Source organism: Leguminivora glycinivorella, chromosome 12 (genome assembly GCF_023078275.1).
Source record: "Leguminivora glycinivorella isolate SPB_JAAS2020 chromosome 12, LegGlyc_1.1, whole genome shotgun sequence".
NCBI lineage: Eukaryota > Metazoa > Arthropoda > Insecta > Lepidoptera > Tortricidae > Leguminivora > Leguminivora glycinivorella.
Window position 1 is genome coordinate 5,821,936 of NC_062982.1, and position 144,179 is coordinate 5,966,114.

At 35.5% G+C, this 144,179-nt stretch overlaps 1 non-coding gene across 1 annotated transcript; it reads left to right on the top strand.

Annotated features, from left to right (window-relative positions):
- The first annotated feature begins 84,227 nt into the window (after positions 1-84,227).
- LOC125232265 lies at positions 84,228-84,358 on the top strand. The gene has a single exon (XR_007177731.1). It is a non-coding gene; the product is annotated as a small nucleolar RNA SNORA16B/SNORA16A family (small nucleolar RNA).
- Positions 84,359-144,179: the final 59,821 nt, after the last annotated feature.

Here is a 144,179-nt window from a genome sequence, read left to right on the forward strand (position 1 = left end):
CGGCTGAAATCCCAAGATTTGGCGGAGGAACTAGTTTTTACGAAAGCGACTGCCATCTGACCTTCCAACCCGAAGGGTAACTAGGCCTTATTGGGGTTAGTCTGTTTTCCTCACGATGTTATACTTCACCGAAAAACGACTGGCAAATATCAAATGACATTTCCCACACACCTAAGTTTAAGGATATTATTCAACTGAGTTTTCTTTGTAACTAAAATAAAGTGAAAATACCAGTAACACGCTAAAATGCCCAGTAGATGATCCTTCCAACATAAAAAAAAACCTAGTGACACGCTAAAATGCATTTTATCCAGTAGTTGACCCTTAACTGCTTTAAAATTGATATGAGTAGGTGAATCTAGTAATAAAGATGATTTACCACCTGTGGAACTACTGGAGCAGTGATAAAAACCTTTATTCGGAACGTAATGCTTAACACTTTAAATACATGTCTTCTGCCAAATCACATTGTGGTTTGTTGGCGTAATGACATGGTGGTTTGTGGCTCCCATACACTTATCAAACTACGTAGTTTTTAGATATATATATATATTTATTAACCGTCGCCTCATATCTCAAGAAGGACGGTTATATCTGAAAGGCATACATATGGTGATTTTTGTGTTTTTAAAGGAACAGCATGCATTTAGGTACGGAACAGTGACATTTGGTGCAGTGGAACTGCTGATGATGGCCAGAACGGAACTCTTCAAATCTGAACGGCACGCTTATAGTGACTTTGGTATTTTTATACGAACAGCATGCACTTTCGTCCAGAACAGTGACATTTGGTGCAGTGGAATTTCTGATGATGGTCAGAACCGAACTCCTCAAATCTGAACGGCACGCTTATAGTGACTTTGGTATTTTTATAAGAACAGCATGCACTTTCGTCCAGAACAGTGACATTTGGTGCAGTGGAACTGCTGATGATGGCCAGAACCAAACTCCTCAAATCTGAACGGCACGCTTATAGTGACTTTGCCATTTTTATAAGAACAGCATGCACTTTCGTCCAGAACAGTGACATTTGGTGCAGTGGAATTTCTGATGATGGTCAGAACCGAACTCCTCAAATCTGAACGGCACGCTATAGTGACTTTGGTATTTTTATAAGAACAGCATGCACTTTCATCCAGAACAGTGACATTTGGTGCAGTGGAACTGCTGATGATGGCCAGAACCAAACTCCTCAAACCTGAACGTCACACTCATAGTGACTTTGGTATTTTTGTAAGAAAAGCATGCATTTAAGTTCAGAACAGTGACATTTATTTAGTTATGTTTGTTAAGCATAAGTTTTGAAGTCAAAGTTTGTCAAGCTTCGATTTCTTATAATATAATCGGATTCATGAGGAATTGAGGAAACTCCTCAAACCTTAACGTTATACGTATATTCATTTGTGTTGCCATCTAATAATTAAAGCATTAAAAGCAGTTTTTATATTTATATAAGTTTTAGTGAGTATATGTGTATACACAACCAAGACCTATCCTCAAACCTTTCGTACGCTTTATGAGCGATTACGTGATATTATAGCAATTATGAGTTTCAGCGTTTGCTTTTAAGTAACTAAACTTTCAAACTAGCATAACCATACTGGGACTCTATCGAGCATCGGTATTTATACAGGTGGGCCAACTCGGAACCCTTTGTTTGATATACCTAATGATTGAAAATGAATTGCCAGATTAAATTAGGTAGTCATAATTATGAAACGGTTCATTTTTCAGGGTTTATGTTAAGGTGACCTATATAAAGGTTAGGTTAAGTTTGTTTTATAGCAATACTGAAAAGTTATACGTTCAGAAAAAAAAACAAATTATGACTAACAAAAATGTGGACAAGCGATACATTATGACTTAAGACTTTATGGGAATCAATAGAGCCCCGGCCAACTACATCTCTGCACCTGAAGGATGTCGTAAATATCTAATTAATTAATTACACTCAATATAGTACATAAATTCGTAAATTACATGTAAAACTAACTTAAAAATACTAATTAATATAATACTACTCAATTAAAACTAACATTACTATAAAACTAAATTCTATTCACAAAACTCGTTCCAAGCCCTCCCAGACGCAAAGGTGCCCATCACACTCGATGCGTTCCCACGCTGAATTGCGATAGGCAACCAAAAATTAATTAATTATATGTATATATTTATGTATTTATTATGAGCCTAGTGACCCACAGTTGGTCAAAAGCCTCTCCCCCGCTCCCCCTTCTTCTTCCATTTTTTACTACGTTGGTGGCAAACAAGCATACGGTCCGCCTGATGGAAAGCGGTCACCGTCACCTATGGACTTGGCCGCCTACAATTTTCTCGATTTCGAGCTACAACTGGCCAGTCTGTCAAAAAGGAGCCCATGTTATCCCGCCATCGACAGGTCTGCCGATGAGGATCCAGCAGACCTGCCTGCCTGACTCATGGGGTTCACTCCCACTTATCTAATTAGGTAATAATTACGTAGCCTATAGAGTACTATAATATAGAGGTAATATTATAAGCACCACCACTAACGACCATCAATTCTATTAGCAAAAGCCCAGCATTTCCTCTTAACCGGCAAAGCCCTAAACTATTAGGTTAAGGTAAATTCATAGCTAAACGCATTTACCTCAAGCGGGGTAGCGGTGCCAATTAGGGACCGAGTGGGTGAGACTGGGAGCTAGGATGAAATATATTACTTTATTTTAAACAAATTTTCATTTGGTAGTCATGTGCCTTCATTCTATGTATATAAGTATTTATATATTATATATATCGTTGTCTGAGTACCCACAGCACAAGCCTTCTTGAGCTTACCGTGGGCCTCAGTCAATCTGTGTAAGAATGTCCTATAATATTTAATATTTTCAGTTCATTAAATATTGAACAGGAAATTTCTGTTCAAACGCATTAAGGTATTAATCAGTGTGAATCAATTAATCAGTACGCATCGGAAGGGGATAATTTAATTGTCTGATCAATACCAACTACATATTGTTTGGTATCTCCATAAAGTGGGATGAAATTTAATTATTCCAATAACCCAACAATTAACCAACAACAACAACAATACCAACAATAGATACCAACAATTATTATTATTTAGCGGTAGTCTACCGTAAGTTCTGACTTAAAGTTTACTACTATGGGGATATATTGATTTGAACTAACATGATTTGCACTCATAATTTTAGAACTAAACGGGACTTAATTGCGTAAACACTTACATCACATTATGTTCGTGGTCACGGGAAGACTGGCGAGAAATTACATCAACATCTTCTAGCCGAACGAGTTTTTAGAACTACCACTTCAAACTAGCACTTGTTCTTGGTTACTTCATAATGTGATGTTCGAAACGTCGGGCCAAATATAAATGTAAGTGTTTACGCGACTAAGTCCCGTTTAGTTCTAAAATTACTATTGGGATTTATTTAACAAGTGCATAAAACAAACATAAAAAATATGTATCTCATTCTGTTACAGTAGGTAAATTAAAAGTGAATGAATATTTTGCCTCCCAACTCCCAGCCTAACCAGAGCCTTGTGGCCGTTTTTGTTCTCCGTATAATTTATAATTGCATACTTCATTGTTGGACACTGTCGGATTCCTGCCCCGTGCGGTAATGAACTAAAGGCATCCTGGCTATTCATTAAGGTAGTCATTTGGCCGGTGGCGATGACCTTACTGAATGATGAAATATGTGGGTAGTTTTAGTATAAAGGAGTAAAATGGACCAAAAGAGTTGGGAGTTATCTTTTTTTTTTTGTATGAGTAGGTAGACGTTTGACCACGATCACACCCGATGGTAAGTGATGATGCGGTCTACGGTGGAGCACGCTTACCTATGAGATACCCATTTACGAGGTAGTTTTATTTAAGATATTTCGTTATCAGGAGTTTTTGTAGAATTCCAATTCAGAATTTTATTGAGATAATAAAGTTTTAATCGAGCATAATTCGAACTTAAAATGTAAGTTTAATATTAACTCTAAATACGACGCGGATCGGATATCCCATTGTTGTTAAACGTTTAGATGAAATAAGAAATAACAAATAAAACTTACTTTTTGAAACTAAATGAATCCTCAGGTTATTTTTTATTTTATAAATTGTTTAAATTACCTATATTATAAAGTGTAGGTAATATCAATAATGACTTAGGGCCCATTTAGACGGTACGAGAACTCGCATACGAGTTTTATTACATTGCGGTATTTGATGGCTGTGCAAAATTGTATGTACCCTCAACAGCCAGCAATGTAACTAAAATCGCATGCGAGTTCGCATGTCGTCTAAATCAGGCCTTACGGGTTTATTTTAAATAAATATAAATAAGCTTTCAAGTTTTATACTTAGTATTAGTTTCTTATGCAATTATGTAAATACTGGCTTATGCCCGCGGCTTCGCTCGTATTAAATTCGAAAATAGCGGAATGCGCCATACAAACTTCCACCCCCCAGGTTAGGGAAGTGATGGGTTAGAAAGAGACAATGTCACTCTCCAACCTTTCAACTATCTCCACTTAAAAAATCACGTCAGTTCGTTGCTCTGTTTTGCCGTGAAAGAAGGACAAACAAACAGACACACACACTTTCCCATTTATAATATTAGTATGGATTTGGTTCATATAAATAAATGGATTATATTTATTACGTAATCGTTTTTGATAAACAAGGCTTTTAAGTATATTTTTACTTTTATTGTTTTATATGATAATAAACGATTTTTTAATATTAGATGGAACTTGGCCAATTTGACCATTTATGGTAAGTACTATGATACTAAGGTAGCAGGTGATCTTATACCCTATGACTACAAAACTGCACACTTAGACAAGTTTTTTCACGACACAAAAAAGGTAAAATAATGTTAATTAATACGTTCGACCTTATCAAGATGTTAATGATTTCTTATCAGTGCTAAAATATAAAGTTTCATGGTTTTATCTTTTAAAATTAAGAAATCCCATACAAACTTTCAACCTCTTTTTCAACCCCTTCATCCCTTTTTTTGAAATAAAAAGTAGCCTATGTTCTGTCTCAGGGAAAAAAAAAAAATTGGGGTTCAAACGTGTCTTTCAGGTTTTTGCAATTGCATATAAGGACATATTATATGCATTTTTATAGTTAATCTATTTAATGCACAACGCTGTTTCTCCATTTAATTAGTTTTTTACCACCAGTAAGTAGGATATTAATATATGTAAATTAATAAGGTAACTTGTAGTGAAGGCCTAATTCAATAGTAAAATAATGAAATAATATAAGAACAAAATAATGATTTAAATATTTAATTCTATTAACAGGAAATCTACATAACGCATAACGCGGAATCATACCTACCAAATTTTGACATTTTTATACATACGAGTATTTATTGTAAGATTTTACACGTTTATTTTATTACTTAAAGAAGTTGTTAGTCATAAAAAATACCTTGGTTTCCTCCAACAGCTGTATTTGCCTAAAAAGTTAAGCACACGTTGTAAAAGAACAAATTAAACTGATACTTCCAGTCAGCGTTTGGGTTAACCTCAAATGCCGTTGCAAAAAGTGCTTCACTTTCTCTAGCCGAGAAAAAAGGAACCCCACTCACCTATGATTTTTGGGGTTCTTTAGGCATAAAAAACCTTACACCTTTTTGATATATCGTCACCGCTGCCATAAGTATAAGTGACAAAAAACAAAAATAATTAATATTGCATAACTTTCAATTAGTCAAAAACCGACGAAGAGAAAAGTGATGAATATTTCAGGGAAAAAAAAATCATGGCCGGTTTTAAGTTAATAAAATAGACATAGGTACAAACTAACAGCATATTTACTATCTTAAGGATCAACAAAAGTTAAAAACTATGTGTTAAATGAATTATCCTTGAACCTACATTTCTCAACCCGACTCACACTTATCCAACTTTTTTTAAAGATTGTCAGTTAACCCACCTGTGATTTCTAAAGAAGCTTTTTGTCTGTTCAACCCTTTCGCTGCTGCAGGAAGCAACCACACCTGCGTAGAAAGTGAATCGGGGTAGTTTTTTACAATGGGGATGATTTAATAAGGGTGTCTTAAGATAGGGGTTCGATATTGAAAATGAAAGGAGAGATGTGCAGTTTTGCTCTTTGAAAATAATTGGGTGAAGTACTTGTTTTCATTTTTGTAATGTGTACTTCTTTTTTACACTCGTTGTAGATTTTTTTAAGCTAAACATAGTAGTTAACAAAATAATGACTTAAATAAATTCTGTAATTATAGTTTATTAAAAAGGTCTTTTAATATTTTTGTTGTAAGTACATTTATTTATGAAATTATGACAAAGATTGGTAGAATGATATCGAGAAATAATAAAAATCTCATTGGAATTAAGTCGGTTTAGTCACCATAATTAAATGACTGATAAAGTGATAATCCAACAAATATTTTAAATTTTTTGTTACCTACTTATTAATGGTATAACCCGCTTCAATTCAAAACCAAACCATACCAAAAAATTTCAGCAGAATATTTTTTTTTTACTTCATCTTTTTATCGACACGTAACGAATAAAACATTTAGCATATTGTCTAATAAAATTTCTCAGCTACAAATACACAGGCGACAAAGTCGTTACACTTCGTTAAAAAACAACTACAAGTTCACACGAATATTAAATAGAGCATTCTTCCTCGACAATGCTGTGAAGAATTTTTTGGTCCCTGACACACCTGAGTCACGCTATTGTGATAAGATGATTTATATTTGCATATGGCTTTGCGCATTGAAACGGTTATTTCTTATAACGTTTTTCATACCCGTTGAAATACCAACGTTATACGCAACACTTAAGGTGGATTTTATAAGAAGGGTGTTGGATAAAAAATGAGTTTTTGATAGTTACTTCTGGTTTGTATTGCATTCGTTAGTCGTAAGGGGCAATTGAATCGAGACGATTGATGAATGGTGTAAAGAGTTGACGGGTATTTTTTAATTAAATTACGTTCTATATTTGAATTTATCGATTCGGTATTGAATTTCCAAATGTTTCCAATATTTCAAGGCATTTCAGTTGGTAATATGTCAAAACCTCAAAATTGGAACGTTATATTTTCAGAAATCAAAAATTGTGTTTTTTTTTTAATTTGCTGGTCTTTTTTTCAGAAATAAAATGTTGACCCGTGAATTCCTCGTCTTCATTACTCACATTCAAATCAAAGCTTTGAAATGACAACTTTTATTACCTAGTACTTATCCATAATAAAGTCTGAAGTTCCAATTTATTGTGAAAGCGTTGGCCCTGATTTGCTTTCTAATTTATTTAACGTTTTCTTTTTTTTATACATATAATAATAACCCAAAAAGACATATTCTCAACTCAATTAGTGACGTTTATATGTATAACAGATTTTTATCTTTCCTTTATTTTTTCTTTATGTATAACAGATATTTCTCATATCCTACTTGAGATAAGTTTTGAGGCTTGTTATACATTTCTGGGATTTTGGACAAATTGCAGTAAGGTCCTTAAAGTATAATAACTTCGGTCAAGATTTGTTATGTAAGTTGCGGAAATTCAAGTAGGAAGGGACACCATATAATTCATATATTTAAAGGCATTCTTAACCTAAAAGTTCCTTATCCAATCAGTAAATTTTACCAAGATTTCTTTTGAAATTTGACATGTACTTTACCGCACTCAAGGAACATTCTGTGATAGGTGACACGTGAGAGTTATTAGAGCATGTACTTTCAGATTTAATGTAGGTACCTTTTCGCACTTAAGGACTCTTCTGTTATAGGTAGCCCCGTATGAGAATTATGAGCATGTGACAAAGTGTGAAGTATCTACTTAGAAAGATTTGCTTGTGTGTACAGCAAGGTGCCAGGCTTAATACATATTACGTTTTACTCTTTCAAGCAAAGCACACTGAGAGAAAAAACAACCAGTTTTCATGTTCGTTCAACAAACTTTTTGGTTAAAATAGCGCCCACGTGATCTTTGGTTCAAACAACAAGTTAGATTTTGTTAAGTGTAACTAGTACATTCTACAAGTTACTACTTAGTAATTTTAATCAACAATATATTTGAATCAACAAGTCGATTTTATAAAAGCAACATGACGCATAAATATTGTTTTAAACATTATGTTTGGCTGATTCAATAAAATATCTTTTAACAAGTTTGACCTTGTTGATCGAACAAATTCGACTTGTATCATCAATATTGTGATTTATTCCGTTTACTAAAATACTTTTGTTTCAAACGGATAAACCCGCAACAAGTCGAACTTGTTAAATTCACAATGCAAATTTCTCTCAGTGCACTGACAAACCTGCTTATAAAATTATTTTTAATAGATATCTTTACTCAAACTTTTTTGTTATGTTTTATATCAAATATTATCTACAAGAAACACGACTGGAGCTGCAAAAATATATTACGTAGATAAAGTTATTCACCGCACATTGTCACAACGTCGACATCGATCATAATTTATCGGGAGTCGGGAGTCTACAGCACTCAGTATTGATTCGGTTGGTAGATAGATAGATAGATAGATAGAAACTTTATTTGAATGCTGCAATAACACACAATTACAAATGCAACACAGAACAACAAGAGGAAAAAAGAAATCAAACATACATACATACATACTATCACGCCTGTATCCCATGAAGGGGTAAGCAGAGCACATGAAACTTCTCAAGTTTCAGTGCCACTCTTGGCAAATAAGGGGCTGAAAGAAAACGAAACTGTGACATTGCAGTGACAGGTTGCCAGTCTCTCGCCTACGCCACAATTTGCCCATATCCCACAGTCGCCTTCTACGACACCCACGGGAAGAAAGGGGGTGGTGAAATTCTTAACCCGTCACCACACGGGATCAAACATACAATTGACTTAAAATTACGTATACAAAAAAAAATGCTTACCTACACTGCTGGTTTAGTTAGACTCCTTATAACAGATTATAAAATAAATATTCTTATACATATAATATAACAAACGAAAAAGCGTGAAAGCGCCGGTAGCCTAGCCGTGCGACTTTCGTTCCGGAGGTCGGGGGTTCGAACCCTGGCTCGCACCAATGAGTTCTTCGGAACTTGTGTGCGAAATGTCATTTGATATTTGCCAGTCGCTTTTCGGTGAAAGAAGACATCGTGAGGAAACCGGACTAGTTCCAATAAGGTCTAGTTACCCTTCGGGTTGGAAGGTCAGATGGCAGTTGCTTTCATAAAACTAGAGCCTACGCTAAATCTTGGGATTCGTTGTCAAAGTGGACCCCAGGCTCCCATGAGCGGTGGCAAATGCCGGGATAACGAGGATGGAGGATGGATGTATATAAATATAATGAACGAAAATAATTATTATAGGTACCTAGCTGTGTCTAGCTTTCGATCGCAGCTGAAGTGGCTCCCCATTCGTCGCAGACGTAACCTTCATATAGTTTCTCTCCTTTATAATATACTGTTTAACCCTTCAACTCCTCGCTATCTCAAAGACCGCTTTAGTTTTGTTCAATCTATCAGATCTTCCCGAAATTATCTTCTTAAAGTCGCGTCATCTTCTTCTAAATTCTTCAACGATTCCTTTACTTTCCAGGCAGTTCGGTTGTGGAACTCATTACCTATTGACATAAGGCATGCTAAGTCTCTTCACATTTTTAAAAGTCAAGTAAAAGAGCATTATTTATCTATTCCATAATACAATATTTATTGATGGTCCTGTTTCATTTTCCTTTATCGCTATTGGCCGCATTGTTTTTGATCTATGTACATTCGTAGCTGTGTTGTTATAGTATTTATATATGTACGGTATATTTAGGTTTATTTTAATTCCTATTTATGTATGTTTATTAGTATTAAGATTATTTGACGTTTTCTATCACTCACTGCATCACCTACTCAAATCAGTTGTTTTTTGTGTCTTGTCTCCACTACCCAAAGGTTGTCTGGAAGAGATCGCTCTTTAGCGATAAGACCGCCTGTTGTCTACCATAGTTAATTAAAGTTATGTGATGTAATCTTGTTATATTGGTGAACAATAAAGAATATTTGTATTGTATTGTATTGTACCTAAACCTTCCTTCCTTTGGGAACAGATTATGTTTTTTATCTTTGAAAAAGGTGAGGAAAATATCTGCAATAATATAAAATAATGATGATAGTACCCATTCGTACAATCGTCATTATTCGTCATTATTTGCCGTTTGTATTATTGCCGAAGCAAATTAGCCCGAAAAAAGGATGGGTCGCCGAAAACTCAAAGTCTAATTGACATCCAAAAGAGTAAAACAATCGAAATGAGTTACATATCTAATATTCCAGCGGTTTTATTGTTTGTGTAATCTACCACTAGGTTTGTAATTGATACCGAAATAGGTTAGTAAGCAGATCCCAATTCAGATTATGTAAATTGTAGTTTATGTACAAAAGTGGTGATTTGTAAAATACTTGTAGTACACAATGCATTTATGTAATCAATTCGTTTTGGATTAAATGCATTTTTATACGAAATTTATTAAGATTATGGCTTTTAAGATTCTGAATACAGTTTTATTGAACAGCTATTTCATTTTCATCATTCCCGATTCACACTTTGATTAGTACCAAAGAGGATCGAGTATTATAGAGTTACTGTCGAAGTAAAATGTGTAATCACAGTGCATCTCTTGATACAGGCTTAAAACTTTTGAACCCCAGTTTTGACAATTTGGGCCATATTCTTAGCTTGATATGTTTTAAAATGTCAAATATTAATATACTGAGGTATGTTTTTTTCCTAGCATTTATCTGTCTAAGTATACGGAGTTATATATGTCTTTGATTAGTACTAAACACGACTTACGACTCATAAATATAAAGCCTAACACCCAGTAAATAAATATTTGCAACCGAATCACAAACATAGTCAACGAGTCCTAAAACAACAAGCTCCAGACATCCGCAAACATATCCCAACTATCCCAAGCCCTCATAAGCCAATAAATCACTCGAGAAATCAAAAGGCGTATTGATCGAATCGATTGAATCGATTGTGATGTATCGATTGTACCCTGCATTTGCATCGCAATGCACCCATTTGCATATTGGGTTACGATTTTGTATTTTGCATGACAAAATGTGCCATTCAATTTGGTTGCAGATTTTTACCTGGATGTGACCTACAGGATGTGATTAAAAGTTAAGAATTTTATTTTTAATTATTTGAACGTTCTATTTATTCTATAAAGGTTAGGAATACTCATGCCAAAAACAAACTAAAATCGAAATGTTCAAATAAAAAAAAACTATTTTTTTATTCAAGAAATATGTAATGTTTATAAAAATCGTGAACCCGAAGGAACTTTTTTATTACTTAGGTAATTAATGGTTTATGCCAATAATTTTATGCTGTAAAAACAAATTATATACATTAATTTAGGTTAGGATAGGGTTATCATGCAATGTTTTCACTTTTCAGCAATTTTTACCCATTCAAGCCTGAATTATTTTTGACAACGGAATCGGAAAATTTTTTTTAGTACTTAATTAAATTTTTTTGGAGGTTTTTTTTTTACTTTTCAAAGCCAAATTGGCAATGGCACCATTATTTAAAGCGTTATATCATACACGTAAAAAATCTAAGATATAAAAAAGAGACTGTACAGACCACAAAGAACATTTTTTTCCGAATACGATATATCTCTTATCACAAAGTGAAATATGAACTTCTAAATCACGCTGTATCACAATCCATACAATTTTAGGGTTGCATAAAAAGTTAACGATATGCAAATCATTATTGTACAGCCCTGAACAATGCCTAACATGACGGGTATTACTTGAAACACATTGAAAAGGAATTTGCACCTTAATATCTGATAATACGAATGGTTATGTAATGTCAAACGTAGATTAGTCACAGGGTTAGGAGTACAGCTTTTTACGGTATGCTTGTACAGCGCATCTGCAGGCCTAGCACATGATGGTCGCGGGAGTATGTCGCCGCGAGATAGACTACCTGTCCTTATGTCATTAATACAATTAGACAAAGACGTGTCATCTATCTCGCGGCGACATACTCCCGCGGCCATCATGTGCTAGGCCTACTGTCATTCGTCCTATCTTTTTAATGCGAGATATGTCTGATTTGTGGCGGTTTTAAATCGATATTTTATATATGGTGCCACAAAAATGCCTATTGATTGGTAAATCGTTTCGAAGGAAGGAAGTATTTTTCTCTAGGAATAACAAGTTTTCAATGAATACAAGAAATCATTATAAAAACCGAGTAACAACAAAAAGGTTCATCCCTATTATATTGGTCTTTAAATATTTCCAGTTTTACGATTATAAGAGTAACATTGGATTACAAATTGTTTTTTAATGGTTACGCCATTCTTTACAAAGAAAAAAACAGAGACATATCTCGTGAAATGTATAGCGAATGTAATTTTAATAAATATTTAATTATTTGTAAATAATGAGCAAAAAAATATTATATGTAATTCTATTTTTTTAATCAATTACAATTAATAAAATAACAAATTAAATAAATTAGACTAGGAAGAAATCAGCCATTTTTGTAATGTATAATTTGGTAATGTTTTTTTTTTTTCACACTTACAAATATTATTACAGGATGAACCCAATGCGATATTGGAGCACACAAATTAAAATATATAAAAACAAAGAACTTATACATACCATGTAATTTTTACATTTACTACTTCTTTATTAAGTATAACAAAGAGTAAATAACGCTACCTTTGTGAATTCATAACATATATATTTCTTCATAACATCAAGCTTCTAATGACAATCCTAGCCGTTACTTAACCCTAATTTGACAACCGTAAACAATTATCAATTACAATACAATTACCAAAAACATCGCCATAACGGAATGACAATACAATTCATCTGCGCATGCGTGGGCGAGACAGGGAACGGGCGGGGCGCCGCCATCTTGGAATGAACGCAGGCGCTTGTTATGGTCTAAATGTCGGTTTAAATGAACATATTAATATAGATGGGGTAAACAAAACATTGGGACACTAAAATATATTAAAAAAATGTTGGCAAATTCTCAAACTGGTATCTTGTTTGGGAGGAAATTCGTTTCTAGCTGCTTCTAAAGCTGGGTGAACACTGAACAGAGTCAACTAGAGGTCTGTTAAAGCTTGAGTTGACAGAAAAAGCATTAACAGAACTTACTAATTTTAACAACCCATTGAAAAAAAAATCATTGCCAATAAGTATTTGTGTATGCACTTTGAGATATGAGACACGGATGCTTCTACGCATTCTACCAAGGCAGCCAAGAAGAGGTGCCAAAAAAAAAACGAAATAAAATATTATTTTTAGGCGCCATTAAAAGTATCATTTATAAGTTACATATATAGAGTACATATAAGTTAAGTGTAACACTTTTTATAAATCAATCAATCTCGCAAATGTTGTACGACCCCTTATTTGAGTATTATAATTGCTCCATAAATAGAATTAAAACAATAAATTAATAATTGCAATTGTACTTTACTATAACTACCAAAACACACCTTTTAAGACACATACTATAGTGAAACCACGCCAATATAAATCATTTTATATTGAATATTACATACAATCACGCCTGTATCCCATAAAGAGGTAGGAAGAACACATGAAACTACTAAAGCTTCAGTGCCACTCTTGGCAAATAAGGGGTTAAAAGAAAACGAAACTGTGACATGAATGAACTGTGAATATTATTGCCCAAAATTATGCCGACGTGCCATTATCATATATTTTTTTCTTACACGACACTTAAAACTACAATAATTTAACTAAAATGAAATCCATTATCTTTACAACTTTCTTGATGAAGTGCTATTGAAACATACATGTTGAAAGTTTTTTAAATGATTACGAATACAAAGCTAGATTTATTTTAAGTGTCAAACCACTAACAACATATTTTATAACCATTCTGTAAATACCGAAACACCTTTTAGTTATTAAACGACCACATTTACCTAAGTCACTTATTTACACGAATAAAATTGGAAAATAATTTACTGCACTCCAACCACAAATTACTTACTAGGCACCATTAAAAATTAAACAATTAAAATGACACCTTATTTGACAAAAAACCTAAAAAAAAAAAAAACGTTATCCACAAAACAGCACTCACAAAAAACGCCACCAAATTAAAAAAAGTCCGAGCCACTTAAATATACTACCCCATAATTTGGCATAAGGGTAGTAATTGGAGCTGACCCCACGCGCCCCACTACTGGGCCCGCCCCCCAGGGGCGTCACCCCAAGGACAGCTGCATCTTATAAGTCCAACGGAAGTATTGGAATTATGTCCAGTTGGCTTTTCCGGTTTTTTTCTAATTATGGGGTAGTGAATAACTTAATTAGAAAAAAAATGGTATCGTTAGTTTAGTAAATGCGGTGTTTAATGATGTTTAACAATACTGTAATAAGTACCAGGAAGTGCTTTTTTACATACAAAAAACAAAAAAAAGTCTATGTGGTCTAAAAAAATATATATTTTTTATTAAACTATTGTTTTCCCATATTTGACGAACCTGAATTCTGCTAAAACTGAAACTGAATTTAAGTAGGTACATAAATAAATCGAGTGACTATAATACAATATCGTGTATACGTATAGTGTAAAAGTGATTAAAAATATCAGCATAATTTTATGCCACAGTTTATGTAACTTAATACAAATATTCTGTGACATATTTTTTACTAAAGTTATATTTTACAATGCATTTCCCTGTGTTAAAAAATACCTACTTCAACTTATAAGAAATATTTAGATCGATGCTTTCTTATTAGAATAACGGTTATTCAGTTTTTTTAACGTTATCGTTTTTCTCCGACTTATCGATTTATTTGGCTATTAGGCTTATCTTATGAGTCAAATTGACATAATTTGACACAGCGGGAGATCAGATGCCACCCGATCCTCGTCAATGTCAAATGTTAACGAACTTTATTAACTTATTTAAATAAAACTAATAGTTTGCCAATAATATTAGCTAAGGAAAGAGTCATAAAAGTAAACTAGTGATTATGCATGGATATATGCATGATATTTCCATAAAAACTCGGAGCAAATGGACAGCTGTAGCCAACATAAAATATAATCTTGTAAATTATAATATAATAATATGATTCCATTTTTAGATTGATTTTTGTGTCAGCGTTTTAAAAAAGTTTCATAAATAATAAATTAATCATTTTTCTACATCGCTTTACTAGTATCGTAATAATAAATATAACAGCCATTTTATTTTTGTTACAGGGAGTCTTCGATGAACACAGTCGCCATCTAGTGGAGCGGCTCGGTAAGTAATGTAGTTCACGCTTTCACCGCACTAGACTGTGGCGCTACTATCTATGTCAAACTTGGCTCCCGTGAGTCCCGTGACGTTAGTTCCTCGTTTTCCCGTTTGCGTTTGTGCGCTTGTGAAACAGCGCCATCTTTAGCACGCATAGTGTAATAGCGTGTTTCAGCTTTGTTTACAGTTAGTAAAGTTGTATTTTACAGAAGTCTTTTGTCTGCTGAAGGTATACCACATTTACGTAATAACGCTTTTTTAATAGGATATGGTAAATCCTTCAGATATGCAATTATTTGTCCTATTTACTTAGTAGGTTTTATTTAATTGGATAGTACTCCATACTTCATCCTCATGTTAATGTGCAAAAATCTGATGCTTGATGACTTCAATAAATAAAGAGATTTGTGAGTGTGCACGGGAAAACGTCCCACTATGTCGATTGCTTATACCAATTGGCTTATTTCATATAAAGATACAAGTAAATCTCGCCTTAATGGTAACCGACAAAGTGGGACGTTTTACTAAACACACTCACATTTAGTTGTGTGTTAACTACACTTGTCAGACACGGTGTAACATGAGGAAACAATTTTTATGTGAAAATACGTCAAAAAAAAGGAAATATTTGTATTTTTTTTTATTGTTAGTCTAGTCTTAGGGCCAGTTGCATCAACCACATTTGACAGACACATCATCGTCACGCAACAGACGTCTATGGAACTTCCCATACAATAAAATTTAACGAACGCTTTAACGGTCACAGACGATTTGGTGCAACCGGCCCTTAGTCTTTTGGCCTCAAAAGTGCGTGGTTAAAATTATTCGGTTTTACACCTTTTTTTTTTCTTTACTTTTGTTGGAGCTGCAGTCTCCAATTTGATACAAGACCGTTCGCCAACGGCGGTAGATCCTTTGTTAGATCGATAGCTGCGCGGGGGCATTCCGGCAGTGATCTTGATTGTAACATACGGTCAGCAAATAGGATCCAGATTTAAGCATGTTTTGAATAAAACTACCGTGAGACACTGGCATATAAATATTAAACATGTAAAATCGGGTAACTGACGTAAAAATGTCGAAGATCGCTCGACATGTTTAGCTCCGTAACGAGGAGCAATTTTCATTGAGCACGCGCGATGCCGATGGTATCCCGACGCAGACTCACCCGGTGAGTTACCCGATTTTACATGTTTAGTATGAAATCTCTGGTTGTTGTAAATCACCGTTTGGGGCGCTGTTTACTTTCTTTTTACAATGCATGTCATTTTCCATGACTTTTTCGTTGTACTAGCGTCTACGGAAAATCATGTTAATTAGTTGTCAAAGCAGACTCCAGCTCCAGCTCCCATGAGGCAAAATGCCCGAGATAACGCAAGGAGGATGATCTCTGCCTACCCCTTTATGGGATACAAGCGTGATTCTATGTCTATTATGTAGAAAAGATATACAGCGTGTGTAATCCATACGGTCGAATATCTTAATAACGATTAGTATCGGACCCAAGGAGCCTAATTACATGTTTTTTTTTTAATAGACGAGATTTTTTTTCATACATAATAATTCAGCACGTAATGTAAGCGAGCGTATCTAATACCTAATTGTCATTACGACATGACGTTTATGTCATGTCAAATTAAGTTGGACGACGTACATTGCCGCTTGGACAGATTAAAAAAAAAATACTTACTCTTAATTATTTCACTTTTTAACAAAATGATTATCCTATACGATTCGTATGATCAGATACTTTAGGTAACTGGATACATTATGCGCCCGTATGGAATCCACACGCTGTATGTATATAGATTATGTTTGTTTAGATTAACTGGCCCCGTAGCCGAATGGCATTTCTCCGACGCCAAACGAAAGCGATACGCCGCTGGCTCTGTCGCGCCAATACGCAAGCGCGATAGAGATAGATATCTACTAGCGCTTCGTTTCGTGAGCGTTTCGTGAGCGATTGTGCCATTCGGCTAGCCACCCTGGACAGTAGGTGACAAATGCAAAAACATGGATTGAAATGAAGTGTTCGACAAATTTTTATACCTAAGTATTCTGAAGTGTCTATTATGCAAATTGGTAAAACATTTTGTTATAAAAAATACTAAACCATTTTCATCTTTGGTAAATTAGGTCCATTTCAAGTAGGTAACTAAACTTTTCTCGAAACAAAATATACTTAAGTAGTTTTCGTATAGATTTATTTTTATTTTCTATTTGCAAACTGTTTCCAAATACCAAAATAAACATAATCTATCTCTACCATTAAAATTTACGTTCGTTTGTCTGTCTGTACATAGTGCAAGCGGCATTCCTTTCCGGATTCTATCGCAGAGCAAATCTCAGAAACTTTGTTACCAAGAACAAAGTGTAACTCACTCTAAGGACACGCCATTTCACCAGCGTGCAGCGGAGCGATATTTACGCGTATAAACTAAAAAGCAAGAAAAATGCAACAAATAACGGACAAAGCGGAACTCGGCGCTAAGGATACATCATTGTTCGAGCGCAACGAAATTTACCAGTTCGAAGTTCGAACTTCTTCTTTCTGTGAGGTATATATCTTCCTAATAATTTGACATGTTTGAGGTTTTATTATAAGGCAAATAGCTCATCCATTCTGAGCTATGCTTATTAACGAGGACTGTTTGATTTCATTGAGCTGCAAGCCTTCATTTGTGATTACTATCAAATGTATGGAATCCAGTGATTTGTTTGTGTAAAAAACCCGTGAAGTCAGAATTGAACAAACGTAGTGACACTGTGAGTGTAGTGTGTTTGGACAGACCATCGAGTGTGATTGCGACCAGTGGTAACGCTGAAAGTGAACGCAGCCAGCAGAGAGTAGATCGCGCGCTGTCTACGTAACTTTGACATTGCTTTCGTCAGTTTTCCGTGATCATGACGCATGCAACTGCGTCTAAATGTCGGGAGCTCGACAAAAATCAAAAAGGTACTTAATCACGGTCTATATCGCGGTCAATATAATAAGTCTATAAGAAGTATTGCAAAAGCCAAAATGACAATCGTACATATTTACACTGTAATAACTACAAAATTAAAATTTTGAAAAAACCCCCGACCGCGACCTAGTGGACCGATTTTCATGAAACATGGCTAAGAACACTCCTGACTAACTCAGCTTTCAGACAAAAAAAACTAAATCAAAATCGGTTCATCCGTTCGAGAGCTACGATGCCACAGACAGACACATACACAGACAGACAAACAGACAGACAGACGGACAGACGGACAGACAGACAGACAGACAGACAGACAGACAGACACGTCAAACTTATAACACCCCTTCGTTTTTGCGTCGGGGGTTAAAAATAGTTAAATCGTGTTGACAGACGCTGAAGTAAACATAGTAGCGCATATCATACTCGCTAACATTGTGGCCACAGCTCTCAGCTGACCACATCAATTTCAGGCTGGGCCATAAAACGCCCGGTTTGGGGCCTTGTTACCGCCGTTAGTTGGTGTCCCGTTTTTTATGGCTTCATGTGGACTGTGTAAGGTGGTGAATGTATTCATTATGGGTGGAGATATAGTTGTGTTGTATGGTGAATACGGTGGTGGCCTAACGGTGAAAAGCGCTCCTTTTTATGTGATTCTAGTCAGCAAACGAACATACAAGCCGCCTGTTAATAAGGCGTAAGATACATTTGTACATTTTAAGTAAGGTACAGCGGGACAAATCTCGACTTGGGGGCAATTGTAACTAATCAATTTTTTCCATTATTACACTATGTTGTTGAGTTCTAAATGTATCCACTGAACACGCTTACCATGTACATGTGGACTTTGTGTAAAACATGGAAAAAATGGACCAGTTACATTTGCCGACGGTTGAGATTTGCCCCGCTGTACCTCAGGTACTTATGCAAATAGGGACACATTTATACTGCAACTTTGTCCCTACTTATGTACATAAAAAAATACAATTGTATTTGTAGCCTGATAAGGAAAAAAAAAAAAACTATAGTTTTCTGTGCTATATTTTGACTTTTCAGTTTTCACAGACGGACAGAAAAAAAATTACCTATAGGTAGTACAAAAGGCGGACTTAATACCAAAAGCATTCTCTACCAGTCAACCTTTAGGCAAAACACCCTTTCCCTTTGCCTTTCTGTAGGTATGTACGGGCTCGAAGAAAAATTATATTGAAGGACCCCATATTATCTTTAAACAAGTAAGTACTTACATGAATAAACCTTTCAACATCTAACATTCCTACCAAAAATAATGTAAAAAAAAAAAAAAAAAATTTCTAACCTAAAAACTAAGTGATTACACCCAGGACTCGAACTCACTGCTCTTAATTTACAAATAGCTTTACCAAGCAGCTCAAAATGTTCGAACAACTATCACTCACTCGCTATACTAATAACAATAACTCGCCCATAAAATATCATAGTTATGCAAATCCAGATTGTTACATTAAAGCCTAGGTAATCTAGGTATCCCGATTTGGTAAAGCCGGTAGCAGCAATTAGCAAGACAATTAATAGACGGTGCTGAGACAAGGCCGTTTAGATTATACAGTGTGTGTCTGTTTTTACTTACAATAGTTTCATATAACTTTCAAGTTAAGTTCTAGAACACACACAATATATACATAAGGCAGATACATTTAGTAGAAAGAACGTTTCATTTTCGAAGCATAATAAATATATTAACTGTAGATCTCTGACCCTAACTTTACATTATTTCACTTATTTATACGATACACACACAGAAATGGAGATGGACTGGGCACATTGCCAGGATGGACCATAGTCGCTGGGCGAGACGAACAATAGTGTGGAAGTCCGCTAACACCCGTGGTCGCGGCAAGCCCCCCCTTAGATGGAGAGATGACATCTGCCAACTAGCTGGCGATAACTGGATGCGGATGGCAATGGACCGAAAAGCGTGGAGGAATGGAGAGGAGGCCTATGTCCGAAGACGGGCGCTTTAGAGGCTGCTATAGATAGATACGATACAATACATCATCTTGTTTGGGGAGTCGTGAAAGAATTTATTTTTTATTTTTTAGGAGCAATAACAGATTTTCCTAATGTGTGATAAAATATGTGAACACAAAGTGTGTTAAAATTTTGATTATTCCGTATTTTATTATAAAAGTAGGTTTTTTTTTAATAAAGAGGCATAGTCACTGACAGTATAAGTACCTACTACTTACCCGCAAAAAACTTGTAAGTATCCCAAGTTACAGGGTGTATATATTATCTTATCTTCTAGTCTGATATATATACGAAGTCTAATTTCAACACTATTAATTAACTCAAAAGCAGAGTACTTCATTACTTTCACAAATAAAACAGTTTAGGCTATCTAGCAAAGAGGTTTATCTTACTTTATTGAAATTCCACAATCGCCCTTTTAAGGGAAACTGAGAGAGAAATAACTTGCTTAAGCAATGACAGAATAATGTTCCTATATTTGATAAAGATTATCTTAGCACTAAATAACCTAACCACAAATTAAAATTTTGAAAAACAACCGGACCTAGTTACCGATTTTCATGAAACATGGCTAACTCAGCTTTCAAACAAAAAAAAATCTAAATCGGTTCATCCGTTCGGGAGCTACGATGCCACAGACAGACGACACGTCAAACTTATGACACCCCGTCGTTTTTGCATCGGGGGTTAAAAAGGTGGCAAAGAAAAACGTAGGGCTCAGCGGCCAATTGTCTTCATGAAATGCGTGCCTTCCTAAACCTTGACTTAGGCGATTTTTTGCACTCCGTTATTTTGGACAACTTACAAAATTATCATAATTTATCGATCGATGGTTAATCTAATCTAAGCTAAGTGGTGCTGGTGTACCACTTCTAAGGCAATTACATAATTATAGTTGTGACCCGCAACCCGCAATCTTCCGAATAAACCAGCGGAAATGGGTCCTTGCTCACGAGACCAGGTGCCGTAGCCAAAACGAAAACGAAACGCCGCCGCGAAATGTAGTCTGGCTTTGTCGTGCCAATACGCAAGAGCGATAGAGATAGATAATATCTATAATAGATATTATCAAGTTTCGTGACGAACATCTACCCTGGCCCCGTAGCCGTTTCGTGAGCGTTTCGTGATACGCCGCTGGCTCTGTCGCGCCAATACGCAAGCGCGATAGAGATAGTGCGTGAGCGTTTCGTGAGCGATAGTGCCATTCGGCTAGCCACCCTGGTGCCATAGCCGAATGGCATTTCTGCGACATGAAACGAAAACGTAACGCCACAAAAGGTAGTCTGGCTTTGTCGTGCCAATACGCAAGAGCGATAGAGATAGATATCTAGATCTACGACCGTTTCGTTTCGTGAGCGTTTGTGCCATTTTACTACGTACCCTGTGCACGCCGCCAACACGAAAAAAAACACGTCCTGCCTAGCTCCATTTTACCATAAATTAAATATAACAAGAGCATAGCTCCTAGACCATAATTAAAATTCGACCGCAGGCTAACGCGCTTACACTCCATCAGTGTTGCCACAAACAGGTTTGTTGCCATTCTGATTATTTGTGCGGCATTGTTTCAATTTGTAAATTTGTCAAAAGTGATTGATTTAGAGCTGATTGAAACTGCAAGCATTTTTTTTGTGGCAAGAATAACTAGAGGTACGAAGACTTTGACTCATAATGACTACCACGAATTTATTAATAAGTGTAGTTACAACGTGTTTTTATTGATTTCCATTAACTTTAAGGGAAGGTTCTTTAGGTGAATTACAATTAATTCTATATGAAACTTAGGCCCACTTTGCACCAACCACTTAACTCAGGGTTACTGGGCTGTCATCTGTCAAATTCCATATAAAATGGTGGGTTAACCCTCCATTTTCGTTGGTGCAAGTAAAGTGGCTTTAAGTAACTAGTGTCTTAACTCTTACTGTCATCGAGTTATTCAAAAATACGTATCTGACGTATGACATGTGACGTTAAATTACTTGACACTAACTTGAATGTTATTCTTATGGGTCTCTCACATTCATTAATTAATTTATTATGTATGAAAACGATCAAACTTTTTTTTCAATGTGATATTTCGGGTGGTTCCTGGGTACACAGCTGAATAACGCACAAAAACGAAACGCTCGTAGATATCTATCTCTATCGCTCGTGCGTATTGGCGCGACAGAGCCAGACTACCTTTCGCGGCGTTTCGTTTTCGTTTCGCGTCGCAGAAATGCCATTCGGCTACGGCTCCTAATTATGAACCTAACGATGTGTCGAAATTAACGGAAAACAAAAAAAACACGGTGTAGTTTAGACTATAGCCTTTTATTTATATTAAGACTTATTAATGACTCATCCTTAAACAAGTCTTTGTCTTTGTACCATTTAGTACCTAGGCTAGGTATTATTATTAATCATACTTAGCATTCAGTCAGTGCTAATCTTTGTCATTCAGACACGTGTGGTTTCATTTGTATTCATAAATAGTACTTACAGTAGAGGTAGGTAGGCGATGATAGGTAAATTATAATAATTGTATTTGTTATATGTTAGACTATAGGTACATAATAATATTACAATAATTTAGGTAGAAAATAATAAAACGTGTAATCGGCCGGCGGCCCTGCTGGCGTAGTCAAGGGTAATCACTTGCAATACAATTGCAAATAGAAAACACCAAATTTTTTTTTTTTGAATTATGAAAACATGAAAAAAAACCGAGGCCCCATGGTTTTTTTTTCTAAATATGTTTTTTTTTTCAGATGAACAAATAATTCGACAATAACGGTTTTTCGTGAGTTGTAGCATGTTTCAATAACAATAACGTACATTTTAATTCGATTGACATTCAGTATACAAAAGTTTATTGGGGAATCCCCGATGCGGCGTGCAGCATGGAGAGGCGGTGGTGTTGCCAACAGTAAATAGCGATAACTACCAACTAAACATTTCGTAAATGTTACTTTTATAAGACCAAAAATTAAAGTCATTTGATTAAATTCGTTTAATATAGTTAACATTAAGTCTAAAAAATCGTATAAAAGTATTAAATGCTTTTCAAATTGTGAGATTTCGTACTTTAGAAAAAAAACATACTCCAGAAAAAAACTGTTTTTTTTTTCAAGCCAGAAAGAAAAACGTTTTTTTTGCAACTAGATACGACAAACGAAATGCTTTGTATTTCGCTGTTTGTTTGTACATATTATAGTGCGACTGTTGCGTTTAGTTCGCTGCGGAGCGTAGGCGAAGACGCGTTGGCTATGCGGCCTTATAACACTGTAAACATGCCTACACGTATAATAAACACATTACATGCTTTATTTTAATTTAAATCAGGACAGTATGTAAAAATATACCTATTATCTGCATACCGTTGCGGGAAAATCCCTGGTATGACATCATGATAGGAGGCAAGGAAAAAATTGCGTAGCAATGTTTACATTATAAATAACATTTCTGGAATTCTACAAATAGAAGGGAAATAAAAGAGCGTACCGGTACCTATTCGTCCAACAACGGATTCTTTTAACTTCTGGCATATAGCAGATATTCAAGGGAGTCTGAAATATAATCAACTGATTCGTCTGCACGTTTTTTTTATACCACGTCGATAGCAAACAGGTATACGGCCCGCCTGATGGAAAGCGGTCAGCGTGACCTATGGACGTCTACAACTCAGGGGGCGTAAAAAAATTAAAAATCAGACAAAGTCGAAGGGGAACCTAAACGACTAACTAAAAAGAATCAGTGATATTTAGAATGTGAAGATCATCAGGCGGTAAAAGGTGCAAGTCACATTTGCAACGTACTCGTATATTGGAGTAAAAACTGCAAGAAATGATCTTACCCTACATCTTATCTTATCCGGGTATCTTACCTTCTGATTTATGTGACTGTTCTTGTGGGGTAGGTTATTGCTTGCGGACTTTCAGGGTCAGCAAAACATAATTATATCAAGAGTTGCAGGTTTCCAAACTTCATCTCCTCAAGCGGGCCTTATGCTTGTTTGCCTGATGTCATAAGAGCAGGCAAAGCTGCGGGAATTTACTAACTTAAATGAGTCAATGATATTCAGAATGTGAGGATCATCGCGCGGCCGCAAAGATGCAATTCACGCGTGGAGCGTGCAATGGACTATAAACTGCAAGTAATAAGTACACTCTAACGCTTATACGCATCGTAAAGTGTGAGTGAAGATCTAGGGCCTCCCCAACAAATTTACGTTTTGGACACTCATGTATGATGTGGTGTTTAGTCTGCACCGGTGCCCCGCAGTCGCATGCTGGTGAGTCTCGCCATCCAACACTTAAGAGGATACGGTAGCGAAAATGCTAAAATGGAAAGGAGCCCCCCTTTCAACTTGGGAATTTTACGAGTTATCGAAAAAAAATTGTCCTTTAAGAACAACTCAGTCAAAAGATATTTCAAAAAAATCTTTAAAATCGAGGTTCCGCTCTCGATTCTTTCCTCCTTCAAAACTTAATCAATCGCAACGAAATTTGAGAATCTGAATAACAATGAAATAATCTATGTCAGACCGTTTAGCTTTTTTGGTTAATTGTTACCAATCTTGAGAATCACACCTTTTTTTGCGCCACAATGAAAAAGGCCGTTTTTGGAAATTTTTGATTGGCTCTAGCAGCAGAGCAGCAGCAAAAAGCAGAATATCAAAAAAATCAAAACGTTCCGACACAGATAAAAATAATAACAATCTGTGTTGAAAAAATCATTGCTCTATCTTCAAAAACCAGGGAGGAAATAGTCGAGAGCGTTTGTATGGAGAAACGACCCCTACCGTATCGTCTTAAAAAGATAGTCCGCACAACGTCCATGCTCAGTACGCAGTCTGTTAAGTTGGCACCATTCTCTCCTAGTTGTAGTAGAAAATCCGTAGGGCGTCTACTGATTTTAATGAAACATGGCTAAGAACACTCTCGACTACTTCAGGTAGACAAGCATGTTTGCACAATAAATGGACGTAGTTACGCAGAAACGTTCCATTCCACATGAAATTGTCATTAAGTTTTAGACCTTGTATGAAAAACAAAAGTCTTTCATTTCAATGACAATTTCAGATAAATTGGAACGTTTCTGCGTAACTACGTCCATTATGATTATTTATTAGTAAAAACATGTTTACATGACATTACAGTAACACCAATGCGTCACGAAACTTAGATAACATAAAAGAAAAGAAAGAAAAGAAAATAGATGAGATATACATCAGGCCGTCACTTACGAATAGTGCGATAGGGACGGCCTGATGTCTTATCGTTTATCGCGTGACCATGCTATCGGTGCAGCTTTAAAAAAAACGAAATCTAAATCGGTTCATCCGTTAGAGAGCTATGATGCCACAGACAGACACACACACAAACAGATAGACACGTCAAACATTAATACAACACCCCTTTCGGAGCTTAAAAATGTGTCGCTAACTGTACTTTGTGAACCAAATAAGAGCAAGTGGCAAAAATGCATAAACGCAAAATGAGTAAGGATTACTTGCACTTCAGTGCATCAAGAATGCATAAAAGGCATTTAACTGATGCACTTTATGATGACGGGATCAATTTATTGTTACATACATTGTATGGAACTTATGGAATTAAATAATAAGATATTCTTAGAATGTGGGCGAATTGTTAGACACTTAATACCGTAACTAAGTATACATTTGTGATAAGGTAGATGGCGCCACAAGTTCTTTAAGAAAGTGCATTTGAGGCAAAAAATTGATCTATGTAACTGTCACCCGGGTGGCTGAGTGGTTAATCAGGTCAATAATTTTGGAAATTATACACTTGAAAATTGAAATTACAATGTTGTGCCCCTCCTCTCTCTCAGCTTTGTACTAGGCAAGTAACATAAAAAAAATACTTGAATTTTTATCCGTCCGTAGACTATAGTAATGGAGAATGGTGTGCAGTTCTCAAAAAGTTTGTACATAGCCACGTCTACTGAATTAAATATACTGAATTGTCCTTATGAATAGATGTCCTGAATAATAATATAATACTAATAATAATATAATACATAGCCACGTCTACTGAATTAAATATACTGAATTGTCCTTATGAATAGATGAATAATAATATAATAATAACATAATGTATATAAACTTAATAATGGTCTTTCAAAATAATGTAAAATCCGTGGAGTCACGGGACAGGCTCTGCCTAGTGTGATCCACTAAATCTGTGACTAACAAAATGACCTATTTTGGAAATAAATTTTACTTTACTTTACGTCAGCAAATTTTAATTGAATCCTATTTTGTTACCAACATTTAGTACCTACTATAAGTCGACTTTCGTAAGATATATACAGGATAATTGTTATAATTAAGAAAATATAGATACTAGAGAACCTTAATGACGAAATAAAACTTAATAAAATATAAATTCAACAATTAAATCTTGGTAACAAAATAGGAATAAAAAAAAAACAAATTTAACTTTTTCCTTAATTTTTGTACAAACTTTTTGAGAACTGCTGTGGTATGGTATGGTAGCCTACCACCGCGGTACTGTATACTTATTTACTACCAAAGCTGTTTTCTTGTTGACAACAAATAATCTGCTAATCTATATATAGTCAAAAAAAACCATACTTATTTCAAATAATGCTGGCAACACCGCATCTCACTATACTGAAATATAAAAATACCCTTTATTACAAGATATTAGAGTTCAAACTTCGCCCCCGCATAGTCGCTTTTCGGTGAAGGAAAACATCGTTAGGAAACCGGACTAATTCCAATAAGGTCTAGTTTACCCTTCGGGTTGGAAGATCAGATGGCAGTCGCTTTCGTAAAAACTAGTGCCAAGGCAAATCTTGGGATCAGTTGTCAAAGCGGACCCTAGGCTCCCATGAGCCGTGGCAAATGCCGGGATAACGCAAGGAGGATGATGAGTAGTTCAAACTTCAATGGGTACCGGTGTAAAGATAGGAGTTTTTTGAGAGTTATTTTGAAATGTCACAGTATAAATAACTTGTATTAAAAGGGCTAGTCAATGTCACAGTTTACAAAGTCTTTAAGTGGTTAGTTATTGTGGAACGTGGACAGATAACCGATTAGCGGAGGGCTAGCATGATGGTAATGCATTAAACGTGTGCAAATTAAATTTCTTCTAAGTACCATTTACCTGTCTGTGATTTACCTATATATGTAGGTACCTAAGTACTGTTATTCTGTAAATTATAGCTCACTTTTACCTAATGACCTCCACCCCCTCTCCCTCGTGTTATAAATATTTTTGCATGTTTTTATTTAGAGAACTTCTTATTTGGTGGCCCTGAAAACCAGCGTCATGGCTAACTTAGTCATCGGCATATGCTGAGTGGCAACCATTTCGGTGTACAAAATGTTATTAGACTAAAATGTAATAGGTTAAGTTTTAATTTATATTTTTTATACACCAAATAAACGTTTCTTTCTTTCTTTCTTTCTTATTGATCGTTTATTCGCTCCTGCCAATAATAATAAGTAGGCCGATAGTCCACTATCATATGTTTATCATAGAAATATGATCATAAGTCGGTATGCCTCCCTTTTTCTCCAACGTGAAGAAAAAGGACGGCACGTTGCCTATGATCACATTTCTATCGGCCGTACTCGAGTGAGCGAAAGGTTTCAAAAAGTGAATTCTTGGACGTTGATAGAGTTACAACAAATTTTGTCACTGAAAGAACGGCAATAGTACATTACGATACAAGTGCGTAAAAAAGGAAGTTTGAAACGAGTGGCGATAAATTAAAACACGACCGAAGGGAGTGTTTTAAATCGATACGAGTTACGAATTTCCTTTTTGCACGTGTATCGTACGACGTTTTTCTGTATAGATGGCCCTCCGAAGTTACGACCTGACAAGAAATGAACCACTTCTCGCACTAATGCGTAAAAAAACAACATCTGTACTGAAATAGTACATTTCGTTATAAGTGCGAGAAGAATGACATTCTCGTACTTGTGACGAACGACGTTTTTTAATACAGTTGCGAAAAAACACTACTACTTACTTACAACGAAATAAAACAATCCGAACTATCAATTTTCCCGTGGACATTGACGGATTATTTGACAATTCAAAGGCGTATTTTTGAAGCTTTTAAACTTGCGTGCATATTTTCGAGTTTGCTATTCATCTAACAATTTATTTCATTGGGTGCCATAAAAACATAAACATTTACGATTTGGGACGATTGTTTAATGTACAACTACATTTTAATTTAATCGATCCATATTGAGGTTTTTTGAACGTGCATTAAATTAAAACATGGTAGACGCCTCTACTTTGACAGTAGAAGACGCGTTTCGTTCCAATCATGTTCTGTTTACACGACTCATTATGACCGATTTTTCAAAGTATAAACCATTTTATAAATTATGTTTAGTATGACTAAAAGTAAACAATTACATATGAAATATTAACGTTTTAAATATTAATCACTTAATAGTATGTTTATAGTTTTATTCTGTCTTAGTAAACTAGACTAATATGAAAACAGCTCGGTAAGTAGTCGTAAAATGGAACGTATATACTTTTTACGCACTAGTTCGTAAAATACAACTTCTCGCACGCTAAACAGCCAAAAAACGGGCACTTTTTGAGCAACTGTATTAAAATAGTACATAACGATACAAGTGCGTAAAAAAGGAAGTTCGAAACGAGTGGAAATAAATTAAAACACGACCGATAGGAGTGTTTGAAATCGACACGAGTTACGATTTTCCTTTTCGCACGTGTATCGTACGACGTTTTTTAGTACAGATGGCCCTCCGAAGTTTCGACCTGACAGTGACAAAAAATAAACCACTTCTCGCACTAGTGCGTAAAAAATCACCATGAGAGGGCCGATTTTTGAATCTCGGCCATTCGATTTCGTGAAACTCGTTCAGTAATATCTCCACTACTACCATCATTCATCATCATTATTACTAGAGAGCGGATTTCATGTAGCGATTTAAATATTAATATGGATATGACTCGCATAATTTATTATTTTTTCTATTACACACAAAAAATGTATAAAAGTAAAACCCTTTTTGGATGCTTTTGTGAATTATTATTATTATTATTTGGAGCCTGTCGTGTCCCACTGCTGGGCAAAGGCCTCCCCCCAATTTTTCCACTTCTCTCTATTCAAAGCCGTGTCTGGCCATTCCTTCAAAAAGGAGTCCAGTTCGTTCCGCCATCGCTGTCGGGGTCTGCCAGATCCCCGATTCGAGTTTTCGGGCTCCCACTCCGTGGTGATTCTGCCCCACAACTCGTTCGGCATCCGGCAGACGTGACCAGCCCAGTCCCATTTTAGCTTGGCCGCCTTCCGAGCTACATCGATAATTTTCGTCTTGGAGCGCAGCGTGGTGTTCCGGACTCGATCCACCAATTTGACACCTTAATATGCTGCGCTCCATGGCACGTTGGCAAACCCCGAGCTTGGACTTCTGAGCTTTCTTGCTTTTGTGAATATTGGGCAAAAATATTAATCATAATTTATAATTAATAAATAAAAAAATGTTTGTAAATTTTTAATAATTTATTTATATAAATTCTTGTAAAAACTTCTATATTACGACTCAAAAAATAGAAAAATTAAAATAATTCGCTTCCTGTATACAAACTCCTTTATTTAGAATGAAATACTTTTCTTTAAATGTAGATATTTACAAAAATAATTACATTTAAAGAAAAGAAAAATTACATTTACAGAAAATAACATTAATTTAATCCAATTAGTCAGCGAAGTTTGCGGTGTGCGATGTAGATGCGATAGATTGTAAAACCTTAATATAATCCACATGACATGTATTTAAAAAAATGCACTAATCATATCCATATTAATATTTAAATCGCTACATGAAATCCGCTCTCTAATCATTACCACTAGTTTTAATACTAGCCGTCCTTTTTAGGGTTCCGTAGTCAACTAGGAACCCTTATAGTTTCGCCATGTCTGTCTGTCCGTCCGTCCGTCCGTCCGTCCGTCCGTCCGTCCGTCCGTCCGTCCGTCCGTCCATCCGTCCGTCCGTCCGCGGATAATCTCAGTAACCGTAAGCACTACAAAGCTGAAATTTGGTACCAATATGTATATCAATCACGCCAACAAAGTGCAAAAATAAAAAATGGAAAAAAATGTTTTATTAGGGTACCCCCCCTACATGTAAAGTGGGGGCTGATTTTTTTTTCATTCCAACCCCAACGTGTGATATATTGTTGGATAGGTATTTAAAAATGAATAAGGGTTTACTAAGACCGTTTTCTGATAATATTAATATTTTCGGAAATAATCGCTCCTAAAGGAAAAACAAGTGCGCCCCCCCCCTCTAACTTTTGAACCATATGTTTAATAAATATGAAAAAAATCACAAAAGTAGAACTTTATAAAGACTTTCTAGGAAAATTGTTTTGAACTTGATAGGTTCAGTAGTTTTTGAGAAAAATACGGAAAACTACGGAACCCTACACTGAGCGTGGCCCGACACGCTCTTGGCCGGTTTTTCAAAAATAGCATTACGTCGTTTTCCACAGACATTCGAACGGCGAATTCGTGCGTTCGAAATTCAAAAATCGATCCCCTGTACTGAAAATTATGTTGTTAGTTGTAGGTTGGGTACCATGCTAGTGCGATGCATTAATTATCTGTGTTTACCCGCTTACACGTGTCTTAGTGCTGGGATTAACGTCTATACATATTACATACATATACATACATACTCATATAATAGTACCTACTACATGTCTAAGCACAATGACTAGGACTCTGACTAATACTACTTCTAACAAAATTAAATTATTTATATCCTAGCTCAATAGGAATTGCAGAAATAATGTCAACATTATATAAAGGTACAGTGGGGCAAACCTCGACTGGGGGCAATGTAACTAATCCATTTTTTCCGTTATTACACTATGGTGTTGAGTTCTACATGTATCCACTGAACACGTTTACCATATTTATATAACCGGTGGACACTCTGTTTAATAATGCAAACATTGTAAAACATGGAAAAAATGGACCAGTTACATTTGCCCCGCTGTACCTTACTTAATATTATTCATATTTTAGTCAAAAAAAAACCTTCAAGACATTGCACGAGAAAGACAAATGTTTATATTAGCTACCCATACACGTTCGGATCTGCCAGGCAGATGTGCCGTGTGGCGAGAAACAGACACGAATCTGCCCGCCGGGTACCCGTCCGCTGCCCGTGCTCAAGACCAACGGTTCGGGTCGGGCACGGGCCGGGCAAATCTGTCGCCGTCACTCGCCGCGGCTGCCCGCACGTGTGTGTGTAGCGCGGATTCGCAACTATTTGATTGTAATGGACGAATTTCGGAAAATTTTCATCGAATAATTTTGCGATTTTTCTTTTTTCTCCGTTTTTTTCTATCAACGGGTAATAAGTATGTTCCAGAAATGAATAGCTCAACCTCGAGTTATATGAAAACGATACCAAACTCGATCTGGTAACTTTCTGGGGGAAGATATGGAGCCCAGAATGTAGTGCGGGAGATGTACCTTTACCCCCTCCCCCTCCTACCTGTCGGGGTGTACCGCGTGTCAACCGGGCTTAAATAGCTCAGAATGTCCCAAGGAACAACTGTGCCAAGTGGCTTCCTTCGCGAACATTTTGCAAGGTCGCCCATACAAATCTGCCAGTAATTACCCCACTAGCCGGATCGCACCTTGTTAATAGCAAGGATATGTCCGCCTCGGATTTGTCCGCCGGCAAGCCGCGGATCAGATCCAAGCCTTGCCCGGCGGACCAATACGTACGTGTATGGCTGATCGCGGATCAGATGGGCCATTTTTTTCAAAGTTGTCCACCCCGCTTTTTTTGTAACATGGGTATTTTTTTCGCGATTCATATTCAGAATCGAGAGCTCTTGCGATCCTGATAGGAGAAAAAAAAGATTTCCATACATTTTTTAGAACCTTCCATTCCGTTACCGCCATACAAAATGTAAGAAAAAATGGGAATGGGAAAAAATCCTTCGGACACTTTTTTTCTCCTATTAGGATTGAAAGAGCTCGCGATTCTGGGTGGAAAACACATAAAAATTTCCAAACCAAAAAAATGTGGGGTGGACAACTTTGAAAAAAAAATGGCCCAGATCCGAAGCTTGCCCGGCGGACAAATCCGTACGTGTATGGCTAGCTATTCACTGTGACAATTTGAAGTGTCCCATCACTCGTTATGACTTATGACATTGTACTGCGCGTGCGGCGGCAAGATTTATGAGATTATAGCGTGCAACAACATCGTGCTTTTAGGGTTCCGCTGGGCTGCTAAAAAGTAAAGAAATTATACACATGACGATACCAGTGCGGAAAAAAGGAAGTTCGAAACGAGTGGAGATAAATTAAAACACGACCGAAGGGAGTGTTTTAGATCGACTCGAGTTACAAAATTCCTTGTCGCACGTGTATCCTACGACATTTTTTCAGTACAGATGGCTCTTTGAAGTGTTTCGACCTGACAAAAAATTAATCACTTTTCACACTACTAGCATACGGGCAAAAATAACAATCTGCACTGAAAACGAAATTTTTGATTCCATAAATGAGAGTGATCACTGATCAAGATGCCGTTTCAAACAATACTTAATTTGTTTTGATTTTGATATGACTTTATTCCTGTTGTTTACCTTTTTCGTGTTGCTTCCTTGTTTTGTATTGTTGTATTTTATCAAGGAGTGCAATAATGAGTATTTGTATTGTATTGTATTGTATATGATCTTTATGTACGTCAAATCAAATCCATGCAATTGTACCTACTTCAGCTACTTACTAATGTATTTTTTAATCTTATGTGTGAAATATAATTACATAAGAAAATATACATTTTACATGAAAATATGTAATAAGGAATATGAAGTAAAAAAAAACATAAATATAAGAATTGAGTTAAAATAATAAATATATTGCTTACTAATTATTTTCCTGTAGCGTTTCGGTAAAGGGAAACATTGTGCTGTGAGGAATCGTTCTCGAAGACATTCAAAGATATAAGAGGTAGGACCAGTTGACTATTTCACCACAATTCTGTGCCTATTTCACAATAATGCTATCAGATACTATCATAACTATGAATTAACACTGACAATTCTGTGCCTATCTCTGGGTTGATAAGTAACGTTGTTACTCAGCGCCAATATTTCCTTGCTGGGCAGTCCAGGCAGGCAATCATGGTCGCGCGGATAAATGATATAACATCAGGCCGTCCCTTTCGCACTATTTGTAAGAGCGATAGGGACGGCTTGCACGGGTAGCACAGTCGCACGATATTTTTTTTTCATTTTCTTTTTTTTTTCATTTTGATTTTTTCACGATAAAATATCAGGCCGTCCCTATCACACTATAGTAAGTGCGATAGGGACGGCCAGATATTTTATCATTTATCGCGCGACCATACTTGCCTGCCTGATGTCTTTATCCGCTTTATCGTTTAACGCGCGACCATGCAATCAGTGCAGTAGGCCTAGCACAAGATTCCCGCGAGATAGATGACACGGCTTCTTCTAACTGTATGTATGACATAAGGACGGGTAGTCTATCTCGCGGCGACATACTCTTGCGGCAATCATGTGCTAACCCTGATGGAGGCAGGTGAACGGCGAAGTGTCACTGTCGGGCGACAATTGTCGCTATTTTTAAATAGGCCACAGCGCGATAAGGACTATAGTCCAGGCTTTCTCGCGTTGATGGGTATTGTCCAGCAGTAGGATGACATAGCAGTGGCGGAGCGTCGATACAACTCGATTCCCAACGGGTTCCCTAAAATTATTTCTCTAGTATCTGATTGTCCAAAAAGCAGTGATTTTCACGGACGACATAGGTACATATAGTGGGATTATTATAATGTGATTTAATATGTTGATCCATTAACACAGGATACAGGTTCGAGCTTGGCCTAACACTTGGCGTGACTGACAAGATTCTGCGTATTACCTGACGGTTTCTAAAAACTTGATCGGACAGACAATCGAATAGTGTTCTAGACTTAATCTAATTATATGTAATTAGTACTATAGCTAATGAGATAATCTATTCACAAAAGACAATAGTCATCCATATCCATACTAATATTATAAATGGGAAAGTGTGTGTGTCTGTTTGTTTGTCCGTCTTTCACGGCAAAACGGAGTGACGAATTGGCGTGATTTTTTAAGTGGATATAGTTGAAGGCATGGAAAGTGACATAGGCTATTTTTTGTCTCTTTCTAACGTGCGCGAAGCCGCGGGCAAAAGCTTAGTGCAGCCACTTAGTGGATAAAGTAACATTTTATCACATGGATGAAGTCATCTGAAATATCATCTTAATTGGTAACATAATTTAAACCCTTATGTGTCAGGAACGTGTTTCGGATACGTGTCATGTTTGGTTCTAGTACATAAACGTACGGCAAATATGGCGCCGAAACTTTGACATTGACGGAAGCACAAGTCCCGATTCAAGATTTCCCAGCGAGCAATGGAACGCACAGCATAGGTACTTCTTGGAGTTTGCAGAACCGATCGGGTTAGGAACACCGAACTGCGCTCGAAAACTGATATCGTACCTAGATGTGGACGCTATGTCTACAAGGCTCAAGTGGGATTGGGCAGGACATATATGCCGAATGCATCCAAACGGTGGGCCAAATTGGCTATGAATGGATCCGCCGATAAGCCGCGGCAGAGGCAGACCAAAACGAGATGGTGGGACGACTTTGACGCATTTTGCAGCGACTGACCGGAGCAGGCGGCAATTGTGATGAGTGGCAGAAGAAAGAGGACGCCTTTGCCTATAATGTCCTGTTAATCGCTAGCTTTGCATTATTGATTCTCGGTAAGATGGCGCTGATATTATACTTCTATGTAAGGATGTTTTAAACTTTTACAGATTTCGTGGTCCACGTAAGACCGTATTTAAATTCATTAAATATACTTTGTAATAATGATAAGTACAATCTGTTTACATATCTCTAACCATCGCTTTAACCAAAGACAATATCATATTAAAATAATAACATTCATATCTTTATTAAGGCTCCGTTGCTACTTGTTACACCCACAGTGCGATATGTTATCAACACGTACCGACCCTTTATCTCAGTAACGACATCTGTTATTTGAGTTTGTTACTACCTTTGTACAGTGGATATGATACCAGTAGGAATCATACGAACAAAAAAACTTATCATTGTATATAAATTACAATTTAGACAAACGGAATACATGTATTTGTCTAGATAGAGCATTTCCTCATTTGATTATAGAAATATTTGGATAGATTTTCAAATTTTGAGCGCACGATTCATTCGCACGATTTCGTAACTCGATGTGCAGAAAACAGCGAGATGCTATTTTGATAGAAGTCGAGAATGTATTCTACTTGTCTTTAATTTTTAGGGTTCCGTACCAAACAGGTACAAAAGGAATCCTTATGGTGTGACTCTGTACATCTGTCTCATGTACTATATATCTCGAGAACTACTTATGCTGTCGATGTTTTTTAATAGAATTCAAATGGTTAGTTGTGGATATATTTTTAAATGAAATCCACGAAAATACGAATCCACGAACGTTAAGAGAATTAATATTAATAGCCTCACTCGCCTACTGTTTCAACTCTCTTATTAACTACCAAGAGATTGAGCACAGTAAGTTCGTGAGCCGCTGCAGCCAATTAAGCGGGTCATGATCAATTAGGTACTAAGTATTTGAGTTAGTTTTTAATTAATGGGTGTGCGATTATGCCACACCTTTGTGCTTTCCTGACATTAAAGAGGATCGAGTATTATAGAGAGTTACTATCGAAGTGAAATGTGTAATCACAGTGCATAGACTGCCATCTCTTGACACAGGCTTAAAACTTTTGAACCTCAGTTTTGACAATTTGGCCCATATTCTTAGCTTGATATGTTTTAAAATGTCAAATATTTATATTAGCGCCATCTAGCTGAGCGTACTCAAAAGGTGTAATGCCACCGTACATTTTCTGTATGGTACTAAGGTACGTTTTTTTATTACACTTTGTCTATACGGAGTTATACATACCGTCACTACTTTTAAAAAAATCTCGTATCTCACGCTGTTCCTCAAAGTTAGAACGCAGTAAGTCTATAATATGCATTCCATACATACTTACTACAATTTTCTTTTCATTGACAGACGAAGATACATGTTTTTTTTAAAGTAGTGACGATATATGTCTTTGCTGACACAGACCTTTCTGGGGACCGCTTTTTGAATTTCGAATGCACGTGCCGCGGGCCGTTCAAAAATCTCTGTCAAACGTCGAAGTAAATGTCGTTTAATTTTAATAGACCACTCGTTCTCGATTCTGTTACTAAAATTGAAATCGCTAGTAATGGAGATTAATGTTGACCGAAATCGACTCGGTGACATTAAAAAATAGGCTCCCTGGTAACAAAACCGAAACATTTATTTCGGCCGTAACGAAAGCTTCTATCAAAATGTATTATTTTCTCAGCAATGTATTCGTGTACCGTACTATCCGTACTAATATTATAAATGGGAAAGTGTGTGTCTGTTTGTTTGTCCGTCTTTCACGGCAAAACGGAGCGACGAACTGACGTGATTTTTTAGGTGGAGATAGTTGAAGGGATGAAGAGTAACATAGGCTACTATTTGTCTTTTTCTAATGCGAGCGAAGCTGCGGGCAAAAGCTAGTAAAGTTATAAACGCGGCTGCAGGAATGTCAGGCCTTCCAACCTAGGGTTGTAAATAGAAAAAAAACCAAATGTTTTTTTTCAGAATTGTGAAAAAAAACATGAAAAAAAACCGAGCACCTTGGTTTTTTTTCTAAAAATGGTTTTTTTTCAGATGAACAAATAATACGACAATAACGGTTTTTCGTGAGTTGTAACGTGTTTCAATAACAATAACGTAAATTTTAATTCAATTAACATTCAGTATACAAACGTTTGTTGGGGAATCCCCGATGCTGCGTGTAGCGTGGAGAGGCGGTGGTGTTGCCAACAGTAAAAAGTGATAACTACCAACTACAGATTTCGTAAATGTTACTTTTATAAGACCATAAATTAAAGTTATTCGATTAAATTCGTTTAATAGTTAACATTAAGTCTAAAAAACCGTATAAAAGTATTAACTACTTTCAAATTTTGAGATTTCGTACTTTAGAAAAAAAACATACTCCAGAAAAAAAACTGTTTTTTTTCACGGTTTTTTTTCATGTTTTTTTTCAAGCCAGAAAAAAAACCGTTTTTTTACAACCCTATTCCAACCTCTAGGGTACATCAGGCGCCGCCCTATTAGAAAGAAAGTCCGGTTTCCTCACAACATTTTCCTTCACCGAAAACGGCCTGGTAAATGTCAAATGACATTTTGTAACGGTAATTGCGTAATTGGTTATCATCAACATCTAAAGGGCTTCACAGACGTCATCGATAATTGCTGAGATAATTGCATGAGATAACTTAGCACCGCATTTTATTGATCAATTGAATTTGTGGCAATTACTTAAGCCACAATTATCTATTTTGTTGCAAATTGCTTAAAGACACTACAGACCTCCATAAATTCACGCCTGTCTTCCCAATAGGGGTGGTCAGAACAGAACACATGTAATTCAAATTTCAGTGCCGCTCTTAAGGTTTGGGCACTAAATTAGAAGAGGAATATGGAAGATATTAGAATATGAAATTGTGAAATGGCAGCGACAGGTAACAACATTTGTATAAATTGTTGTGGTAAAATTGTATCACAATTAGTAATGTAGAAATTGCAGAACATTCCCAAAAAGCGGAAACATTCTTGAGAATGTTCGCAGAACATTACTGCAACATGAAATTTATTGTTTATACGAGAGAATATACTTGAAATAAAGTTCAAATGGGCATAATATAAAACTATATGTTATTATAAACTGAAATAAATGTCATATACAAAGAAAAAATGACCAAGGCCTCCAAGTGTCCAAAGCTGGATTCGAACCAGCGTCCTCCGTTATCGCGACGGATGCCTCAACCACTCGGCCATTCGGTCACAGTGGCAAGGGTCGAAATTTTCAAGTATATGACACAATTACCGAAGGCTAAGGCGCCCCCGGCCATCTCTGAGATAGAACCGAAACTAGTTCGATCTCCTAACTGAATCAACCCATGTGATTACGAGTTAGCGAAGAGAGATGGCGCTGCCATGCTAATTCTTAGAACAAATTAAATTATCCTCATAGAAAATAATTTAATTTGTATTTTTAAAATAGCGAAGAGAGATGGCGCTGCCATGCTAATTCTTAGAACAAATTAAATTATCCTCATAGAAAATAATTTAATTTGTATTTTTAAAATTTAAATAATTTAATTTGTATTTTTAAATTTAAAATTTAAAAATACAAATTAAATTATTTTCTATGAGGAAGGAATCTTTCTATTTCTGCCAAGAGGGACTGTAGCTCAAGGTAAGGAACCGGACTATAGGCACTGGTCCCACCGCGAGCTAGTAAGCTATGAGCTATCGGTTATAATAACGAACAAAAGATAAGCACTCCCGTGCAAATAAAAGAGACACGGCGATTTTGATAGCTCACCGCTGGGCGAGTAACTATAAACATCGCCGTGTCTCTTTTATTTGCACGGGAGTAGCTCATAGCTTACTAGCTCGCGGTGGGACCAGTGCCATAGGCATAAAAAAATAATAAAAAGAACAATGTAAAACTAATAATAAATACGGAGACTACAGGGATTTTTTGTAAGGATAACAGTGGATATATGAATGATTCAAAGCCACATCCTGTGTTGACTGACACAAATATTATAGTCATGTCATGATAACTTATAACGGCAAAAGGGTTAGTCATTATGTCATAACACTCATAATTAAGAAGACACACTGACCGCCTAAGTGGTGTTCTCTTCTCACACATATTGTATGGAAAAAGATTTTCTGATTTTTGGATTTCTTACGGATTTTTGTTTGTTGATCCATATAAGCTTTTGATCCTGATAGGAATGAAATCGATTGGGCATTTTTTACAAACGTTACCTTTTTCTCACTGCACCTATGTTTATTCTAAAATCTGATCAAAAACGCTAATTTAATTTTCAACAATTTAAAATAGAGGGAAGATCTTCTAACACCCGGTCAGTTTTAGCTAAGCACCACGCTATTTGGTAATTACCGTCACTGACCTGCTATCAAAATACACCTTGTGCAGTACTCCATTATTTTTGATAGGGTGCATTGAGATTATTTCGAAAGTCGTCTAATTTCGAAAGTCACATAAAAATCACCATTATTTCCATCATATCAAGATTCCCCTTTCGAATTTGTGCAGCATTTTTGTGCTTCAAAATTACCCCAATACAGGGTGCATAGCAGCTATAACTATTGTTTAACTGATTCCCTTACTTTTGCCCTTTATCCCGTAATTTCCCGTGATTAAAACTAAGGACCATCAGTTCCACATACAGGGTAACTATAAACTAGGTCAGATAGTTGTCTATTTGTAGTAAACATTAGGAACAATCAGCCCTTAGTTCACTAAGTGCCTGTCATGTTAGTTAACACTGTACATGAGTGCGCTGATGAGATGAGTTACATTCGCAGATGAGACCCACTAGATAGAGTGTAAAGCGGTTGATTCATACACACAGATTCGACTGTAAAGTGGGAGGAAAACGACGGGGTTTTGAGTTCTACCGATTTATATCAGCAGTGCTTTAAGTTGCAGAATTGCAGACGTATCATAATTTATTATGGCAAAACGTATGTTTCATATGTTCGAAATATGAATATATGTACCTACTACCTACTGAAAGTCGGTAGGTTGTTAAATTGATTGCCAAGTAGGACACTAGACCTGGAACAGATTTCTGTTCTCTGTCTACCCGTTTGGCAATACGTGAGTTTGTGTATGGTATGTATGAATAGACAAATAACAATACATTTGAATTTTATAATGTATGGTAATTAATATGTAGGAGCTTGGAGCCGAATAATTATTAATGACCTTTATCCAATCATTATTCAAGATACATAAATAAATACTCAGGTTTGTATTCCCAAGAGGGGTAGACTGAGCACATAAAGCTGCTAAGTTTTAGTGCCATTGTTACGGGCGTTATTTTGGGTTCAGATGGCAGCGTAAAAAAACATTTACGCCAAATCTTGGGATCCACTGGGGTCAGGCTCCCATGAGCCGTGGCAAATACTGGGATATCGCAAGGAGGATGATGATGTTACGGGCGTCATTTATATCCACTAGCACATTAAAAATAAATTACACAGAGATCAACCTAGCCCCAAACTAAGCAAAGCTTGTACTATGGGTGCTAAGTGCACCCATACATGCGATACACATACTTAAATAGATAAATATATACTTATATACTCAGAAAACATCCATGAGTTCCATGACTCACGAAGAAATATCTGTGCTCATCACAAATAAATGCCCTTACCGGGATTCGAACCCAAGACCGCGGCTTAGCAGGCAGAGTCACTACCGACTGAGCCAGACCGGTCGTCAAATAAATACATCTTTTTTATTAGAAAGTAATCAAAAGTAATTGTGAATGTCGGTGTTTATAATATGAAGAATCAACGTCTATAGTATCAAATTCACACTTTATTCCATTAAAATCTGTTCTTGTCTTTGCCGGATTCTCATTTGAATGATGTCACTATACCGCGCCTATTGTTGTGGTAAGAGTGAAAATCCTGTAAAGCGGTATCTATACGAGGTGATCTACGTAAACAGTGCATCGTTGAAGACACTCAACACTGCAAATACGAATATAAACAATCTATGAGGCGTTACTCAATATCGTTTTATCGTTTGGTTTATCCTTGTTGAACTAAATAGCTATATAGCTACATCTAATGTTGCATTTTAAATAATTTTAATTATTTATCAATATCATGTTTGATTGTTATTGATAGATGGCTCTGGGAGCTGTTGACCTTCGCGACATCTTAGAAAAGGCAAAAGTAAAAATATTCAGTTCTAAACTCATTATTACAACAGGCAAGTCACAGCTGGATAGGGTTCCACGTTAAGCTCAATAAGTCTTATGTTGTGGGTACAGACACACTTTTTGTGTCTTATTTGTGTATATAAAACAGCTTGCGTCCTGTGTGGTGACGTGACGGGTTAAGAATTTCACCAACCCCTTTCTTCCCGTGGGTGTCGTGTGATATGGGTTAAATAGGCGAGAGGCTGGCAAACTGCAATGTCACAGTTTCGTTTTCTTTCAACCCCTTTATTTAGTGGCACTGAAGCGTATCTGGGATACAGGCGTGATGACCAGTATGACTATCAGTGTCGTATCTCAAGGTGACTAGTGACTATCAGTTCGCCGGACTATGTCGGTATGCCCGTGAAAAACAAATGTGATAGTTTCGACTAACTAACAGGTCGTTATCGTCCGGAAAGATAACAGTCTGTAGGCTCCATCATTTTGTCTAAGTTTGAATATATCTAATCAAAATAGTGCTACATTTACATAGAAACAATTGACAACACTCAGATATTTGAACGCCTCGCCTTTACATTATGTTACGACAAATTTTCTAAATCTACTTACCAATAATGTCTGTTGGGACAATTTATAAATTTCACAATGAACAAATTAACCGTGACGCAGAATGCATTAGATTTCATTATATATAATTAAGGCCAATTACGCACTTTATAATAATAACGTGCAGATATAAAGGTCCGCCCACACGTAGCTGCACGTAGAGTTGAGAAACTACGTGTAGAGATTAACTGATTGTCAGTTATATTTCGTTTTATTTTTGTTCTTTTAACGGGAGTAACGTCACGCTTATATTCGTAAAAAGGCCGAACACATGAAACTGCTTAAGTTTCAATGCAACTCTTATTATCAATTAGGGGTGCATTTCCACAGATGTGTAGGCTTGTGTCGTTCACGAACTATGAACTGTTAGGAATAAAATCCCATCAATGACCGAAATGAACTGAATCTTTCCGTGCTCTGTGAATCGGTCTTTGATCATTTAGTTCAGTATAGGATCGGCGAGCGCGAGCGGTTTGGATCGAGAACGAGTGGGTGATTGCGCCGAGCGAGAGCGAGCTATTTAGCAGAGCAACACAAAAACGTCAAGTTTTCATATTAAGTTTCGGTTACTTACAACCTTTCGGCTCGGAATTGTTATTATCTGTGGACTACCTATTCGTATCATTTGACACTATTTGGTCCCATTCGTTCTGATCTTTCCGACCGTAGTGGTCGCTGGTCTCGCTGAACTAAAAGAGCAAAAGACCTAAAAGAGCGAACTAGTTCGTGGGAGCGATCGAACGAGATCGGAGCGCTCCGATCAACGAACGAAACGGCACAAGCCTACAGATGTGCTTACGCTGCGTTACTATGGATGTTAGTGGGAACGGGTTCGGCCAAGCTGATTAGTAGAAATTAAATATATCCACATAGCGCGTCTCTGGTGGAAAGGCACACTTAAGGGGTTGAAAGGAAACGAAATCGTGGTAGTGGAGTGACAGGTTTAATCACAGACAGGTAGTATTATAGGAGCGAGGGTTCCATAGAAAATTGAATTTTGTGCCATTTTTAATGCCAAGATTTGATGGTGTATATACACCACAGGTTACTGTCTGTATCCGCCTTGAAATAATAATAATAATAAATATTTATTGGGGACACCTTACGGCCCAGCCACGACATTGGTCTAAGCGCGACAGCGGTGAGCGGCAGCCATATGTGCGAATGAAAAGTCCCATCGCTGTGTCTCGCCCAAATGGCCGCCGCTCAAGCTTAGACCAAACGCAGTTCAACTTAGCCCCAAACTAAGCAACGCTTGTACTATGGGTGCTAAGCGACGATATACATACTTAAATAGATAAATACATATTTATATACATAGAAATCATCCATGACTCAGGAACAAATATCTGTGCTCATCACACAAATAAATGCCGTTACCGGGATTCGAACCCAGGACCGCGGCTTAGCAGGCAGGGTCACTACCGACTGAGCCAAACCGGTCGCCTACCACTAATTATATAATTTCAATTCTAATAGCTCTATTGCACCTTCATAAGTCCCACGTCCAATCGTGGTTCAAAGACTTCAAAGAGGCCGCTGTCATTTGTTCATGTAAATACTTAAAAAACAAAAGAGTATAAGTCCATGTTGTAGTCATAGTATTGTAGACTTTTTGGAAGGTAGTAGGTATATAACTGTGGGTTGTAAACTTGTAAATGAGTGTATATGACTGTGGAAGAATTGCTTGCATAATTACGAAGTACTTGGGCGACCGAGCTTCGCTTGGAGTTCGAAAACTCGATAATTCGCATTTTTTGGGACCTAAGAATAAACTAGATCGATTTTTCACCCCTGAAAACTCTCACATAACCAATTTCAGCGAAATCGTTAGAGCGGTTTCCTAGATCGCTGGTATATATAAATAAATAATGTATTGTTATTAAATAATGTAAAAAATTGCTCGTTTAAAGGAATAAAATAAAGAAAGATGTATATAAGCAACATTAGAATTGAACCGAATAGTATTTTAATAGCAAAGAGCAACATTTAAAATGTATGAGCACTGAGTTATCTGTATATCCTATATTATCTACGAAATCCCTTCGTGTCTCATAATATAAGTAGTTATGGAACACCCTGTATAAGTACCTACCACAAAATAATAACCACAAAATTAAAATTTTGCAAAACCACCTACCGCGACATAGTAGACCGATTTTCATGAAACATGGCTAAGAACACTCTCGACTAACTCAGCTTTCAGACAAAAAAAAACTAAATCCAAATCGGTTCATCCGTTCTGGAGCTACGATGCCACAGACAGACACACACAGAGACAGACAGACAGACAGACACACAGACAGACAGACAGACACGTCAAACTTATAACACCCCGTCGTTTTTGCGTCGGGGGTTAATAAGAACGCCATCCACTTTCTTCGAACCTGACTTTTTGACCACGTTGAAACATGGCAACCATTTTGCAGATCCACTTTATTTTATGTCGCTCTGTAAACTTTTATATAGGTATCTCGCACAAACCCTCAATTAATAATGAAAGTGAATAACCGGAGCTAATGCAGCTATTTTCGTCAATGAAACCGACCTCAATTAACAGTGTTAATTACTGTTATTGTCACTATGGAGCTGTTAAGCACCCCGGAGACTGTCAATCATTATTGAGCGGTCAACAATATTGTACCTAATAAATGGTATCAATTTACGTCTTACTTTTTTTAAATTGTTGCTATGTTGGAGTACTAGTTACTTAAGCATTTTTTTTCGTATCGTAATCGTATTAATGCTACTTGTGGACAAAGATTTGTGCAATGTACCTACTGAAGACGCAAAACAAACCATAATTGGCAGTTACAAAGCATCGAAGCTATATTAAATATGCAACAAAAGTCATAACTCATAAATATTACATTTTCATTCTGCAAACTGGGTATATAGTATATCTTTATCTATACCTTTATCTATCATTAATAGGTTACTTTCCTCGTAGTTCAATCTGCTGCTTTTTAAGAACTGTCAAAACGATTTTGAACGACGGTCACGGTCAACTGATTTACTTTATATATTTCTATCTGATTTATAAAGTATAAATTGGAGTTAAAAATAACTCCTGTACCTGTGTTTTTCTTATATATCTGATATTTTGTTTCGTGCTTGGTATAAAATATTTTATTTTAAGTACTGTCAAGTTGCTTATTATGCACTGAAGTGAAGGTTTCTGTGTCATCCTCGGCTAAAATGCTTTCAGGCGTCTGTGTTGTCACTCCGCCTATCAGTTCTCCTGTATTGATGCATGTATTGACGCATGTATTGACAGTCTCAAGCGCCGTTATTTCCATAACTTGGTTCATGAACAACGCGTGATGATGACCATGCACACTGGCTATTGACGAGTTAAGCAATCTGAACCGTCAATCTACTCGTCAAGGAAATGCTGCCAGCGTCTATTTATATTAACAACAATTTAAAATGAACGGTCATTCTGCAGTAGGGTGCATTGGGGTAATTTCGAAGCACATATAAATGCTCGAGTAATTTCGAAAGAGGAATTTTGATAATGATGGAAATAATGGTGATTTTTATGTGACTTTCGAAATTAGACGACTTTCGAAATTACCCCAATGCACCCTAAAAAATATGTACATTAGCTGCGAAATTGTATGGAGAAATTATGAATGAGTTCATTGATAAATTCGCCATGCCCTTTTGCAACTCACTGTACAGCTTTGAATACATTTAAAAGTGGAAAATTATTGCCTTGAGTGAGACTTGAACTCACGGCCTGTGGATCAAGTTCAAGTGCCCTCCAAGATAATATTCCATTTTTAAATATATTCTAAGCTTAAAGGGATCGATTGCAGATGTTTCTGGTTGATTAAAATTAAAATATGTTCATGTAGGTAATTTTGAATGGACGCTTAACTTCAAAACTGTGTAAATACATTTTGCTATAAGGTTGATAATATTTCAGATCATATTATATAAATATTCAACCTTAAAACAGAATGGATTTTCCCAAGTTTGAAGTTCAGCGACTCAATTTTGAACGGACGTTCAACGGAGCACATAACGCCGCAAGCGCCATCGACAGTACCTAAGGTCCCTTTACCAAGATAATGTCACAAATCAATATTTCGTTTTTGTATTTGTATTAATTAGTCAAACTTAATTTGAATTTAGTTACAAGTAGGTATTGACTTCCAAACTCAGTAATTAATACCTATGTTCAGTTAGATATATTACGAGTACCTATATAACCTAACCTCAAAATTAAAATTTTGAAAAAAACCCCGACCGCGACATGGTGGACTGATTTTCATGAAACATGGCTAAGAACACTCCTGACTAACTCAGCTTTTAGAAAAAAAAACTAAATCTAAATCGGTTCATCCGTTCGGGAGGTACGATGCCACAGACAGACACACACACAGACAGACAGAAAAACAGACAAACAGACAGACAGACAGACCGGGAGACAGACAAACACGTCAAACTTATAACACCCTGTCGTTTTTGCTTCGGGGGTTAAAAACGAATAACACAAAAATAATTGCAAAAGGTGTGCAGTACATATTTTACTGTTTTATTACAATTCATGACTGTGCCAGTATCGTAAAGTTCAATCAATTACTTTGCAAAAATAATGTCTAAGTATTGCTACCCGCAGTGTAAACATTATGACCTGTCTATGTTGCTACGAGTACAAAGTAAAACTGTATATATTATACATAAATATTTTCTCAAGCTATTTTCATAGCCATAATTCCACATTATCAATTATTGGCTACTTGGCTAGCACTTAAGTAGAAGTTAAACCATAGAATATACATAGTACAAGTTAGGGTGTGCAAACCGGTTAACCGGTTAACCGAAAAACCGGTTAACCGAGACTTTTTGGCCTCTGTTAAAAACCGGTTTTTATAGTCACTAACCGGTTAATAACCGAAACTGTATTTATTTCTCAAAATTTGGAAAATTAGGCATTAAAAGGTTCAAAAATACGTAATTATTTAATGTTTTGTAACAATAAAGATTATTCATTACTTTTCATTGACAACATTATTATCTGTAATGATTTTATTTTAAAAATTAGTCCCGAGTCTACTCAATTATAGATTTTATACAATACAGTAGAGTCCGGTTAGTATATTACGACTCCGCATAGACCTAATGTCCAACCTCTTACAACGACATAAAGCACAGGTATTTATTTGGTTTTCGTATGTGATAGATTGATAGTATGAAAGTACATCCGTTTATTACGACTCCGATTTTAACGACCAGCCACTTTTTATGACACATTTTACACAGAATCCGTCCGTCAAGTCCGGTTGCAACGACGAGCGACAACGTTTTTAGTTTTACTAGTAAATTGAGGAAACAAAGCTACTTCCACCCAAGCACGGCCCCCTGTTTTGCCTACAACAAGTAGCAAGATTACATTGTGGCCACGTAACTTTTTGGAGTATTGCTTTTAAAATTTTAACAATTTGTTCGCCTCGGGTCTAATCTTATAAGATACTATTTAGAACCCAATTTGTATTTTTCGATTGCGTATAAACTAGCTTTACTTACAAATGATTATGAGCAAGCACGCATACTAAAAAGGACTTTTCTAACTAAACAAGTCACAGCTAGGGAACAAATCAAATTATTTTATTGAATATTTTTCGATTTGTTCTTTTTTTCAAGTAGTCACACTACTATATATAAATTATAAATTTAAATAGATATCATACACGAAAGAAAAAACGACAGGGCCCACTGGTGGCCGAGCCGGGAATCGAACCCGGGTCTTCTCTTCAGCTTACGCGGCTAAGCCGTAGTAGTGTGACTACTTGAAAAAAAGAACAAATCGAAAAATATTCAATAAAATAATTTGATTTGTTCCCTAGCTGTATAGATGGCAGCACCATCTCTCTCGCTATATCGTAATCCTGCAAAGGATTCCTAACCCTTTCCGACCGGTTTGATATAATCCTGCAAATTATTTAAAAAAAATCTGGACAGAAAGTAAATTGTATTTTCGGGCTCAAACCTATACCGATCGAATCTGCAGACACTAGCAACACGTAATAATAGTAAATACCTTAGGTTGGCCGGGTCAGTCGGTCGCAAGACATGTTTGAAGATGGCGCGGTATTTTGGTGAGAGTAGTGACCCACGTAAGTTCATAATTTCGTATATTTTTGGTGACAAACCTTTTATTTAATGCATGATTTTTACTGTTAAAGAGCTAGTGGTTTTATTAATTATGAATTAAGACTAAAATTAAGTGATTTCGTGTTATTAATAAGATCGTAAAAAAGAAGTGCACGAATTTGTAGGTTCGGTCGTAGCCCGTAATCCGTTTGCCATAAATATCTGCACGTTTATGTGTATTCGGCCTTTGGGCGTAAAATGAATTTCGAACAAATAATCAAATATTTTCGCGGTTTATTACAAATTTCGGTTTGTAATTCAATATTTATATTCTATAGGGCGTCCATTAAGTGATGAACAAATCCTTGAAATTTTGTGCAATGGTGAAATATCAGATACTGAAAATTTTGACGAGGGCCTTGAAGAATCAACTTATTACCTTTTTGAATGGCGTGACAACGAAAGTTTGGAGGTTGACCAGCTGTTTTTTGAACCTTCGTCTTCAAATACTTTAACTGATTTAAAAATACACGATCTGTCAATTGTTTCTGAGACGCAATGATAATGATTTAGCTTTGGTGAATGCATGGAGGGCATACGTACAAAATTGTTTGCGACGCCATGGGCCTCCCTAGACGCAAAGTACTTATACTAGATTTCCGCTTGGAAATCTTTGCAATGCTCATTAAAGCACCAAGAAAACGGCGTAATGAATAGAGAAGCATGTTCGAATGACGTTTCACATGGTAAAACACCTGTGAGGCCCAGAAAGAGTCAGAGCTCGCCAGCCCCTTGCATCTATCATATTTGATAGTTATTAATCATTTGCCTAAATTTGACGATATGAAATCCCCCAAAACCTGCATTCCCCATTCGAATCCTGATCCAGTCGAACTAATACACGTTGCATCAACGTTGCAACAACGTGTACCTTTGCATTACACGCAAAAATAAATGCTTGAAAGATTTACATACGAAGTAAGTGATAGTTGGAATGAGATTTTTTTCGTCAATTGTTTTTTTTATAGTTTTTTAATCCTTGTATTATGTTAAAACGAATAATAGATGATTATAAAAAAAAGTTTTATTATCTAAAATAAGATATTTAGTCACTTTTTACGTGTCCTTCCGAATTTGCACTTTTGTGCATTTACATATAGGTCCTGAACGTCACTTTCCTGCATGCGATTTTTTTATTGATTAAAGGCAATAAAATTTTTTATATTATTTTTTACGAGTATTTGACGACCATTGAAAACTGTTCACATACATTTTTTATGAGATTTTAGAAAATAATTTTCTCGGTCGTAAAGGGGTATAGGAGGTGCAAGCGCCTAGCCTTATCAGAGATAACATACACTAGAGAAATTTCGTCGGGTACCACGGCCGGCGGGTTGTCTAGTGGTGAGGACGTTAGCCGCGTAAGCTGAAGACCCGGGTTCGATTCCCGGCTCGGCCACCAGTGGGCCCTGTCGTTTTTTCTTTCGTGTATGATTTGATATCTATTTAAATTTATAAACAAGTCACAATAAAATAAGGTATTAATACTATGATGATAATAATACCCTGTAAATAAACCTATTCATTGAAATGTTTTAGTAATAGAGATGTAGATATTACTTTTAATATCGTTGTAACCGGAGTCTACCGTATATTTCAAACTATATTTTTTAAAAGAAATGTAAAATGGAGATCTTGGTTTTCTTACATCAATTGCTTGCAAGTATTACTAGGGGCTCTGGGACCTGTAGACCTTTCGCGACATGCCTAGAAAACGCAACTGACGAATCACATTCAAACCACACAAGCCTTTTTTAGCAATTTCCGCATTTACCAAATTTCCAAACACTGGATAAAAATGATCTTCATCGTGCAAGTAATACCTCCTACGATATCATCAACATCAGAATTCTTAAAGGTAATGGTAATTATTGCGTAGTACGGCCATTTACTAAAAATCCTCAAAACCGGTTAATAACCAGTTAACCGGTTTTGATGGAAAAGTCTCGGTTATTAACCGGTTTTTTAAGTTAACCGGTTTTTGCATACCCTAGTACAAGTACAGAAGGCTCACTCCTTTGATGTCCACAAAATGTCACCATTCTAAATTCTTACCTACAAAGGGACCGCACGCGAGCAGTCGACATCGAATTCTATTGCGCCGCGCAAAGGTCGTCACCACGGAATGGGCTGCGAACTCGCGGCCGCCGGCATGTGCTTGTAGCGCGGCGATAGAATCGCGGAGTGAGCCGCCCCTGGTTAAACTTTCATAAGACATGACCCGAAACAGGCTATTGCTCAATATATAATGACGTCAGTACAACCGTATATTGATTAAATAACTCCTGATTAACGTACGAACTAATTCAATTTCACAATAATAGTACTTATATAATAAATAAATATACTTATACACCGTGTTTCACTCACCACTAAAAACCTGAAAACAGTTTGTTCAGAATCGAGAGTAGAATCGATTGAGCTATATCTTGATGGGGGTAATATTTTTATTTAAATTAGTATTATTAGTTATTTTTTACGTGCCCATTCTATTGTACTCGTAATACAACGTTGTGTATATCGCATTGCTAGAGGTTGTTTACCTTTTTCAGTATTTAGGGGTATTAATACTGGCTGGTTACTTGGACGATTATTTTTTCCGCTACTAGTTTGACGTTGTTTGTCAGTTTAATCTTAATGTTTATCATAAGTCATAACAAATTGAAGTCGTACCTAATTACAACCTTGTCATTTTGAATATTGGGTTTAAATTTGCTTACTGCGATTACCTGTCCAATTTGAAGTTTACTGTGATAAAGCTTTAAAGTGTTTTACAGTGACATCTTAGCTGTCTATTGGTAAACCTTATGTCGTTGCAGTAACGTACACAAATAAATAGTCTTATGGTTTATGATGGTAGTTAGCAATTATTTTATTGAGTGTAGAGCTAAAAGTCAAGTAGAGCTGTACAGAAAATTAAAAATTCAATTTAAAAAAAAGTAACGATCAGATTAAAAGATGAATACTCTAGATGAGTTTAAAAATATAAAAATCAGTTGGGGTGTCTGAGGTTTTGAGTGATACCGGAAACACGTTGTATAAAAAATTACGGTAAATATAGCAACTACCTAAGTAATCTATACGAGCTAAATCTCACATAATTTAGTAAGAAAAATCTAATCTCACACAGAATAAAGCTCTGCGTTTACGCTTGCTGAATAAATCGCCACTCCACCTTATATTGTAACGCATAAAGCATGTCACCTGTGTTAAACCCATAGACACTATAAATTTAATTATTTTTCAATAAATCAGTGTTTGACATGTTACGTCACACACAAGTTTTTTTTATTCGAATTCTGAATTTTCTGGTTAGGTACCTATTATACATATTTATGGTCGCTAAATCAATCCAAATATCTCATCTTTAATATATGTACAGTCAACGTCAAAAGTAAGTGATCAAAATCAACGTTGCAAAACATCTTCTAGTATGACGTGTCAGATGTAACAAGTTATACCAACGTGTCAGTTTAAAATGATGTTTTAATTAGTCAAAAGAAAATGATCATAACATCACCGAGACACAGAAACGAAGTGACAAGTCAATGTTTCAAATCGATATAATAATACACAATGTCATATCAGTCGAATGAGGAGGCACACTGATAATTTATCCCGCCATTCGGCGCCTGTGCAAGTGTCTAGGCATGTCACTGTCATTCATATGTGTGAGAGAGAAAAAACATATCATCTTCTCGCTCTTACGTATGAAATGCATTATCTGAGCAATGGACTAATAGTGGCGCCATCTGTCATAACTTTTGAGTGTGCCTCCTCATTGTCAAACATTCTGAATGAAAGTTCGATAAAAACCGGCCAAGAGCGTGTCGGGCCACGCTCAGTGTAGGGTTCCGTAGTTTTCCGTATTTTTCTCAAAAACTACTGAACCTATCAAGTTCAAAACAATTTTCCTAGAAAGTCTTTATAAAGTTCTACTTTTGTGATTTTTTCATATTTTTTAAACATATGGTTCAAAAGTTAGAGGGGGGGGGACGCACTTTTTTTTCCTTTAGAAGCGATTATTTCCGAAAATATCAATATTATCAAAAAACGATTATAGTAAACCCTTATTCATTTTTAAATACCTATCCAACAATATATCACACGTTGGGGTTGGAATGAAAAAAAATATCAGCCCCCACTTTACATGTAGGGGGGGTACCCTAATAAAACATTTTTTTCCATTTTTTATTTTTGCACTTTGTTGGCGTGATTAATGTACATATTGGTACCAAATTTCAGCTTTCTAGTGCTAACGGTTACTGAGATTATCCGCGGACGGACGGACGGACGGACGGACGGACGGACGGACGGACGGACGGACAGACAGACATGGCGAAACTATAAGGGTTCCTAGTTGACTACGGAACCCTAAAAAAGGATGTATTTTCAATTTAGCCAAAAATCATAGTAACCTTATTTCAAACCTTAGCGGACATGAGAGGTGTCATAGTCGTGTCTCACGTTTGTCTCACGAATGTAACCGATATAGACCGAACATCTGACTTGTACTCCGAGGTGTCGCGTAAATCTGTATTTTATAGATATTATGTAATCATAATCACTGATCACTATAATTTGAAACACTCACAATTACTTACTTTAACAGTTTGAATAGCATGTCACTTAATTTTCTAGAATCAAAATAATTGTGATCACTTACTTATGACAGTTATGACACTTTCTTTATGTATGTATACATTTACTTCTAATAAACAATAATAGTCAGTAACATTTGACTTAAATTATTTTATATATTGTTTTGGGACCCTATTTCATCAGTTCCTTTTGCTGTTGACTGTACCTACCTACAACATAATTACTAAATTATTTTTATACAAATATATTATAGACTTTCATGCCTTATGTTTCTGAAAAAATCGGCCATGAAAAATGAAGAAATAAATTTCGATTCCAAAAATCGCACAAAATTGCAAAAAATTACAGATTATGAATTTTATTTTTAAAAGCGAAAGAAATATTTGTGCACGGTATAATATTAAGTACCTACCTAATTTTAATGATAAACCTATAATTATGTATATTCCAATGTAAAACACAAAAATATTTACAACTATTATTAGGTACATTGATGGAATTTATGATCGCATAAAAAGTTTGTTTTATTTTAATTTTCTCTGCGCCTACCTAAATAATATTATGCTAAATAACATCATAAACAGCGGACCAGCATCTATATTAAACAAAGTGCAAAAGTAGAAGAACATTAAACAAATTACACATATTCATTTTATAAATAATTGTATACAGCTCAATTTACAAGTACAGTAATTACAAAACAACTCGTAGCGAAGCCCTTTTATGAAAGGCACTGGTAGCTGCTTCTAGCCACTATAACTCTCCAGTGGACACCGGTCTTAACTAAAACTACTAAAACAAACGTTTTTATTGACTTGCCTCATTAAATTTTCTCTGTCACCATTTTTCTTCGGTGGCACTCGCTTAATCCGCGCCCCCTGCCGAGCAAAGCGGCAAAATGCGCAAATAAAATGCTAATTCACGGCAAAATCTATTTTAATTAAATTGTAAATTGACATGAAATATTTATTCAACAACAGCGTGAGCCGGTCTATAATTGAATCTCTACCGTATTAATATGTCATTAAATTTATTATTGCAAAACAATTTTATACGCGCAGAAACCAGCAAAGCTTCCAACCTTACATTGTTGCAACCCTGCCATCTAGCGGAGGTTAGCCGAACTTTTTATCAAATGAAAAACCTTTCTCCCGTGCCGCCACCCTGCGAGAAAGTTGTCAAAACGAACCCCTTTCACTACACCCCGTAGAAGTTCAGCTACTCGCCACTAGATGGCGCGTCGCGGACTAGCGTCCCGAAGCATTCGGTCGCTTGGTTTATGTGTGTGCGTGACGGAGCGAGACCGCAAATAGAAAATAAAAAAGGAGTAAAATAGACAGCAATATGTGTATACAAAGGCGTGGTTACGTGCATGCGAACGCTTTTTTTATCGCAAAAATGGCCGGAACTTTACAAGTTTCGCGTTAGACTAGAATGTCGCAACTGCATTAGATGTTTTACTGTTTCGACTTTATGTTGTAGATATAAGGTTGTAAATAGAAAAGTAGTGTTTTTAGATGTCTTTTATCGGTGGAGTATAGCAAAATAATTGGCGTCACCGGCGTCGCGGCGTCACTAGAAAGAGTGAGTAACACGCCGCACCGCTACGTTAGAGCAGCGTAAAAGAATGACCGTTAGATGGAGGGGGATGGCGAGTTGGCGATCGTGACCGTTAGAGAGGGATGTAGCGAAAAAATGCCCGAAAAAGTTATTTTTCACTAAAAGGTGCGCGTGCTAGAACATGGGCGCGGTTTAAAAAATGTCGGGGCATGCGCCCTTAGTCGAATGCCGGTGCGGAAGTAAAGGGGGAAAGAGATGTTCGCTATGTGAGTTGCAGTATCGCAGGGTGCCGCGACCGGTCGCTACCGTGTGCTACCTAATTACAGCGTAACAACAGTGCGAAACAAGTGCCGTTTGAAAACAGAATGTTTTTCAGTGTGTGTGTGTTTAATAAAAAATATCAGCGCGGCAGCGGCAATTTTTTTTTTCTCGAGTGTTGCCCCGGCGTTTTGGCGATAAAATTGGTTATCGTGATACCTATCTATAGCCGGTTTTATAGTTCTGCGATTACTGAAAATTCTGATCACGCTTCGTAAATAAAGTTGTTAAATGGAATAAGTTATGGGAGTTGAAGCCGAAATAGACGAGGAATTTATTGCATTCTATAATGAGGAATTTGTAGTCTCAAACACTCAAACAGTCAAGTTAGAATTTATTGTCAGTAAAAGTAAAAATGCAATTTACATTAAATTAGACTTTATTTCACCAAGAATATTGACATTTGAAATCGAAGCGTAGAAAAAATCGAGTTATCTACCTAATATAACTATATGTCAACACAGTAGGTAATGTGCAAAAATCGAGTCAAAACTTTTTAATTAACGGAAAATTCTTTACCAGTAAAAAAAATAGTGATCATAAAAACAAACAAAAAAACCAAAAAAGTGGAAACTGAGCACGTGTTTCTACAATATAATGCGAAAGGAAATGTTATATAAAATTAAATTATCTCAAACGAATGTCAGTGTCGGTATCAGAAGATAAGCGAAGACTGTCAGGTGACAGATAGGCTATCTGTCTTGTGACATTTGGATTAATACATACGTAAGTACGAAATTCATTATTTTGAGGATAACATGTTTTTGCTTTTTTTGCGTTTTGTCACATATTTAACCGACTTCAAAAAAGGAGGAGGTTCTCAATTCGACTGATTTTTTTTATAAATAATTAATGTGTAAAATCGCGTTCGACCTGTTAGTTCTAAATATATTTTTGCTCATTTTAACTTTCGTTCTACATATTGTGGTAATAATTGTGAGTTGCGTTGCGTCGTATAGAACACGAAAATCGAAAAAAAATGCATCAAAACTGGTGAGCTAGCCTAAAAAGAGGTGGTGGTGAAACTAGATGAACATTGTATATTATCACTGATACTAAGGAATTACCTACCTATGTAAGAAAATGTGTAAAATATAAGTAAGTACCTACAACAGTTCATAATTTTGCACAAATTGGAATCGTATTAGAAAATATCTCCTTATAAGAATTACATAGTTATTTAATGCCTACGGGCCGATTTTTGAGTCTCACGCGTTCGAATTCAGAAAATTGTCACTGAAAATAATAAGTCACCGTTATCAACCGGTATTTTAGTGACAAAATCCCGTATGCGAGATTCAAAAATCGCCCTCCAAGGTCTAAAATCCGTTGGAACAAAATTAAAAGGCTTGGACAAATATTTAAAATAAATAATCTTTATGCAGTCTTAGATATTGAAAAGGAAGGTTTTAATATTCTAGATATCGTCCCATTAATGCAAATACCGACTAAGTGACTTTTTGACGAAATCGAGTTTTTAGCACCTATAGAATAAGGTTTTCAAGGGCTACAATATGTTAAAACCCATGTATTGATACGACGCTACATTCAAAAGATAGCTTTCGCATAAAGTTACTTAATAGTCAATTTGTTGCATTATAAACTGCCAGAATGTGATATGAATATTTAATATAAACTTTTATGCTTTATCCGCCAAGTAGAACCTTTTAATGGTGTATAGTGTTTTTTTGCATTTAAACATTTTGTTAAAGTAGCCATCTTATGTTCTACAAAAAAGTTTAATGTGTACATATTTGATTTTTGCAAATAAAACTATCAACAAAATTCTTTATTTTAAGTCAGGCTAAATACACCAAATGTCTTTAAGATGTTTTTCCAGAAGATGTTTGTTTACAAACATCAGCAATGTCATTCTACCAAAAAGTTGTATAGGGACTATAATTGGTTTTGCTTGTGATGTGACGAAGGAAAGAATAACGGTCTATTACTGCAAATACCGACTATGTTTAAATAGGCGATTTTGAGATAATGCGGTTTTAAAGTTTGAAGGCACGTTTTATATAAAAACATGAAGAAATGTACGTTATGTGTATGGCATTTTAAAACCTATATTTTTTTGTTTACTACTTTGTCGTATATATATTCAGAATGTATTTAGTTGGCGATCAAATACGATTTAATGAAACAGTCGAATACCTACTTAGTTGGTTTTTCCTGTAGAAATAAATGTTTGCATTTTCTCTTCTTTATACATATAAACCATTGTTTGTCTTAAATTAAGCTTCGTTTTTCATATGATGTTCTCGTGATTAGCAAAAAGTGCGTTGAGAACCTCCTCCTTTTTTGAAATCGGTTAAAAATACAATAACACAAACATTAAAGCTGAAGGAATCCAATTTAGTGTAATTTTATGTTTCATAACTTTGATGACCGTTACTAATTACAGTGTTATATTTAAATCAAATCTTTGCCACTTCACCGACTGGTAAAGGCTCTCTTAGTTCTTCGAAAACGGACGAGAGAGTTGCATTTTGTCCACAGAATCTTGTGGATTGCATTAGTGCAAAGTTATTTCATACTAATTTTAATTTGGTAACCTAAGCTGGTTGGCAAATAACCTTAAATTAACCTTTGAATTACTAAAAATAATACAAATCGGTTCAGACGTCTGTGAGTAATCTCATAACATGTATCGTTGTTTTAACAACTCGAAGTGGAATTACTACGACACTAAATTCACTGCGCCAAAGTCACTGTATTGTAGTAAGCTAATATAGTCAGTAGTTTTTAAGAATATTGTACGCTCGAAATGGGCAACTGTTGATACTGTATTTCCTGTATATCATACCATCTTATGTACACATAACACAGTTAATTATGAATAAACTTTACTTTACTTACTGGCATACCTACGGTACGAGTAGACTTCAGATGTCACAACTGTGTACCACTTCACCAACTGCAGTAGGTATTAACGCCGTGGCTTGCGTGGGCGACGGTCGCGCGATGGTCGCGCGACGGCGATGCGATGCATACGAAATCAAACCTTATCGATATGGAAGTAGACGATACGATGAGACGCTACGGCGACGGTCGCACGACCGTCGCCCACGCAAGACACGGCGTAAGTGATTAAAACCACCCATGGTACTCTTTAGGTATGAAATCTCTGTCACAAAGGCTGCATAAAGCCTTGAGGACACTTAGGTGGAGTCGAGCAGCGTCGAATCGAGCCCTGCATACATTTACAATGAACGATGAATCCGATTTGACGCGTCGCTAATGGACGTAGTTTCATAAGAAATGCAGAAGGCGAATTAATGAGATTCGACTCAGCGAGCTTAGTAGGCACCAGGCTTAAGTCATGTCGAGATCTGGATGTAGCACAAGGCAAGGAAATCAACGTCACAAATTGAACTCCAGTTCAATTAATAGAACCACCTCAAACCTCTTAACGTATCATACCATATTTCTATCTTGGTCTAAATCTCGATAAACAACTAGCTATCTCTGCGTTCAAGAAAATGGACTTACGCAGACTTTTTGACAAGGGTATCATAACTAAATAGTACCACGAGTGCTTCCAATCACTTAATACCTAGTTAGTCTAGCATTATCAGCCGTGTTACGGATGTGTTTGTATCGAATTCCACCAGCGATGAAGATGTTGTTTAATAACTTTTTATCACTCTTGCGCAGTAAGTGTGCAATCGCACGCAGGCGTATCAGAAGTAAAAGAAAAAACTTTTGTTTAAAGTGTTTAAATTTGTATTTTGGACTACCATAAATACTTTTTTATCTTTTTATTGCAAGTGTGATGAAAAACACTGCATGTAACTGGGGGCGTAAGAATATTGCAAACATGATTTCTTTAAATCGCCCGAGAAACCTATGTAATTACCGTTACACATGACTTTTTCTTACTTATTACCTCATCTACGCCTACATTTTAATGACTTTGGCGTAAATGATTACTACAAAACTTTAAATAAACTATTACTTCAGGTTATTGAGCGTACAAAAACTATTTAGCTATATTATATGTAACAGTGTAGATAGTGAAATTTTGGACATAAATTATGGCGGACTTCGGATTGCCGAGACAGTGAACTAGTATGTAGTAAGTACCTATGCATATTATGCTATTACTCAAAAACGCATTAACCGATTTGTAAAATTCTTTTTGTTATTTCAAGAGAATGCTATTGCGTTACTTCTTGTTAAATTTTACTGAAATCGGTTAAAGTATTTTGTGAAAAATCTCCTAAAACCGATTGAAGAGGATTTTTTTCAAAAATTTTTTTTTGAGAATAACCCTTCAAAACCTCAAATAAAGTATAATTAATGGTTAGTAATGTTAAAAAACGTTTTGTTACAAATGTACCACTTTAATTAACAATGATAAGTGAAGTTTTGTAACATAAAATTAGAGCAGCTATATTTCCTGCAGCTAAAACCGCCTATGTCATTGAGAATATTTAATATATTTTGAAATAAGTTCAAAACTTTTGTATATTTTTTCTGTTTTTGCAAATCATAAGTAAAGTGTATGAAAAGCAAAGCTTAATCAAAGGGAAACACTGCTTTATATGTATTAATAAGAGAAATATACAAATTTTTATTTCTACAGGAAAAACCAACTAAGTTTGCTACTATTTTTTTTTAATCGTAGTTTTATCGGCAATCAAATACACCCTGGATATTTTTTACGATTAAGTATTAAACAAGGCAATATGGGCTGTAGAATGCTGTATACAAATAGTAAGTTTTTTCATGTTTTCATATGAAATCGTACCTTCAAACATTAAAATCGCATTATCTCAAAATCACTTTTTTGCACATAGTCGGTATTTGCAGTAATGGGACGATATAGCTAGGTACCTAAGTACCTAAATAAACACTTTATTGTACCACTTTATTGTGCCCGTGTGGTGACGGGTTAAGAATTTCACCACCACCTTCCCGTGGGTGTCGTAGAAGGCGACTATGGGATATGGGTTAAATTGTGGCGTAGGCGAGAGACTGGCAACCTGTACACAACACTGCAATGTCACAGTTTCGTTTTCTTTCAACCCCTTATTTCCCAAGAGTGGCACTGAAACCTGAGTAATTTCATGTGCTCTGCCTACCCCTTCATGGGACACAGGCGTGATTGTATGTTATTGTACCACCAATACAAAACAGTAATACCTTACATATGTAAAGAAAACGGTATTTTTTTTTTAGTCTTGTCAGTGTAGTATAGGAATGGCTCTACTCTTTCTGCAAAGACTATCACGTAATCCTACCTACTACCTACCAAGGATTTGGGAAAATCAAAAAGGTATAGTTCATTACCTATCTATTATTATAGTTCATTAGATATCTCTCGCATTTTAATTGTTTAATAAGTTCAAAGAGAAAAGTAAAAAACCGGCCATGAGCGTGTCGGGCCACGCTCAGTGTAGGGTTCCGAAGTTTTCCATATTTTTCTCAAAAACTACTGAACCTATCAAGTTCAAAACAATTTTCCTAGAAAGACTTTACAAAGTTCTACTTTTGTGATTTTTTTTATATTTTTTAAACATATGGTTCAAAAGTTAGAGGGGGGGGACGCACTTTTTTTTCCTTTAGGTGCGATTATTTCCGAAAATATTAATATTATCAAAAAACAATCTTTGTAAACCCTTATTCATTTTTAAATACCTATCCAACAATATATCACACGTTGGGGTTGGAATGAAAAAAATTTATCAGCCCCCACTTTACATGTAGGGGGGGGGGTACCCTAATAAAACATTTTTTTCCATTTCTTATTTTTGCACTTTGTTGGCGTGATTGATATACATATTGGGACCAAATTTCAGCTTTCTAGTGCTAACGGTTACTGAGATTATCCGCGGACGGACGGACGGACAGACAGACATGGCGAAACTATAAGGGTTCCTAGTTGACTACGGAACCCTAAAAACAAAAACATTTATGTTTTAGTAGATAGATGGGTTCTTACAAAATGTATTCAATGGCGAACGAAGTAATTCATTACAGTTTTAGCAAGTAAATCTATCTTTTCAGTACAGATGGTGTTTTTTTTACGCACTAGTGCGAGAACTGGTTCATTATATGCCAGGTTGAAACTTTGAAAGCTCATCTGTACTGAAAAACGTCGTACGATACACGTGCGAAAAAGAAATTCGTAAACTCGTGTCGATTTAAAACACTCCCTTCGGTCGTGTTTTAATTTATCGCCACTCGTTTCGAACTTCCTTTTTTACGCACTTGTATCGTAATGTACTATTTTGTGTTGTGTAAATAATTTCCGTTGTCGCTTGTCACGAATAAATCATTTCTATTTCTAAATAAGCAACTAATTAAAAACCGTCAGAATATTAATAAATATGTTGAAATCTATACATAAACTTACATATTATTTTACAAGAGAACATGTTACCATAAATTATACATTTCACAACCTGTTTCCTCGATTAAATGTCTTGAAAGACATCTCCAGTAGTTTTGGTAACTATTAAAATATTTAATGCTTAGAAACGTTTACATTAATTACGACTTCTCACAAAAATAGTAGAGTATTAAATTGAGATAATTTAAGGAATTTCCTTTTTTTTTCAATCATTTTGATATGAATGACCATCATTATTATATTTCTGTATTTCTGTAAATTATTACCATATGTATTTCTGTAGAAAAAATGTACAATTTTGATTTAAAGTTTTTTTATGAAGTTACGATCTTGCGATATTGTGTCATTTGATCATTTCACTGATCCCACTATCTACATAATACATATAAAAATTAAAAACTTATTTATGACAACTGTCAAGCTAGCTTTGCGAAACCTTATTTATAGTGAAATTTAAGCTCAATAGATTACTCTTTCTATTGAGCTTAAATTTCAATAGAAAGAGTAAATACGTACTTAAAGAATTTATAACTTGAATCCCATTCCTACTACAACCTCTCATACAACTTGTTATTAATTTATTTATTTATGAGAATTTGTTATTTATGTTTTTTTTTCTCTGTGACTTAGTACTCTACTGTACCTACCTATAATAGCATTAATGAACCACACAGTTCATTTGAAATCTTCTCAGGGTGGCTAGCCGAATGGCACAATCGCTCACGAAACGCTCACGAAACGAAGCGCTAGTAGATATCTATCTCTATCGCGCTTGCGTATTGGCGCGACAGAGCCAGCGGCGTATCGCTTTCGTTTGGCGTCGGAGAAATGCCATTCGGCTACGGGGCCTGATCTTGTTGCAGGTGTCAACTGTCAAAATAGTTCTACATTCTGATTTTCACGGTTAGATAGTCGTGCCTACGTACTCAAAATTGCAAAAACATTAAACCTTTTAACAAGTTCGACTTGTTGCGGTTTATCCGTTTGAATCAGCCAAACGTATGTTTAAAACAATATGTGTCAGGTTGTTTTTATAAAATCGACTTGTTGATTCAAATATATTGCCGATTCAAATGACAAGTAGCTTGTTGTTTGAACCAAAGAGCACGTAGGCGCTATTTTAACCAAAAAACTTGTTGAACGAACATGAAAACTGGTTGTATTTTCTCTCAGTGTAGGCTGGTCTTTAATGAAGTATTATAAATTAATCAATGAATAACCTATGTAATGCCTAGTATTTAATATTATTACCACCCATTTGCTTTCTGCATTAAATATATAGGTATAAATAAATATCGCTGACCATGCGTTTTACCGTTTTACCACACGACACATTAATTTAGTAAAATTAATTTGAAAGCCAGAACTCCAATAAATTGTAGCTCTTGCTACCACAAAAACGATTAAAAAAAAAACGACCCAACAGCCCGAGGCCATAATACGTGTCAATAATTCTCGTTGGTTTCCTTTCTTCGCCCAATGTAAACAAACTCATCGCCAACGGACAACGGTACAACTTTCCAAAAAAACACGTTTACTACTAATTAACTTCACGATGCAGGGAAGGGAGTCGAAATAAATCAAAAGTGTACAAATTAACCTCGAACCGAGTCGAAGACGCATTAAAAATAAATTATTCCCGACTCTCGACACACTTCAAATCAAAATTGGTAACAGATAAAAACTGGTCGAATAAACATAAAGCTGGTCATAGAAATGTCTGGTAACGAACTGTCCGAATTCGAATTTCGAAATTCAAATTGCGAAGCGCGTGGGTACAAGTGGGTGTGCATCGGTGCCAACTGTGTAAACTTTATCGATTCGGTTATAGTTTCAAGATCGTTTCAGTTTATATCGATTTTCGCATGTCATATTATTGTTAATCGCTGTTGCTATGCTGTTTTAACAATTAATAATCGATTCGAGTTACTGTGTGTTTAAGATGTTCTCGTTCGACCGCCAAGTCATTAGAATGATGGGTGTGAAACTTTTATGGTATCATAAATCTACGTTCGCGATGTGTTGCTGCCCATTTTAGCTTAGCGCTAAACGAACGTTTCTTATGCCCGTTCACACGTGAAAATAAACGTCGTCAAAACGGATATTTTAGACATATTTATTGACTGAGATGGGACGTGAGCTTCCACGTCGAGTAAATTAAACCCAGTAATGTCCACTGGTCCGTGAACGCGTACCTATCAATTAATAATTCCGAAAAAAACATCGGCAGCTACGCCACATGTCGTATCGGTAGGCCGAAACGAAAAAGTACAAAACGCTCTTTATTAAAATTTTAAGACGCGGCACTTCTCTTCGAGGCGTACTTATAGCCAGCACTACGGCACTATCTCGCAAGCGATTCAAGAGGACACACATGCGTTACGCGGCTCAACTACCGATGATCGCACCTCTCGCTCGCGCGCGTAACACCCGCCCGCTCTAGTGTACGAGGCGATGTCGGTCGCGGTCCGCTCGTCACGTAAACCTACCGCATAGGAGCTAGATTGGCGCGTCGCGTATTCAAAATAGGAACGTTAGTAATGGATGCGAGGTATATTGCGGGGTGTGTGTGTGCGTGCCCCTCCCCCGCGCCCCGCCGACGCCGCGGCGTTTACACAATCCGTTGGCTCCGAACGCGCGCGGTCGCACCCGGCCCGCGGCGCGCGCCGAGCGAACACGTATCGTCTATTGTTTTTTTTAACACGCAACTTCGCCTTCGGACTTAGCGCGTTCGGCCCAACTTATAAGAAGCGCTCGGACTTATTGGAAACTTAGGCTTAGTGTCTAACTTTAGTGATAGCATTTTTTTAGGGCTTTAAAAAATGTGATGAAGTTTTTCGGCTGAAAGTGAGGAGCAGTGCTACAGTGTCGGAATGTCAAAGAAGAAAAGGCGCTATTAGTGCCGAGGAATAAAATTTTATGAAAATTATTTTAATAAATTATGAAGTTCATCACTACACATAACATCATCATTCAATGGTGAGTGTTCAACTTATAAAAAAAAACTTTAACTTTTGGTAGAGTCATTTCTTCCGACGGCTACATAATCATCACTATACTTTGTAATATGTAATTATAAGCACACATCTAGTTTCTAAACATAATAACCGACGAGTACACTATAATCTTCTTTTCATACATTTATATTACCAAAAAAACGAATTAAAAATAGAACACCACAACCACCAATAAGCTCACGTCACAGATTTGAAAAAGAACAGAGTAAAAAAGGCTATCTCTTTAATCGGTGCCGCACGCATCGGTTTTTTGTAACTTTTAAGCGCTTCACAAAAACCGTTTTTTTTTGTATAAAATGTTTTCGTACAAAAAGGTTTATTTAGCGGCTCATTCATAGAGCACGATTTGTACGCGATTCGATTCGGTTCATTAAGGTATGACATTCTTAACAGTTAGCCGTTTACCAGACTTATTATTATACAAGTCTTAACTTTTAGTGAGGATGGGTATACATTAGAAAGTATTCGATTTTTTTACAATTTATTAAAACATTTAAACAGTTTTTTTACTACTATGCCTACATTCCATATAGGTAAATGTTAGCTGAATGCAAAAACAAAATTTTTACTTCTACTTTTTTTGTATTTTTTTAGGACTATTTTTTCACATTTTTTATATTATAACTTATGTCAACTTTTATTTAACGCTAACATAAAAATACTTTAAATAGATACGCTGACATAGCAACAGCGTAACAAAATCCGACTCATTTTATCTCTGCCATGATATCTTGCCCTTATCGCGGACACTAAAATAAAAAATATAGCACTCTGCGTCGTACAATAATACTATATGGCTGGCGTGAAACTTACACAAGTGCCTGTAGAAAAACTTAAAATAATTTATATTCAAATAAATATCAGATTTATAGTAAAATACAGACAACCAATCGGAATCCTAGGCCACTGTAGAACTATGTAGTGACGTTATAAATCTGACTGTAAGTAATATCTTACTGTTTGTCATTTTGACATGGTTGTAGAGAGTGTTCTAGTGTGTAAAAAATATATAAAAAATCAAAAATGTTAAGCTCCCAAAGAAAATTTAATCAGACCAGCCGATTAAAGTTTTAAAAATAATATTTTATACCCAATATCTATACATAAATATTGTATTATTGGTAGGTAGATAAATTGCTAACTAAAACATCTAGACACTATTTACTTTATAACAGTGCTATAAAAAAATGATAATAAAACTAGAATTTTATGAAATCACCTATTTAAATTCAATTTGATAAGGTTTATTATACAAAATTATAATGCAGGTTTACATATTAAAGTTTTAACTATCGTAAACTAGAAAATGCTTTCAATATCTCATATAAAATGTTTTTACTCGTAGTAATTATGCCTTACCTGGGTTGTCCTTTCTTGATATTAAGATCATGTTCATTAAGAAATACCTACGTTGAATGACTACTGTGACATGACAGGTATTGTTTTTTCTGTCCTGAAGCTGATTATAACGGAAGTTTGCTACTAAGCATTCTTCTTATGATATTTTATATCCTGTCAAATAAAGAAGTTACCCAATAAGTTTAATTTAATATTACCTAATATATACCTACCATAGGCAGATAAGTTTTGAAAATATGTGTGACGTACCTTGGTTTCCACAAAGGACAAAAAAGAGAACATTTGTAAAAATTCATTGAAACTACAATCGGATCATTACAATTCAAATGGATGCCATTTGGTCTATGAAGCGCTTCATCATATGATTCCTGACAAAAGTTTTTTTTTTTTTTAATTTTTTGGTGTGACTACTAGTTATTCATAATTCATAAATTAAATATTAAATCAAAACTTAAATCGGGGGCGGGACATAAGAATAAAGTCTAGTTTGTAAAACATTTTATAGGTGTCCGATTCCGAAGCCGTTATCCACTGCGAAATGTGATAAAGAATCAAAAATAGAACTTCGATATATCATATCTGTCAATTCAACTGTGATCGGCCCGCCCTCTGTTATCGTCACCTTTAACTTATCTTGGGCCTTGGCTTATAGATTTTAATTTTTTATGCTAATAAGTATTAAAACGTTAAAATGGCCAGTCAAACACATTATCATAAAAACACCTGAAAAGTGAATTTTATCATGATTTTATCGAATTCAACTGAATTTTTTGAGCTGAAAAAAGATATCTCTGTGTTGTCTTTAAGGCAAAATGTGAAAACGACACATTTCTATAAAAATATGAATTTTGATATAATGTTTAATTAAGTCGAACCAAAGTTTGCTTAGATTTACAAGCCTGACGTTTCTCATAAGTTATATCTTAAAGCATATTGTTTATATAATAATCTTTGTATATATAAATTAAATTAGGTAGGTATAGCCACGAAACGACTGAAACACAATATGCTAATCACAACGTTCGTTAGACACAACACAGTGTTTTTGTAGTTACTTATTATCGCTGTTGCTATGTGGTGTTATTATGTGCTTGTACACTCCGTAATATTTTCAGTAATTTTTTATGATGTTAACACATGCAGTTTTCAGAACTATTTATTCGTAACTTTGTGACAATGTATTACATATCAAAAATCTCAAAGATTAATTAAAATAAAAAACTATGAACGAATTAATTAAACTAGAACTCAACTTAGGGACCTTATTATTTTACCACTACTATGATTATATGTATTTTAACATTAAAATTCTATTGTCGGATCTTTAGTTTACTGTAGTTTTGGAGTCAATTTTTTTTATGAAAGTGAAAAAAAAACAATAAAGCAACAAATTAAACACCTACAATGGTACCCATGCTTTACCAAGCTTTTGCAACTTCAGTATAAAACGTCAAAAATAACATAAACTTTGGCATGTTACTGCATAAAATATTTATTACTCAATAAAACTTTTTTCACAGTTTCATTGTTCATTGAAAATGCCCTTAGGACTAAACCGGTAATAACTTTTTATGTGCTATAAAACGAATATAGTATGCTTAGAATTTATTAGATGGTATTAGCCTAGGAAACCATATAGGTATGTATATTGGAACCTTCAACTCAACAAAGTCAAGGAAAATGCCAAAGTGTTAGTAAGTAGGTATGTAGAGTTTTTGTTCTAAATTGGCCTACTCTTAACTTTAAGTTTGAAAATAAACAAGCGTATAATAGGTTTAAGGGAATGTACACTAACACTATGGATTTTTTCCGAAATAAAATTATTGAATGAATTGGATGAATGAATGAATAATGTAATAAGTAATCTAGTTTTCTTCGAGGTACCGTCATACGTTGCAACTTTGCCTTCTGAGTTCTGTGGTAACTTTACCATACAAAGTAAAGTTGTTACAGTTGAAGATAAATAAATTTATAACATAGGTTAGTATGGCCTTATTAAATAATTTTAATTATAAAATTTCTTACTTATGATAAAGTTGTCAAATTTGACGGTAATATTGTATTCAATAAATATCAGGTGATGAGACTATTGAAAAGCATGCTCATGTTTCACAATGTTATATATTTCATCTTATTGAGATCAAACATATCGAGTTATACCTATTTTGATATTAACATACCACTTTATATCATCTTAACAAGGATTTGTCCATATCGGTTCGATAGGTTCGATTTATAGAGGTTCCACTGCAGAAATACATCGGCAGTCAGTGGAACCTGTGATTAACCGTCATCAACAATACTTAATCGTTGCTATAACAAATTGCTATTCATAGGTTCCAATTATTAAATGTACGATTCTACTCTAATATTATTTTGAAATGTAGGTTAGGTTATTATTACGATGAATGAATAATTTTTTATTTGAATAATCATCTAAGAAAAAAAAATTAGGTCATCTTACTACATAGTAAGCAAGATTGGTAATTTTTTAGAATTAGTATCTCATCTTTTTAAGCAAGATTGGTAATTTTTTGAATTAGTATCTCATCATTTTGAGCTTGCTCAGGTATAAATATTAGCACAAGCAGTTGTACTACAATTTTGCCCCCTTATAAAATCATACTGTTATTTTAGATGTATACATGTGTAGGTATACATATGTATATCAACTAAATATAAAATACCTTAAATGGCGTAAATATATTATAAGATATGTATCAATTGAATAAGGCAACCATTGAATATGACAGAAAAATATAAAAATGAAATACATTGTACAATGAAAATAAGCTATAAATACAGCAGAGTGTACCGATATGCAATCTCACGCCCACGCGTTATCTCGCGGTTGCACGAAAACAGCTATTAACAGTAATCGGTAATTCTGGCCCCGGGGTTATCGTTGCTTTACAACTGACCCCCGAAATGTTCTCAGGTAATTTGAATTTTTTCGACACACAGGTGCATGCAGCATAGTAGAGTCTCTGTACATTTCTTAAAATTTAGTGTTCAGAAAGTTAAACGTAGTTATAACATTATTACATAGATGTAATCTAAAGACTCTATAAAGACTCGTACATCTCTGTTAGAAGTATTACCAAGAATGTTATAAAAGTCAGTAGTCAAGTCAAGTATTTCTAAAAATGTATCTGTTTTATCTTAATTGTGTAGCGAGACAAAATAACATCACGCGCGAGCGCGCGGATCCGAATACTTTCTCGCTCGCACATCACTACCTGTCACGATCAGCGGATCGACCGGCCCGAGCGCGCGCGAAGTACTCCGAGCGGCGCAGGCAGCGCAGGCGGCGGGGAAACCGTAATAAAAGGCGCCGCGCGGCCGCCGATCAGTCATTCTCTAGCTAGCGGTCTAGCTTGGGAGACGGCCTCTGCTATCCCCAAGGTTAACCACCAAATGAGCACGGGTCGAGACCGTCTACACGGACCGCCCATAAGTTCATACTCGGTTAGCCGTGAGTGGACAGAGCAAGGGGATGAGAATGCCGATGCGTACCGCCCCCGATCTTAAGTTGCGCCCAAGTGGGGCCCATGAATGACAACTACCCTCAATGTCAAAGAAGAAGTTGCACCTACCCTACAATATTTTCTGGAATAGAAATAAGGATGCAAGCAACGTATCATGTGCAAAGGAAGTTGTTTAGTTATCAATGCTGTTGAACACTACTGGACCAGCTTCACTCCAGGGGGAGGGTTCTCACAAGCAGAGCAGTACAGTGTTTTGTCAACTCCATGGAACTGGAGTATAAACCGATCTACACACGTTTTGATACTCTCTCGTCTGCATACGTACCAGAGGGAGAGACAACACAGATCCTGTTATTCCTGGTACTCTCACGGGACGTCAAAGAGTACCAGAGGGGGAGAATGTAGCGAGACAAAATAACATCACGCGCGAGCGCGCGGATCCGAATACTTTCTCGCTCGCACATCACTACCTGTCACGATCAGCGGGACATCCCCTGAGGGGCCGAGTAAGGGGTGAGAACGCCGATGCGTACCGCCCTATGCTCACTAGTACCTATGTTTTGTAGCTAGGTAATTACCCCACTTTGTATGATATAATATTTGTTTTTGTATGAAAACCAATAAACCACTGGTACCTACTTGGCGTCTCATTCCGCCCCCCCTACAATTGTTAATTTATTTACCCATTCAATTAAAATACGTGGAACTGAAGAACGAGACTAAACATTGCAACTTTGAAAATATGTACTTTTGTTTGTGCTTTTGAACAACGAATGACAAAATTGCATTTTATTTACAAATTGCAAAGTAATTTCATACAAATTTTAACTTGATGACCAAAGCTCGCTGGTTGAGTTGACGTTCAATTCAATAAACTTCAAATTCAATTCAACACATAAATGTAAAAAAAATGTTGTACGGGTAACCGGGTTGAAACGATTTATATTGACACAAATCAGCTCCACATGTTTTCACATTTTACTTCATTAAGGACTATTTCCACGTACCACATTTAGACTAACTTCTCTAATCCGAGATCTAATTCTAAAATACCATCGACAGCTCAGCTATGTAATTAGACAATCCATCTCAAAGTAATTGCGTTGGTTGCCTCAAATCAATCTCACAAGATATCGTTATGAAGATATAAATCAGCTGGTCGTACTTATTCATTACGTCGCCAGCGGCGGCCAGGGTTCACTCCCTAATTATTATTTATAACTGATTTGCCTGAGGAGCTAGAAAAAATCGAACACTTTAAGAGTTGATGTTTAGTGAAGTGAAATTTAAATTTAAGGGAATTTTATTCAAAATTTAATCGACAAAAAGTTATAAATAATACACTTGACTAAAATGACACAATAATCGTCAGGACACTAATTAAAATATTTCAAATATTTGATAACAATTAGTTTTGTATTAAGCATAGTATAGTTTCAAATTTACATATATAAATTGAATTCCTTTTAGGAGTTGTTAGCAACAATAATTGGAAATATCTGCGTGGTTGCGATTTTTCTTATAATTGAATATTTCAAATGATGAATTAATAACGTATTCTTACTACACTTATTATTAATGAGAATGTGTAAGTGTATGAATTACATAGGTACATTCCTTAGAAGGCGCCTTTATAGGCAATTAGAGCATAATTGGATTTTAATTTCATTTATTAATATGTCAACAGTCCATTTATGTTTTTATTGCAATTTACTTACAGTAATCTTAAAAATATCTGGTATAAAATAGACATGATAATAAGACATTTGAATCAATATCAGTGGTTTGAAAATTGCGACAAGGTTACTAAAATGGTACGTGGGCAAAGTTACAAATCCACGTAACAGCTTTGCCTGCGTACCATAAAATGTTATAGTTTATTTCATTATTTTATAAACAATAAATAATGCTGAATGATTGCGTTAGTATCCAACATTGCCAACTGACTGTTTAATTAGAATTATAAATAGTACCAATTAGCAGAATCATTGTCTGTGGCGGAAGGAAATGGTAATGGGCAATGTTGATGTATAACGGTGATGTCATTGGCCACAAATACAGACGCCATTTTGATTAAATGTCACACTATCAATATTATTTCAAATTTGAAGTTGAATAATTTAACGTGTCTAAAACTGTTCATGGTTGCATACTAATAGTTACCTACATGTTTGAAATAAAAAAATATAAGTAAAAATAAGTTTAAATGAAAAATAAGGAGATTTTTGAATATCGCAAATTATAATTTCAAATATGAGTAAAAAAATTAACGTTTTTTTAAATTATTATTAAATAAATATACAGGTAGATGTATTTTTGTTTAAGTTTATAATCATTATTTACTTAGATACCTATCACACTAAAAAGAATGTAAAAACTTATTGAAACTTGGCACAGCCAATTTACCCAAAATGCAAAGTCGCGAGTTCGAAAACCGTTGATATTCCAAATTTGAATCCACGTTCCATTTACAAGCGCTAACTCGCGCCAATCACTGGCCTTGAGACCTATTTCAGAACTGGCTTACAATATTAACACACTCAAAACGCATACAGACAAAATATAGTGGCAACTAGTGATGTAACATTTATGAATTAAAATGTAAATCGAGGATAAAAATACGTCGGTAGTTAATATACATTTTAATTCTTAAATCATCTTAAATATAAGTAAAAAAAAAAACTAAACTTGACGAAATATTTACTACAAAAACAAAATACTTGTAACTGTGAGCTATGTGTGACTGACCATTGACCAATATGTCGATGTCGGTTTATATGTAATAAAATAACTGAGTATAAGTTAGGATATTTCAGAAGTTTAGTTAATTTATGAATTACTCGATTAAGCTAATGAATATGGTCTTACATTATTTTTCTAGATTTTTAAATTGTTTATATTTAATTATTTATATTAACGTCATACTACAAAGTATTAAATGTTTCTCTGAAGTCACTAAACTAAACTTGTGCTTGATGCACTTCCACTTCACTGATGACTTGTGCATGTACGAATACATGTTTCAATTCACACCATATCATTTAAAGCTTAGATTTTATTTAAAAATTAGGTACAACAGAAAAATGAATTCAAAGTTTCAATGAAAATCCGAGAAATCCACTGGCACATCACTGCTTGCAACGAGCATCTACAATCATAATCCTAACCCTCTCTTTTCCTCCCATTGCGTGTAAGCGAGACAGAAGCTTAATGTCTACTTTTTAGCGGCTAGATTCAGCCTGGCACGCCTACATGCAATTATTTTCGCGGCAACACTTCATTTGTGAGAGACAAATCTTGGCCTCGCAATGAATGATGTCATAAAATGCAACTGAGTTATTTAAATAATAATTCTTATACTTTTTGCTAATACCTATTTAATTGTGTTGTTGAATTGAATTCTTATTTAACGATCTTTTCATCTACTTCTTATAAAGTGAGCAGTTCATTGATGCTGTTTTTAAGTTTCCGTGCCAAAATTGCAAAAAATCGGGCAAGTGCGAGTTGAACTCGTCCACCGAGGGTTCCATAATAAATTTAACTATTTTTTTCATTATTTTTAATTCAATAAAATTTAGACGTCTTTCAAATTTCGTACGTGTAGTATTTGACGATTTTATTTCCGAAATTGCATAGTTATATATTTCTAACGTAGGTGTATTTAGTGAGGCGCTACTTACTTTAAAGTTCTGATGAAACACACCATTCACAACATACATTATAACTGAAAACGTATTTTTTAATAAAATCAACATATATCAAAAAAGGCCTGTCTTATGGCCTTTAAAAAAACATTGAGTTTCTTAGTAATAACCAACTACCTATTCGTAATACTTAATATAAGAATCTGATTAGGTGATTTAAGATGAATTCTTTGATTTAACTCTAAATATCATACAAGATAAGTATTGTACTAACAAGCAACAGTTATCACAATTCTCAACGGTCGATCGCGTCACGACCTGAAATGACCACAAAATATCGGTTTGCGACTAAGTATTACGGTATATTACCGACGCAGCGTATAATACTCTATAATACTGTATAATACTCTAGTCATTAGGGCTACCGAGCAGCAATTTCTACTGTACTTTAGTCGTAATCGATTCTGATCATGTTTTATTACTTAAATATAGCATTCGGTGTCTTTTGTATTATATTTTATAATTATATGTATCGCCTTACTTGTAGTTACAGTCGCTAGTTAGACGTTTTATTTCGTGCCTCTAAAAAGCTATTAAAACTGAAATACCTTTTAAAAGACGGAATCCTTTTAATCTTTATAATAGCATATCCTATTTACGTACCTTTTAACATTTACTAAATACACAATTAAAACGCAGTAAAAAAAATAGTGGGCAAAGTTGACGCCCTTTAAAGAAAATTATTTATTGTTAATACGTAATATTACTTTTTATAAAATATACGCGACTTTTTTTAAATATTTTTTTCTACTCCCGAACATTCATTTTTTTTCTATTCCCGATTCGTCATTTATAGGGTCGTGCATAGATAGTTAAAACCCTACATAAAAACGCATACGATATAGCTCTTAAAGCATTGTTAGGTAGCCTTTAAGGGATATAGCGTGGGGGCGCGGGGCGCCGGGGGTTGCGGCGGCGCGGGGGAATGCGAGCGACAGGGTGAGTGCAGGATCATTACAGAGGACAAGTCAAAATACAGGGAACATTGCGAATTTCACGAAAGTTATTCTAGAAAACTATTAAAAAGTAAGTGCATGGTCGTAGAAAAAGTATTGTATGCAGCGGTGTTTAACTGAGTCAAAAAATATTCGTGGCGTCTTAATAACAATTTTCGGCTTCGCCTCAAATTGTTACCCATGCCACTCGTCTTTTTTGACTTCCTTTAAACGCCTGTTGCATAAAATACTATAATGGACGCTACTGTGCACGTCTATTATGCATTACAGAGAAGTGCAAATTGCATGGTACATATTAAATGCATTTTCAATAACGAGGTACACTTGCCCTCATGGACTCGAATCAGCTTGCTGTACATTATGCCCGAATGGAGTAATCTTTTATAAGGTAACTTTGCACCAAGCAGTGAGTCCGTCTGTATTTAATAAAGACTATCATACTTATAAAAGTATGATAGCCATAAAATAAGATATAATTTTGCCATATTAAGACGGTTACCGACCGAAAACTGTAAGCACTTATTTTATTAAGTTAATAAGCATAATTCGTTTTATTCAAGTACAGTAACTGTGTTCTTTGGATTTTTACGATTTTTATACTACATATTTTGTTTATATTTTCATCATAATATCGAATTACCTCTAAGATAAGAAAATAAAAAAGTTCAAAACCATTTATCGACCACAAACACTGGCGAACTTCAACATTCTTAAGCTTGCCTTGTTTCCCAACAAAATTATCCTGTTTACCAAATATATTGCTGGCCAAACATTGGTCAAACTCTCAATAGAAAAGTTTCCGTTGTCCTAAACAAATATTTTTTTTAAAGATTTTTTTAGATAGTCAAATTTCTATAAATCTAATTTAATCTCCGATAAAGTGAGAGTCAAAGTGTAGTCTGTCAATGCATCGAAAACGCTTCGACTGTTATTGGCTTGGCCAGCGGTCAGCCAATGTTGGCCAAACAAGGAAGTAAGAAAACATGTTTGTTACATTGTGGCCGTGAGTCACGAATGGTCACGGCTCAGAATAAACGCTGGTCGGACTGGTCCTAATATCATAGTTTACAGGTAAATTGGCGACACTGATGTCAGCCGGGCTGGCCAGTTACTTTATTTATTTTATTGGTTTACGTACTCGGTGCAGTAATACAGTCGCCATCAGATTATATCAAAGCGACCACGCTCAAAATATGTATTTGAATGTGCACTTTAACTTCTTGATTTTTTAATCAATTTTTTGTCAATTTAAATAAATACACTCTAAAAATCGACTTTAGGTACATGAAGCTCTTTCCTGGCACACCTCAGTACGAGAAGATATCTACTAATCATATGTATACAGTATTGTTTCAGAATGTGACGTTGCCAATAAAAAAATACAGTAGAACCCGCTTAAAACGATTCTGAGGGGACCCAGCCTAAAAAGCGTATTATACGGGAAATCGTATTAAACGTGAAAAAATTGTGATTTTTAATCGTAAACTTTTAATATCGTCCCATTAATGCAAATACCGACTAAGTGACTTTTTGACGAAATCGAGTTTTTAGCACCTATAGAATAAGGTTTTCAAGGGCTACAATATGTTAAAACCCATGTATTGATACGACGCTGCGTTCAAAAGATAGCTGTCGCATAAAGTTACTTAATGGTCAATTTTTTGCATTATAAACTGCCAGAATGTGATATGAATATTTAATATAAACTTTTATGCTTTATCCGCCAAGTAGAACATTTTAATGGTGTATAGTGTTTTTTTGCATTTAAACATTTTGTTAAAGTAGCCATCTTATGTTCTGCAAAAAAGTTTAATGTGTACATATTTGATTTTTGCAAATAAAACTATCAACAAAATTATTTATTTTAAGCCAGGCTAAATACACCAAATGTCTTTAAGATGTTTTTCCAGAAGATGTTTGTTTACAAACATCAGCAATGTCATACTACCAAAAAGTTGTATAGGGACTATAATTGGTTTTGCATGTGATGTGACGAAGGAAAGGATAACGGTCTATTACTGCAAATACCGACTATGTGTAAATAGGCGATTTTGAGATAATGCGGTTTTAAAGTTTGAAGGCACGTTTTATATGAAAACATGAAGAAATGTACGTTATGTGTATGGCATTTTAAAACCTATATTTTTTTGTTTATTACTTTGTCGTATATATATTCAGAATGTATTTAGTTGACGATCAAATACGATTTAATGAAACAGTCGAATACCTACTTAGTTGGTTTTTCCTGTAGAAATAAATGTTTGCATATTTCTCTTCTTTATACATATAACCCATTGTTTGTCTTAAATTAAGCTTCGTTTTTCATATGATGTTTTCGTGATTAGCAAAAAGTGCGTTGAGAACCTCCTCCGTTTTTTTTAAATTGGTTAAAAATACACTAACACAAACGGTTTAAGCTGAAGTAATCGAATTCAGTGTAATTTTATGTTTCATAACTTCGATGACCGTTACTAATTACAGTGTTACATTTAAATCAAATCTTTTTTGCCACTTCACCGCCTGGTAAATTCTCTCTTAGTTCTTCGAAAACGGACGAGAGAGTTGCATTTTATCGACCAAATCTTGTGGTTTGCATTAGTGCAAGGTTATTTCATACTAATTTTAATTTGGTAACCCAAGCTGGTTGGCAAATAACCTTAAATTAACCTTTGAATTACGATAAATAATACAAATCGGTTCAGACGTCTGTGAGTAATCGCATAACATGTATCGTTGTTTTAACAACTCGAAGTGGAATTGGCCTACGAAACTAAATTCACTGCGCCAAAGTCACTGTGTTGTAGACGTAGGTAGATGATATTCTTATTATTAATAAAATAGTGATAAAGTTATTAAACGTCATCTTCATCGCTGTTGATTCCCATACAACGACATCTAGCATCTATTTTTAACACCTTACCAGGTGAGCGTCGAATCGAGCCCTACATACATTTACAATGAACGGTGAATCCGATTCGACGCGTCGCTAATAGACGTAGTTTTATAAGAAATTCAGAAGGCGGTTAAGTTCATGGCGAGATCTGGATGTAGCACAAGGCAAGGAAATCAATGCCACAAATTGAACTCCAGTTCAGTAGAATCACCTCAAACCTCGTAACGTATCATACCATATTTCTATCTCGGTCTAAAGCTCGATAAACAACTAGCTATCTCTGCGTTCAAGAAAATGGACTTATGCAGACGTTTTGACAAAGGTATCATAACTAAATAGTACCATGAGTGCTTCCAATCACTTAATACCTAGTTAGTCTAGCATTGTCAGCCGTGTTACGGATGTGTTTGTATCGAATTCCACCAGCGATGAAGATGTTGTTTAATAACTTTTTATCACTCTTGCGCAGTAAGTGTGCAATTGCACGCAGGCGTATCAGGAATTCAGGAGTAAAAGAAAAAACTTTTTCCCAAGGGAGTGTTTAAATTTGTATTTTGGACTACCATAAATACTTTTTTATCTTTTTATTGCAAGTGTGATGAAAAACACTGCGTGTAACTGGGGGCGTAAGAATATTGCAAACATGATTGCTTTAAATCGCCCCAGAAACCTATGTAATTACCGTTACACATTACTTTTTCTTACTTATTACTTCATCTACGCCTACATTTTAGTGACTTTGGCGTAAATGATTACTAGAAAACTTTAAATAAACTATTACTTCAGGTTATTGTGCGTACAAAAACTATTTACCTATATTAAATGTAACAGTGTAGATAGTGAAATTTTGAACATAAATTATGGCGGACTTCGGATTGCTGAGACAGTGAACTAGTATGTAGTAAGTACCTATGCATATTATGCTGTTACCCAAAAACGCATTAACCGATTTGTAAAATTCTTTTTGTGATTTCAAGAGAATGCTATTGCGTTACTTCTTGTTAAATTTTACTGAAATCGGTTAAAGTATTTTGTGAAAAATCTCCTAAAACCGGTTGAAGAGGATTTTTTTCAAAATTTTTTTTTTTAGAATAATCCTTCAAAACCTCAAATAAAGTATTATTAATGGTTAGTAATGTTAAAAAACTTTTTATTACAAATGTACTACTTTAATTACCAATGATAAGTGAAGTTTTGTAACATAAAATTAGAGCAGCTATACTTCCTGCAGCTAAAACCGCCTATCTCATTGAGAATATTTAATATATTTTGAAATAAGTTCAAAACTTTTGTATATTTTTTTTTTTTTTGCAAATCATTAGTAAAGTGTATGAAAAGCAAAGCTTAATCAAAGGGAAACACTGCTTTATATGAATTAATAAAAGAAATATACACATTTTTATTTCTACAGGAAAAACCAACTAAGTTTGCTACTATTTTTTTTAAATCGTAGTTTTATCGGCAATCAAACACAGCCTGGATAATTTTTACGATTAAGTATTAAACAATACAATACGGGCTGTAGAATGCTGTATACAAATAGTAATTTTTTTCATGTTTTCATATGAAATCGTACCTTCAAACATTAAAATCGCATTATCTCAAAATCACTTTTTTGCACATAGTCGGTATTTGCAGTAAGGGGACGATATGGTTATTTTTTCTTGGAGAAATAATGCTTTTCTTTTATTTTTGACATCACTGAACCAAAGATGGGACAAAGAATTCAGAAACTTAACACCGCAGCAGTGATAATGAGCGAAGTGTATGTAGGTAGGTACGAACTATAGCACTAACCGCTGAGTTAGGACAATAAATTACAAATTTATCTTTACGGGTGGCGGTGTCGCCAGAATCGCGTAATTAGTACAGTACAATTAGTTCCGATTTTTTGTCACCCGCATAAATAAAGTTGTAAAGTAATGCGAGGTGGGTGGTTTTAGATGGTGTATTAAGCGGGGACGCGAGTCGTATTAACCGTGAAAAAATGTCCGAAAACAAGTCTCAAATTGTAGGGACCGGCGTAAAATGGCGTAATATGCGGGAAATCGTATTAAACGTGATCGTTTTAACCGGGTTCTACTGTAGTACATTACGATACAAGTGAGTAAGAAAGGAAGTTCTAAACTAGTGGAGATAAATTAAAACACGACCTAAGGGAGTGTTTTAAATCGACAAGAGTTCCGAATTTCCTTTTCGCACGTGTATCGTACGACGTTTTTCAGTACAGATGGCCCTCCAAAGGTTCGAGCTGACATATAATGAACCACTTCTCGCACTAGTGCATAAAAAATACACCATTTGTACTGTAAAAATCCTTGAAATGACCTGTGTCCCAAAAATATGTACGTACTCGAAATCACTTATGCATCAAATTGAAGTGTCACCTATCATCTTTAATGGCGAGTACTTGTCAAATCCACAATTGCACCTTATTAACACAGCAGTGTCACTGACCGGTATCGATGAGCCAACAAAATGGTGGTACTCGAAACTGTCAACTGTCAAGTGGACCTTGACAGAGGTGTGATAAAGTGATAGTTGCGATGACTATCGCACTCAATTGATATTACCTAATGAATGGCATGAGTTTTGACAACGCATGGGCGGACAAATAGACATTGCTAAAATACAGTGTGTATTATTCATATCACGGCATATTTAAAGGGTTATTAGTATAAGCGTTACGGAACATATTTTCAAATGATTAAAAAAAATAAAAAAAATATTTTACCATACAAAATAATTCAGTAGGTACGCAATGTATTGCTACTTTGTTTTTGTTCAATACGTCGATCTCAGTTGACTTGAAGTAAGAACTGTCAATTAGTTTCGCGTCTTCCACATGTCAAATTGGTGCACGCAATACATTGCTGCTCATTTTTAGGGTTCCGTAGTCAACTAGGAACCCTTATAGTTTCGCCATGTCTGTCCGTCCGTCCGTCCGTCCGTCCGCGGATAATCTCAGTAACCGCAAGCACTAGAAAGCTGAAATTTGGTACAAGTATGTATATTAATCACGCCAACAAAGTGCAAAAATAAAAAATGGAAAAAAATGTTTTATTAGGGTACCCCCCCTACATGTAAAGTGGGGGCAAATTTTTTTTTTTCATTCCAACCCCAACGTGTGATATATTGTTGGATAGGTATTGAAAAATGAATAAGGGTTTACTAAGATCGTTTTTTGATAATATTAATATTTTCGGAAATAATCGCTCCTAAAGGAAAAAAAAGTGCGTCCCCCCCTCTAACTTTTGAAACATATGTTTAAAAAATATGAAAAAAATCACAAAAGTAGAACTTTATAAACATTTTCTAGGAAAATTGTTTTGAACTTGATAGGTTCAGTAGTTTTTGAGAAAAATACGGAAAACTACGGAACCCTACACTGAGCGTGGCCCGACACGCTATTGGCCGGTTTTTTTTATTATTAATTGCGCTCCGGTTATTCGGATCAAAGTTATAATTACTTGTTGTATGGGTTCTTAGCACTAATCCCTGGTCTGGTTAAATTTTGCGGTAATATCAAAAATACACACTGTATACTGCATTTTAAATAAAGACTGTGTTTAATGTCATGTTTATCTCGGATGTGTCACATCTGCTTATGGTCAATGTGTATTTTAAATGATTTCACATTAAATGAGAAAACAAACATTGTAAACTACACATTTTATGTGACTACCATAAAATGCTTGATGTAGGTAGGTACATTTTTTTGTAGTTCTGTTTGGGTTTTACTTATAAAATTCATATATGTAATTATCTTAATATGGCAATTTTTGTCAACCTTATTATTTGTAACACTAGGTACACTAGTATAATTGTATATTTCATAATTATATTGTTAAGGATTATTTTACTAATAGACCATACTACTCAATTAATGAATATTTTGCTAATGCTCTTAATTAATCTTTATTGACTTTTTTTTGTAATTATTTAGTTGTAACTTGTAACATGACATTATATGTAATAATTTCCTTATTTTAATGGACAACTTCATGATCTTGTACATCAGCATATAATAAATAATCCTAGCATGTAAGTACTTAGAGTATGATTTGTAACTATATTTGCATGTATTTATAATGGCAAATAAATCATCTGAATCTGAATCTGAATTGCGAAACATACAAGTGTAGAAAATTTACACTCATTTGTTTATGTCTGCCACAAATCTGACGTTTCACAATATGCATATTACGTTTATATTTACCTTATCATATTTACTTCCTATGACAGTTTCTTCAGGGCTCTATGTTTGGGCTTAAATCAATTTGTACATCAATTTCAAAGAAACAAAAAAATACAAATAAATATGTTACGTAACAGATAACTGCATATAAGATTAACTGTCAGTCATAGCATAGGGAATCATCATTAGAAAAACCGGCCAAGAGCGTGTCGGGCCACGCTCAGTGTAGGGTTCCGTAGTTTTCCGTATTTTTCTCAAAAACTACTGAACCTCTCAAGTTCAAAACAATTTTCCTAGAAAGTCCTTATAAAGTTCTACTTTTGTGATTTTTTTCATATTTTTTGAACATATGGTTCAAAAGTTAGAGGGGGGGGGACGCACTTTTTTTTCCTTTAGGAGCGATTATTTCCGAAAATATTAATAATATCAAAAAACGATCTCAGTAAGCCCTTATTCATTTTTAAATACCTATCCAACAATATATCACAGGTTGGGATTGGAATGAAAAAAAATATCAGCCCCCACTTTACATGTAGGGGGGGTACCCTAATAAAACATTTTTTCCATTTTTTATTTTTGCACTTTATTGGCGTGATTGATATACATATTGGTACCAAATTTCAGCTTTCTAGTGCTAACGGTTACTGAGATTATCCGCGGACGGACGGACGGACGGACAGACAGACATGGCGAAACTATAAGGGTTCCTAGTTGACTACGGAACCCTAAAAAGTATAACAAATAAACTTTCTCTAAGATCTTATACAACATAACTTACTCTAAAAAAACCAAGATTTATTGTTTATTTAATCAAGTCTGTATACATAATATATTATTTCTTAAGAATAACATTCAAGTGACTCTAAAAAATATTTTATAATTTACTTCCAGCCAAGTATAATTATAAACTATTGTATAATCCACCTTGTTTCACCTCAATGGTCAAAGTCAAACCTCGCTGATTGACCCCAATACTATTCCATTATCCGAATCAAACAATTTATTTCGAAAAAGGTTAGACGTCATTTTTGACAGTTAATTAAACAAAGATGCTATGTTGAAATAAATTTATTGTCTGTGGTCGTAAAGGGCAAGCATGACACTTATAAATTAATTCAGAATGTTATTTATTTTTAACCTTTTCATATTTTTGACAAGGTTGCACTTGAAGTGAAGTAAACTGTTTCTATAAAAGTTTCTGATTTTTGCAACAATGAATGTAGCGGGATAGTTCTAAAAACATCTCTATAAAATCAAAACGCACAAAAAACGTCTTCGGTGCGTCAATGCTGTCAAAACATACTATCGTAAAGCACAGCAATTCATTTACGTCCACCGCACAATGGACGAATAGGCCGACAATACAATGTAAGTGCTACTTACGATGTAATTCAATTTAAAGACGTTTTTGCAAGGGCATGCGCTTATTCAATTTTGACATTAGAACTTTTTTCTTTGGGTTTATATCGATAAGCAATCGACAATGGGCTGTTTGGTTTTATAGGTGTTTTTTTTTAAAGGGTTGTTACATTTTTTGAAGAATTGTTACAATTGCACTTGGAAGCCAATAAGTGACATTTATTAATTGGTTATAATTTATAGCCCTTTTTACAGAAAGTGATTTATAATAGGTACATTAGGTACTTAAGACATGAACAAAAACAAATGTAATTTAGAAACTAACGAAATGAAATAAAAGCTAGATTTGATTGAAACTATTTTCGTAGAAAACTTAAATTAAAAATTCCGAAATATTTTTCAATTTAATTTCGAATTCAGGCTAGCTAACTCTAAGGATTCTACGCAAAATGAACGCTGTATCATTTTACAGTATTTCTACGGCCATATTGCGTTCCGTTCCACGAAGTCCTGACCCGTTACCCGTACCATACTCAAACTAATCCAGTGAAAAGTGTGATCTAAGATGGCTAAAGTTGTAAAGGTTATCCGGATCCTTCTATACTGGTTTTGTAATGTAACTTTGCCTATTAGCTTGGCAAGTGACGGTTACCAAGGGCCAGTTTAGCAACCTGATATTTTCAATTTTGAAACAATGTTGCGCTGTTCGAAACGTCGGGTCGCATTAACATTGAACAGCTTAAGTCTTTGATAACGCCGTAAGATAATTTGACATGTCTGCATTTAGCTTAGTGTCTGCTGTCAAAAAATAACAAGGAGATATTTCAATAGTGATCTAATGATGTCGGATTATTTGTGAAGTATATTTTTGAGCTAATTAACTATATGCAATACATATTACACTTCTCTTAGTTGACGAATTTTAATATACGTTTTATAATTTATAAATTAAAAAAAGTATCAGATGCCTCACACTGTAAAGTCATACCTACCGCACTAGTTATAGAAAAACAAAAAAGGAAACATTTATGTTTACACTAAAATGTAAAAAAATATCAATAATTAAATCTAAATATCTGGAGATATTTTTTGTTTAAAGCCAGTTAAATAATAACTCGTGTCGATTTAAAACACTCCCTTCGGTCGTGTTTTAATTTATCGCCACTCGTTTCGAGCTTCCTTTTTTACGCACTTGTATCGTAATGTTACTATTTCGTCGTTTCATAAATTAATAATATTTGTATTTCATTGTTACAGATCGCAGTCAGCTCGTGAGAGAACTGTAAGTATAAGTACCCCTTAGATTTATGCCCTGCCATGCACATGTTTGGCATTTAGTAATTAAGCAGACATTTATGTTGATGTATTACCTATTCAACGAGCACTGTAGACACTGTTAGAAATTAACTACTGAACAACCGTGCTAAGGTGTTGCAACTTTGCACTGAAATGTATGTATTTAAAAATTTTGTTAAACATTGTCATAAATACAAGAAGTTTACTACATACTTAGTACTTTTGACGAATTGAAAAAATGTCCACAATTTATAATATAAGGTTGTTCTTGTTTTTAGGCATTGTTCATAAGTACCTAATTAATTTGTTAAATATATAATTTTGCAATTTGTAATATGTATTTAAATAAGTATGTTTTTTTAATCTTATCTATTAATATCCACATATCTATAGGTAATATGATTAAGTCCGTTCTTCGTCTAAGAAAGTAGTTGGACTATAGGTACATACTACATACCCAGAAAAATTGGAAAAGTTGTACAGCGTTGGCAAAGTTGCATTTCTTCTTTGCCGAAAATTTATACTGAAGTTAAGAAAGAATTAGGACCTTCTTTATAAATTTCAAACATTATTATTCTTCTAATTAAAACTTATGGCTACTAATAGCGATACTAATGGCGTATATTACCATTTTCCTGTCATATTACATCGTCGAAAGCACAATGTATCCATTTTGCTAGTAATATAATGGATAATAAATCTATTTATGGACAGTAGCTTGTTTATCTCTTGTTTGATACATTGTATGCTTCCTCCATTAATAACTCGGTAAAAAACTAATTTGATTAAGGAATATTTATATGGCGGCACTTTTATTGTTTTATCATTTGACACAATTATTTTTATAAGTAACTTTATGATGCTAGGATACCGGTTAAAAATTTGATTTCTCTCATAATTTATATTATTAAAAGGTATGATATGTACAGTGTTTTTATTTATATGTGTTATTATTTTATTTTGGTCACAAGACATTAGTCATATGCCACCAACTCGCTCGTACTAACCATTGGTAATTTTCGTCCAGCCAAGACCATACAGCGTAGCTCAGCGGTCTATCGCGTTGCTTAAATTGTTGCGCGCTGGCGACCTGCGTTCAAATCCTGACGCGCCGCGGTTTTTGTATGTTTGCGGGCCTTTTCGAAGCTACGTGTTCTCTGTAGATTATGATAGTCAAAAAAGGCCTAAAGAATTTTTAACCCTGTACGGTCGCGGTTCGGACTTGTGTCTTTACCGTATTACCAAACGGGGCTAACATTTTTATCTTATAAAATCAAATTTTACCATACTCACATTATTAGGACTTATTTTACTTTTAACTGAGTCTGTGGCGGTATTTTTTTAACTATTTTAAAAAAATACAGATTTTTTTTATTTTATCAACACTCAACACTAAATAACTAAGTCAGGGAAATATTAATATAACTAACTGGCAAAAATATTTAACGTTTAAAAATAAAACAACAACACTTTTATAATGTCTACAAAATCTAATTATTAATAAACACGATGACGCAAGCACATTTTTCTCGGTAAACTTAAACGTCCCGGAAAGCGAAATTACAGAAATTGCCCTAACGAAGCAGTAAGTGCAAAATCGTCGAAACCGCAGTAATTGCATAACGACACGAGAATTGAATGCGAAGAACACAACTTGTTGGTCGACACCACAGATATATTATAAAAAAAATTATACACGGTGTAACATGAGGAAACCGAAAAATTAACCACGCATTTTTGAGGCCAAAACATTGTAAGTTAAATTTCCTTGTATTGTATAGGTGACACATAATTTTAAGATATATTATAAGGTACAGATTGTAACGACCATGTTGTGACAATAAATCATTTATCTATCTATCTTATATGACGTCAAGCAAAATTTGCAAGCACTTGTAACTTTTTGACGTCTATCAACGAAGATAATTAGATTATGCCCGATAATGGCATCATCGGCATTATCGCCATCAAAAAAGTGTTTTGTGCTGAGAAATAATAAGTAATTGTTAGTTTTTAGGGTTCCGTAGTCAACTAGGAACCCTTATAGTTTCGCCATGTCTGTCTGTCCGTCCGTCCGTCCGTCCGTCCGTCCGTCCGTCCATCCGTCCGTCCGTCCGTCCGCGGATAATCTCAGTAACCGTTAGCACTAGAAAGCTGAAATTTGGTACCAATATGTATATCAATCACGCCGATAAAGTGCAAAAATAAAAAATGGAAAAAAATGTTTTATTAGGGTACCCCCCCTACATGTAAAGTGGGGGCTGATATTTTTTTTCATTCCAACCCCAACGTGTGATATATTGTTGGATAGGCATTTAAAAATGAATAAGGGTTTACTAAGATCGTTTTTTGATAATATTGATATTTTCGGAAATAATCGCTCCTAAAGGTAAAAAAAGTGCGTCCCCCCCCCTCTAACTTTTGAACCATATGTTTAAAAAATATGAAAAAAATCACAAAAGTAAAACTTTACAAAGACTTTCTAGGAAAATTGTTTTGAACTTGATAGGTTCAGTAGTTTTTGAGAAAAATACGGAAAACTACGGAACCCTACACTGAGCGTGGCCCGACACGCTCTTGGCCGGTTTTTTTGAATGCTAATAACTCATAAAGTAGGCGAAATCCAGAAAAGTTTGACATTTTTATCTTCTAATGTGTTCAGGAATACGCCGTTAAAATTATTTTCTCAGGTTTCCTCAGGTTTCACCGTGTATATGCTCTGAGCGAAGAACACAACTTCTAGGTCGACAGGTTGGTCGACGTGTTCGTTATGTCGTATCTTGCGTGCTTGGTGAAGTATTAGGCTAACAAGTTCTTTGTGTTTACAGTAATACTGCACGTTGACAGTGTTAATTAAAATACCTACTAAATTAAAGTCCATAAGTTCTACGTTTAAAGATATATTTCATATAAGTAAATTATATGTTATACATTAATTAAATTGGCAAAAATGGTTTGATACGGCGTCGGAAAGTATCCAATAAAATACAAAAGGAATGTAAATTTAGGTATGTTTTTAAAGACACACTGTCTTTCTTTTTTTCGGCATAGACAGTGTACTCAAATCATCAATCTTAATTTAAAACTCTTTACAAGAAAATAGTACAGATATTATGTAATTGTGTTACATATGTCCATGCAAAGATTAATTCTAGAGCAGGTTCTTGTGACTCGTAATATGTTAGACCTTCATTGTGCCTAGGTCTTTCGCAAAGACCTTAATTAGTCTAACTAAGGGTCTATACTAATGACACTCAACGGCTGAAATAACAGTATTCTAGACTAAGGAAAAAACAAATAAGTATAGACAAGAACAAAACCGCTGAAGATAATAGTGCCAACATGTTTTGAAGTCTATAATTAAATCAGCCTTGAAGTAAACTGGGTGTAAAGGCAGGAAAACTAAGTTCGTTGACTCAAAGAAATAACAATAGCAAAAAAGCGCAAACTGTCTTAAAAGAATTAGAAATCGATTCTTTTTTTTTTGGAAACAGATGACGTATCAATTGAACGTAACGAAAAAGAAAGCCCGCTGCGTTTTATAATTAAACTCATTCCCGGTCCAATAAGAAAAAAAAACATTCAAATAAATTGCGTTTGTGGTTGCAACGACATTTAAATTATACAGATTTACGATAAGTCGTCTAAATTATATAATTTGATATTTTTTTCTGGTTTAACTTTCGATACTAGCCGACAACGGAAATGTCTGTAATTTAAAACATTACCGACTAAGTGCATTTAATTTTCTGTCCAGCCAGTTTGAAAATTCAAACGTCGAATCTATGGTGGCCAGTTCGAATTGTTTTTAAATGGCACTTCTTTTAGGGCATTAGTTCCAAACGGCCAGCATAACAACTGCCCTTTTAGTTCGTTCCTAATCCAAATTTACGGTTCAAATTTCGAATGCCGAACCGTGAATTAGAATATTTTAAGGATCACTCTCTCACATAAATTTATTCGTGTGCATGGGAACACTAAACAAAAGGATAAATCTTAATAAATGATCACGTACCGTAGGGGAAGACATTTGAATCTCATAACCCTTTGAATGCAACACCTGGCCGTTTCGGAGTCAAAAATTTCTTTTTATCGCATTAGCATAATATTTATAATATTGACAATGGGATGGTGTATTCAAAGTAAGTTAGAATGTGTTGGTGTTTAATGTACGGTAGCCGTATTGTTGTGGAGATAGGGTTTTAACAATGGATTCACGACAGTGGTTTGTAAGACGCTTGTTAAGGGGATCAAGTACACCGGCCGTTTCTTTCAATATAAATCATAGGTTTAAGTATGATTGTTAAAAAACGTCTCACAGCAGTCTAAAATAATTTAAATATTTAGAGTAACCACAGGTAATAAAACGCCTGATTGCAATTTGTATAAGTAAAAATTTGTTTATCTCAGCTCAGACGTAGGGGAGTCAAAACAGGTCCCAAAGTTTATCACCTAATGCATAAATGCAATATGTTAATGTGCACAAAAAAAAAACGATATTAACATGCAAAAAAATCGTTTTTGTATCCATCCAAATATAATATCTAAAATCTTGCATGAAATCAAATGCCGACTATAAAATTAGATCACACGTGCAAAACACCCCAAAACCCGAATCCGGCGCATCCAAAAACCTATTAACCACCCAAAGTATCCGTTGCACTTTCGGAAAAAAAAAACACAATAGACCTTTGTCTAGAAACCGTCAAATGATACGCATTAGTTTTTTACTGTATGAATACGTTTAAAACAGGAAGGATGTGAAAGTGGGGTCTTGAAGACACCATACGGCAGTGAAGGGGTTAAGGATGAATTATATAGGCTTTTTATTGTGGCTTATAATTTCGTAGTTTGTCTTGGAACTATTTGATGCAATTTATTATGTTAAATAATAATGGATATTAGAGGCCACATGGCCGTGGGTAGATTTGCGGTTGTTTTGTCAAATATACGTTATTACGGTTATGACACTTGTGACCTTGACTCATTGTTGTTTTGTTTACTATGGATTCTTTTCGAAGGTTCGGTAGGTATTAATTAAAATAATTGTAAATATTTGTTTAAGTTTTTATAGCTTTTATTGTTATGATTGCTTAATTGTCAATTAAGAAATAATAAAGGTACCTATAATTCCAGTTTAATATAACTTGTTCACTGTTTGTCTAAAAAATTTCGAGGCGTGTTGAGAAATGTCGAGTGTCGAATGTTTGCTACGTCATCGTCACGTCACTTCACCGGACGTCGCTAACATAAGGAACATTTTATCGCACGAGAAATGTTCTTAACAAATTGCTATTTCATTTTAACCTTGTTATTCTAGAAATTCGCCTTTCGTTTGTTTATCGATATTTATCGCATTGGAAAGGTCACATTGACGTGCCTCATCAGTCATCGATAAGATTAACTTTCTCCACTTATCGATATATCGATAACAGCCACTTATACTTGACGTAACGGGGATTACGAAAGGGTTAACAATAACAGGTTCATTTAACAATACCATTGATATTGCAAGTATTTGTATAAAGTACTCAATATAATTTAAAATTACTTACAATGTAATTTAAAATTACGGTCTTAAAATTTTGTAACTTTAGATTTTTTATAATCGTGTCTTTGACGTAATGACATCAAAATACTTTATAATAATGTTTTTATACAGAAATGCAAACATTAACTGGTAAAAAATCTTGTTCAGCGTACTTTTGGGTACGGTAGGAATAATACCGTTTTGACAGTTCTTAAAAAAGCTGATTTGGCATTAAAAAAATAGCTCATTCATTATATGCTTAGTTAATAAGACCAAGGGCTCATTTCTCGAAGCTAAAAGTTACAATTTACAAGTGGTAGTCAATGTCTAATTTGACAAGTTGGAAAGAGACTTCCGCTTGTAACTTGTAACTTTTAGGCTTAGAATAAATTTAAAAGTGGAAAATGTCTGCCTTGGGTGAGACTTGAACTCACGGCCTCACCAAGACTTCAACCAAGCCAGCGAAATTAACTAATTGTAACTTTTAGTTTTGAGAAATGGGCCACAAGTAGTATTTCTACAAAGTAGTTAAATATCCTGTCTTCGTAGAATTATGTAGACATACTCCAAAGTTTTGTTTATTTATGTTTCTTAGGAAACCTTAAGTCGGAACTGCAAAAACTAGCCTATGTCCATTTGTCTTACTCTGCCATGTTGCAAGTTGCCGGATGCAATCATTATGTCCATACATATGTCTAATTTGCCTATAGCCTACTGCACAAAGGAAGTCGTAAATATAGCAGTTTAAAGTATTGTAAAAACTGTATTGATTGCAAAATTATTAGTTGCTAGCTTTTGCCCGTGAGCCCGTGACTTCTCGATGATGTTTGAATTTCGAACGCACGAATTCGCCGTTTGAAAGTTTGTGGAAAACGACGAAATGCTGTTTTTGAAAAAGGACGGCTAGTAATTTACAATCTTTTTGTAATGACCACTCGTTTACGATTCTGTTAGTAGAATTTTTGAAATCGTTAGTAGTGGAGATATTATTGAACGAATTTCACGAAGTGCAATGGTCGACGTTTAAAAATCTAAATTTTTGTGATAAGAAAATAGTATATAATGATATAAGTCATTATTATATTAGTCTACTTCACTAAACTACGTAGTAAGGTCAATAATATTTATATTAAGAGGAACTGAAATACATAAGAATACAGGTATATAATACGCATACCGCGATCATCTGAAATCAAGATCTACCGACTAGGCCAGATAGGTTTATCTTGATCTTGATAGTTTTGAGTGTTTTGGCAAAAATAACATACACTTGGATAAAAACGATGATCTCCATCATAGCCACACATCCGATCATAATAACTTAGCAACACATACAATATTTTTTTTCAAAAGATACACGAAAATGTGCAGTGCACATTTTTTTGTGTATTTTTTGGACACGTTGCCAGTCAAAGGGTTAAAGCCGTGTCTCAAATTAAAAAGCAAGTTTAATCAAAGATTTCAAATTTGGAACGCCGTAATACACCGAGTACACGTAGGTACAAAGACATTTGCATGAAAATAGAACAGCTGCTGGCCGGCCATCTGTGTGTGCCAGCTTTATAGAACACAAAGAGTTACACCGTTGTGTAGTTAGCTTTATTTTACACTTCCCTTTTTTGAGCTGGGTATACTGTATGTATAGTATAGACTGTATACAGGTATTACAAGTCATGTCCTTGAGACTTTAAAGTAAGGATACATTTAATAGGTTATCCCTTATTACTGAATCGGTGAGCTCCATCTAAGACTGTCTTCACTCTCCATTAAGTGCCACTGATCAGTCTATTAAAAAAATGAGTAGAATATAAAAATGAATTATACGTATTTTTACTGATTAGAAAGAGTATTTTTATAATTTTATGTGGTTCAAAAGTGATCTTTCTCTCAGCAATGGCAGAACAAATCAACAACAAATAAAAATATTGACTATAACTAAGAATACTTCTCTAGATTACCTATTTATATCGTAATGAAATTCAATTTCAACCACAACCACTCACTGCAACCAGTGACAAAAACTATTTTGAAATAAAAATTTGGTCAGTGAATTGTGTTAGGTTTTTTTTCTCTTTTTGTCATAATTGATTTTTCAAACAGTATTAAAATCCTGGTAGACCAAATTAATTTAATTTATATTATAATATTTAGATAATGCACACGAAGTCAAATGTCTAAACGCAGCTATAAATCTCATCATAATAGTAGCAAAATAATTTCTAATTTATCAAACAAGTGTAATAAAATATGGGTAACTTAGCTTTTCAATATGTTTCCCGTTAGTTACCGTAAGACATGGCATAAAGCCATTCAAAGTGGTAGTTGGATGGTTTTATGCCTTAGATTAGTACTAAAAAGGCAATGCCAGACTTAGGTAATAAAATATATAAGGTCTGTGTACTCTGTATGTAAAAAGGAATTATTTATAATACCTATAATAATTATGGTAACTTACATGGAATTTTTTCGATACCTAATAAATAAAACGTTAGGGAAAACTTCGATTTCGGTAAAAATGTTTTTGTATGACCGGATGTTCTCTGAAGATCGCATTTTTCAACTGATTTGTGTTTTTGTAAGTAGGTTCGGTTTCGGTGGTTAGATGGTTTTTATGTCGTTGAGTTTTTAAAATTATAAAAATGGCGGATACTGGCAAAAAAACGTATTGCTCTAAACACCATTATTGAATTTGCGTAATTTTCATACTCTACAGCTCACAGAGCCACTAACCACTAGCTAGTGTTACGTCAAACCTGCCAAGTCAGGCCATCACTTACCATCAGGTGTGATCGTGGTCAAACGTCTACCTGTTCATACTAAAAAAAAGTCAAATTCCATTTTTATTTTTATGAAATATGTTTAGATTAAAATGGACTGGAAGACCCTTTATCATCTCTGATGACGTCAAGACACGATATTTAAGTAGGTAGGAGTAATGTGGTAAAACTTCGCCGGTGCATTCAGGCCCACGGTGTATGTGGCAAGTATTTAAAGTATAATGCTTTGTGACAATCCCGACGCCTTTATAGTGTATCCGTTTCCTTAATAAAATTTTATACGTGATAATTATATCAAAAAGTGTAAAAACGGACCACACCGAACGTCAAAATGTTGAGTTTATGTTTTTTAAGATATTTTAAGATGTCAGAATCGTAACTTAAGATTACGATACAGAATCGTAAAAATAAAAAAAAAGTGCTTTCTTTGACGTAAACAGTAAATTGATATATTGACGTAAACAGTAAATTGATACCTATATTGGTTTTCGTTAAGTTTAAAAATTTTGATATCCAAGTACTAATAATAATAATAGCACTAGACCCTACTCATAGTGTTGTGTTCCTGTCGGTGAGTAAGGCTGCCAGAGCTCAACGAGGGTGCGGTGTGCTGATGACGGGAGGTCTTACGGAACTAACTTGTTCCGTTTATTGTCCCTTGAGTCGTCGGCAACCCGAACCCTCCTTAGAACTTGTACACTCCTTTTTGCTGTGTACTTAACACAGCAAAAGGGAATGTACACGTTTCTAATGGGGTGGCAACGCGCATGTGACACTGTTTGAGTTGCAGGCCTCCATAGGTTACGGTGACCGCTTTACATCAGGCGGGCCGTATACTTGTTTGCCACCGACGTAGTATAAAAAAAAAAAGTAGGTGCCTATTTTCTATATATATTTTTTTAATAGTCTACGCTTGTTACTTACACACAAAGACAGTAATTTTTTCAAATGAATGAATAAAATAACGAAGCATAGATCGTATCGGCCCCAATCGTACTTCAAAACATAGATCAATTAAAACTAAACTTTTTAATTAACAATCCACTCGGTAATCAATTTAATTGGTGATCGATTGAACATTTAAAAGTTCGTTAATACAAAACTGGAACACCGCTTCGAGCGATTTCGAAATTCAAATTCATTTTTTTGATCCAATTTTATCACCTGTCATCGTCGCAGACGTAAGCACTTCATTTAGCAAGGGACTGAAATTAATAATTGATTAGTTAGTTTTGCAAGATCGCATCTAACATTCCCACGCTTTTAAACATAACCCTTTGCTTATGCAAGTAATAAAGTTCAAATTCAAATGTAGAAGTAATTATGAAAGAGTTTATGAGAAGTGTTGGTTATATGGCGTCACGCCACAACCAGCCAGTGTTTTCATTCCAAATTTAAACTAAGCGCGCGAACCTTTTTTCTATCCTGCCAGCACTCTCTTTGATAATAACAAGTCGTCATAGATTCCTCGTTAAACTGGTTGGAAGACCAGTCGACTTGCCAGCCAATGGCAATGGCCAAGCAACCCTTCGATCCATCATAGCGCGGGCGTGGCGAGCGACATGGACTAATCGCTCCCCCGCTGATAGATACGACGCCATTTTGGATTTCCTTTTTCAAATTTTTATTCGTTTTGCGCAATTGCAACTAGCCAGTACTCATTAGGATGTCTTGTTAGGCGTCAATAGTAACGAAGAGAAATGGCATGTTTGAAGGGTAAATTGCGAACGTTATATGAGAAATAAAGAAATGTAGTAATGCCATTTCAAAAGTAAACTGATAAAATAAAAAGGGTATTTCAGTCTGATCAAGATGACAGTCGTTCTCAGAAAACGGAAACGAAACGCCATCTGTCCGAATCAGTATAAATATAAAAATTCAATGCCTCAGGACTGTTCTGACTAGATACATACCCCTGTGAGAAATGATCTAATTTCTTGTGACATTTTACGCGCAATCAAAAAAGTTTTAGTCTCAAAAACCAGAATCCAGTTATCCAGTACCGTTTAAAAAACAACAAGACCGCACTAGAGTGATGCCGCGGTGCGATATGCCACGCATTTACTCAAGCACAAGGGTTATTCCGATTTCACACCCAAAAAAGCGAATGATTCTTGAAGAAAACCAGTGTAAGCGGTGAGATACTTACGCAAAGATGTTACGGGTCTGCCGTTATACTGGTGGATTAAAAGTCGGCTTCGCTCGCGCTCGCTTAGCCATGGCAACGGAGTTACAGGTTTGTGTTTTTAAGAAAAAAAGGCTTTGGCCGTGCCGACGCCACGAAATTTGGACGGTCGCTTGAGGAATTCTCGACCCGTTCTTCCGACATGGTTCATGAGTGTTTTTCCGGTCGTGCTTTCTACAAATCCGCTGTGAACTGTGAAAATAATTTTAATATTCATTTTTTATGCTTATTTTTTAAAAGTGTCTGTCCCATTTGTTCTTCTAATCCAAAGATTTAGCTCGACCAGTTGCGTTTAACATTAATTTGCAACAGTCAAAATTTTCTAAATAGGTATATAGGTATACTTATTGACTTTGTCTAAAGTTATAGAGTCGCGACTTTGAACGTCGTTTTACGTTACCACAGTATAATAAAGAGTACTACCGTACAGTATGGCCACTCCCGCTCCCCGCTGAAAGTGCGGCCCACCCCCTCTCGGTTACCTCACAGTTACCGCCTGTCAAGAACGCGAACAGTCGACCTGTCATATTTCACTCATACAAGCATAGTACGCGTTCACCTACACGAGCTTGGACTGTGTGCTAGGAACGCGCCTCTTTCATATATTTTGATCGCCAGTCTCCGAGGTCCGAGGTGTGACGTTAAACACAATGGGAGTGTACCTTATAGTACTTAAAACACTTTTTTAAAGAGACTTACTTAAGAGTTTTCATCCCGGACCAACCAGCTAAGATCTAACTGACTCAACGCAAAGAAACAACGCAATAAAATGTATTATTGGTACATATTGCTACAATCTGAATAGAATAATAATGAAACACGTGTGCTTTAGTAAATTGTCCATAAATTACTTGTTTTAATTACAATAATTTAATACATGTGTACGCAGTTTGCCACATCTGTAAATAATATAATGTTCTACGAAAGTAATGTTTGATAACTAAGAGTTTTTTTTTAAATATATTTTATAGTTTATCTCAATAAACATGCTCAAATAACTTGGCTTATGCTAAAAATATGGCCTTTTTATGTTCTATTTTTTTAAGACGACTATATTTTTACAATTTTTTCGTTTGTTTGCTTAAACTTGTTATTGCGTTCTCCTGTGTCCATCTAAGAGTTTTAAGAACTAAAAAAACGTGCAGTACCTAATAACGCATGATTTTTTAAAAGTGGAAAGTAACCAACCAATTAGAACGGAGTTACCGTACGTCAAATTAAGCTACTGTGACCGATGCACTGTAATTGCTGAATATTGTTTTAAATTCATCCATAACCGGCTGCTAATTGTGATACGTGATCATTGATCAAGCCCAATATAGTTTATTGGCACGCCATCTTTGGACGAGGATTCTTAATGGAATTTCTACGTTATAAGTAGGAGTTAAGGTTTTTGGGTTGTTTTTTTTCTATTTTTGGCAAATTACTGGATTAATGATAATTATTATAGTATTAAAACTGCAAAAATATTAAAAAAAATATTACAATCCAAAAAAAGTTCGAATATTTAGTTCTTTTTAGGTTAGTTTTTATGTAATTACGATTAAAAATAACTTGACACTTACAATTTGCCCCCCTTCCATTTTGGCCATTTTCTATAATTAATATTAATATTTTTTTAAAATTAATAATACCTTCAATTTGTAGATGTTGAAAATGTTCATAACTGTTCCGAATTTCAAATCGATAAGCATACTTAAGTATAGTTCTCGAGATATTTAGAAATGTGACAGACAGACAGACAGACGGACAAAGCGGCGCCATAAGGGTTCCTTTTGTACCTTTTTGGTACGGAACCCTAAAAGTGGACACTCTTTAAAAGATATATGATATAGTTTGTAAATTCCTTACGTTTTAATTTAATATTACATAGGTATGCAGTGTTTACATCTCTGTCATCGCCCTATAAGACATAAGTAATAAAACTTTTAATCCTCTTCAAACAAAACAAGACAAAATCAAAATGTAATATAATAAATCACTCCAAATGGCCATTTTATAATTAAAACTAACGTACGTGTCTAAAATTACGGCATCTTAAAAAAGTTCTACGATTTTGGTGGTCCATCGATTCTTTGGTTAAAATGAACCTCAACCACTTAACTTTTATACGCATGCATTTAAAATTTGATTCGATTAATTGCCGTTATAATCTGAAAAAGGAGACAATATTAACTTTAAAATTATCCCATATAAAGTTTGAGCATCCATTTTGCACTTTCAAAAAAAAAAGGAACGCAACTGTCTTTTCGAATTGAACAGAACGCATCGGCAGAATGATAACAATTGTAGTTTTTAATTAAACGTTCCAAATTCAACTTCGTATTAACGTTTTTTTTTTCTTTACAGATCGTATTTGGAAGGCAACCTGTCGGTGGGACATTTGGTGAGCGCTTGTTCATTCTTTACCCTTTTTTGTACCACTTTTTAAAGTAAAAAATGTAAATGATACATTCTTTTGAAACCGTCGAGATACGAGTGGGGTAAAGTTTGAGGGACACTTGGCGAGGTATTTGATCATTTTGATGGTTAAGATCGTAGGTGCTTACGGAATGTTGACTTGAAATTATATGATACAGTTATACGAGTGGCTCTAAGAAATAAACTTTTATGTAAAGATCCATACATTCCATACTATAATATATAAATAATTATAAATGGGAAAGTGTGTGTGTCTGTTTGTTTGTCCGTCTTTCACGGCAAAACGGAGCGACGAATTGTCGTGATTTTTTAAGTGGAGATAGTTGAATGGATGGAAAGTGACATGGGCTATTTTTTGTCTCTTTCTAACGCGGGCAAAAGCTAGTATGTTATAAAAACGATTTTTAAAATAAGGGTAGACGAACGCTAGAACGATCCCAGTCATCCGAGCTTAGGCTGATGCGTCCGACACTTCAGTTTTTTAGGGTTCCGTAGTCAACTAGGAACCCTTATAGTTTCGCCATGTCTGTCTGTCCGTCCGTCCGCGGATAATCTCAGTAACCGTTAGCACTAGAAAGCTGAAATTTGGTAACAATATGTATATCAATCACGCCAACAAAGTGCAAAAATAAAAAATGGAAAAAAATGTTTTATTAGGGTACCCCCCCTACATGTAAAGTGGGGGCTGATATTTTTTTTCATTCCAACCCCAACGTGTGATATATTGTTGGATAGGTATTTTAAAATGAATAAGGGTTTACTAAGATCTTTTTTTGATAATATTAATATTTTCGGAAATAATCGCTCCTAAAGGAAAAAAAAGTGCGTCCCCCCCCCCTCTAACTTTTGAACCATATGGATAAAAAATATGAAAAAAATCACAAAGTAAGAACTTTATAAAGACTTTCTAGGAAAATTGTTTTGAACTTGATAGGTTTAGTAGTTTTTGAGAAAAATACGGAAAACTACGGAACCCTACACTGAGCGTGGCCCGACACGCTCTTGGCCGTTTTTTTATTTTTAAAGCATGTGATGATCACCGATCTCCTGTCATACGGTCTATTGCATGCACATGTAATTTAAATTAAGAAAATCTAATTATAGGGGCCACTTTACCCCCAGGGTAAAGGTGAAAATTAAAAATCAAAATTTCTAGAACTATATTGTGTTACATATTAAATGAAAGAGGTTTTTATAAGTATTTCAAAATATTTTTTTAATAATTTTTAGTAAGGTAATTTTCAAGTTATTTGAGAAAATAGGCAAAAAATGACCATTCCTCCCCCCATTATCTCCGAAACTACTATGCGTAAATTTTTCAAAAAAATACACGAGATAGTTTTCAATCTATAAATTACAGGAAATCCTATTAGAAACGTAGAGCGTCTACAGTAAAGCGTAAGTCGGACTTAAAAGAAAAAACTCAAATTACGAATTTCGTTCACTACCGGCCGCTGCAAGGAGTTACCAAATCTCTTGAAATTGTTTGAGCGCGTTTGAATATTACATATACACTCATTTCTGTTTCGTTTTGTTCAAAATATTGATTATTCGCAAAAATGACTTAAGTTCCTACTAAACAGGAGGCGCTTAAGCTTAAGCCCTTCTTTTAATGTACGGAACCCTTACTACGCGAGTAGAACTCGCACTTGGTCGGTTTTTAAAGAATCGCGCGAATAATCATTTCGCGTATTTAATTAATCGAACCGGTAGCATTAAGTTTCGATAACATCTGTCGTTTCCAATTTATCGATAAGTCTTATCTTGTAGATTAAACGTATAACGCTGCTGACAATTAACTAAATGCATTTCAGTGTTCATTACTCGTAGTTCATGTTACTTTTAAGACAAGTTTTATTACAGTTAATTTATATCCCATTTCAAGCTTAGATAATTGAATTTATTTCAATTGTGGAATTTATGGAGTAATTGTTCAAGTTTAATGTTTTTAATGGCTTCACATTTTCCGGAGGAAGGATTTCAAAGGCAAAAATCAAATATGGCGGTTTCAGTCTAGGGATCGGATAATGTGAAAACGCACTTAGTTGTTAATTAGTTTCAGATATCTTATTAGTAATAGAACTGTAAGTGTAAGTCTTACATTTGTCCTCATTCTACTCTTATATTAAGTTATAACCCTGTGTGACAAAAAATACTACGGGCATACAAACTTAATAGCCAATTCTTAACCTTCCTCAAAAATCACTATCGATATGTGAATAACACATAAAATTCTGTTGTGAAAATAGTTTACCGCGAACATACAGACACACGCGCGTGGGGACTTTGTTCCATAAGCTCTAGGAATAAATAAAATTGATTCTTAAAGATTCAAAAGAAATTGCTCAATTCTATAATCGTTTAATCCAAAAATCAATTCACCGTACCACCTGTGTGTCCCCACCCGAGCTCAACCGCTCAACCTTAAGTGCAGGTATCCCCGTTTTTTGCCTTTTTTGCTCCGAAATAGGTTATAACCTATTTATATTACTTTTTAAATTGGGGACAGGATAAACGTTGATTAAGGGTTGAGAAGGGTTAGAAAGATGTTTAAACATAGCCATATGCAGGGTATTGAGGTCAGTTCGGGTTGTGGCGATGAAAAGAAAATTGAGTATTTTAGAGCCTTAGCTTGGCAAAAAAGGATAGAAATTAAAAAGTGGCTTTTTTAATATTATAAATGGGCTTACTCTTGGCCACAGACTAGCCGAAGGCAAAGACGTGGCGTACGATGGAGTGAGCTCGCCCAGAAGATGCCTGTTCACTCTTGATTTGAAGGTTGCCGGTTTTAATCATAGTATCGTCTCATTTTCTCGCTCATTTTGATTTGAAAGGGACAACACTATAAATGTAGCCACTTTTTAATTTATATTCTTCTTTTGCCAGATTGTACTGACGTTACAAAGGAGAACATTTTGGGTTACATAAACATACAATATTTCACAATATAGTATTCAATGGTTGAGATTATTGTCAGCTTAAGGGCTAATCATCATCATCAAGGTAGAGGTATGTGTATGGCAAACAAAATTATTAAACAGAATATGTAGGTATGTTTACTAATAACATATTGACTTGACATGTTATTATTTCAATTTTTAACCGACTTCAAAAAAAGGAGAAGGTTCTCAATGCGACTGAATATTTATTGCGACTGTTATGGTCTAGTAAATCCGTCCGCTTAGTGTCAAATAACCTAACCTAACCACAAAATTACATACATACAACATACATACAATCACGCCTGTATCCCATAAAGGGGTAGGCAGAGCACATGAAACCACTAACGCTTCAGGGCCACTCTTGGCAAATAAGGGGTTAAAAGAAAACGAAACTGTGGCATTGCAGTGAAAGGTTGCCAGCCTCTCGCCTACACCACAATTTAACCCATATCCCATAGTCGCCTTCTACGACACCCACGGGAAGAAAGGGAGTGGTGAAATTCTTAACCCATCACCACAAAGGCACAAAATTAAAATTTCGAAAAAACCCCCGACCGCGACATAGTAGACCGATTTTCATGAAACATGGCTAAGAACACTCCCGACTTACTCAGCTTTCAGACAAAAAAAACTAAATCCTAATCGGTTCATCCGTTCGGGAGCTACGATGCCACAGACAGACACACACACAGACAGACAGACACACACACACACACACACACACACGGACACAGAGACAGACACGTCAAACTTATAACACCCCGTCGTTTTTGCGTCGCGGGTTAAAAATAAGGAGTAATCTAAAATTCTAATCATGTCTTTCTTGTGAAAATCATGTTAAATGGTTGGAACCAACGATAAACTATGAACAGTTTGGTTCACATTTTACATTTTTTTAATGAATAATTAGCTGCTATTCATCAAAATAGTATCATTAATTAGTACTAAGTGTCTCGTGTGTAACGCTAATGTTAACGGACAGTATCGCTAGAAATCACGAAAGCGGTTACTTTCCAAAACATAAAAATTAATTAAAAGGAAAATGTACGCAAAATTTTACAGTGGGCCCATTTACGGAACCTTTACCACATTATGAGATTTAGCAATATCAAAGACAACTCCGTATAGTCAGATAAAGTTTAAGAAAGAAAAACGTATCCGAAACATCAAGAATAATGCGCGGTCGGACGACTAGATGGCGCTACACCTTTGCTTGACTTTCAGCAAGATGGCGGTAATATGGCGGTATATTTGACAAATTTAACATATGCCACGTTGACAATATGAGCCAAATGTTAGAACTGAGATTCAAAAGTTTTAATCCTGTGTCAATAGATGGCAGTAGGTACCTGTGCCCACACATTTTACTTTGATAGTAACCCTATGTAGGTACATGATCCTTTTTGGCAATCCTTTAATATGAATTAAATTGTGTATTACTTCTCGACGGTCAGCGAGCGAGGTATATTCGAAATAAAACCTAAATTAAATGTCTTTAAGTCCATTTTCTTATTACATTTGCCCGTGAGCTCTTAAGAAATGCATGTGAATGCGAGATGCGGACCGCTTTATGCAATATTTTACATGACTTTTAGTACTTTCAACTGACTTCAGTACTTATTATTTACATAATAGCTTGAAATAAATTTATCATGACTGTTACTAGATTAGAAATTGATTTAATAATCGTAAAAACGTCAACATCGATTTATTTCCTTTCATTGCAGTATCAAAGTCGTACATGTTCTTTCAAATGAAATAGTATGACAGTCAGGTCTGTGCACAATTTAGTACAAATGCGATGTGTTATGATCTGAACCAGCCAAATTAAGACCTGCTTTCATGTAATACAGAATTTAGAATATAAAATAAATTCAGACGTAAATTGAGAATTAAATAATGAGACAAAGAAAAATTCTGCAATTCTTAATGCGTGAATACAGAATTTGTTATGATATTTTCCGTTATTTCTATAATATAAAAATATAAAAAAACAAAAACGTACCAACAAGGCTTTGAACAGATCATGCTTGCTCCTACAAACGGCCACTTCTTGAATATTTAAGAAAGGTGATGCAATATTTAGAATACTTAACACATGCCGCATAAACTCTACCCACGGCACCTGCTACGGGACCGGTGTGGAGAAAAAGGGCCAAGTTTTTTTATAAACAACTATTATACGAAAAAACGAACCGTGGGAGTGTACACTTTGTTTATGGTTCCGGTGGCGTAAACAAGCTCTTCTGTTTACAGCTAGGATAACAAAGTATATTCAGATGGGCGTTTCACTTAGGTATATTGCTTATGCCTGTAACTTGGAATATGATATCGCTTCCAATTTCTTACATGTTGGTAATCCTATAACCTTTTTGACCCCGTTTTAAATAAGAAAATAAATCTAAATTTCTAATTTCTCCTATTTTTTTTGTAAGAAATATTTATAAGGTAAATATTTCTTACAAAAAAAAAATTGGAGACTTGGAGCCTTGGATCTGAGTACCCCATTGATCATGAACTCTGTTAAGGTGTTTTTTAATATTGAGTTCGAAATAGCCTAATAAGAACTATCGCAGTAACAGTAAAAATTTTATTCAGAAACAAAGTTATATTCACAAATAAAGAAGACTATAAACTTTTCATAAAAACGGTAAACCAAAAAATATTAAAGATGATCGCCTCGAAATTCTCGAATGTTGCTCATATGAAACACGCAAAATATTCCCGAGTCCAAATTACGAGTTTAAATTCGAGTGCCAATTTGTATCTTTTAACATCTCGCATCGAATAGCAATTTCTGAACCGGTTCCTTTCCATATTTGGTTTGGATCTGACGAAATCGGCAACGACGTTGAGTAAGTTGGGGTAAAAAACTACATTTTGTTATTTAATCGGTAGCAATTATATTAAGTGTTAGGCTCAAGGTCAGAATTTATTATTATATTTGTGATGCCCTACACAATCATTGCCACGTGTTTGAAAACATTTACCCTTTCCTAAAACTTACCAACCTTTTAGTAACTTCATAAATGTTGTCTATGTATAATATTATGTAACTGACAAGCACAAGAGCCAAAGTTACAGCATGGAAGAAACGACTATTAATAATTTTATTTGATTTGATAGTCGTTTGTAATAAGTTAATAATGCTATAAATGTTTATGTGACTAAGCCTTCATCGTCATGTGACTAAGAAAAGGAAGTTATATACCTACCATCTCAAAAGCAAAAATCCAGCAGGTTTTCCTGCTTCATATCTAGAGATACGGCAAACGTAGTTATCCTTAAAGATTTCAATGTTGCTATGACTTCTATCCATAACAATTTTAATTAAACCACTGCCTTGTGATCTTCCTGAGTAAACCTGTCGTAAATGCAGTTCTTTATTGTATGTAAATGTAAAAACACCGTAAATTACCTTTTACTGATTATTATTCCACAACGTAGTTATTTCGTAATTTACTATATTAACATTGACATCATTTGAAACTCAATTATATTGTTTACTTAATTGATACACGTTGCTCACACATACCTATATATTATTCAGATATTCAATGAATCATGCGTCCATGCGATGCGGAAAACCGAGTATGTATCTCGGAACATGTATTTCTGCATTTTCTACCTTTAGAATGTCGTAATCTTGTACAACTAATGCCCTTAGTAGTTATTTCTTATAATTACTTTTCAACGGCTTTAGCTATTACTGTATCTACGCTATTAAAGTAACATTACACTTGGAAATTTCCGTACAAAGTTTTAAAAGGTTTTAATTAAATTGTAAATTAAGTTACGTATCGGAGAGCCGTTCCGACCGGTTTTTAACTTTTAAATCTTTTAGAATAGCTCGTTGATTTTGTTCGAAAATATCAGTTAGACTATTCAGAAACATCAATTGATCGTTGGTTTTATCGCAAAATGTGGTAGAACCATACTAAGATTGCAGCCTTTTCAAACTTCTATGAAACTATGACGCTTACTTAACCCTTGTACAGGCTATTAAAATCGCTGCCAACTTAGCTTGGAGACGACACGTCTGATTTCGACTCGACAGCCAGATTTTTTTCTTAAGTTCGTTGTTTAAAGTTTTATACGAAAATTGAAATCATATTAGCCATGCCAGTTTAGTCAAGATTTTTCCTCGTAGGTATTCTAAATTTAAACTTTTCAATAATAGTGTTTGCATTAAAACGACTGTCATTGGTCGTTTGTGAATTCTCGTCACATATTCGTCGAATGTTATGTTGCAAAAAAATAAATTAAATTTGCAACATGCGTTTATTTTGAATTTAAACGTGCATTACGATACCACATGTGGCCGACCACATTAATTTGCGCGCTTTTTGCCGTATCGGACTGTACGAAGTATTAACGCCGTATGTGCGTTATTTTCATAGGTTTATACTTCGTAATAAAACGGTTGTATATTGTGTATAAGATACTAGTATCATCATATAGCGGTATTATTCCGATTGAAATTTTATCGACGTTATATATTTTTATACTCTGGCGTGCGGTTTTGGCGTAAATTGTTTTATTAAGTTTTTATAGGATAGAAATATGGCGTACACGCTAACATTTCATTATACGACGATGTGATGATAATGTCCTTTATTAAAGTATAATACACTTGTTATGGAAATATGAACGTAATAATTTCGAATATTATTTCTGAACACATGAACCTGCAAAACGAGTATTTAATACAGCGTTATGTTAGCATAAAGTATGGATAAAAACGCCACGAAAATAAACTACACACGTCATTATCCAATCAACAGTCATTCTCATTGCAAGAACAAATTAACATGTGTTGCAAAAACGTAGAGGACGACAACAAAGAGCGGGTCAAACGGTCGTTGCACGCTGCAAAAACGCGAATCATCGCAAAAACACATGACTCATATGTTTCATAAAGAAAATTTGCTGCGAAAAAGGCCTTTGCCCGCGCAAAAATGCGTCAAACTTATTACGAGTGTCTACTGTGTTCCTTTGTGATAAGGCGGTAAAGCAATCGGTTCGACGCTCAATGTGACACGGCCGGTACAAAAACCTTGATTGTAAATTGTTTGCGAATTGTTTACTTGCAACACCGATTTTGTAAATTGTTTGTAAAAAAAGTTTAGGGTGAATGGCACTTACATTGAAAACGCTGACCGTGGTTTGTTTTGTAGGCAACATCTGATGTGTTTTAAATTCGAATAGGTACATTTTTTTGAGCTGTTCTTATCTACGCTTCTATCAGAAGTCCAATGTTTAATATTAATTGGGTTACCAAGCAAAAAGCACTGGCAGCATGACGCCAAAAGCTAGACTCGCAGAAAAAAAATAGCGTAACATTAAAAATAATTCGACTAGGACAAACCGTCTCGAGTTGACCGAGGCAAGGTCATCGGTTTTTGAACTTGGAACAAAAAAGGATCGGTTTGAATGTTGCATCTGATTGATGGGGGCTCGTGGCACACGATTGATTCACTTTTTTTGTTGCGTTCCTTTTTGGCGGGTTTTTTGTGTGCATTTCAATTCTTTGTTCTTTAATCCTTTTAAGTGTGATTGTACGATATGAAGATTATTAAACGACATTTGTAATCTGTTCTAAATTCTCTTTTAACGTTTTTTTACCGTTGAAGTATACAAGCGTGAATTTTCTTAAGATTTGCGTATGTATGAGTTATATTACCTAGGTATTCGAAAGTGTGACCAGAAAAATGGTCATCAGCTATTTAGTAAGGTGCATTAGGGTAATTTCGAAAGTCGTCTAATTTCGAAAGTCGCATAAAAATCACCATAATTTCCATCATACGTATCAAGATTCCCCTTTCGAAATTACCCGAGCATTTCTGTCATTCGAATTTACCCTGATGCACCTTAATTACACGAATTTTTTTATTGTTTTTCTATATACTCCGTGGACTGCTTGATATAATATTTGAATTTATTTAAATATGTACCTACTTAAATGAAACCAAGTCGATATCTCCAATTCTCCATACGGCCTTACAGGCCCTACGATCCCATTGTCTTACCGTTCGTCTGAGTCACGCTATTGTCTCCATTTTCTTTTGTGCATTGTGGCCCCGGTGTATTTTAAAATAATTACTCGACTTTCAATCAGAGACAGAAAATAGATTCGATGTTGAATAATAGAATTTCTTTAGAATAACAGTTTTATTATAGAATTTTTAATGTAAACAGTAAGCAAAGACATATGTAACTCCGTATAGACAGATAAAGTCTAAGAAAAAAACGTACTTACCTCTAAACCATACAGAAAAAGGTACGGTGAGCTAGATGGTGATACACTTTTGGGGGACGCTCGGCTAGTTGGCGCTAATATTAATATTTGACATTTTAACACATACCAAGCTAAGAATATGGGCCAAATTGTCAAAACTGAGATTCAAAAGTTCTAAGCTTGTGTCGAGAGATGTCAGTCTATGCACTGTGATACTTTGACAGTAATTCTGTAGAATGCTCTTTGCTATATAATACACACCCCAGCCTATTTACTTGTCTATTGTAAACGCAGATATCTGGCTAGTAGCGTTCAGTCATGACTTTATTGATTGACAGTATATATTATTTATAAGTCCGTGTAAATAATTACGTACGGATTCCATCGCCATGTTAGAACGTATTAATGTTAATGGGGACGTGTATTGGTTGCTATTAATGTGGCGTTCTTGAGGAAGAGGTACTATATTGTCGCTTTTTACCCGTACCCGTGGTTTGTGTGGACGACGGTCGGGCGCGATGAAATCGAACCTTCGAGATAGAGATCTATAGAAGCGTCTTAGGTGGCTTGCGTTGCGGGAACGACGTGATGAACTATCGATAATAGGCGACGCGATGAGACGCACGCCACGGCGTAACGTAAGACGCTAACAGGTAAATCGAATTAAGATACGAGGATAGTTTAGTGAGCAACACGGTACCTTTTACTTGAAAATGTCACAAATTGTAGGACTGCAACAAACAAGATGCGGTTTTTTTTAATTAGTGCTAAGTTATGTGAGTGGATGGAGATTCAGTGGCTTTTTTTATTCAGGAATGTACTACTTATGTCAGCACTAGGCAATAAAACCTAGCCCAAACATATATAATATTATTTTAGCTACACGCATGTTACGAACCATGCATTAAACGAAGCGAGCACAAACTAAATTGCTTTGTGAAAAAAAAACACCTATTTAGATTTTCCATATGTCACTTGTGTTGTGTGGTCCAAAAACTCTAATAGATGATTTTATATAGCTATACTCAGACTTTAAATACGTTTTATTATGTAACAGTCACATAAACTACTATTTTTACTTTAGGACCTGACCGGTAATAAACGCCGATCACTCCAACAAAAAGTTGGCCTACATCCACTTTATACGACTTATCCTAAAATGGTAAACTTTTTTGTACACACTACTTAAGTTACCTATTTGTTTAGGAAAAAACGCCGCTTAGGGTCGTAAAGAGTAAATACAGTTTTTTGTGAAGTTTTAAGTATTGATTTGCCGCAAAATGAGTTTTTATTATGTGAGAGCGACCTATTTCATACAGCACGCGTTTAGGGGATATCCCTCTAACATTCTATTCCAAACAACAAAGGGCAAAAAGGGTCTGGCTGAATAAAAAAAAAAGATATGCGAAAACGCCAACAATAAAATAAAATGAGTTCCAAATTCAAACCGCTACTTCATACTCTATGGCCCATAGAATAGGAGACTTAAGTTTTCAAATTTGGAATCCCCTTTTCGAAGTTCGATCGTTATGTAGGCGGGAAAAAGTGGTCGTTCGTTTGCAAAATGTCAAAACAAATTAGCGAGATGTGAGCCCATATGTGCATGTGTGTATGTATAGTTGCGCTATTTTATCACGTATTGATTTAGCACGTGCGAATAAGATGGATATATTTTTTATGAGCTTTTTGTCATTTTGTTATGAAATCGCGTGGGTCGCGAGTATGGTGTGAAGATTCTACAAAACTGTGGTTTTATAATAGGTCTTAAAGTGCCTTTTAAAAATTTTACAACTCGTTTAAATTTTTATAGTTTTTTTTATGAGCGCTTATAAAGAATGCATATTTATTTTACGTGCGACTCTTAGTAATGTTCTATTCTTAGTTTTGTTATAACTAAAGTAAAGTATGTCGACGCTGTATTCCCACAAGTACAATTATATAAATTGCCTCAAATCCCGAACATACGAAATGGCTACCGCAGGAATTATCGCCGCACGCAACCCCCTCTCCCCTGAAAAGCAAACCCAAAATCAAATAGAGCCATAGATGTAATCAACCGCCAATAATGTTTCAAATTCGAAATGTGCCTTTTATGTTTTTTTAAAAGAATGTCATTGTTTTTTTTATGACGGAAGAACAAGCACTTGGATATTGAGTGCGTGCGTAGCTTGTATAGAGACAACACACCACTGCTAATAACTTTTAAATCTTTAACAAAAATAATTACTTATAGTACTCAGAAGCGTAGCGAATTTCTTAATTAAGAGGTAAAAAAGTAAAGAAAACTAATTAATATCTAGCAATAACTATATCGTCAATCACACATTATTATTATGAACTGTAAATAGTAAAGAAAAAATGTTGAAATTCCGAACGCAATCTAAGAACACTGGCCGCTAAAATTAATTTTCCAAATTCGAATTACGAAATTGCTTATAAGTAATTCAAATATCGAATGATGAGTCGAGTGGGTGGCGACGCATTGATGATGGGGTAAAAATTACCCCCGAGGGTAATCCGTAGGGCCGGCACCCTATATGTGATGCCCCAATGCGATATGTGCACGGTAGTGTGTGCGTGCCTACTTATGTGTGTCGGAGGGTACGATAATAGTGTATTTCCGTTCCGATCCCTCCCATACCTACTAAAATTCGCATCGAACACAAGTGAAAAATAATATTGAGCTGTCTCGTGTGTAACTTTGTAAACAGTCATAAGTTACTTTTAACATTTTTATTAGCGTCCATAAACGTACAAAATGCGCATTAAAATGCAGACATTAAACGCCCTGAAATAACCTAAAATGACTTCAAATTTAGCGAGCCGACAAATAGTCTCGTCTTTCAAAACGAAACGAAAACAAAACTGCAACTTCGCACGTAATTACACTAGCGTTAATGGTAACCCTGCCCTTGCTTTTTTAATCGGCTATAAAATTTGAATATAGAACCGGGAGTGCCATAAAGGCACGCATGCATGGACTTTTGGCAGCGCCTACTTCGCAAATGGCTTATAAGAAATTAAGTTGCAGCATTTAGACCTTTTAAGGAGTTTTAGCTCGCGTGGAATGCTGGCCGGTCGCAGCGAGTTAGCACGATATCTATTCTACTTAGTTCTTGTTAGTTACGCACAGTGAATTATTTATTTGTTGGACTGCGATTGATTTAGGACCGAGAAGGCGTAAGTGCTGAATAACTAAGCGTTGGCTTGACAACCTTTTCAAGGCCTTGTCTTGTTAACGTTATAGAAATATTCCTATTAAGTAAAACAATTTATATTGCGTTAGTGTTTAATTCCTTGTACTAGTATTTGCTTATGTTTATTCCGTATATGGGGGTTTACAATGGTGTACAATCATTGTCGACTTACAGTAGAATGCAATTTTTTTTGCTGTTGCAAAATTTACTTAAATGCATTTGGTCATGTCATAAGAAAATGGTTTAGCTACTAAATTGAATCGCGTTTATACTCAATGTAACATGTAACTTAAAAGCTTAGAGTCTGTTATTTTTCTGACATTTGTAATGGTAAAAACTACGACAGATAGTTTGGAACGCAGGCTAAAATAATTCAATTCAACCTTAAGGTACACATGTGTAAAAATTTTCGCGATCGGCAACTTTTTCTGCGTTTCTTTTATCGACGCTGACTGTACTTCCATCGGCCTCATTTTTTAAAATTCCGATAGCCATCAAACTTGTCAATAAGCGCGTCGTTACTTACTTTGTACGTTAATAGGGGTTAGCGGCGAATATCTTACCATCTACGCTCATTGGACATTGGTCTACTGCCTTAAGACACGCAATGAGTTGCGTGCGAGCTGGCGTCAAAAGAACAAAACATACCTGTCCGATTTAAACCTTCACTGCTATGAAATACAGTGGAGAATGTGTGTTCTGAAGTGAATCTCCGTGTATGCGCGCTATTGTTAACTGTGAAAGTTGATGAATGATATCAGACAGGGTTAATTGCGTTTTTCAAGCGTTGCGTAGCTTTGCCAATATTATGGCTCGGTGCGTCTGCTGCAGTTTTTGTATGCAACTATGTTATAAATGGAAGCATTGATACTGAACACGGACAATTTTCACATTAGCTAGAAACGCCTGCTGAAGTGCGTAATTAAATTGTGTGTGAATTTTATACCTTCTCCCTTACCTATCTCTGAAAAAATTGAGGAAAAACGGGAAAACGATAGACAGTTTCCAGTTTCATAAAATGTTGCAAAACATGGTTGGTTTTATAATGTCACATTTTTCCTTTTTTTTACTTTTCTTGACCAGAATACGATTTGGTTCAAACCTTTAAACGGTCCAGATTAAAGCAAAACTAATAAATTAATACGTTGCGACCCTTTTTTAGTCTTACAAGTCTACACCAGAGAAAACACAAAAACATATAAAGTCATTATATTTACGGTAAAACAGATCACCACAACATAACGTTATTTCTTGTAAATGGAAACAGTCAGTATGTAGGAATCTCATCGTGAAATCCAATCCAACCTATTTTGCTTATACTTCTATCAATTTAATATGAGCAATAAAAATCTTCTTTGAAATAAACATAGATCAAATTTTAACAAGAAAACTACAATTATAGTCTTGAAAATAATACCCAATCCTTTAACTTCCCCGCCTGTGCACGGGTTAAGTAAATTAAAATGTCATGTATTAAATCATAATTTCATTGAAATTAAACGTTTAAAATAACTTCTTCTTCTTCTTCGTTTCCTCATTGCCGAGGATCGCGACCACAAGTAGCGTGTCTCCATTGAACGCGGTCATAAGCCATGTGGACTGCACAGTATACGCTGTCGCCACACGATTTCTTCACACAGTCAGACCATCTCTTACGAGCCCCACCCCAAGAATGTTTACCATTAATTCTCCATATTATGCATTTGTGCTCTCTTAATGTGTCCGTAAAATCTAAGGGTCGCTCTGGGCATATTTTGGAGAGCCGTGTGGTGATATTCAGTTCTTGCAAAATAGAGATGTTTGTTAGTTCTTCTAGTTTTTCAAGTTATACACGTAGGACTCACAACATTAACTAGGAATTTTATGGTGCCGCATCTTACCATCAGTTGCCGAAATATCTCAGAATTACCCTTCTCCTCAAGTATTTTCAACTTTTACAAGTATACGTACAACAGGCGCGTCAAAACAGATTCCTTATTTATCTGCCCGGGGACGTAAGTCGGGGATTTGCAACTAATTTCAACTGTAAGCCTCGGAATGGGGGCTTTACCGAATGTGTAGACAGGGAAAGAAAATACAAGTAGGGGGAACTGTTATCCTGGTTGATATGTACCATTTTGTAAAATAAACCACCGAAATGTATGAAATATTAAATATATTTTTGGCATGTGTCATGTCCATATACCTACCTACTTAACCTGTTACAGCTTATAGAGGAACTTTTTAGTTTTATATTTTTTTTAATTATTATTATTATAAATGGGCTTACTCTTGGCCACAGACTAGCCAAAGGCAAAGACGTGGCCTACGATGGAGTGAGCTCTCCCAGAAGATGCCTGTTCATCCTTGATTTGAAGGTTGCCGGGTTATATGAGTTCAATTTTTTTAAAACAGAAAGTTTTTTTCATAAGTTCTCGTCTATCGTCTTATGTGAAAATAAATCTTCGTTTCATGTGTAAAAAAAAAGAAATAATATACATACGTTGGTTGAGTTATTCGCCATATCATAGCATTTACAATCCCTAATTAAACACAATAATGTTCTTAAAATTATATTTTTAAACTGACTAAAATATTTTCTAATTTAGTATCATCACTTGCACATGCACATTTATGTAAAAGATAACCAACAACTTGAATTATGAAACCCTGTCATCACACAAATAAGCACTACAAGAAAATTACTTCAAAGTATCACTCCTTTATCATTAATTAAATAAATTGCACATTTGCAGCTAATTAATTGTTAAAATTGCCGCAATCATGTCCAGAGAGAGAATGTTGCCAGCATTATGTCGCGATAAAGCTTTGATAATGGGCTGGCAACCCTATTAAGGCGTTTTTTTAATCGCCATAATAAATACGGAGATATCATCTAATTTTAGCAACCAGCTTTGCGTGACCCGCTTACTTAGCAATATTTGTAAGTATTTTTAGCGGATTTTCAATTTCTTTGAATGTTTCGGACACAAAAAAAAACTTTGTACCTAAGTGAAATGAATTTAATGATGATAGTATCGGATAGTCACTTAGAGACTTTTATCCCTTTATTCCTTTAAATATATTTTATCTTATTCTATTACTTTAAAACGAAATTTGGACAAATCATAATTAGAGAAGACAAATTCTGAACAAGTTTTGAGTCTAGGCAGTTATAGGTTATATGCGATATAGGTATCAATGTTACATAAAACATTCACTTCTAAAACTATCAAGTTTTATAACTAGCCCTAAACTTAGCACAAATACCTAAGACCCAAGTTTCCTAGCCGCCTGTTGTCAAACTAATTATAAGGTCGGGCGCAGACGTCAGTTCGTAGCCCAAGTAACGCCTCATTAAAAATGAACTTTACAACATGTGTGTAAGTCGCCTTAAGGGCTACTTCTTTACAAAATTATATATGCGGTCCTCGAACTCAGAAATGTAAAACCATGTAAGTAATCAAACATTTCGCCGATTGTAAAAATAAGTTTGTAGTTTGTATGTAATGTCTTCAAATTGGCCTTTCATTAGAGTTTCTCACTTGTTTTTAGACGGCAGATGTTTTGGTATGAAAGTTTAGCGCCTTGTATCTCAATTATGGTTTGGCAATTCCTTCAATGTTGTTAATATTTATGACAGTTTAACACAAAAAGGTTTTGAGACTAATTTAATACTAATAGGCGCTTCCATGAATACAAATACATAATACATCGAGATTCTAGATACTTTTTATGGTTTTTGCTAATTATGGTAATTAACGTTTTTGCAAAATGGTTAAATAAAAATTTTAAACCATGGAAAGCATACTAATGTTATAGAAGTGTTAATTTTGTGTTGTGTGTTATTTGATGTTGAGAAGCACTTAAAACTATTATTTTCAGTTCGCAATAAAGCACATTTCTTGTCAAGTCAAAACTTCAAAGAGCCATATGTACTGAAAAACGTCGTACGATACACGTGCGAAGACGAAATTCGTAACTCGGGTCGATTTAAGGCACTCCCTTAAGTCGTGTTTTAATTTATCGCCAAGATCGCCACTCATTTCGAGCTTCCTATGTTCCGTACTTGTATCATAATATTCATAATATACTATTATGTAGGTACTGCAACATTTGTATAGACGTAATAAGATTGAGTCCCAAAAGGAATCGTATTTTTTCTCACGAAACCAGATGTTCCAAAAGTCCACATTTGAATATTTACAAAAGCCACGTTTCAATTCAGAATTGCAATCTTGTTCGAAATTTGAATTTTAAAATCTTAGCCCTACAGCTATTTCCATATCTACTAATGGGTGGAAAGGGACAACAAACTTTTGGTTGAGACTCACACGATTAGCATAAGGAAGGGTTACTGGATGTAACTTACGCAACGATGTATCTTAACAAATAATTACAAACCAAAATGAATCTTACTTCTTTAATTTAGCGTATAATTTTCATTAAAAATTCTAACGAAGCTACAGGATTGCTTCGAGTTTTTGGAGGATGGCTTTATGCAGATAGGAAACAGCTGTAATTAAAGAGTTATATTCAAATGGTAATTTCGTTTTTCGGTAATAATGGGTTGGAAGGTCGTTTGAGGGATTTCGGGATAATTGTTAGTAAATTATAGATTTTTGAAGGATTGACTTATTAACTCCAAGTGTAATTTTGTATCTTTTTATCTGCGTTTTTTACAGTTTCTGAGCTTAGTAAGAACTTGTAATTTGGCCCGTTGATTCTAAGTACAGTCGCCATCAGATATTTGAGCGGTCAAGGTGCTCACAAATATCTGAACACGTCTCTATTGTCAAGCACATAATGCGTGCTCAGATATTTTTTATTCAGATGGTGACTGTACCTTTTTATAAATACTAGAGATAGACAATGACAATCTAATTTCAGATGACGAAAATGAAGAACGCATAAAAATACAGTTAAGAACCACCAAATTATCGGTATAGAAACAAAAATGAAGAAAAAAATATGAAGATTTTACTGAAGAAGTAAGAAGACGTAAGAAGATATTAAAGAAGAAGCAAGACTAAGAAGACGCCAACTGGTGATTGCCACTAGCGAGGTATAGAGTTCCTACGTATATTGTCCTGTAGGAACTTCATACCGTGCTCTTGGGTTCGCCAATCTTCTACGGTTTATTCTAGAAGAGATCATGAAGCAGCGCGGCTAAGAAGATCATTTAATGTACTTGTTGATTATTTGATTTTATGCATTTTTTAACCCGCGACGCACAGACAAGGTCTTATAAGTTTGAAGTGTCTGTCTGTGTATGTATCTGTCTATGTGTGTAAGTGTCTGTCTGTGTATGTATGTGGCATCGTAGCTCCCGAACCGCTGAACCGATTTAAGATTTAGTTTTTTTTTTGAAAGCTGAATTAGTAAGGAGTGTTCTTAGGCATGAAAATCGCTATGAAATCGGTCGACTATGTCGGGGGTTCAAAATTTTAATGTTGTATAAATTCATATATTTGTATCGACGTGTCAAATTTTGTACTGAAGTTGATTCTTGGGTTCTTGAAAATTTTAATTGAATATTGTATTGTGATTATTCTATGTCTCGTTAGTACCTAATTATTTAGTTGTGCTCAATGCCTGGTGTCATACCATAGATCAAATATAAAAAAATCATACGACCGCCTAAGAATGCGCATACACTACACCACACGTAGATGGCGCCTCAAAAAATGATATGATCTTCTTATATTTAGTCTATGGATACCAAACTAAGTAGGTAGTGGTTTTGATAGCCCCATCGGTTCAAAGTATAATAAATGTCAAATTTATATGAAATTATGACGTTTACTTAACTCTTGCTAAGGCGGGGCTTACAAAATCGTTACCAACGTAGCTTAATTTCAAATCAAATCAAATTCATGGACTTTTATCATCTATTATTAATACTGTTAGTGTAATGTTTATATTTTATGTTTTCGGCATTGTTCTCCTAGAAAACACAACAATAAATTATTTGTTAGAACGAGAAGTGCTTGGAATCAATCGCTTCCATTTCTTTTTTTATGACTCTTAGAACAAAGGCTTGTTAGATATAGTTATCTTAAATGTTCATAATAGCTTTTGTCTGACTATGGATAATCATTATTAATCATATGATTCATAAAAAACAATATTTTATCTTAAACAAGGAATTATGAATGATTGCGGGCGATAGCTTCTCTATGCAAAGTATTTGGTTGTAACTCTTTGCTGTAAATTATTATCCATCAAAACACAAGTTTTGTTTTATGAAACGAGACACATCCATATAAGAAGTTTTCTAAAATATATACAGACTAGCTTTTGCCCGCGGCTTCGATCGCGTTAGAAAAAGATAAAAAGTAGCCTATGTCACTCTCCATCCCTTCAACTATCTCCGCTTTAAAAATCACGTCAATTCGTCGCTCCGTTTTGCCGTGAAAGACGGACAAAGAAACAGACACACACACTTTCCCATTTATAATATTAGTATAGATATAAACTCAATGGAACAAAGCTCTTGCTCCTACCGTAGCCTTAGCCGCAAATATAAAGATTATTTTCATACAAATTGTATGGGAAACATTTTTCTGGATTCATACAAGCTTTTACTTGATAGGAATGGGATCGATTGGCGTCAAAAAAAAAGTTTGTGAAAAATTACCTTTTTCTCGCGCCCTGTTTGTTTTTTTCCAAAATCTGTAAACGCCAATTTTCATAATATAAACGAAGTAAGGTCTTCTAAGACTATTTTCGAGTGGCAGCACGGGCTCTAATGGTAGCTGCCTTTACTGACCCCCTATCTAAATACACCCTGTATATTTAATACCTTGACTGTACATATATGATTTCATTTATTTAATACACTGCAACATCAATTAATCACAACGTGTGTCGAGCCCTTTCAATAGAAATTATACGTTATCTATTCAAATGTGTTACATTTCTCGGAGCTGCTTTCACGGAGCAATAATGACCGATCAATCATATGTAATTAGAAATATACAAACTACTGTCTTAGAACTCATTAAACGAAGTTATTATTATGACGAAAGAGAACTTCTCCATACACATGCGCCACAGTATAATAAAGAGTACTATCGTACAGTATGGCCACTCCCGCTCCCCGTTGAAAGTTCCACCCACCCCCTCTCGGTTACCTCACACCTGTCAAAAACGCGAACAGTCGACAGTCGACCTGTCATATTTTACTCATGCAAGCATAGCACGCGTTCACCTACACGAGCTTAGACTGTGTGCTAGGAACGCGCCTCTTTCATATATTTGATCGTGTCCGAGGTGTGCATGTTCTTCCATTTTTCCTCTATTGAAATTAATATTAAAGAATTTGGATTGGTTTTCCCATAATTTATAAACAGGCGTTGAAAACTAATTGTATGGAAATCGTTTTTTTTTTCATTTATGAACAATCTCATCAATCAGTCAAATAAACGGCTGAGACATACAGTGTGTAAAGCTAATACATAAGGATAGGACATAATAAATGTAATTAGATGACTTTGATTTAAAATTGAAATAATAATTTTATCCATATAAAACAATTCGGCCAATGTACGAGTAATGCAAAAACATTCGCGTTAAATGCTCGTGGACAGGTTCATTCAGTTCATTGCTGCTGAGAATATTTTCTAAAATTAACTATGGAGTGTAGATCGACATTTCCTTGATCCATACTGTCAATGTCATGCCATTAAAGGTTAGATTTGTCAAAATCGATCGAGTGTTTATTATTTACTTATTTTTTAAAAACAAGAAAACAACATAATGACAATGCTATGCTCCACAAAACTTAGTTAGTTTCACTGTGTCATCGTGAATAATTCTATTTACATGTATGCAGAATTAATTTTGACTGTCCTCAATGCACAATCGTTCCAACCCACAAACATAAGCCATTAGAATAAATCTTATGTCATCATTAACAATAATAATTAATTTCAATGACATTTTGTTGTGGGTTGTATCTTGCATAACTACGTCCAAAACCTACGACTTGAGTTCTTAAATTGTTTGGATCGAATTTAAGAGAACCATATAGGTATTTGCGCGATGATATGATGATGATGAACTTTACAAGTAGTATGTTGTTTTATGGTGCTCCCACACTTATGCTATGCCAAGTGGGCACCAGTAATTTATTTTTAAGTGAAATAAAACTATGGAAACTGATTGTGTCACATTTAATGAGTCGCCCATTGGCCACGAACGCGGTAAAAGGTTCGAAACGTCGGGATGTATTGTAAATTCCTTATACGCGATATAATAACACTATCTAAGGCTTCTGACACGCAATTATGGCTCTAGAAAGGAGATTCTGTCATATGTTTTTGCGGCCTTCTTCTTGTGCGATGTTATTGCCGGTAACTGTATTCATATTTTTCTACAACCTATCAAAAATGAGTAGAAATGGAACTCATTTTTTTTTATCTTAGCAACACTTACTGTTCTCATACAAAAGTGACTCAATGTTGCCACACGCAAAACGGTTTACATAGACGGTGGCGCCCCTATTATTATTATTTTTTGCCAGGCTGTAAGCATCCGGGCCATGAAGACCTTATGGAGCTCAACCTAAAGGTGCGTTTTCACTTAGTGTCGGCCCCGTAGCCAAATGGCATTCCTGCGAAGCCAAACGCCGCAGAAATGACAACGTTTCAAAATTTTCAATGTCCCTAAATGGAAAACCATTTCGGGATATACGCCTGTATATTACAAAAATATATTTTTTAATAATTTTTTTCCATATTTTTAGTAAAAAATTCTTAAAAACAGTTTAAAGGGGAAGTGACGTTACATAGTTGATACAGACTATCCAGAGCTGCCACTATAACCAAAAAAACACTTATCACCGCTCGTAGTATGGAGATAATAATAATAAATAATAAATATTATAGGACATTCTTACACAGATTGACTGAGGCCCACGGTAAGCTCAAGAAGGCTTGTGTTGTGGGTACTCAGGCAACGATATATATAATATATAAATACTTATATACATAGAAAACATCCATGACTCAGGAACAAATATCAGTGCTCATCACACAAATAAATGCCCTTACCGGGATTCGAACCCGGGACCGCGGCGTAGCAGGCAGGGCCACTACCGACTGCGCCAGACCGGTCGTCAACTGCGCCAGACCGGTCGTCAAGGAGATTATAGGTAAGGAGCGAAAGCTTCAAGTTTCAGAAGTGCACGTATAAAACCTTAGATAGGTGGCGTTGCAATTGAAGGTACATAAGGGTTAAACACGCCATTTTTCGACTGTTCTACTTTGACAGATTTCTACGGGGCTACGGGGCCTGTTCTGAGCGAGGATTCGTTCGTTCGCGCGCAGATGAAAACAATTGACTTCCGTACCTTTATCGGTGCACGAACGAAAGAATGCTCGCTCAGAACTGTTCAGTCAGAGGGGTTACCATGAAGTACTAAAGCCGTTCAGTTTAGGTTGAGAGAGAGGGACGAATCTATATAACTGGTATAGCTTTGTCACTTTCTCTCGACTTGAACTGAATGGCATTAGTACTTCATGGTAACCCCCCAGAACACTAAGTGAAAACGCACTTCCAAACCAGTCATACTTTCTAGAATAAAACATACAAATATCATAAATCTGTGCCAGCGCGTAATTTACTTATAATTTACGATGTGTGTTATCGCTTACATAATGTGCTATGTCGAGTAATTAAGTTGTTCGCTATTTATGTCTTTATTCGCGATTTATTAATTTGCCTGATAATTATAACTGTGCGCATTTGCTTGAGAGAAATTATTATATTTATTATAGAGAACTAAGAGTAGTAGCCCAATGGCTGACACGGCATAATTCAAATAGGAGTACGTCTTTGCCTTTGGCTAGTCTGTGGTCAAGAGTACTCACTACATAGTATAAAACAAAGTCGCTTTCTCTGTCCCTATGTATGCTTAAATCTTTAAAACTACGCAACGGATTTTGATGGTTTTTTTTTAATAGATAGAGTGATTCCAGAGGAAGGTTTACATGTAGGTATAGTACCCGTGCGAAGCCGGGGCGGGTCGCTAGTTTATAATAAAATAAAATAGGAGCACAGAATCCATACTTATAAAAGTGCGTCTGTTTGTTCGTCCGTCTTTCACGGCAAAAAGGAGCGACAAATTGACGTGTTTTTTAAGTGTAGATAGTTAATGGGATGAAGAGTGACATAGGCTACTAAACTTATTGTCTATAATAATTAATCCCAATCCCAAAATGTTGGGGTTGTATTGTATGCATAACTACGCAATTTTCAATAAAAAAAGGACTGGCGCTTATGTTGGCCCATGGTTTTCTTTGCTCTATTTTTTTATATAAACTTGCAATTTCGTTTATGGTAGTAAAGAAACATGAACACATCATTTAAGCTCACTTACACTTACAATGAGCATCAAGCAACAAGCTCATCATGTCCATAAAATATTCCCTGTTATAAAAATTACACTCCGTATACATAAACTTATGGTAGCTACATTAATGTGCAAAGTATCAAATAACACTGATCGGAATATTCTAGTAAATGGCAAAGCAGCACTAAGTGCAAGTGTAGCTAAGAAAAACAACAATTATGAATATTTTAACATATATTAAGTTAAGACTAACAACCCTGACAACCTCGATGAAAAACTTAAGGCACAATATCTATACAGGATACCCAACATTACTTAAGGCACTTACAATATCCATACTAATATTATAAATGGGAAACTGTGTGTGTCAGTTTGTTTGTCCGTCTTTCACGGCAAAACGGAGCGAGGAATTGACGTGATTTTTTAAGTTGAGATAGTTGAAGGGATAAGAGAGTGACATAGGTTACTTTTTGTCTCTTTCTAACGAGAGCTGCGGGCCAAAGCTGGTACTCTGTATAGGTGTCCGACGTAATTTTTCATTTTAATTAAATTAAAAATGTAGATAAATCCAATAAAGAATTGGTATGAAAGTAAGTAACATGAATGCGCATGATTTTTTAACCGACTTCAAAAAAGGAGGAGGTTCTCAATTCGACAGATTTTTTTTTTGTATGTATGTTACTCGATATCTCCGAGAATCGTGGACCGATTTTCAAAATTATTGCAATCCGATAAGAAATCTGAATTTAAAGGTTTATTATTTTTGGCTTTTTAGTTTCTCCGTGTTTTGTAACACGCTTATTTTTGAAGGCGGTTTTATTTTTTGTTAAAAAGTTTATTTATTATTCACTTTTTCAATAATTGATCATTGCTGTATGCATACTCCTTTAACTTTTTCTTTAAGTTTACATTTCAAAATAAGTGCAAAACTTATGAACAGATATAGTGCGAAAAGGGTTTCCTTCGTCTTTTTCCGGAAACGTTCGTATTTGTCATGCTAGTTCAATCAATGTCAGTACATTTTGTACTGAGACTGACTGAAATTAGCATAAAACGTTCGTACGTTTCTGTAACAATAACAATACCACATTATAATAAAGAGTACTATCGTACAGTATGGCCACTCCCGCTCCCCGCTGAAAGTGCCGCCCACCCCTTCTCAGTTACCTCACAGTTGCCGCCTGTCAAAAACGCGAACAGTCGACCTGTCATATCTCACTCACACGAGCATAGTACGCGTTCATCTAAACTAAAATACATAATCCTACGGACCAAATTGACAAGTAAGTGTGAACAAATGTTGCCACAGTTTCGCTAGTGTCGTTCTTATCGATATTAAAATTATTATTACACCGTAAATTTAAGGTGCACCCTGACGGTACAATCAAATTGGCAATTTGATCTTTTAATCAATATACCAACTTTATTTCAAACCAGCAATAATGTAAATGAAATTTATATTTATTATGATAGTTTATTGAATCTTTACAAATGAATTATTACAATTATTTACCTTTTTATGCTATAAAACTAGTGGGTAAAAACGCATTTTATCCATCCACTACCTCGAGAACCGAACAAACCAAAATGTTTACCTTTTATTTAAAAGTAACATACGTATTTTTGATTTAAACTAGTCTGTTATTTGTACTTTACAACTTGTCGATACATTGTTATCGACATATACCCTTCACTATTTTTATTTCACTGTTCCTGGTAACATTTCATCTGTCAGTCATTTGTCAATTTAGTCCGCAGGATTGTGAATTTTAGTTTAGACGAGCTTAGAATGTGTGCTAGGAACGCGCCTCTTTCATATATTTGATCGCCAGTGTCCGAGATGTAATACAATACGAAGGCAAATCTTTTCGCCCTACAACTGTATTGCTTAAACTTACGTTACGGCTGAACTTTACCAAATCGGGGAAATTGCTAAAAGACCTGGGGGCCGATTTTTAAGTCTCACGGCGTTCGAATTCAGAAAATTGTCACTGAAAATAATAGGCAATTCACCGTTTTCAACCGGTATTTTAGTGAAAGTGAGATTCAAAAATCGGCCCCCAGGTCAGAAGTACAGCAACCAATTGGCCCCCTAGGCCACTGTAGAACTATGTCATAGTGACGTTATAAAACAGATTATCAGAAATCTGTTACTGCTTGTCATTTTGACATGGTTGTAGAGTGGCCTAGGGTTCCAATTGGTTGACTGTACCCGAAACCGACAAGCATGTATGAGGATTGTTATATAAGTGAGTGAAGCGAAATGACACAATCGTAGGATCCATGATCTCCGCCTACCACTCTGGGAGACAGGAGTGGTATGTATGTGTGTATGTCTGTCTAATATGAAACCTCAACAAATACTCAATTTATATTATACACGTTGATATGCATGCTGGCTAGTGATTTTCAGTCGAAATCAATTTGCAACAGTTACGAAGCTAAAACATCTGTCTGATTGAGTCATAAATGTTTTATTATATATAATCAAAATGGTAATGAAGAAATAGTTGTTTCTATCACAAGGGTGCAAAATTGTTGTTTAATATTGATAGCTGAGAAAGCAAAAAAAATGCAGTATTGAATCATGAGCGTGGCGAGTACTTCTAAAAATGGAATCTTGAGGGTTATGTATGTATGTATGTATAAGCTTTATTGTACATAAAGGAAACAAAAGAGACACAGTTACAGAGTCAGTAATATACAATGTAGGCGGACTTATCCCTTAATGGGATCTCTTCCAGTCAACCTTTGAGGAAATGAGTAGAAGCGAATTAACGATGAGTGACGAATTCAAAAATGTACAACCACTAAAAGAATTAAATGCAAATTTTAGGGTTATACTATGAAGGTGGACTGTGATAATATATTATGTATTTAAAATCATTGACATACTTTATAAAAAACCATAAGGTACACTTTTATATTGAAATTTAGTGTAAAAATTATGCTAATGGATTATGTACGATTATTGTGATGAATTATGCAAAAAATACAATTTTATTTTTACCTGTTGGGTTGGGATCAAGTGATAAAATGGCAATAAGCTTTTGAGTTATAATTATTTTTGAACTTGTACGAAAATTAAGATTTTATGTTTTCGTTTCTGTTACAAACACGAGAATGTTATAAAACAAACTTTTCAGTTTTCCGTTTTAATACCTACAATACAATCATTCTCGAGCTGAGTAAGTACTTACCTATTGGATGGATGAAATCTAGGTAAAATGTATTTATTTGTAACTTAATTACCTATTTATTTAAGGTTACAGATTATAATATTCATAAATTATAATTTATAATACATCAATTCAACCCATGTTCTACCCATTAATAATTATACCGGTTATTCACCGCATTCAATTCAATTAATTCCTCAAAAACCATCAAATTGCGACTAAAATTGTTTCTCGTCAAGCTGACCTACTGTATAGCCAGCTATTTTACATTATAAAGCAGTTTACATACATATTAGTTAAAATTTATAGTTTAGCACGTACCTATTGACGTTAAAACGAATATTCGTTGTCTATTCTGGACTTTAGAAAGTTGTAATTTAATTGATTCATGTATTCCTAGTTTTCATATTATAATTAAATATAATTTATATACTGTGGTAATGGTCGAGTTTGACGTTTTTATTATGTTGGTAGTAACGGTTCGTCGCGTTTACGAAAATATAAAAAAAAAATGGTAATCGGGGCCCTATCTGTTTCGGAAAGACGTCCCATGTTGCATTTGATCCGACTTTTGAGGTTCTATATTCGGGTTCGTGTTTTTTTGAAAGAATGCACTTTAGTATCTTGATTTCTATGCAAAAAAATGCAATCATCACGATTCGTGCAATTTCACCTTTGTACCAACGATTTGATTAAAAAAATTAGAATATTTTACAAAGCTATACGTGCAATAAGTTAGACAAAACTCACACTAGAGGTGCAGCGGTAGATCGTTAATTTTTTGTTCAAATTATTTTTTTTTTCAAAAAAACTTATGACTAATGTATTACATTTTTTTTTTCGTTAAACTGGAACCAGTTCGTTGGCAAATAGTGCCAGTTTGTTGCGTTTGTACTTCAAAGCCAAAGGAGGATAATTTGAAGACGATTCGATTTACTTGGTAAAAAAATATTAAGGTTTCACATTTTAATTTATAGGACAATCATTCGTGGAAGGACAGAAAAATAATTACACAAACGTTTGTCAACGTATTTTTGGGCCACCCTGTACTCGATCATCTTTGGTGGGTATCGAACATGAAACGTGGATAGGATACGCATCATACGTACCTATTTCTAGTGAGAAGAAACCCTAAATGTCATACATTGTGTCTTCGTAGAAGGGAAAACTTTTTCATACATTTTGTATGGCGGTAACGGAATGGAAGGTTCGAAAAAATTTATGGAAATCTTGGGACATTTTTTTTCTCCTATCAGGATCGAAAGAGCTCTCGATTCGGAGTATGAATCGCGTAAAAAATACCCCCATGTTACAAAAGTGGGGTGGACAATTTTGAAAAAAATGGCCCAGAAAGGACTAATATGTAAGAACTAGAAATTAAAGTACGGCACGTAAGAACTGACATACTGTTGCCATCGAGCGGACATCAGTGGCCTATTTCACCAGAGTGACATTGACACCTGGGTAGATAATAGTTATTTGTTTTACAAGGGGGCAAAGTAGTTGTTTAACCACACGTGCCAATATTGATACCCGAGCAAGCGAAAGATTCCAATATTAAAACGCGAGCGTAGCGAGTGGTTCAAAACTGAAATCTTGAGCGTTTCGAGGGTTTCAAGGCACGAAGGTTAAACAAACTTTGCCACCTAGTGAAACACAATTTTTTTCACCACACCAACAAAATACTGACTATAAAACATCAAACTAAATCAAATCCATCGATTTATTCAATATTAATGATTCAAAATCATCATTTATAGGTAAATTCTACCAGCCAGCTTAAGACATCATGTTAAAATTTGTATGAAATTACTTTTCACTATTGGGGATAAAATGCAATTTTGCTATCTATTTTCAAATAGCAAAGTAAGTCTTTACCAGTTGGTGTGGTTAAATAGTTATTTGTTATACAAGGGGGCAAAGTTTTTTTTTAACACACGAGAAGTAAAATACATTTGCACCCGAGTGTAACACAAAACTTTCCCCCCTCACTATAGCGAGGAAACTACAACGCAAAAAATGCGTTTATCACTGCTTCCAGTAGTTCCACAGGTGGTAAATCATCTTTTCACCTCACTAGCTCGGAAACACGTGTTTTGTCCTTTAATACCAGCGGGTAAAAACGCATTTTATCCACTAGTGGGTAAAGTAATTTGACCTTGAATAAAGTCAAATTAACTGCTTTAAAATTGATAAAAGCAGGTGAATCTAGTAATAAAGATGATTTACCACCTGTGGAACCACTGAAAGCAGTGATAACCGCATTTTTTGCGTTGTATTTTCCTCGCTACAGTGAGGGGAAAAGTTTTGTGTTACACTCGGGTGCAAATGATAACTATTATTACTAGATTCACCTACTTTTATCAATTTTAAAGCAGTTTATTTGAATTTATTCAAGGTCAAATTACTTTACTCACTAGTGGATAAAATGCGTTTTTACCCACTGGTATTAAAGGACAAAACACGTGTTTCCGAGCTAGTGAGGGGAAAATGCGTTTATCACTGCTTCCAGTAGTTCCACAGGTGGTAAATCATCTTTATTACTAGATTCACCTACTTTTATCAATTTTAAAGCAGTTTATTTGACTTTATTCAAGGTCAAATTACTTTACCTACTCACCAGTGGATAAAATACGTTTTTATCCGCTGGTATTAAAGGACAAAACACGTGTTTCCGAGCTAGTAAGGGGAAAAAATATTTAAGAGCTAAATTCTTGGTCTGTCAATACCATTTATCTCAACCCAAACGTGCAGTAAAAATGTGAACCCGCCCAGGAATGTAATCTGAAGGTTTATAAATGAGCACACGGTCCTGTGATGGGTCCGGAGATACGACGAAATATTGGGCGTTTGATACATTTGGCATTTTTGATAAGATATCAAGTTTTGTTGGATCAAGTTGACATTTTGTGTGGCGTAAGTTTATTGTTTTTCCTCAGCCACTACCATTAGTTTTATGATGTTATAGATTACGGTAGGTACTCGAAAGTTTACATGTCACGGAAAATGCCCAAGCGGTTATTAGGGCCATTTTTTTCAAAGTTGTCCACCCCACTTTTTTTTGGATTTGGAAATGATTATGTAGAATTGCGAGCTCTTTCAATCCCAATAGGAGAAAAAAGTGTCCCAAGGTTTTTTCCCATTCCGTTACCATTTTTTCATTCATTTTGAATGGCGGTAACGGAATGGAAGGTTTGAAAAATGTATGGAAAAATGGGACATTTTTTTTCTCTTATCAGTATCGAAAGAGCTCGCGATTCTGAAGATGAACCGCGTAAAAAATACCCATGTTACAAAAAAAGTGGGGTGGATAACTTTGAAAACAATGATCCATTTGGCCATTTTTTAGGGTTCCGTAGTCAACTAGGAACCCTTATAGTTTCGCCATGTCTGTCTGTCCGTCCGTCCGTCCGTCCGTCCGTCCGTCCGTCCGTCCGTCCGCGGATAATCTCAGTAACCGTTAGCACTAGAAAGCTGAAATTTGGTGCCAATATGTATATGAATCACGCCGACAAAGTGCAAAAATAAAAAATGGAAAAAAATGTTTTATTAGGGTACCCCCCCTACATGTAAAGTGGGGGCTAATATTTTTTTTCATTCTAACCCCAACGTGTGATATATTGTTGGATAGGTATTTAAAAATGAATAAGGGTTTATCCAGATCGTTTTTTGATAATATTAATATTTTCGGAAATAATCGCTCCTAAAGGAAAACAAAAGTGCGTCCCCCCCCCCCCCCTCTAACTTTTGAACCATATGTTTAAAAAATATGAAAAAAATCACAAAAGTAGAACTTTATAAAGACTTTCTAGGAAAATTGTTTTGAACTTGATAGGTTCAGTAGTTTTTGAGAAAAATACGGAAAACTACGGAACCCTGCACTGATCGTGGCCCGACACGCTCTTGGCCGGTTTTTTTAAAGTTGTCCCACCCCACTTTTTTTGTAACATGGGTATTTTTTACGCGATTCATACTCAGAATCGAGAGCTCTTGCGATCCTGATAGGAGAAAAAAATGTCCCAAGATTTCCATACATTTTTTCGAACCTTCCATTCCGTTACTGCCATACAAAATGTATGAAAAAATGGTAACGGAATGGGAAAAAACCTTGGGACACTTTTTTTCTCCTATTAGGATTGAAAGAGCTCGCGATTCTGAAGATGAATTGCGTAAAAAATAACCATGTTACAGCGATTCTGAGTGGAAAGCACATAAAAATTTCCAAATCCAAAAAAAGTGGGGTGGACAACTTTGAAAAAAATGGTCCATTTACTAGAACCCAAAATTACATACATTTTTCGTGACGGTTACTGATTGTGACTCAGGCCCTGTAGCCGAATGGCATTTCTGCGACGCGAAATGCCACCAAAACGCCGCAGAAATGTAGTCTGGCTCTGTCGCACCAATACGCAAAAGCGATAGAGATAGCTACGAAGGAGATAATATTATCGTGAGCCTTACGTGAGCGACAAAAAAATATAAACTTAAGACGACACAGGGTCAATTCTCCATAGAAACGCTCTCGACTATTTCCTCCCTGGCTTTTGAAGATAGAACAATGATATTTTCAACAAAGTTTTTTTTTTACACGACTGCCCCAAAAAAAATAGTGTTTTGTTTTCAGCGTTCATGTTTGTAAGTATGTATGTATGTGAGTTTCTTTGTTCCACCATAATAGGCTAGTTTCCTATACTTAAAATAAAATATTTTATGCAGTGCACGAAATAAAGCACCACATAATTAGAAGAAAAATATGGACAGTAGTTATGTTTAAACATAATTTCTAATTAATACGTTAAAGAGAAAGATATGAAGTAAATGAATTGACCGTGACGTCACTCCTCAGTATTTCATAGTAGGGATGTACCGACTAGTCGCCGACTAGGCGGGAAAGCCGACTATCCGGCCACATTTGTAGTCGGCGATTAGTCGGCGACTAGTCGGCAAAAAGAGCCGATTAGTCGGCACTTCATTAGTGATAGAAAAACAGTACAAATTAAATTACCAGCTGAAAATTATGGTTGTATTATGTAGCTATTAGTAATTCCTTTTTCTTGTCAAAACAACAAATATCTGTTATCAACACAGAATTAAATTTCCTACCTAGGATTATCGACTTCATAGGCAGGATCACTACCCACTAAGCCAAGCCGGTTGTTAAAAATGGAAAATGTAATAAATATTGTCATGAACCTTTTCCCCTCACTAGATCGGAAACACGTGTTTTGTCCTTTAATGCCAGCGGGTAAAAACGCATTTTATCCACTAGTGGGTAAAGTAATTTGACCTTGAATAAAGCAAAATTAACTGCTTTAAAATTGATAAAAGTAGGTGAAGCTAGTAATAAAGATGATTTACCACCTGCGGAACTACTGGAAGCTGTGATAAACGCATTTTTTGCATTGTAGTTTCCTCGCTAAAGTGAGGGGAAAAGTTTTGTGTTACACTCGGGTGTAAATGTATTTTACTTCTCGTGTGTTAAAAAACTCGCAAGTTCAGGATTCTATTCTCGAACCACTCGCTTCGCTCGTGGTTCAACTATAGAATCCTTTCACTTGCTCGTTTTTTAATTCCACACTCGGCGTTAAAATACAACTTTGCCCCCTTGTATAACAAATAACTATTGAACATCTGTAAAAAATCATGAAAAGCGCGAACGAAGGACCAAAAATGACATTCAAAATGTGAATTTATCGAAAATTATGTTCTGGCCGACTAGCCGACTAGTCGGCCACCCAAGCGCCGACTAGTCGGTAGTCGGCCTAGTCGGCCAAATCAATAGTCGGTACATCCCTATTTAGTAATTCCATATTAGCGTCAAATCGTTTTGACAGTTCTTAAAAGGAAGCTGATTTGACTAGTAGGAATCTAGCCTATTTTATCTGTGTCGGACCGTTTTGATTTTTCTGATATTCTTATTTTTTAAGACGCTAGAGCCCATCAAAATTTCCAAAAACGGCCTTATTGATTATGGCGCAAAAAAGGTGTGGTATTCAAAATTGGTAAAAATTAGCCGAAAAATCTAAAACGGTCCGACACAGATTATTTCATTGTTATTCAGATTCTCAAATTTCGTTATTACGATTGATTAAGTTTTGAAGGAGGAAACAGTCGAGAGCGGAACCTTGATTTTAAAAATTTTGTTCGCCATATCTTTTAACTGAGTTGTTCTGAATGGACAACTTTTTTTAGATTAATCTAGTTAAAATAATCCATACTAATATTATAAATGGGAAAGTGTGTGTTTGTCCGTCTTTCACGGCAAAACGGAGCGACGAATTGACGTGATTTTTTAAGTGGAGATAGTTGAAGGGATGGAGAGTGACATAGGCTACTTTTTGTCTCTTTCTAACGCGAGCGAAGCTGCGGGCAAAAGCCAGTAGTATATATAACTAAAATTCCCAAATTGAAAGGGGGGCTCCTTTCCATTTTAGCATTTTCGCTCCTGTATCGTCTTAATCCCGAGCCATGCATAAATTGTATAAGTAATCCGACCATAAAAAACTCTGTGGAAAGTAACCCACAGTAAAAAAAATGTTGTAGTTCTAGAATTATTCTAATATAATCACTTATCTACTGCAATACCTCTTACCATAAAAACCCCATAAGTTTTTATCACATACAAAGTATCGTAGTTTTATCTCAGCCACGGATTCCTAAAACCTCATGGAAACCAAAACAGGTTCCGTTCAACGAACTTACAATTTTTTGACCACAAGCCATATTAAAACGACGAAATTTTATACCAACCTACAAACGAAAATCAACACTAATAGTAAAGTCAAGATTAAATATAGATACGGACAAAGTGACAAATATATGTATCCAGAACCTTAAGTATAAGCAATATAGTCGTGTATACATGTTTTTGGCACTGTGTCCGCATCTATATTTAAAACTTTGATTAAGCTTTTAGTTGAAATTGGTTTGAAGCGGAGACCAGATATATTTTTTTAAAGTCAGGGTCGCGAACAGGTTTTCTACTTTTAAAATTATTACTAGATGGTTCGAAATAATAAAATTCCTTCGTTGGGATTAGGAAACTCTTATACCTGCGTAGTTTGATATGTTTATAGGGCTTTTTTACATACTGGTAATTTTGTTTGGTGATTCATTAGTATGGGACGCGTTATGGCGAAACTGATAAATGGATACACGTTTTTTTTTATATTTTTGTACAAATTGGTGCACAAGTAAATAGTGTTAGAATGTAGGTATTATTGATTTTTTCCCTCACTAGCTCGGAAACACGTGTTTTGTCCTTTAATACCAGCGGGTAAAAACGCATTTTATCCACTAGTGGGTAAAGTAATTTGACCTTGAATTAAGTCAAATTAACTGTTTTAAACTTGATAAAAGTAGGTGAATCTAGTAATAAAGATGATTTACCACCTGTGGAACTACTGGAAGCAGTGATAAACGCATTTTTGGCGTTGTAGTTTCCTCGCTATAGTGAGGGGAAAAGTTTTGTGTTACACTCGGGTGCAAATGTATTTCTACTTCTCGTGTGTTATTACTCGCAAGTTCAGGATTCCATTCTCGATCCACTCGCTTCGCTCGTGGTTCAACTATAGAATCCTTTCACTTGCTCGTTTTTCAATTCCACACTCGGCGTTAAAATACAACTTTGCCCCCTTGTATAACAAATAACTATTATACCTCAAACATACAAAACATACATGACTCAGAAACAGACATCTGTGACAAATAAATGTCCTTACTGAGATTCGAACCCAGAACCGCAGCTTAGCAAGTTAGCAGGCACGGTCACTTAACCACTCAGCCAGGGTACGTAGCCAAATGCAAAAACACTTACGATAATATCGTAATCGTCGACAGTTATCTCTCTCGCTCTTCCGCATTGGCGCGACAGAGCCCGACTGCGTTTCGATGGGCGTTTGGCGCCAGCGATTGTCATTTCAGGGTACATAGCCGAATGGCACAAACGCTCACGAAACGAAACGGACGTAGATCTCTATCGGTATTGCGTATTGGCGAGACAGAGCCAGACTACCTTTGAAATGCCATTCGGCTATGGCACCAGGTAGGCCTGGCTGACCCGTCGTCGGAGTCAAGATGACCTGATATGATCATCATCATCATCATATCAGCCCTTTATCGCCCACTGCTGAGCCCTCCCTTCTAGTACGCCACTTCTCCCAGTCCTAGGTTAGTCTCATCTCGAGCATAAGACCTCTCTTCTACTACACGTCGTCGGTAACTGCGCATCGCTGTGGTGTAACTGGGGGTGGCGCGAGTCATCGGAATGCCAATGTGGCGACCCGGATCAGACAGTACACCACATTGTCTTTGAGTGCCCCATCACCAAATTTAGCGGAGAATTGGCAGATCTTAAGACCTTGTCGACGACTGCAATCGAGTATCTGCAGTCTGACTTTTTAAACATTTAAAAGTAGAGAAACAGTATATGCCATACGATAAATAAATAAATACTACACCACTTCTCCCGGTCCTGGGCTAGTCTCACCCAATTGTGACCGACAATTTTCTGGATGTCGTCGATCTAACGATAAGCTGAATTTACCTGCAATAGCTATTGCTGCAAGTTTTGAGACGAAAGTATGGGTAAGAGTGAGTGGCAAATATCTGCATTTTCCTTGCATATATGTACCTAACTTTGTTTCAACACTTGCAGGTGTTAATTCAGCTTAAGTAATAGGAGAGGCTTTGGACAAACCAAGACATAGGCAAGTTACTTAAGACATTTATTTTACGGTTACCTTAAAGCACATGTTTCAACGGATCACCAAACGGGAGGAGAAACTAACACCGAACTAGGAGTTCGATTTTGACAAGTATGTAGTTTACGCAGCGTAGATCAGCGATCTGAAAAATAAAAAAGTTGATACAGACACAAAAAACTATTTCGCATGGAGTCACTTTTGTATGAGAACAGTTAGTGTTGCTATGATAAAAAATTTAGTTTCATTTTTATTCTTTTTTTTGACAGGCTGTATGAATAGAACTTAAAAGACAAAATGATAAACTTCCCTCTTATCTCTGCTCATCTCTGAGTGAGTGTAAAGACAACATAAGAACATTGCTAGCATAGTAAATGTATGAAAGACGATTCGAGTAAATGTATGAAAGACTCTTATTCTTATTCTTAAAATTTCGTAGGTACCTGTTTCCATAAATTATCAATTGCCCACGATCACGATTTGTTAAATGTAGACTTATGATAGCACATTATCTCTTTTACACCCTCTTCGCAGTTTAGAAGGCAATAATTTACTGTGTACCACGCTTGGTAGCAAGAAGGAACTAGCTCACACGGCGGGTTGTGGTTGCAAGGACTTTGAATTATCTTTGATTGATGATTAACTAGAAGATCGTTCTGATGATGACACTGGAAGATCATTCTCTGATAATGGTCCATCATACCAAGCCTCGGTCGTTGTATGTGAAAACTTTGTTCAGAGTACTGGGCGCCGCTCTCGCAACAACGTTTCGGATTGCATTGGCAAGGCTTAATAGGCCTCGGGTCTGTTATTAAATCGCATTGCGTCTCCACGTTTTCTCGGGTTATGTATAAATTTTTCATGATGCGTGATGGACTCATGTACATTACTGGCTGTGATGTGCCGTCAAGTGGAAGCTTTTTAGTTTGGGTTACTTTTTGACTATTCTCTAGTATAGTTTGCAGTCCGTCCAACTTCGCCAACACACCTGTTTCTTTTAGCGTCTTTTGTTTTTTGACGAGCATCCAGTTTTTTCTTTTTCGTCTGTTGGAATTGAAATGTTGCTCTTTCAATTTTGATTCTTTGTTGCACTGTTCGTGTTTGAGTCCTTCGTACATATCAGGTGAATGTTTTGTCACGACTGCACGCGACTTATGTTTTTTCTTCTTCTTAAACGGTTTAAGTACTCTCAAACTGTACTGCGTCTCCATGTGTGATTGTTTGCGGGCATCTTTTTTATTTGAATTCAATATATCTATTGATTTTGTGAGGATGAAGTTTCCCTGCATTCCAGTATCATGCCTCTCAATACCAGAATTTTTATCGAGTCTGGATACCCGAGAAAATTTAAAAGGATGATTTTTCATCGGCCCACGTTTCCAGGAACCATCGTAACATGTTTGCGTCACTGTCGTCTCGGATGATGATTCTACAAGCATTTTACTTTCCTGTCCTATGGTAATCGCGGAAGTATAAGGGCTAGAATCATGTTTCAGTGAGTCGTCTATAGCTTCATTTAAAAAAAGCATGCGTAGTTTATCAGAACTGTGATTTAAGCGAGGAAAATTCATAGGACGACGTCGAATGCTGTCAGATTTTAAGCACTCCTCCAAAAGCCTTTCTTTAAGGACATCTTCCATCTTTACGACCGTGTATTCGGTATTTCTCACAAAAAGCTCGGAGTCCGCATCGCTTATAGGTTCGTTTGACAATGTTTCGCACATATAGTCTTTGCCTCCGTGTATGGAGCTGTGGTCTAACCTGCGTGTGTTCTGCGGGAGGAACGGGCGCACGCACACGTTCTGAGCTGTGTACATGGCTTTGACACGGCGTACGCAGCCGTCGCATATAATTGGCTCCCGTTTCTTATGCTGCCGTGCACTTTTGGTACTTTTACGGATGTCGGAAATTTTTCTTTTTAGGAGATTGGACATGCGAGAACAGGACCACCAGCCGCGCTGGGATCCCGCGCTGGAGGTCACCAGAGGTCGTTTCCGAGCTAGTTTGTGTCCGCAGTTGGGGCAGCACGGGACATAGTCCACGTCCATTCTATAAATATTCCGTGGTTTGGTCCTGGACTCTACGTAAACCGTAGAGTGCCTGGCTTTTGACTTCATCAAGGGCACTCTACAGTCACCTGAAAACTGACAGATTACATTTTACTGCCCTATTAAGACTTGTTAGTTTAAATATTATTTTTAGATGTTATGAATTTCACATTTTAATTTTGTTTACATTTTACGTTCAGTGACATTGACAATTTTATTTCACATTTTTCTATGGCCAAAAACTCGTTGGAATAAAAAGTCTAAAATAGAACCTCGGTAATAAAGAAGTAAAATATTTCTGGTTTGTTACTGATGGAGGTTACCTAACGTATTGCGGTTTTTAGCATTTTTCCTTTAAAATATAAACTATAAATTTATTTCCCAGAATTTCACAACAACAATAAATAAGGTAAGGAAAACAATGAAATATATTAGATAATGAACTACAATTGTATGCCTACCATCCTCTTTGCGTTATCCCGGCTCATGGGAGCCCGGGGTCCGCTTTGACCGTAGCTACATGCATATGATGAAGGATAAATAAAATACTATTTTTTTTGTTGCATCCAGGTCGCACACAAAAAAAGCGCCATATTCCATTTTAGTTTGTTAAGTACAATATTCATGTCAGTTTTGCAAGTTGTGAGTCTCAAAATTGACAAAAATGACAATTTCTAGTAGTTCAGCAGTTCTCGAAAAGTTTGTACAAAAATTAAGGGAAAAGTTAAATTTGTTTTTATTAATTCCTATTTTGTTACCAAGATTTTGTTGATAAATTGAGATTTTATTAAGTTTTATTTCGTCATTAAGGTTCTCTAGTATCTATATTTTCTTAATTATATCAATTATCCTGCATGTATCTTACGAAAGTCGAATTATATTACTAAATGTTGGTAACAAAATAGGATCAATTAAAATTTGCTGACGTGGCTATGTACAAAGTTGACGGGAATTGCTGAGTTAGTGTTTTTCGTGAAAAAGAAGATGCAATGTGCTGATAAACACTTGGTAATTGAGAAATACACTTATTTGTATTTAATTAATATTAATATTTAAATAATATTAATATTATAGGACATTCTTACACAGATTGACTGAGGCCCACGGTAAGCTCAAGAAGGCTTGTGTTGTGGGTTGAGACAACGATATATATAATATATAAATACTTATATACGTAATAGAAAACATCCATGACTCTGGAACAAATATCTGTGCTCATCACACAAATAAATGCCCTTACCGGGATTCGAACCCGGGACCGCGGCGCAGCAGGCAGGGTCACTACCGACTGCGCCAGACCGGTCGTCAAATAAGTGATAAGGTGTATTAAGTACCCTTATTTAATCTCTACTATAAGTTGCAAGCGTCCATAGAGTACGGTGACTACTCACCATCAGGCGGACCGTACACACTGACGTGGTATAAAATCTAACGGTCGTTCTCAACGTTCTAACAATAAAAAACTAATTAAAAATTCAAAAATCGTCAAACGAATTCCCTGGCATTGTTTCGAACAAAACGCATTGAGCGTTAAAACAAAGGGGTGTATCGGGAATTATTATTATAGAACTAAACGCGGAATTAACATACTGGATGATACGTCATGCTGGAACGGATAGTGCGACTTGAAGAATTTGATACTTGTTGATGTTTTTTGGAAAAAAAAGTTAATCCTGCAAGTTTTGGGCCTACTTAAATCGTGTAGGTATTATCTAAAATTAGGATTCGGGAATGATATAGATATTATATATATACGTATGGCGAGGTTACAACGGGCTAGCATGAAAAAAATGTACACGTTTCTAAGACAATAAATATGTATGTGGTTGTGGAATGATGGTTTGTAAAGATTTTTGTGAATTCGACTCTACACGTTTTAATATCGTCATACTTAAATAAAGTGATATAAATATATACACAAAGAAAAAATTACCACGGCCTCAAAAAATTATTGCGTTGAAAATATTTAATTTAATTTTTAAGAACACTACTTGACAACTTACAGAAAACGCCCCGATTAATTAACTTATTTTAAAGTAAATTAACCAAGTTATACATATAGATAGGTTGTGATATCCAGCCATAAACGGGAAGGTACAGCACTTATCGTAAAATCAGAAATAACACCTAAAACAGAATAATGAGATGTGATTGAAATTTATTCGAATCTCAGTCGTTAATTGCTTGATGTGCATTTGCAATCAAATAAAACCAAACGGTTTTAATACAGCCACAATTAATTAAGTATAGGCTTAGGATTGTGTCGGATGGATATCAACCAATTAAACGATTTTATTATACGCATGTGATAATTAAAACACCGTAATAGCAATGAATGCATTGATTTGCAGCCAATTACTGTGCTTAATAGTCCTGAGATTTGAAAGTTCAATCAACTTGCTTGCATTATTTATTTTATGAGTTCTTATTAACATTTATATTTCAAAGAAGATTTCGAATTTTAGTTTCGATTCGTGCGTATGTGATCAATGATATCATTATTAATGATACTTATAACGATGTATAAAATTGCTGTGACGTTTATAACTTTTCCTATAATTGGCATTTTTACTAGTAATTGAATATTATAATATTGTATACAGAATTACAGATAAAGGTAAAAAAAAACTTTTTTAGGTTCTTATTGCAGTTTTATTGCCTATGAAACGCCTATAAAAAAATATATATACTGTATTGCTACTTTTGCTAGCTACCTAAAAGGTAGTCTGAAATAGATTGCTCTTACTTTAAGACCACCTGTAATTTCCTCTTACTAAGCTATCATATTTTTGAACATTTTTTATTGTAAATAATGAGTAATGAGGAGGCTCACGGACATTTTATCCCGCTAGGCGGCGCCTGTGGAAGTGCTTATGCATGTCACTGTCTAAATATATTAAAGAAGAAACTGACTGACTGGCTGACTGACATATCAACGCACAGCCGAAACCGCTGGTCCTAGAGATTCCTAATTTGGCACGTAGGTTCCTTATACGGTGAAGAGGAGCACAAAGAAAGGATTTTTGTAAATTCACCTCCTAAGGGGGTGAAATGGGGGTCCAAAGTTTGTATGGGAAAACAAGATTAGATTAGAGTACGCGGGCGAAGCCGCGGGGAAAAGGTAGTTATTCATATTTGAGAGAGAGAGAGAGAGAGAAAAAAAAATATCATCTTCTCGCTTTCACGTATGTTAAAAACTCCTCCTTATTGTTAAAAACAACCACAACATCAAGTATCTCGACCGTTCGATCCCCGCAGCCCAACGTGGCACTATAAAATAATAGAAAAACCGGTGAATGCCACGGCGGTAATGAATCGAAAGGGTTAGGGGTGCGACCCTAGGTGATCTAGTGGCGGCTGTGCTTTCTTTTTTTAGTTCCGGTTAGAAACAACGGACTGTGAGGATTAGTTTTATCTGTCATTTTTTTATATTAGATATTGTTTTAAATTGCAAAGAACACGAAATTGAACTAGGTTAATAAACGTATAGAAATAAAGTAGGTATATATAATTATAATTTGTCTTGTTACACTCGTATAAAAATAGGTAAATGTAAGAACATTCCGGTTTGAGGACCGGTTTGGCTCAGTCGGTAGTGACCTTGCCTGCTGAGCCGCGGTCCGGGGTTCGAATCCCGGTAAGTGCATTTATTGCTCTGATGAGCACAGATATTTGTTCCTGAGTCATGGAAGTTTTCTATGTATATAAGTACATATTTGTATATTATGTATATCGTTGTCTGAGTACCCACAATACAAGCCTCCTTGAGCTTACTGTGGGGCTCAGTCAGTCTGTGTAAAAATGTCTTATAATATTTATTTATTTATATTATTTATTATTATTTCACGGGCTATCCCGTAAAAACGCATTGTATTTCGGCGTACACACACAATTTTATGTTATTGGACTAATATAATTTGTTGTTTACCTAATAACTACAAAATTAAAATTTTGAAAAAAACCCCGACCGCGATATAGTAGACCGATTTTCATGAAACATGACTAAGAACACTCCCGACTAAAAAAAAAAAAAAACTAAATCTAAATCGGTTCATCCGTTCGGGAGCTACGATGCCACCGACAGACACACACACCACACACAGACAGACAGACAGAAACACACACAGACAGACACGTCAAACTTATAACACCCCGTCGTTTTTGCGTCGGGGGTTAAAAAAAAGGTAAACAATACCTATTACATTCGTAAGTAACAGCGCATACAATTTTGAATACTTCACCCACTTACATGACTGTACTATGTATGGCTCAATGGAGAAAGTGAGAACCCACATATGTGTAGGTACTTCAAACTCTTCAAACTATGTTTGTCGTCTTCAAACTAGTAAGCAAACATAAAGGCGTGTCCACACGTTCCCACGGTGTCCACTGTGTGAATTGTAATAGTCATTGATAATGTTAATGGTCACTGGGTACGTAGCCAAATGCACAAACGCTAACGATAATAATAAGGCGGGTGGGTGGGACAGTACTCTCTACCTCTGGCTTGCCTTGGCTGGCCGTCCAGAGTGGAGTCGTTAGGGCTACATGCCCCAGGGGTGGAAGTGAAAATTTGCATAAGACGCGAGTTGGTACAATGGCTTGACAGCCACTGGGCAGAAAGCGGTGTACACCTCTCGACACCCTTGAGTTCTCACACCGGTGTTGCCCTTGAGCCATCTTGGATGTCGCTTTTTGTGGGGGTCCATCTTGTGGGGACGAGTCACCGTCTGCCGGAAATAAAATTGGATACCGTTTTATTAGGCAGGCGTCCGGTTTTTTATCCATAGCCCAGTATTTAGTCCACCACTTTCATCAAAATAGACCAGTTCATTTTAGATTCCATTAACTCTCAAATAGTCCTTACACCCTGGCGGGTGTTGCCTCTGCGTGTGTCCTATGATACGGGCAAGGGCAACATCCGCTCGGTGTACCCCTTACATTTCATTAAAGTGTCGAAAGGGCCTCTACGCGTTGGCTTCGGCCCCGCGCACGCCTCCCAAAGGTCCGGAATACCATTGTTCCGTGATGGGAAAGACATACAAAGATAATTGTAGTATTGGAGCGACAAAGCCCGACTGCGTTTCGTTTAGCGTCAACGTTTGTCTTTCGGCTAGATCGGCTGATGGCACTTAAGTGGTTTAAAAAGGGCCTATTTTTGTATGCATTACATACATGAGTTTTTTTGAAAGAGACTGATGGTGTTAAGGTAGGTATTAAATTTTAATGCTCACGGCACAATACAGTAAAGAGTACTATCGTACAGTATGGCCACTCCCGCTCCCCGCTAAAAATGCCGCCAACCCCCTCTCGGTTACCTCACAGTTACCGCCTGTCAGAAAAGCGAACAGTGGACCTGTCATACTTCACTCATATAAGCACAGTACGCGTTCACCTACACGAGCTTAGACTGTGTGCTAGGAACGCGCCTCTTTCATATATTTGATCGCCAGTGTCCGAGGTGTGCTTACGGGTAACGGGGTTTTGTGGGACGAATATTTTTGTTTAATCGTTGATAGATTTTTCTAATTCTTTTCATGTTTATATGGTAGGTATGTAAAATGTTTCATTTGAGCGGTCAGTCTGTTTAGTTTTAGTGTGCAATGTTTTTTGTGCATGGCGAATTTATCAATGAATTCATTCATAATTTCTCAACCAAGTTAGTTGTTGGTTTGAATTAATTAGTTAAAAAAATTAAAACAAATTTCGTGCGGTTTCCAACCAGTTAAAATATGTAAAAATATATTTTTATCACTTTTTTTAGTTTACGTACCTAGATTACATATATTATTTTTTTTACATGTATACTTGTTACATACTCGAAGATTTTTTAATATGATTTTACAAAAAAAAGACAACCCATCAAAAAAATCAAGAAAATCATTTTATCAATATTTGCAACCATTTCTATTTATTCGCCAAAAGTGTAGGTATAACACATGCCCCACACGATCACAATATCGGCATTTGCCGAACGCCCTACGGACCACGATTGGTCGCCCCGCGGAAAGCGGGCCAGGGAATGATGACCCCTGCCCTGAGTATGTATATGCGGAGTGTTATGAAAAGAATGTTGTCATGGTTTACGTTTTTTTACAATTTTCATGTAATTGTTTTGTCAAATCAATGTATATGTGTTTTTGGAGATCTAGAAAAAAATCAAACAAAATATCAGAAAAAACAAAGTTTTTTATTTTACTACTTACACCATAATTGAAATATGTACAAAAAGAGCATCGATAAATTAAAATAGGCACTTAATAATATTTACGAGTTAGGTATTAACTAAAGGATCAAAATGTTTCAGTCCAGTTTTTTTTTTTAATTTAATGAATGATTAAAAATTATTTTATTATGAAACATTATCAAAAATGAATTAATAAACACAGACCTTAATTCCCAATCTGATCGAATTTATAGTCATCCTTTTTGCATTCATTTGACTACGACTGTTTTCAACACAATCGTGGTTTAAATCAACGAATTTAAACCACCACATTATAGTTTTTTTTTTATAAAAGCAATAATACCGCTCATCTCATAGAAGCCATTTATGAAGAAAAAAAAACATATGTACAATTAGGACAGAATCCCAAATACATAACCGGCCATCCTCACCCCATCGTGTCTCAACATACACTGGCACACGAGACGCGATAAAATTTTATTTTCCCCTGATTTTCCCCATTTCGTGACGTCACGGGCATCCCGCGGGGATCGTCCAATCAAATTCAATTCTCGATTGACATTTGTATTTCGAATGCTTTTTTTTTTCTAATTCGGATTTTTGATTGATTGACGTATAGTAATCGCAATAATGTAATAATAATTGTTTTATGTTTCGATTTTTAAAGTAACTGAGTTTTTTATAAACACGTGGCATGAAAATGTTGTTCTGTAAATGTATACCTATTATAGTATTTTATGCAACAGGCGTTTAAAGGAGGTCAAAAAAGACGAGTGGCGTGGGTAACAATTTGAGGCGAAGCCGAAAATTGTTTTAAGACGCGAGTATTTTTTATTAGTTTTTACAATAACGACCATGCACTCAGTTTTCTTGAATAACTTTCGTGAAATTCACACTGTTTCCTGTATTTTGACGCAAAGGTTTGCACTGTCAACTCAGCTGCCCAAAGTTTTTGCGTTGCCATGGTTACAGAGCCAAACAATGCGTTTTCAGTTTTTTCGATACTGCGCGCATGCGCGGAAAGCCGGCGGACGCTGGCTTTGAATAGACTTTTATGAAGGGTTTTAAAGATCTATGCACGACCCTGTAAATGACGAATTTTGAGTAGAAAAAGTACCTAAGTTACTTTGTCACATTTGCAGTCGTGAAGAGTAAGGGAACGGGAAGTTTAAATATACGTAATGTCTCATAAGATCTCCTATGCAGGTACCTATGTATAAAATTATTATTTAAGTACTATAAATTATATAGGTATTATTTGCAATTGTTAGCAATCCATCAACGTCAGAGACACGGAAGCTCCATGTGACGGTTATTCTAAAACATGCTACCATACATTTACATAACACTGACAGTCTTATTTCGCACGATTTAAATATTGCTGACAACTTGCCGTGGGCATGTTGTCTATGGTTTCAAGTGAGTCGAACGAAGGGTCTAGCCAAGAATACAGTCGTAAATAGAGAATATTTAGGAAGGTAAAGCCACAGAATTAAAATAGATATGTCTTTGGTAATATGTTTTTTACCATAATAGGCTAGTTTCCTACACTTAAAATAAAATATTTTATGCATTGCACGAAATAAAGCACCACATAATTAGAAGAAAAATATGGACAGTAGTTATTTTTAAATATAATATCTATTTATTATGTCAAAGAGAAAAGTATAAAGTAAATGAATTGAACGTGACGTCATTCCTCAGTATTTCATAGTAATTCCATAGTAGCAAATCGTTTTGACAGTTCATAAAAAAACCTGATTTGACTAGTAGGAAACTAGCCTATTATACACCTTGGAAATATTTCGATGATTTTATACTTAAAATTGCAGCGGTATAATTGCTGGGGTACCAAATGATTTTTGTTAAATTCAGTGTGTATTTTTGTCCTTGATTTACGTACCTATAGGAACATTTTTAGTATACCTCATCATTCAAAAAAACGTTTGAGTAAACCTCATTGTGTATGGGATTATTGGGATTTAGAATAGCGCGCCACGTGGATCGTTTTAGAAACACAGTTTATCTACTAAACAAAATCATCCAAAAACGAAACAAGTTTTCGTATAATTAACATTCGGAGCTGGTTCATCTTACTGCCCGACTCGCTTGTCTCTATAGCAACAACACTCTGAATGCATTAAAAATAAGAATCGACAAATTTACATACGAGTACTCGATTCCGAAGACCGAATTACCATAAATATTCGAATAATCAATTGATTTTCTAAATGCGCGTCCATTGTAGTCGAATGTGAGAAACTGCAGTGCGTGCGTTTGAAAAAAGAACACAATTTGAATTAATTCCATGTTCTTTTGCGGTTAGTTTCTTGGGTATTTAAAAAGTAAAGTTGCAGATTGGTATGCATGTCTCATTACATTGTGTGCTACTTGTGTTAACTATGTTCATATTATGTTTTAAATTGGACAGTGTCACGTCATTTGTGGTTTACCATCATAGAAGATAATGCATCTGGTGGTAAGAACCATTATATTTGAAATCGTAGCAGAAATTCAGATAAAAAGTTCCTTATTGCATATGAAGCATAATAATCCGTCTCAAACGGAAAGTCAAATTTCATTTAATATATATTTGTAATGAGCAGAGTTAGAAATATTGCCACTTAATGAGCGTGCTTAATAGTAAAGACAATATAAACTTCCATCAACGATTTTAGGCAAGTGGGGAGTTAGAAAGAGACAAAAAGTAGCCTGTGTCATTCTCCATCCCTTCAACTATACCCACTTAGAAAATCACGTCAGGTCGTCCCTCCGTTTTGCCGTGAAAGACGGACAAGCAAACAGACACACACACTTTCCGATTTATAATATTACTAGCTTTTGCCCGCAGGTTCGCTCGCGTTAGAAAGAGACAAAAAGTAGCTTATGTCACTCTCCATCCCTTCAACTATTTCCTTAAAAAAACACGACAATTCATCGCTCCGTTTGGATATGGATAAGTATGCATGGATAACCCACTAAGTATTAATAGGTCAGCAGGAACATCACAACATTTGACTACCAACTTTTTTACAACCAGATTCTATTCAAGAATAAACTTTTTTGACATGGCAAACTACTTGTGAAGTTCGTAAGCACTTAAGGGTTGATTCTACATTTCAAATGTAGCAAAGACATGCAAAATATCGATATGCAAATTTTGGCAAATACTTTCGCTCCCACGGTAGTTCTAAAGCCTATGCAAATCACCATCTTCGGCCAAAGAAACTGATATTATTAAAATTTGTTTATAGGTACATAATCCCTTCCGAGAAAAAAATTACGTACGAATCATCTTCAAAACATTTTTCAAGTACAGTGGTTAACAAATAAAATAGATATTGATTTCTGTTTACAAGAATGATCTTCGGTAGCAAAAGAAATGCTAATTTTATGTCGTGTGTCAAACCTTTCCTTTCTCACGGATGCAAAAACTATGCAAATCATACCTGGCCGGAAGCTAACATATTCAAATTTGGAACGCAAGTTTTTAGTGTGGTATTCGAGATTTGAATATCGAATGGGCTCCTCAGGGATCGAAGGCAAAAAAGTTTTCGATCTGTGAGAATATTTCAAAATTGGTGCAGGAGGCCAGTCGGCTATTTCACACTTAACACTGACACTTGACACTGACAATTTCTGTGCCTATTTTGGGTTAATAAGTTTAACATTCTTACTGAACGTCAATATTTTTCTTGTTGAACAGGCGATGTACAGCGAAGTGTCACTGTTCGGGTGACAATAAAATTGTCACTATTGTGAAATTCGAACTATTTTAGGTGACTAATTGAGTATACAATAAATTATTCGTGCCCTACTGATTAATTTTAACCCTTAAATGACAAAGATACCTTGACAAAGATTTATTCAAATTTGAATTTTGACATGCTGTCATTAGAGTAAAAAATAGATGATACATATATACATCACTATGCATTTAAGGGTTAACTACCTACGGGTGTGGTCAATACCGAGAATTACGAAAAAGTAATTACTCTCCCTTACGCCTTGTCTTGCGTGGGCGACGGTCGCACGACCGTCCCGCGACCGTCGCCGTCGCGTCTCACATACTTCCATATAGATAAGGTTTGATTTCGTATGCGTCGTCGCATCGCCGTCGCGCGACCATCGCGCGACCGTCGCCCACGCAAGCCACGGCGTAGGAAATTACAAAGTCAGACGAGATAAATGTACGAAAACGAAACAAACAGTTGTTTGCGCTTTAGGCGTGTTTTATAAGAAACATAATAAAAGTGTCAACATCACTCAACAGTCTCAACACTATGGGTTAGTTACCTTTATTCCGTTTTCACATTATCCGATCCGATATCGGATGAAGGCAGTATTTCAATGGAAAAAATCCAAGATGGCGCCTGTAATGTATCGGGATATCGGTCCGATATCGGATCGGATAATGTGAAAACACACTTAGTCATCAACATCACAAACAAAAAGATACTTCATTAGTACAATAGTATCACCATAACATTACCACTAACCGCTTTATAATTGTATGTCAAGGAAATAACGTGTCATTAGACCAATGACAGCTGCTGTATGCTTGTATTCCGTTCCCTATGTGAGTCAAACAGGACAAGGTACAAAAAAAAATTAGTATTGTCAAGAAAGATTTAATACTGGACTGACAAAGCCCATACAAAAAAGCGTACCCCTGAAATGTATGGGCCTTTACTTTAGGCTTTAAACTAGATGGCGCTGTTTCGCAGCCTGAAAGTGGCCAAAATTATGTTTTCCCCATATATTTTTGCGTGTTTTTATTTTTTATTATAACAAATCGTCACTACTTTTAAAAAAAACTTGTATCTTCGTCAGATACGAGATTTTTTAAAAGTAGTGACGAAATGACATATTTATTTATTTTAAAATCATGATATCACGTCAATACCTACACATTTTGAAAAAAAAAAATTGTAGACATTATCAGTGTCACGCTAGTACCCATTTAATATGTGGCGCTAAAAAATCGAGGTACAATTCTTAGTATTAAGTATGTAAAGCCTGTATAAATAATCCTTGGTATTGTTGACTGCACTTATTAACTTAACCATACATCGTAAGAGATTTTTTCAGCCCCTACCGCAATGAACGTGTTAAGGGGCCCACTAGGTATCCACAGACGATCAGTCCCCTGCGGGCTGTTATATGCAGCGCCAGCATTAGAATGTAGGTAACACGTGTGAACTACTTACGCCGCATCGTTTACGTCATTGCATTATTTTATAAAAGCATGTATCTAAGAAAATTAGTCTAGTCTAGTGAGTAACGTCTAGCTGTTTAATTAGCTCTTAAAATCCTTGTAATATTTAGTGGTGTTGAAC